General features: G+C 39.4%; 7 protein-coding genes, 1 long non-coding RNA gene and 2 pseudogenes across 12 annotated transcripts; 4 read left to right on the forward strand and 6 right to left on the reverse strand.

The window, feature by feature from the left end:
- Nucleotides 1-19,271: 19,271 nt before the first annotated feature.
- LOC146579105 (uncharacterized) lies at nucleotides 19,272-21,979 on the reverse strand (annotated as a pseudogene).
- A 4,908-nt stretch (nucleotides 21,980-26,887) lies between these two features.
- On the reverse strand, nucleotides 26,888-28,272 carry LOC146579106 (caspase-8-like). The gene has a single exon (XM_085261163.1). It carries the CDS (start codon nucleotides 28,204-28,206, stop codon nucleotides 27,067-27,069), a length of 1,140 nt encoding a protein of 379 aa, XP_085117289.1. The 5' UTR covers nucleotides 28,207-28,272; the 3' UTR covers nucleotides 26,888-27,066.
- Nucleotides 28,273-32,056: 3,784 nt separating this feature from the next.
- LOC146579107 (uncharacterized) lies at nucleotides 32,057-35,673 on the forward strand. Its single transcript, XM_085261150.1, has 11 exons — nucleotides 32,057-32,239; nucleotides 32,337-32,515; nucleotides 32,611-32,704; nucleotides 33,103-33,459; nucleotides 33,555-33,672; nucleotides 33,747-33,838; nucleotides 33,940-34,054; nucleotides 34,425-34,526; nucleotides 34,728-34,895; nucleotides 35,021-35,176; nucleotides 35,411-35,673. Exons 1-11 carry the CDS (start codon nucleotides 32,057-32,059, stop codon nucleotides 35,623-35,625), a joined length of 1,779 nt encoding a protein of 592 aa, XP_085117276.1. The 3' UTR covers nucleotides 35,626-35,673.
- Nucleotides 35,674-49,135: 13,462 nt separating this feature from the next.
- LOC146579108 (putative high affinity immunoglobulin gamma Fc receptor IB) lies at nucleotides 49,136-51,375 on the reverse strand. Its single transcript, XM_085267916.1, has 3 exons — nucleotides 50,691-51,375; nucleotides 50,023-50,289; nucleotides 49,136-49,272 (listed from the first exon to the last, which is right to left on the reverse strand). Exons 1-3 carry the CDS (start codon nucleotides 50,983-50,985, stop codon nucleotides 49,136-49,138), a joined length of 699 nt encoding a protein of 232 aa, XP_085124042.1. The 5' UTR covers nucleotides 50,986-51,375.
- A 3,259-nt stretch (nucleotides 51,376-54,634) lies between these two features.
- Nucleotides 54,635-59,843, forward strand: LOC146579109 (butyrophilin subfamily 1 member A1-like). Of its 2 annotated transcripts, XM_085269479.1 has the most exons (6): nucleotides 54,635-54,721; nucleotides 55,074-55,173; nucleotides 55,436-55,774; nucleotides 55,995-56,276; nucleotides 56,556-56,681; nucleotides 58,672-59,843. In XM_085269479.1, exons 1-6 carry the CDS (start codon nucleotides 54,713-54,715, stop codon nucleotides 58,713-58,715), a joined length of 900 nt encoding a protein of 299 aa, XP_085125605.1. In that variant the 5' UTR covers nucleotides 54,635-54,712; the 3' UTR covers nucleotides 58,716-59,843. The 2 variants fall into 2 exon arrangements, with proteins under 2 accessions (XP_085125605.1, XP_085125606.1); XM_085269480.1 differs by lacking the exon at nucleotides 56,556-56,681.
- A 1,570-nt stretch (nucleotides 59,844-61,413) lies between these two features.
- On the reverse strand, nucleotides 61,414-65,751 carry LOC146579110 (high affinity immunoglobulin epsilon receptor subunit alpha-like). Its single transcript, XM_085267917.1, has 4 exons — nucleotides 65,721-65,751; nucleotides 64,508-64,771; nucleotides 63,335-63,610; nucleotides 61,414-61,667 (listed from the first exon to the last, which is right to left on the reverse strand). The coding sequence occupies exons 1-4, from the start codon at nucleotides 65,749-65,751 to the stop codon at nucleotides 61,414-61,416; spliced, it is 825 nt and encodes a 274-aa protein (XP_085124043.1).
- Nucleotides 65,752-68,034: 2,283 nt separating this feature from the next.
- Nucleotides 68,035-69,885, forward strand: LOC146579111 (general transcription factor II-I repeat domain-containing protein 2). Its single transcript, XM_085267918.1, has one exon. It carries the CDS (start codon nucleotides 68,035-68,037, stop codon nucleotides 69,883-69,885), a length of 1,851 nt encoding a protein of 616 aa, XP_085124044.1.
- A 3,544-nt stretch (nucleotides 69,886-73,429) lies between these two features.
- Nucleotides 73,430-76,395, reverse strand: LOC146579112 (uncharacterized). The gene is made up of 4 exons (XR_014891661.1): nucleotides 76,325-76,395; nucleotides 76,058-76,141; nucleotides 74,882-74,983; nucleotides 73,430-73,534 (listed from the first exon to the last, which is right to left on the reverse strand). It is a non-coding gene; the product is annotated as an uncharacterized LOC146579112 (long non-coding RNA).
- A 5,120-nt stretch (nucleotides 76,396-81,515) lies between these two features.
- Nucleotides 81,516-95,194, forward strand: LOC146579113 (uncharacterized). Of its 4 annotated transcripts, XM_085261206.1 has the most exons (6): nucleotides 88,358-88,452; nucleotides 88,542-88,653; nucleotides 90,213-90,997; nucleotides 91,082-91,339; nucleotides 91,459-91,578; nucleotides 92,403-95,194. In XM_085261206.1, the coding sequence occupies exons 4-6, from the start codon at nucleotides 91,210-91,212 to the stop codon at nucleotides 94,061-94,063; spliced, it is 1,911 nt and encodes a 636-aa protein (XP_085117332.1). In that variant the 5' UTR covers nucleotides 88,358-88,452; nucleotides 88,542-88,653; nucleotides 90,213-90,997; nucleotides 91,082-91,209; the 3' UTR covers nucleotides 94,064-95,194. The 4 variants fall into 4 exon arrangements, with proteins under 4 accessions (XP_085117312.1, XP_085117332.1, XP_085117303.1 ...); XM_085261186.1 differs by lacking the exon at nucleotides 88,358-88,452 and adding an exon at nucleotides 81,516-81,553 and having other exon boundaries at nucleotides 90,213-91,339; XM_085261177.1 differs by having other exon boundaries at nucleotides 90,213-91,339.
- A 25,859-nt stretch (nucleotides 95,195-121,053) lies between these two features.
- Nucleotides 121,054-122,797, reverse strand: LOC146579114 (uncharacterized; annotated as a pseudogene).
- Between the last annotated feature and the right edge of the window lie 1,647 nt (nucleotides 122,798-124,444).

Below are 124,444 nucleotides of genomic sequence, written 5' to 3' on the forward strand. Positions count from 1 at the left end.
TATAAGATAACAGAACACAAAAGAACAATATATGCAAGTAACAAATGGTAAATTAATTCAGTCCTAGCCACTTTGTCACAAAGCCCAACCTTGGGTGAATTTAGCTTCAACATTTACCCTGATTTCAAAATAAAAGCCCACTTTGAGTGAATTAATAGACATATGTTAAGTACATAATAACAAATATAACTTAGTCCTGTTAAAAAACTAGTATTAGATCCGCATGACGTACCCTTCCACCCTAGTAGCACCCTGTCAACATCAAGGCCATCTTCTTTTACATTTCAAAGGAAAAGCCTTGTGAATTTTCATTTTCTAGACTTTCAATGTATTCAGAATGCTCTTGAAAGGAAATCTCATGTTTCCGCATACTAGTTGTACATTATACAACCACACAGTGATACCATGTCAATTTCAAGTCAGTCGGATTCATCCATTCATCCATCTATTCGCTTCCGCTTATCCTTTTCAGGGTCGCGGGGGGTGCTGGAGCCTATCCCAGCTGTCGTAGGGCGAGAGGCGGGGTACACCCTGGACAGGTCACCAGTCTGTCGCAGGGCTAACACACAGGGACAGACAACCAGTCACACTCACATTCACACCTAGTGACAATTTGTATTATCCAATTAACCTATCCCCACAAGCTGCATGTCTTTGGACGGTGGGAGGAAGCCGGAGTACCCGGAGGGAACCCACGCAAACACGGGGAGAACATGCAAAGTCCACACAGAAAGACCCAGGCCTGATGTTGGAATTGAACTCAGGACCTTCTTGCTGTGCAGCAACAGTGCTAACTACCGTGCCGCCAGTCAGTCGGATTTTGCTTTTTAAAATAAAAGCCCTTTCCAATTGCCCATATATCGTTGTGACTTTAGAATGCTCTATAAAGGAAACTTGCCATCTCCACAGGATAATTACAGTCTATATTGACTGTAGAAAACCTCACACTTGTCAAGGGGTTTAAAACTGACTCGCAGACCAGAAATCCTTTGCAAAGAAGACAGTGCATTTATTTACAGTGGAAAACACCAGGTGATAATATATACAGAATGTGGCAGGGGAAAAGGATCCGAGGGTCCAGGGAAAAGGGAATTAGTCCAACAGAAACTTCCTCAGCAGTTCGTTCACACACACTCATTTGGTTTACGCTGCATTGCAGTGATTCGATTTGTTACATAGAATTTTACCGCTGTCCAGCTTCTTTTTTTAAGTGCTTTCGGTGAAGCCTCAATACAGGCAACGCACTCTGACTTTCCTGGTATTTTACCAGACTCAATGAAGGGCATTGGTGTCTTTTCCACAGCATTGACCTCAGCTGATGTCCAAGTCATCTTCTTTGATGTTCCTAAAATAGAAAAGAAAGTAACTTAATACAGTTCTAATAATTAATTTAAGATAAATTAACACAAACTAAAAGGGTAGAAACTGCAGTTTTAGGGTAATTGTTGGGTTTGCAAATGTAAACTTCTGCAAACTAAACCACTCAACTATGACCTTTGATAGCAACTTTATGGATGAGAAAAAGAAAACTTAATGCAAGTCAGCCAGTTCAGATACAACAGAAGCAGGAGAGGAGTCAAAGAAATCCTGCAGGTTAGGTTTACAGGGTCTGTACCCCAGTATCTGACTCCATCCTCACTCTGAAATGGAAAACCCGGATTATACCTCATCACCAAGTTAAACTCAGAATTTTATCCAAACATGTTTTCTGGCACAGAGCCCTGATTCCTGGAATCCTCTTGTCCAGAATTAAGAAAGTGTACTTTATTGATCCCCGTGGGGAAATTCCTCTCTGCATTGAACTCATTCACTCAGTGAAGCAGTGGGCGAGCCATTGGGCGCCCAGGGAGCAGTGTGTAGGGATACCTCAGGGTAGCTGTTCAGGGGAATCGAACCCCCGACCTTCCGATCATGGGGCCACCACTCTACCTACTGAGCTATCCCTGCCCACAATATAATATGAGATGAAGACTTCTGTCTGTATTCACCCACCCAAGGAGTATGACTTTGGTTGCTTCAGGTTAAAGTATTCACATACAGGAACTCTCAAAAAAGAGCTGACAGATGAAGTGTTTTTCTGTTAAGTAACAAAAGTAAATTCTTTGACCAGTAACAGTCTTTTTGGACAAGAGCATAATAACCAGCTAATCAACGAGATAGTTAGCCTTAATTAAGAAATTTGGCACACATTTTATCCACTGTAACGCCTCTAAGTTTGCTTAGAGGTTAAATTAAGACAGGTATCTCAGATGTGCGGTAGGTGTGAGAAGTACCTGTTTTAGGGTCATCAATGTCAGATCCAGTCTCCATTCTTCTCTTAGGTGTTGAGGATGCTGTTTAAAAAAAAAAAAATCAAATAATGATATATATATATATATATATATATATATATATATATATATATATATATTACATTTCTGTGTTTATAAAAACCACAAAAGAATAAAAACAGGTACCATCTAGTTAGTCTGCTGGATACCTGTGGGTGTTTCATCAAACTCATTGGAAGTTGGCTGGCTTTTCGATCTTTGGGATCATTTGACAAAAAAGAAAAAGTCGGTAATGGTATATGGTTGAACTCAGTGCCCATTCAGCCTTCACACTATGCAATGTATTTTTTGTTAGACGTATTAACTGTATGTAAAGATGACTGGTATGTCTCCACATCTTTGCACTATTCAAACATTAAGCCATAACAACAAGCGCAGACATCTTTTGCTTGTCGTTTGGACCAAGAGTCTGCACAATAGTGATGGGGCAATGCAGCAAGGGATGTAGTTCTTGTCCATCCACCTGCCAGAAAAAAACTGAAATCAGCTGTCAATAATGACAACTCACAGCCTTTTTATAACATTGAAGTACACTTCAAACCAAACTGATAAGAAAATTTAACAACTGAACATACATTCACGTGATAAGAACTAAGTAAAAAGAGAGAAACTCTTTCGGAACAATTTATTTGGGATGCACTTTGAGGTTTTAGTTTATCCCCTTTGTTAACTAGTGATGGGATTTCCGGCTCTTTTTAGAGATCCGGCACTTTCGGTTCGGCTCACTAAAAAGAGCCGGCTCTTTCGGCTCCGAACCGGCTCTTCAGGTTGTTTTGTTGCTTTAATTAATTTATTATTAACAATAATATAAAATTATGCACAAAAGGAATTACTAACGTAAAAACAAGTGGTTTTATTTATATATGTTTATATATAAATATATGCGGTGGCCCCTAGAGACAAAACATGTACAAACTCCAAAATACATTTCTAGCATGAACTGAACTTCCAAAGCAGAGCTACTAGATCACTTAAATTACACAATTGAAAGCATGTGTGTATTGTTTGTGTATTTATACACAGGCACTCATATATATATTCAAATAATTAAAAAAAAAAAGTTCATTTACCTGTTATTACCACACACCAAATCCGGTCGTTGGTACTTGCTGGCTTGTGTAGCCACAAGATAACAAAGGCTCAACACTGCGCCTAGCATCCTGGAGCACTTCTGTTGTCTTTTGTACGTGTTTTGAGTTTTTATGTGCTTCTGAGTTTTTACGTGCTTCGGAGTTTGTACGTGTTTTGGAGTTTTTACGTGTTTTGGAGTTTGTACGTGTTTTTACGTGTTTTGGAGTTTGTACATGCTTCAGAGTTCGTACGTGATTTGAAGTTTGTATGTGCTTTGTCTCTAGGGGCCACCGTAAATATACTTTTATTTATTCACTCCACATAAAATGTAATAAATAAATCATATAATACAAAAATCAACTATTCACATTTCAAGTTTTAACTATTTAAATTTTCAGCTTTTTCCTTTTAAACCAATTTAAAGTGAAAAGAACACAAAACACTGCAAACCACAACACAATTAAATATAAATTATAATATGAAAACAAACAGAAGATGCACATTCTCTGTCATATGGACCTGCATGAATAAACTTTCTCAATCCTTTATCATCTGCAACCGAAAATAGTTGTGGATGATCACTATACCTTTCTAATGTTGTTGTCCCTGGCTCTTTCTCTCTCTCTGGCTCTGTTCCTGTGCTACTGAGTGTAACTACCGCCCCTTCCCCACTCTGCCCAGCGTAAAGCACAGAGTGAAGCGGAAAAAAAGTGCGAGAGAGAGGCTGAGAGAAAGAAAAAAAAAAACAAACAAACCACGTGACGGCTCGCGATAAGGAGCCGGCTCGCGTCGTTCACGTCTAAGAGCCGGCTCTAAGAGCCATTTCGTTCGCGAACGACCCATCACTATTGTTAACAGCCTGCCACCATAAGATTCCACATTTTAGCTACAAGTTTAAAAACTATCATGTCATCTATTTTTATACACAGTAAATGGCTGGATGCTAAAAACATTTAAACCTGACACCTACTCAGTGTTGAGGAACTGAAAGAAAGTCCTTTGATGCATTAGTCTCTGAAAGATCACTGTCCACATCTTCCTGCATTTTTTCTTTAAATTAATTTGGAAGTCTGATAGTCTGCCTTGTTCTAGAGCAATGAGCACTTTGGTGACTTTAGCCAACTCAAGTGTTCCTTCAGGCAGTCTATAGTACTCCCTATGAACTCTGATATCATGGCCTAGAAAATCTGCGAGGATGTCCATCTCATTGTCTCTCAGTTTTAGGACTGTGGACAGTGTGTGGACACATGCCTTCCCAACTTAGTTGAGGACAGCATTTCTGGTTGCTTCGCTCCACATTCCTTTGCAATCTGTCTGATGGTTTTCGATCCCCTGAAGTGAGTGTCTGCTTCAGGTCCAGAGAAGAAAAAGGGATTTTCATCAGACACACCACAGGCCCACCGATGTGAAACCAAGGCTTCCATTGAAGACATCGATGGCTTATTTCGATGCGCTGGAAATGCAGACAAAGTTTTGTTCACACTCTAAAAGTCCTACTGCCAAATCCGAACTCCTGAAGTGTCTCGCAGGGTGAATGCAGTTAGTGGCATTTTTGATACCTCACTTTATCTCCTGCGGTTAAACAGTATCACTTCATGAAGAGTCAAATTGGTCAGCATGGACCAGTTCTTCTTATTGAGATCACTGGCAAGTCTGGTTTGGTATTCTTTTCTGTTTTTGTCTTCATCAAAGCCAGCCACATCCTTGACTGCTTCAACCACAAAGTTGAAGTTGGAAGGTACATTGAAAAAAAAATTGAGGATTTCTGTCTCCCTGCAGAAGTAATCATGCTATGTCTCGCATTTTTTGTCCGATGTACTTATGTTTGGTCTTGTCATGTCCATGTTTTGAATACAAGTGTCCTCAGAGTCTCAAGATACTTTTCTCCTCTGATGATGTTTCTGACTTCATCCTAATACATAGCATTCACCAGTTCCCAAACCGTTCTGCTGACACAATCTAGGACAGACTGTGCAAAGTGACTGGATCCAACTTTTGTCTGGTTTTGCTGTGCTGCAATTCTGTGAAAGCTTGCATCTTGAACTATGTCTCGATAATGCCTGGCAATGTTGGGTCTACGCTTCCACAGGCCCCGCTGGTTTAGAAACGTATTCCCGTTAACGACAAGGAAGCAAGACAGTCAGCGATCGTTCGATTTTACTTGAGCAAGGGAAGCCCCGGTCGGAGTCTCAGAGGAGCACTCTGAATCCAACTGCAAAATGACTCCGACTTAGGCCTCCGCTTGCCACCTTTTATTGAAAACAATTACAGTACACACAAGCACCTCCCATTGTAAAATCCCAGTTACCAGTGATGGGAATAACGGCGTTACAAGTAACGGCGTTACTTTTTTCAGTAACGAATAATCTACCTAATTACTATTCCTGTCGTTACAACGCTGTTACAGTTACAAACAAGAAAATGCGGTCCGTTACTATTTTTCATCAAACAGACGGTTGAAGTTGTGTTCAGGTTACCGCATTTTATATTAGTTGCACGGAAGTAGCTGTAAGTAATCTGGGTGCTACAGCTTTAAGCAGCTGTGCGCGCTCCCGCGGATGGTAATCATGATTACTGTCTAGCACAACACCTGGAGCTAAGGGGGCAAAACAATCGCATGAGTGCTGCTGTTTGACTGAGGAAGAATAAAGTAGTCGTGGTAATCCAGTCACATGGCCACTTAAAGACAAAGCAACAAGGTGATATATACCAGTTTATAAATTGTGTTGATAGGCCACGTAAAACCAGAGTCATGATAAACAATATATACGCGTGTTTTTCCTCAATAGTTTCGTCACGTTTACTGTCTAAGGACAGCGCAGCAAGCACTCTCTGCTTATGGGCGCAAAATAAAAATAAAAAAAGGGAAGTTTTAGGAGTGACGGCGAGAGAGAGAGAGAGCAGAAAGAGAGAGAGAGCGAGTTTTGAGATGTGAGAGATTTGTTACATTTAGCGTGTTTGGAGTGTGTAGTTAATGTGTTGTCTTGTGTAGTGTTGTGGATAGTTTTGTGTTGTGTCAGAACAATGAGGCGACTGCTGTCTCCAGGTAGAAACAGGAGTGATACACCTGCTGCTGTCAGACCTGCAGGTATCAGGCTGTGATGTTCTCCTTTAAAGTGGACAGAAATTATTTTTTTGGAGTGGCACAAATAATTTGTGTGGCATCTTATTGAATGCAGAACAGCTGATTGTTCTGTAAATAGTTTGAAATGGTTATTTAAAAAATCAAGGTAAAAGGTAAATGGCTGCAAATAACTTTGTTGTTTGGAAAACTTGTGCATAGGATTTTAAAACTGACAATTTATATTTGCATTTAAACATGTTTGTGGTTGTTACAGTAAAAAATATAACTTTTTTGACTCTGATTTTATGTTTTGTCTGATTTTAGATCAATTGTGTTAATACAGTATGTCAAAACGAAAACATAACTGTAAATTCAGACACGTGAGGTTGTGCTGAAAAGGATGATACCAAACAAGGCAAAGTAAATAGTTTTTAAAGGTAAAATGTGGAGGGAAAATCAAGTAGTTAAAAATGGCCAATTATACCCTGGAACCCAGAGGGTTAAACTTTTTTTTTAAGTAACGCAATAGTTACTTTTCAAGTAATTAATTACTTTTAGAATATTGTAACCCAGTTACTTTTTTGAAGAAGTAACTAGTAACTGTAATTAATTACTTTTTCAAAGTAACTTACCCAACGCTGATGGTTACAAAAGACAAGGCACTATGTGTGTATGTGTGTGCACGTGTAAGTGCATCTATGCATGTGCGAGAGTGTGTGTATGTGTTTGTGTTTGGGGGTGCGTTTGTGTGACCTCCTGCTCACCAAAGGGTCATAAAGGCAGGAAGTTTACTAAGCAACAAAACAGAACCCTCACATAGATGTCCCTATAATAAAACACTACAGCCTCCCCCACCAACAGACTGGCTGGGGAAGGAGTCAGAAACAAAGGAATGTCTTTGATCATAAATTTGTAAGTCGTGGGTCAAACTGTAAGTAACACAATGACAACACTTAACAATTCGACTCCAACAGGCAGTTTATGCAATGTAATCATTTGCCTTCACCGGTTTCTGAGTTTGCTGACTTAAAATTAGTGTCCCACAGCCAGCTTTCAGAATCTCAATATTACGTGCACGGTTCCCCTTGTTTCTAATGAAGTCAAAAAGTAGTTTTCGCTCCTTTGATTTCAAAGGAAAACTCATTGCTTCTGCTACAGCTAGTTCACTGCTGTGCTTGTGTATTAAGCAAAAAAAAAAACCCCAAAAAATCCCCGCTTATTTATCCCAGTTTTATTATTTCATAAGTTGACCATTTATTCATTTAAAAGTAATAAGTATTATACACGTTAATTATTTGATATTGTCTCCTTAAATGATATCAGTTGTGTAACAAAAAAAAAAAAACAAAAAAAAAAATCAAAAGGAAAATAAATGAGCTCCTCTTTGCTTCATCCAGTTTGGTGAGCACGAATGCGTGATCCTGCGGCAATATATTCATGTTCCCCTTGTTTTGTATCACGGTCTTATGCAGCGTGGGTCTGCTAAGGTCCTCCAGTGGAAGGGTTTTTAGTATCTCAACAAATTCTGTCAAGCCGCCATTAACAAGGTCCACCGTGTGCCTTGTTAAGTAGCCAGGCATTTGAAAGGCTGTCTACCACCACAAGGGACTTGGGAATTACTATTACCTCTAACTTGAATCCCCTGTCCAGGTTGGCAAAATCAAAGCCTCTTACCTTGTGCAAGACCTTTAAGCCTCCACAGACAAGTTACTACGGTCAAAGTGTTTCTTGATCATATGCCAAGAGCTTTTCAGCTGGTGCATCTTGAAGGGTGCCATGTTCAACCTAGAAAAAGGTATTCTCAGGCCTTCCAAGGCTTTTAGTTCCACCACCTCTCTGTCGTAGTCAAACTCAACTGTCAGTAGTTTCCTGGTGTCCTCAACGGTCGTCACCTGCAGCGGAATGATAATGTCAGGGTCCAGGAGTAAATCTTCAATACTTTGCGATCTCGCGAAAGTGTCCGCCAATCCCTTCATGTTTTCCACACCAACGACCTCCGTGGCTGTTGTGTTCTGGAAAGAACAGAAAGTGAAATAAGGTAATTAAAAAAACCTGTCAAACGAGGAAACGCAAAAACAGTGTAATTAGGTAAGTAAAGAACAGGAAATTGCAATTTGCAACAGTTAGGGATATGCAAAAATATTACCTGTACTGTAAATACAGTCTTTAAATCCAGCAGAGAAAAAAGTTGTGCGTGTTATCCGAGATGCTGTTGTCAGAAATCCAGAGACGCTGCTCCTGTGAGTTTCAGGGCCCTAATGACTGAGCTGAGCACTCCTCCCCTTATATAGGGTCTGTTTGGTAAGTGTAAGAAATAACTTTTTAAAAAACGTGTTTTTAAAATTGTTTTAAACAGCAAGGCCTTTAGGTTTTCCAGGTAAGTATGAATGTTTTTTTTAAATGGTTTTTACACTTTGTAGGCAAGTATAAACTGCTTTTTAATTGTGTAAGTATGAATTTTATTTGGATGTTTTCTTACATTTAGTGTTAGGGGAAGGGGACTGAGCCTGCCATCTACATCAGAATCAGAATCAGAATCAGAATTGAAGCAGAAAAGGGTTAGGGTCATCCCTCCGGTAGGAAACCCAACTTGCTGGTTGTTTCGGTTACGGGAAGCCCTTCGTCTTTTCCCATAAAGGACCACGGTCAAGCCTTCTGAGGCCATCGGGTCCTCGGGTGTGTTGGTGTTGTTGTTTTTAGTGTTGTACTTGTTGTGTTTGGGTTCACCTTTGCTATATAAATAAATCACAATTAATTTTTTTAAAATAACTCTAATAGGAGTCTTTATCTGGCAAAAAAAAAAAGTATATAATATTAAAATTAACAAAAACAAAAACATGAAATAAAAAAACCTTTTATTTAATAAAAAGTTAAAAAATGGTGTGCCATATGCGCAACGTTCTGACCCTTCAAGGGTCTTCCTCAGGCCCTTGGCACGCACACGCACGCACGCTCACACACAGATCCAGAAAATGTGGCTCTATTGCACACTGTTGTGGCTTCTGTGAGAGATGTGTACTGGTCAAATGTTTTTTTACATTTAGGGTAAGGGGTTATGGGTTCGGTTGAGAAACGAAAGCCTGTCCCCATCATAGGGTAGGAACACGGAATGCACGAGCCGTCAACCCCCATGGCCTCGAGTCCCACATTCTTCTCCAAATTGAGGCCCCAGGTAAGTATGAATGTGTTTCCGTGACTGCAATCTCAGGCCATAGTTTCCAGGAAGATAGAAAAGTGTACACATACACACACGTCCAGTTAGTAAATGGTCTCACAAAACTCACAGATTCTGACTTGCAGATTTCAGAGGGACTGACGCTGATGGCACAACGATCCAGCGAAGAATAGCACAGGTCCACCATCTTAAATAGTGCTTCAATCTGCTGGAATCAGCCGCAGGTGTTATGGTGAGCGCAGGTGCGTGGGCTAGGGGTGGGAGCCCGTAATGAGCACCACCCCTGGCAGAGAGGAGAGAGAGCGACAGTGTTGGGAAGGTTACTTTTAAAATGCATTTCAATACAGATTACAGAATACATGCCCCAAAATGTATTTTGTAGCGTAACGGAATACTTTGGATTACTTAATATATTATCATGCTTTTTACAACTACATGAATGTACTATTGCTGTGTGATTTATTACTATTACTGAAGGTTACTCGCCATACCAATACCAACTTTATTTTTTAATCTTAATATAAAATGAGTAACAGTCGGTAGGGTAGGGTAAGGCTGCACTTTTTGCAGCGATCTCGTATAGAAAAATATTCCGGGGGTATATAAAACTGGCTGTGAACCGTAGTAAAGGGACCTCTGGCTAATACGTCGGGTTCGTGTCGGGCTCGTAGCCAAAACTAGCTTTACTTTGTTGTCTGGGTCAAGTTTGCTAGCGAGAGACAGAGAGAGGCGTTGAAAGTCTGCTCCAACTGAACTTATTGTTTCGGAGGAAAACACGAACACAGTGTACAGTCGAGTCTTAACCCTTTAAGACCTACCATAGAACCAAGTCCGCCAGAGCTTATATTATATTTTTACATGCTGTGGAGCCATGTTTGGGAGCATTTCAAGTTGCTATACATCAATGCAACCATTATAGCCCAGATTTTAATAATATGTATTCATTAAGTGCATAGTAATTTCATAAATTGCAAAAAAGTGCAATAAACTATAAAACAATTGAAAATCGTTTTTGATTTTTTAACATATATTTGTAGTTAGAGAAATTTAAGAGGCTTATCCCTCAAAACTGTAAATACAAAAAAGTTGCACAAAATAGTTTCCCACCACAGGAAATTTATTTTGAGTGTCTTCATAGTTTTATTTTTGAAATACAACAATTTTTATACACTGCAGGAAAAACGAAAATAAATATTATACTGCAAATTTGTAAAAAATGCAGCATATGCATCAAAATAAACTATTTCCAGCAGTGCAATATGAGTCCTAAGCATCCCAGAAACGACACAGAAAGTCATAAAGTCAAAGATAACTATTAAAAACACCAGTATAGGCCCTGAGGCCCTGATGGTAAAAAAGACTACATTTCCACGAAAATGACGTCACTTCTTGTTTCGGGCAGGTAATGGCGGAAATGCAAAAGTTCGCGTTGACGTCTATTCCAACGTAGGAAGTGTTATGAACAGCTGATCGGATCGGCAAAGCAAGTTTCTGGAATATTATGTTTTTGTTGCTGCAAGTGCTTTTTATGCAGTTTTTGCAAAGCTTTATGTGGAAGGAAACCGTGACCTAGGACAAGCTGATGGCATAAGATGGAAGGACAACTCCTCCGGTTTCATATGCAGAAAAAAATTTTGCGCTAGCTTACGTGGTTGCAGTGCTACCGGGATTTTAAAATAGTTACGCAAAACAGAGCATGTCCGCTCCGATCGGCTCTAAAGGGTTAATAGCTTACTTAGTATGTAAGTAGAGGTGACATAGGGCACAAGATTGAGACACAGGAATTTGTGTGTTTTATTTGGGTTTCCACCAGTGGGGAATTACCAAAAAACAAAGAGCATAGGCTTAACATATGAAACAGAAAAAGGCCGCCGTGTATTCCCTTTATTTCAGTCCACCTTTTTAAACTGTAACAATACAGTTACTCATATTTTGTATTTTAAATACGTAACGCCGGTACATGTATTCCGTTACTCCCCAACACTGTATGCAGATGACACCCAACTCTATGCAGTGGTTTGTATCATATCTATCTAATAGACTCCAATTTGTACATGTAAATGGAGAGTCCTCTTCACACACTAAGGTCAATTATGGAGTTCCACAGGGTTCAGTGCTAGGACCAATTCTGTTTACATTATACATGCTTCCCCTAGGCAGCATCATTAGAAGACATAGCATAAATTTTCACTGCTATGCAGATGACACCCAGCTCTATCTATCCATGAAGCCAGATAACGCACACCAATTAGTTAAATTGCAGGAATGTCTTAAAGACATAAAGACCTAACTTTCTGCTTCTTGATTCAGATAAAACTGAGGTTATTGTACTTGGCCCTGAAAATCTTAGAAATATGGTATCTAACCAGATTCTTACTCTGGATGGCATTACCTTGGCCTCCAGTAACGCTGTGAGGAACCTTGGAGTCATTTTTGACCAAGACATATTAAACAAATATGTAAGACTGCTTTCTTCCATTTGTGCAACATCTCTAAAATTAGAAATATCCTGTCTGGGCCTTTAGGGCTGGGCCATATTATACCGTTCACGGTAATACCGGTATAATGTTAGGCAATGACAGGAAAATGAAATATCGCGATAGAATGAGTAAAACGCGCATGCACAGTTCCTTTGTTTTCATACGCACATGGCCGATTGTTGAGTGAAACAAATGAACCAGAATTGGTTTGTAAAAATGGTGCAACTTCAGTGATGTGGAACTGGTTTGGTGTTTGTCCGTCAGATACACGACAAAGCACATTTTTTGCAGAACATGCAAGGGGCCGTCGTTATTGTCGTATTTGTCGGACTAAGATGCTCTTAAATCTGGGAGTAATCTGGGTCCTAAACTCCGTATTCTTCAGGTCAAACGAACACTGCAGCATCACTGAGAGTTAAAAACTGTCTAAATTCTTTCATCTTTAATAAAACGATCAGCATTGCTGCTTTACCAGGTGTAACTATGAAGTTTAACTTCTAGGCATCCATGAAAACAAAATTTATTACATTTAACGGAGTTAGAAGTTAGCAGGAAGCTAGCGGAAGTTAGCTAGCTAGTTTCGCTAGTTACCTAAGCATGATATTGCTATCATGATATCATTATATATGATATAGTATGTTCTGACTGAGAGATTTCTGAAAAAAATCAAACGTACAGCTCTGCTATCACTTCCAACATAAATGAAGACAGGAAACTAAACAGCAGTGACGTTTGTAGGGTTACTGAAGTTGGGCTAGCTGCTATATAATGATGTGCTACGTGATCGCTAGCAACACAGCTATGTTAGCATAACATAAACAGTGAAGCTGGAGGACGAACACTAACACTTTTCCACTTATAAAAGTTAACGTGAAGGTTCCTGATGGTTAGAGACAAATGTATTGTGGATGAATAATCTCAATTGTTCTCCAGACTGAAGTTTGCCCCGTGTATAGCATCCTGCTATGCGATTGCATTTGTCCCTGACCACCAGAATCCCTCACATTAACTTTTAGACCGTTTTCAACTCTGTGTTTGTTTGACTTTGGGACCTGAAACAGATGGAGTTTTGGACCCAGATTACTCTGTGAAGCTCCTCACTACGGCAGCCGTAATGCTCTGACAATCCATCACAAACATTTTTTAACAGATTTCTGCACGCCAAAATCTGTTTGAGGTCATTAAGCACAACCAGAATTCATACATAAGGCACACTCTCGATTTTTGAGAAAAAGGATTTTAAGTGTGCCTTATAATGTGGAAAATACGTTATTCAGAAGAAAAGAATATATCGCGATATATATCGTTACCGCATGTGCTTCAAATTATATCACGATATGGATTTTAGGCCATATCGCCCAGCCCTATATACATCTTTTCCATATGGGCCAGTTTGGATTCGGGAGACAGACACTATCTCTACTTTTAAGATTAGGCTTAAAACTTTCCTTTTTTCTAAAGCATATAATTAGGGCTGGACCAGGTGACCCTGAATCCTCCCTTAGTTATGCTGCAATAGACGTAGGCTGCCGGGGGATTCCCATGATGCATTGAGTTTTTCCTTTCCAGTCACCTTTCTCACTCACTATGTATTAACAGACCTCTCTGCATTAAATCATATCTGTTATTAACCTCTGTCTCTCTTCCCCAGCATGTCTTTATCCTGTTTTCCTTCTTTCACCCCAACCGGTCGCACCATCGGCCACCTCTCCCTGAGCCTGGTTCTGCCGGAGGTTTCTTCCTGTTAAAAGTGCTTGCTAATAGGGGGTCATATGCTTGTTGTTACTACTGTTATTGTGATTTGGCACTATAGAAATAAAATTGAATTGAATTGAATACAGCAAAAACAAAACATATCGCCTAACACTAGGGATGGGTATCGTTTATCCGATACCGGTGCCAAACCGGTACTTTTGAAATGGTGCCGGTGCTTAAAGAATGGAGACCACAAAATTGGTCCAAAAACCTCTCATGTTCAGCTGTTTTTTTTTGTAAAAAGATAACAATGTTAGCCTTTTCTGCAGCTATGGGGCATATATGGCATCACTCTTGGCTGGAAGCAGTGCTTAAACAATGGAAAAAACACAAACTTTGTCCAAAAACTTCTCATGTTTAACTGTTTTCCACTTTTTCTTTGGTCATTTTAGCCTTTTTGGCCAGGGTGAAGGGAGCATCTGCCATCAAACAAGAAGACAGCCGCATGTAGCTATGATGGTGTTTGCTAGTTCACCTTACATGCATTAATTTAATAACGTGGCTAGCCTACTCAACGTAAGTTACACACGAACAACATTAAGCTACTCACGCAGAGAAGAACGGCTGCTGCTGCCGTCATCATTTCTGCTACACTGGCAGGGCTAGGGGCCAAGACTCTCCTCTTCGGGTTCTCGGGGGATGTTGCAAACTCCGAATCCGATAACAGGCACCACACCCGCAGTAGATGTGCTCGGTGTGAGGTCTCGCAGCAAGCTATCAAATATGGCGCATTTCTCGGCTTTTAAAAAAAAACGCTATGCGTAGCCAGGTGTTTCATCGGATTTGAGGTGTTACCTCCTTTGACAGTATTACAGTATCAGCTTAAAGCACTTGTTGCAGGCTGCTGAGTTTGCATCTTTTGCTGTGAAGTACAGATAGACTTTGACCGCTTCGCCTTGGGCATTTTTAATCTGTAGCTATGCTCTAAAAGAACGTACATACCTGGACCCGCCTACTATCCTCAGAAACGTAAAATGATTGGCTAGAATCTAAAGTGTATCACAGCTCGGGAAAAAAAGCACCGAAATAAAGCACCGAAATGTTCGCTGCTTTTCGGTCTGGTTACTACCGTTTATGTCAGAACACCGGTACCCATCCCTACCTAACACAGAGTCAGCCAGCATGCACGGGGACCATGACAACACTGATATCATGTCAATTTCAAGTCAGTCTGATTTTGGTTATTAAAATTTACCGAAATAGTATTGTCTTAAAAGAATCAAGACACAATGTTTTCAAAATTTTTTCCTTGTATTTCTCCTGTTATGAAATATAATAATTTTAATTTTAACACCGGTAACTCCACTTAACTTGGAAAACCAAAAAAAGTAACAGCTCAATAGCAGGAGAGTACATTACTTTTAAAGTCCCAAAGGTGCAGTGACGATAACATTAAAGGTGCACATAGGGTAAATGAAAATGTCACGGAAATTTGCAGTAGTGTTAAAACGTTATACCATACTATGCTGTTCAAATTATTACGTTGCTGGAGACAACAGAGTACATCTTCAGAGATTATGATGCAAACATCCGTCTCTGGTTTAACAGCACAGGAGAATTCCACGCTTCATCCCTTGCTTTCTTAAAGTCATCGTTAGTTGTGTCAAGGCACTGTTCATTATACCACCTTTGACATGTGTCATATTGTATCTATTAAAAAACCCCACAAAAAATACAAACAAAGCAAAAACAACAGTTATATTCAAAGACTAATGCACATTTTTCAGAAATTCAAATACTGTCCAACTCACCCAGTTCATTATTAAATGTTGATCATTGAATGTCCTGATCCTCAGAACAGAATTTTGGAATAGTAGCTGGTGGCTTTGTCATTTAACACAGTTGCTACTTGTGTCAAAAACTAAACTACAGGATCAAAATAAATCAGGCAGATACTTGTTCGAGGGCCAATTCGTGCATATGTCAGACTGTATACAACTTTCTATAGATTAGACCACAGCATAAAGTGCAATTGTGCCTTATAAAACGCCCTCCAAAAAAAAAAAAAAAAAAAAATCACTAATAATAGTACTAACAAAATAATACATTTCAGGCTTCATACACACTACTGTGACAGCAACATGATGAACTTAGTCACCCCATACAGTTGAGTTATTCATTTCTAGACACATTGCAGAATCCCACAGTGCAAATGTCCATAAAAGGTGAACAGATAAGTGGCTGCTTGTAAAAAAAAAAAAAAAAAAAACCTGTTCCCCACCGTGGCTCAGCTCCGTGAAAAACACACTCCGCTCCGGATTCCTGGTGAAACACCAGGGCCCTATTTCAGGAAGCCGGTTTAGTGGAAAAACTGAGTAAGTATACCCTGAGTTAACGAAAACTCTGGGTTTTCGGTTTCACAAAGCGAGTTCAGCTGCAGCCTGAGTGAGTCACTATGACGACACACTCCGTGAAGCTAACCTGCCCCCTAGCAGGTTTACTACAACTAACCCTGACTGTCTCCGCCCCTTTGTCGGAAACCTGACAGTAGGAAGTGTCGGACATGGCGTGCCACTTCCTTGAAGAGCCAGTAGATCGTGAAGCCCAAATTCTCCGCAGAGCTCTCCGCCGGGAGAGAGTGATCAGAGCGCGTTTGGACATTTTATCATTTCCTGATGATTTTCTGTGCGAACGTTACCGTTTCTCAGCACAATCTATAATTTATTTGGATAACATCCTCAGGCCATATATTACGCATGTGACACATCGCGGACATTCTCTCAGTTCTGTACATATTATTTGTATTGCACTTCGGTTTCTTGCAAACGGGAGCTTTCTGTATAATATTGGTGACGCTGAGCACGTTTCCAAGGCTACCGTCTGTCGGGCAGTCAGGAATGTTACAGTTGCACTGAAACGTCTCCTGTACTCGTCTGTGGTGTTCCCCGGTCACAGACCCACAAGATTTATCAAAGAGGGATGCCACAAAATTGCAGGTATCAGGATGACCAAAACTTAATGTATGATGTGGTGATACTTGGACTACTACTTAAATTGCACATTTATTTTCAGGGTTCCCAGGCGTGATTGGCTGTACAGATGGTACTCACATTCCAATCATTGCTCCTTCAGTAAATGAAGGAGACTATGTGAACAGGAAGTCTTTCCACAGCATTAATGTACAGGTACATAGTTCCCTGTAGCATGTCAAACTAACAAATTATTTCATTATAGTAATGGATGCTAATTTGTGTTCTCTGCACTGTGAAGATCATATGTGGTGCTGCCAACATTATCACAAATGTGGAAGCCAAGTGGCCAGGCTCTGTCCATGACTCATAAATATTCCGTGAATGTACACTGAGCACAAAATTTGGACATGGTGAGTTGAGAATACTTTAAAATATATAAAGACCAATTGCTTCAGGGACATTTGAACTGAAGTGTACCCTTCTGTCTTAGGAGAGTTCACTGGCTACTTGCTTGGTGATAGGGGGTATCCATGTTTACCCTATTTGCTTACCCCTTACCCTGACCCTGAACCGGGCCCACAGCAGTGATATAATCTGGCTAATTGCAGGACAAGAGCCAGAATTGAAATGACTATCGGAATGCTTAAGGCCCGGTTCCAGTGCCTGCAAAGACTCAGGGTCACCCCAGAAAGGGCATGTGACATTATTGTGGCATGTGTGATTCTTCACAACATTGCCACAATTAGAGGAGAACACTGTCCTTCTGAACCAAACATCAGCAGTGATCCAAACCATGAACATCCTGACCCTCCCACGGACATACAAGATGGAAGAGCAGTCAGAGACACCATATGTCACAATCATTTCTTTTGACCCATCACCTCAACATGTTGAAAGAAGAATAAACAGATTTTTTGTTCAACTGGCTTTATTGGTCGCCTGTATTTCCTGTACACAAAGTATTAAAAGATGTAAACCTCATAAAGTGTCTCTGTTGCTTCCTCCTCTGTAACAGCTGTCAATGTTTCTTCATTATTTTCCTGTAGTAAAGAAATAGACAACATTGCTGTTCTACTGTAAACTCATATAATCTGTGGAGTATTACTCACAACTGCATGTTGGTCTGGCTCAACAGGAGGCTGCACCAGATGCAGTACACCATCACCATCAACTGATAGAATATGAGGTTTATACAGGTCACTTATAACTTACAAGGGACCAAATGGCAATTAACAAACATACCTATCACCTTACACTTCATTGTCATTATGCTCTCAAAGACAACCAAGGCTGAGGGAAGGCAAAATCAGTCGGAAAATAACTTCACTACAAAATAATTCATTATGGTAAAGAGTTTATCAAATGAATGTGTCGCACTGCAAAGGTGACTGTGAAGAATGGATGTATGCACATCATGTATTATTTTGAATTTACCCCTTATGTAGGCACTTGTGTCTTGCGGGGTTATTGACTCAGAGGATGTCCCCGCAGAGATGCCTTCGGCCACAGGGCGCCCACTGTTTTGGCTGAGGGCCAACTGCTCAGCCTCTGTGAGTGGTGGTGGTGGAGGACCCCCACCTGTTTTTCGGGCCTCCGCTTTTTTTCTGTTGGCTATAACGGGCCACATTTGAGCATACAGAGTAAGCAAATATGTACTTGTAATGTGCTCAGATAATTTCAATAAGTGCTTACAGAAAGAAAATTAATGTAGCCTCTAACTGCAATTGATTTACATGGGACAAACAGACCAAGCACTATGGCTCATAATACAATTACACCTTACCTGTTTGGACTATATTTTTATATTTCATTTTTACTTGCTGCCAGGCACGTTTGGGGCCTGTTGGGTTGCACCTGCGCTCACATCACATCACAAAATAAAATGTATAAAATAACAAATAAAATAACATATGATAAAATAAGGTGTTAAATGGGTGGAAATCCCTAGATCAATGTTTAAATTAACACTCACGCATTGACTCTGTCGGCTATGTTTTGCCATGCATGCTCACTTTCTTTTGCAGCTGTGGCTGTGTTACTTTTTTCCGCGGAATTTGCATGTTATCGGCATATGCTGCCATCAGAATTTCGGCCTCAAGCGCTGTGAAATACATTGACCGCGCCTTCTTTCCCTCCGTCTCCATGGTGACTCGCTTAATCTGTGCTCCGCTTATCAGGGCTTTATGTATCCTCGTCCGCGCGCTTCACTTGGGGTTAAAGCAACTCCGCGTTGACTGAACTAATTGTTATCAGCCTTTCTGAAACCGAATATTCCGAGTTGGACAGTTCGGGGTTACTCAACCGTGAGTGTCGTTTTTCACTCTGAGTTTTCCAAACCGGCTTCCTGAAACAGGGCCCTGAACACAAATGTCAAAGGCAATCCCAAGTCAGTGAAGTTACTTTCACAACACCAATGATAATCCACAGCTGTACTGATTAGTTTTGACTCAAGGATCTGGCGCTAACTGGAGCTCAGCCACACTCTTAACCCTTGGTGAGTGTAATCTGCTGCAGATAACTAGCAGCAGGTGTGGCTGCCTCCAGCGCAGGAACATTCCCGGAGTCGTGATCCCCTTAGGTGACCCAAAACATCTGAGAAGAACAACAACAAAATACTACCCACAGAAAATAAACATACAGTTGCTATAACTTTTTTTGGGTGTGTGTGTGTTAATGTGCTGCCGTGGCCTACGGGTGTCTGTGGTGTATAATGCAGTTTTATCATAAATAGAAACCAAAAGTCTAATCCGAAGACTGATTTTGAGAATCTAATTTTAATGTATTTTAATGTGTTTTAATGAGTGTGGCTGACTTTTATTTTATTTCACAATAAAACACTACACTACATACCCAGGTACACAAATTAGTGATAGGGCTTGTCATTTTTTTTTAAAATGTGTAATTATTCTTTATTTTGCTTGTAGACGTTTCACCTCTCATCCGAGAAGCTTCTTCAGTTCTAGGATCAAATGGTGGAGAGTCCCAGATTTAAGCTCTGTGGGAGTAACCCCCCAGGAGGCACAATGGACCCCCTAATGATCCTCTACCTAATCACACGAGCCAAGGTGTGAAAACAGATGTAGGTCACAATCAGCCAAGCCATCAGCAAATTTTAGAAAGATATCAGAAGAAAGTAGAGGAAAAGGCAAAAAAAAGGGACCCATGGGGAAAAAAAAGACAATAATGGGGGTGTTGGGAAAAAACGAAGTATATGTATCAATCAATCAATCAATCAATCAATCAATCAATCAGTCTTTATTAATAAAGCACTTTTCATACAAAAAATGTAGCACAAAGTGCTTTACATAGTTAAAAGCAGCCCACCCCACCCTCCAACTCACTCCCCACACTCTCATGAACAATCTGCAATGTATCTGCATCTGTAACAAAACACTCAAATTATATCCAGCACCAAAAGGACAAAACAGACGTTGGTACACAAAAACAAACCAAGTTTTGCTGTGTGTGTGTCTGTGAGAGAGAGAGTGTCATGGTTCTGGGTATTTGTGATCTAGCATTTTGAGCTCTTGTGTTTTGGTATTATTTTATATTATGGTTTATGTTCTGCGTACTTTGTGCTGTTTTGATTATTGTTTTTGTAATCATTATTATCCTAGGGTTCAGCTATGGCTGTTAAGGTTTTAGTTCTTAGGTTTTGTCAAATGTTCCATCTCGTGTCTACTCTGTGCCTTTCGGTCCCACGTTTCATGTCTCTATATTTTGTCTCCCCGGTCTCTGTTAAGTTTACATGTCTAGAGTTCAGTTGGTGTGTTTTCTGTTTTACTTTGAAGGTCCGTGTCAGGGTATGTAGTTTTGCTTTTCTTGTCTCATCTGGCCTAATTACTCCCAGCTGTGCTCTCCTTCTGTGTCTCATTCCCTCATTATCCCTCAGTTTATTTAAGCCCCATGTTTCTCTTTGTCAGTGCTGCACTCTCCCTCATACAAGTCTGTGTGTTCTACCTGCCTAGTTTATGTTTGTAGTCCAGTCCAGTCCAGTCCAGTTCTTTCTTGTGTCCAGCAATAAAACTGCCATTTTGAGTTCAAGTTTTACCGCTACATTGAGTCTGCATTTTGGGTCCTTTCCTGACTTCCATAACAGCTCTGACAGAGAGAGAATATGTGAGCGTCTGTGCCTGTGGGTTGTGTTTTTTTTTTTTTTGTTTTTTTTAAGTTAAACTAGCTTGAAAGATGAGTGTTAAACCATAGCATAAACCTGAGGTTGATGCAGCCCAAGCCACCCCAGACTACTACCCCCAAATGAGCAGGCTAGCAAACATGATTCTCTTGTTAACAAATAAAACAGACTACCATGAACATCAACAATGGATGTCCGCCTCCATAACTGCAGGTTGTGAAAATGTTTTTCAGCATTCTCACCAATATACGGACTTGCAAAAACAGCTACAGCACTTTGAACCATGTCAGTGAGGTCTTTTAAGGAAGTCGCAGTAGTGAAGAGTCCAACAGTGTGTATTGTGAGATGGTAGTTCAGTTTAAGAAGAAATTATCTTTAAGCTTTTCCAAAACTGTAATAATAATGTGAAAAGTTTCCCCAAATTGAAAAATGAGATGCCATGTCACATATCAAGAGCCAAAAAAACCCCACGCAAACACTAATAACAGGATTATACTTACTACTTTTTACAAATCTCCTTGGCATTCTTCATGACATGACTAAGACATCTATGAAGAATTGGAGCCTCAAAGTCTTGTTTCCTTTCCCAGAAGCGGTGTTGTAATAATGATTTATTGTGTCTGACAGATTTTTTTTTTTTTTTTTTTTTTTGGGGGGGGGGAATGCTAAACAGCTATTAGGGCCATTGATCCATCACAAATGAGCATTACAGGTGACTGCATGGCTTTGTGCCCAAAGGCCCTTGTAACATCGGTCATAAGTGCCTCCAGAAAATATGTGACAGAGGCAGTGATATGGTCGCTTGTCAAATATTTAGCCACTGGTAGGGGAGAGCATGTTTTCTGTGGATTCCTTACTATAAGTTCATGAACATAGAAAGGAGGCGAACCCTTCCTTTTTTGATGATACTGCCTGTAGCATCCAAATAAACTATGTCCTCCTGACATCGGCTCTGAAAAATTTCAATGCTCCTTTAAAACCATAAAAGAACACCTTTTGGGTGTAACATCACTTTTTGCAATACGTCATTTGGGTTGTTTTTCTTGTTTTCTACCATTACCTGGAGACAAATAATGTCATTGTGATGAAGCTGACTTTTCTTTCGTATTTCCAATGATATGATTCTCAAGACTTGAGCAAATTTGGATGATGATGTTGCACAATCGGGGTGCAGTAATGAAGTTCCAACTCACAGCCAATCTGATCTCTCTTATCAACTCTTACTGGTCTTCTTTTCAGTTCGTAGTGGTTGTACACACATTCCAGATCTTAGCAATTGACTGTCGCCTTCAGATCTTCCTCATCATCAACAGTGTCTGGACAATCCTCGAACCTGCATAACCCAGACACTAGAAGAGAGGGCCCTTTCTTTTTGAGTCTAAAGCCTTGACTCTATGCCTTTTTGAAAGCAAAATAACAATATGGAAACACTGTCCACAGTCCATCTGAAATAAGACTGGTCCACTAGTCCCATGCATCCTCTTTGTGATCTCTCTTTTTTATTTTTTTTTTATTTTTTTATTTTTTAGATTTGTCCATTCTTTCCTTTCTTAAAAAAAAAAGTAGGTTTAAGTGGGACATCATCAGACAAGTTGCTGTTAGACTAAAAAAGAGAAATTTGTGAAGAGACTTTTTTTCTTTCTTTTTGCATATATACTATAATATCTGTAAATATGCTTGAAATACTAAGGTATTTTAAGCAAGTGATTTTAGTTAGGAATATATTGCAATAATTTATGTTGAGAACTGTCATTAAATATCAGTTATGTCTGAGTTCCCAGGCCGCATCCTTCGGAGGGCCTGACCTTTGGTCTACGTGGTCCGGGTGCTTCTAGGGTTACGTTCACACTGCAGGCGAAAGCGCATCAAATCCGACTTTTTTGACCCTATGCGACCCATATTCGATCATGGTATGAAAGTGTGAACGGCTCAAATCCGATTTGGGACACTTTCGTATGTGGTACTGAATCCGATACATATCTGATGTTTTAGAAAGTGATTGCTGTTTGAATGGTCATGTCGCATTAAATCAGTCTTTTACGTCACTGACACAAGACAGACGCCACGTGCATGCGGGCCGCTTTGAGGGTTCACACTAGAGCGCGCTTGCTGTCACATTTTATTTTAAGTGTGAACAAGCAGACAAAAAATCGGATTTGATCAAAAAATCGTAATTGAGCATTAAGACCTGCAGTGTGAACGTAGCCTAAGACTGAGAAGGCCAAAAGTGCGAGGCTGTGAAATGGGACGGTCTAGCCTTCAGATTTGTGTCACCAGCTGTCACGGTGGAATTCAATTAGGGCTGTTCGATATGATGATAGATAGATAGATCTATCTATCTATCTCGTTTGTTTCATGCAAAATAAACTGTTTACGGCAATATTGTTTTTCATCGGTTTGATGGCCACTGTAGTGACTATATTATTTTCATAAAGTTCTCTTTCTCATATATTTAAAACAACCACACTACAGACAGGCAAGCAACTGCTTTTATATGTTGTCGTTGGCAACAACAATCATGTGGCCCTGCCAACCTTTCACAATAAAGCTAAAGGTCCAGTTGAGATTTTTCAAAATAAAATGAAACACGTGAAATCCGTCAGGATGCTTGGCGTAACACTCTCTGAGCCAATCCTTCATTAGGCTCTCCATCATCCAGCCTTGCTTATTGACTTATCACCACGATTTATTTTGGGTATTTTTCCTTTGATATTGTCAGCCACTTAAAAATCACAGCTGGTGGAAGCTTTAGTCTGGATGCTGTGCAGCTCAGAACACACGTAAAATGCGTTTCTCACGGCCATTTGTTTTCAATGTGATGGACAAGTTTTTATTAACAGTCAGAGTGAGAGGCAGGTCAAACGTCAAAGGTACTCATCCATATTTATAATATCATTTGGCTCAATGGAATTCAAATTCAAATTCAAATTTTATTTGTCACGTACACAGTCATACACAGTACGATATGTAGTGAAATGCTTGGACAACTGCTCGTGACCTAAAGAGAACAAGAAAGGAAAAGGCTATGAATAAGATAGGAAATAAATATGAAAAATTAAAAAGGGTAAATTTAACTAGGAAGGAATAAAATATAAATTAAGGTTAAAAATGAAATAACTGTACAACACAAATTAGAATGAAGGGTAAATTTAACTGGGAAGAATAAGATAAATATATAAATTAAAGTTGAAAATAAAATAACTGTACAACAAAATACACAATACACAATATAGAACTATATAAGAATGTATGAAGAAATCTAAATCTAAATAAATATATACACAATAACAGCAGCTGTACAAGTATTAACCGGAAATGAAGAATATAGTGACCAGTGTTGTGCAAACTATCTTTGTTTGAGTCAATGTGCAGAAGTTAGCAAGTTTTTCCTCGTAGTCGGGACACAAAGCTGTGCGTGCCCCGACGGACAGGCCTTTTCGTCTCATATCAAAACACCACGATGGCCCACCTCTAAAATCTTCAATTTTCACTTCGGTAGCAATTGCTTTAGCCTTCAGTCTGATCTGCACTGTAACATCGCAGCCAACTTCTCTCTGAGTGTTCACCCAGCCTTTGTGAAAGTTTTCATGGTTGGGCTATCTGCTATGATTACCTGTGAAAGCTTTTGTTGTCTTCTTGCATTGACTCAGTTCTTCACGCTGGCGTCTCCACTGGCTCCCCATCGATTAATTTATGCCAAGACAACGTGCAGCAACTAGATTTCCTTCTTGAACCACCAGATTGATTGCCTTTTAACTTAAAAGCTGCATGATGCTTTTCTTCGAGTGTTTTCCATGTTAAGGAGGACGAGTACAAATTACTGATTTACAAAAATTGTAAAAGTGCAATGGATTTATTGCACAATTTCCTTGGACCTCTGTGAACTACTTATCAGTTTTATTGGTCTGCAGTTACCAGACAATGTTTTTGGCGGCATGAAAAAAAACATACATTAGCCGCCCCATAGTATAGGCCACAGTCTTCAGTGTGGAGAAAAAGTAGTGGCTTATAGCCTGAAAAAGACAGTAAATGTAATGTCCAGTAGTGGGTGGTATAGGCTTGTGTACTTTCCCCCCCCTGACCCGTTTGGCACTGTAGCAATCAGACTTCTTGTCTGAAGACGAAGAAAATGCCCAATGGAAGTATTTATTTAATAACTCTATTTTAATATTTACATTTTCAGCTATTATCAATGGAACAGCCATGAATGCTTGATAGGAAGGTAAAGACGTAGGCAAGAGGCGTTCAACAAAAGGAGAAAAAACAGAGGGGATGACGGACAGTGAGAAAACACAATGAAATTCCCTGGATTACCTGCTGGAAGAAAAAACAGAAAACAAGCAAAAGAGAGCAATGCAGTAGGGAGACCACAGCCACAACCTAGATAAGTATAAGTAACGGTAAATAATAAATATTGGTATCAGCACAGCCCCTCCCGAGAAACCTCAGTCTACATGTATTTAAAATTGAGGGGTGGGAACCGGCAACAGAGGTGAGGTTGAATACACAGACCATCCCTTGGACGCGGTTCAGTCTGCCCAGCCCCAAGGCTCTACGTGTATATATTATGAGAGTGAGTAATGTTGATATCTAGGTTGGCACAGGTGGTCAGAAGGGGACATAGGAGGAATGCCTCCCCTGCACCCCAAGGCCCTGCATGTGTGGTGGTGGGAAGAGGGAGGCAGCTGGAGATGGGGAGGGATGTCAAGGCAAAGTACACTCTCCATGGGGCCAGCTCCCCGCTGACCCCAGTAGGCACCCCTGTTCCATAGAATCCACCAAGGGCAAGGGGCCCGGGCCCATCCAGACAGGAGCCCATATTAGCAGCACACCAAACCCCACCTCAGAGGAAAACACTCAATTATCTCCCTGACTACCTAAGACGATAGACTCCCAGGTTGGGTTTATTCTCCAAATCTGTACTAATTTTAAAGTTAATTATTTTTATTTTTTGGAATTCTGGGGAATACTTTAGCACAATAAAAATGAAAAACAAAAAACTTTAGAAATGAAAGGACCTTGAAGATGTGAGTCAAAATGATAAAATTGCACATCAAAACATATTAAGGTAACAGAAAGGGGGGGGGGGGGGGGGATGGATTTAAAAGACTGGGTCTTATGTCGGCAACTTCAACAGGCCATTACTTTGAAAGGCAAAATCAAAATGACTTGATGTTGACATGATATGAATGTGAGGTTGTATACTGTTGATCAAGAGTAAAGGTATGCTGTGGAAACTGCAATTTTCCTTTTTAGAGCATTCTGAAATCATTGAAAAACACACGATAGGTGGGCAATTTGAAAGGGCCATTACTTAGTGATACCATGTCAATATCAAGGCAGTCTGATTTTGCCTTTCTGTGGTTGTATACTGTATACTGCAATTATTCTATGGAAATGGCAATTTACATTTTAAGAGCATTGTGAAGTCATTGAAAGAGTTCTTCAAAAAAGAAAATTCAGAGGGATTTTACTTTGAAATCCCCAAATAAGATGGCCTTGATATTGACAGGGCACTATTAGATTACAAGGTTATGTCATTTGGAAGATTGAATGAATTTGCTATTATCTAATTAGCAGGCCTTAAAATTCATGTAAAGTTGGCTTTCATTTTGAAATCAGGTTTCTACGTCTCTTGCCATGAGACCAGTGTTCTCAGGTTGTTAAAGTACGAATGAAGTAGTCTCACAATGCTTTCCCGCCTGTCCAAATCAACCAAAACCCTTAAAGCCTCCTGAAAATTAGTGTGAAACTTCATATAATATAGTAAAGAATTAAAATATGAATAGTCACAATATTAAAGAGGCTAAAGAGTATTGTTGTCAGTGAAAGTAGAGTGTGAGGCAAGGGCTCATCGTTATCTGGAAAAGAAACAAACAATTTATTGAAGAGTGTTATTTTATTTTATTTATTTATTTATTTTGTGTTCCCAGTCTGAGATTTATTCATTGATATAAAACTGCTACAGTATAAAATGCAACACCTCAATGCGAGATTCAGATTTAGAAAAATAAAAGATTTAAAATGATGACAGAAAGATGGAAAATATAAAGGAAACATTTTAAGAAACATAATAAGTAACTCTGATAAGTAATCATGCATCCCTAGTTGCACAGTAAGATGTGCTGTATTTCCATGATGACTTCAGGTGCACTGAGGTGGCAGCACAAGTTTCTTTCTCAGGGTGAATCTCACTTCAGGCATCTGCTTGGCCAACGAGGAGGTCTCTCGATGTGCTACATCATCGTTCACGTAGTGGAGGATGGAGACGATGTCTTCGCCCCTGGGACAGCGCTCCTTCAGCTGCTCACAAAGAGACTGAACGAACCAGCTTCCATCGACTATATGTCTAAGTGAAGCATGATCTTCAACAGTGGCCATGGCAACCAGAACATCAGCTTCCTCGGGGATGGTCAATGGTGAAGTATCATCATCAATCTCTATATCATTCACCTGCACTCCACGCTGTATGTTACTTCCTTGGCAGGCCTGGATCAGGAACACTTTGGGCTTACCGATGAGGACGGACTGGTCACACCCCCTGAACTTTCGGGTAATTTCTTTAATGGGGAGGGGGTTCCGGTCAGTTCCCAAAACTACACCCTTTTTTCCGTGACTCAGAATAGAGCAGATGAAAGCATCACCGTGCTCAAGGACCTGCTGAGGATCAACAAAGCTGCTGCCATCCCACTCTTTAAAGTTGAACTTCTGCAGCTGAGACATGTCTGCCAGGGAAGCAACAAACATCAGTGCCTGATCCATCTGATCCTTGTTCAGGTCTTCACACATCAGCACTCTGAAGCCCAGACACCTGAACACCTCTGCCAAGCTTTGGGCGTCTTTATCTGTCCCTCTTCTCTGTGAACCATCCTTGAAGTTGTTATTGTTTATGATCACGCAGAGGCCGACGGGCCGGCTAATGATTTGATAAACATCCTGTGACATATTCCCATCGTGCTGACATGAAGACACTTGGACAGGCTCGGATAAAAGGGGGGTACAACTCAGCTGTAAACTCGCCAGCTGAGGGAAAGTTTCTTCAATGGCGCCATCGGTTTGCAGGAGGTTCAGGAAGTCTTTGCATTTATCTTCTCCTTTATTCATGATCTTATCCACGAGCTCAATGACGTGTGTCTCCGCATTTGCACTGTTGATGCTTTTAAGATTGTCCTGCTGAGAGATCAGCTTATTCTCATAAACTTTGTTGAGAATTAGCCTGTGGTCTCCGGACAGAATCTCATGAATGGCTGTCTTATTGCTCCTTATTGCATTTTGGGCCGACATGCTGAATGGTCAGTTGGAACTTCTGCTGTCCTTGAAAACGAAGCCTCGTTCCTTTTTTTTTTTTTTTTTTTTGCCTGTCCCGTTTGGCTCTTTTGCCATCAGAATTGTTGTCTAAAGGCAAACAAAGAAGCCCAACGGATTTACTTTACCAAATTGACCATCCCAGCCTTGCCGTAATGGTCCATTTGATTCACCTTTTATTGTTTATTTTATTTTCACTTACTGAATACGGGACAGACTTGGCTGGGGGAAAGAAGGGGAGAAAGAAAGAGGGAAAGAGAAACAGCTGAGAAGAGGGACGGGGGAGAAGGGCAAAAAACAAAAACCAACAGAACGGGCAGAAAAAAAAATGCATATATCGATCACCTGGATCACCTGCTGAGAAAGAAAAAAGAAAACAAGCAGAAGAGAACAAGAGTAATAGAATAAACAGCATCACAATGATATATGGGAATATGACAGTAAATACTAAATGTTAAACATTATTGTGCAGCACATAAGATCAACAGAACACAGTGTACTTTGAGGTAGGAGCCAAAAAGGGTGTAGTTTGTGGGTGTGATCACCCGTGTGTACACCTGTGAGCATGGACGCGCTTGTTTTTTTTTAAAAGGTTCCTTCATGTAATGATCTGCTAGAGGGTGTGGGGGGGCCACAGCCCCGTCCTCCAGGGCATGAAGCAGATATGGAGGTGATCAAAACTCACAGCCAGCTGTGCCTGAGTGACCGAACCCCAGGCCGAGAGGCCGGGGGCACCCCACCTCCGAAGTGGCCCGAGCGAGCCCCAGGCTCCAGGCCCCGATAAGCGGCCGCCAAGGAGTGAGCCGGTGTGTACCTGGACGCCCATCCCCGGACACAAAGAACCACCAACGCACCGATGTCTGAGGGAGTCCGCCACTGGCAGGGGAAGTGGTGGTAGGGGGAGATAGGCCTCCAAACCTTGGAGGGCCTGAGATGTCCCCAGAAAGGTGGCGCCTGACACCCAACCTGACATATAGACACAGACATACAGGCACACACAGACACAAACATCCATCCCCACCCTCATGCTCTCATATGCACTTACTCCACACTCAACCAACGTGGAGACAGACATAAAGAGACGATGTACACACGATCACACTCCCCAAGCGTACTCTACAAACCAGGTCTAGGTACCCTTGAGTGTTATTTTAAGAATTATCATCTAGCTGTCACCACACAACCCGTTCTCACTCCCGACGCGTAAAATAATGACGATTTGTCACGTCCCTTAACTTCTCATGCTGACGCCTAAGGTACCCTTCCACGTTTTTATGTGACGCTGTGGGTTGTCAATTCATTCCAATATGAACCCGCTCGCGGCGATCAGAGACGCTTCGAGCAGAGGCTCCAGCCATCCAGTTACTCCAATAATAACCCCGTCACGGCGAAACATGACGCCGTGAAGCACAATCTAACTGGAGAACCGGGGACCCTCTCCGCGAACGGGTTTTTCTCCCTAATTTAATGCTTTCTTTTAATGACATCGTTAACATTTCTCAACAAAAACACGAAAGTATCACTGATAATTCAACAATAAAATCGCTTCATGTTGTGGCCATCACACAGTGTTTTCCAAACTGATTCACGATCTGAAAGTGCGCAGATTTAACGTACATAATCCTTTGTTAGGTTTATTATTTTCATTTCACACGTAAAACACATTTATAGATTCATTCACCACTCCTGTTAGTTTTGGACGCGCTCGGCTCCAGCCAATCAGACGCAACCTGTGTAAGCAAAGGCTGATGGGAGAACGGAGAGACCCATTTATAAGAATAAGAAAATGAGGCGGAACTGATTGATTCTAATGCAGGTATGTAAAAAATACATATATTTAAAGTAATACCTTGATGTGTGTTTCAAAGTTTGTTTTTTCATAAACGCTTCAAACAAACAGAGGTGACTGATCTCGGAAACGGTGTAATGTATTTAAAAATGGCTACAGCTACCGTCAGCATGCTTGCTAGGTAACGACTACACGTGTCTACTGCAGCATTAGCCATTTAATCCAACGATGATGGATTAAATCTATTACAAACGTTAAAGGACTTGTGTGCTGCAAAATACCCTCACATGGTGCGTAAAGCAGTTTTTGCGCTAAGAGTTCTGCTAGCTCTTTACAAACTGATGATGCTAACGTTAATTGCTAACATTAACCGGAGCGCCAAGACTGAAAATCATTTGAATTGCGTTAGTTATGTGTTTATGTCACTGAGTTCTGCAAAAATCTCTTTCCTCTTTAGCTTGCAAATGAGTGATTCAGAGGATCCCGAGCTGGAGGAAGAGCTTCAGGCTGCTGACGAACTCCTTCAAGATATGCAGGTAACATTTTTAGTGGAAACAGTTGTTAAAGAGGGAACACGCTTGTCTAATATTTTGTACGGAGTAAACGTTATGTTATTTGAATTTTTTTTTTAAGTTTATGTCAAATTAAGTTGGTTAACTTAACATGTTTTATAATCTTTGCTTTAATCATAGACTGTATTTTAGGTGTTCCCTTTTTTCCTTGTTAATTGCGTAGAATGATGCACAGAGTGAACCTCAGCCAAGACCAGTGCGCTGGAAAAAACGTGACAGACAGGGAGCTTTTATTCCTCAAAGACCATCAACCAGTCGAAGTACTAGTTGCATGCCACGTGGTCAGTGTTCACACAACCATTGATTTTATCTCACAACTTGTTTCCACCAAAGAATTTCAGTAAGTAAATATTCTTCATTCCCCCCCCCCCCCCCCCGTGTCCAGAGAGCAGCATCAATGTCCACGTGAAGAACCTAGTTATGTTGCCAGTGTCAACCCAACAAAAGGTACTTTACCTTCTTGTATATATTGTGATTTCTGTTTACTTTTATATTTGTTGTTATAGTTGAGTTATGCAGGGCTTTTGTGGAGTCCTAAGAAACATACTGCCTAGAGTGTTTTTCAGAGTTTCTTCCTTTCTTTATTTTTTTTCTGTTAGTGTGTGGAACTGAGGTGCTTCGTCAGGAGCTCCTTCAGTTGTTGGAGGATGGAGAAGAGGACGCAGCCATGACTTGTGAGACGTCGTCTGAGTCAGCTGCTACTCACTGGGCGATCAGAAATATGGTGTCCTCGCAAAAGTGGAAAGAGGCCAGGCCTTGTCTTATAGACAATATGTTAGCTACTCTGGATCCACAGTCACACCGTGTGTGTCAGTGTGGCAAACAAGTAGTTGTGAGGTGTCTGGACTGCCTGCCTCTTCCATTCCTTTGTGCTGACTGTGATATTGCAGTTCACACACGCTTTGTCCTGCACAACAGAGAGGCAGTAACAGGAGGGTTTTTGCAGCCTTCATCAGAGTTTCACAAGCCAATAGGTACAGTTTTTAAGTCTTATGCATTTCTTGCTATGTATGAGTATGAGTGGGTGCTGTTATTGTATATTTATTGTGTATCAGTTAATTTCTAATTCTTTTTATATATATTGTGTGTTTTAATGTTAGTTCGGCTGTTGCCTGTGCAAAGGCCAGACTGTGTGTGACTGCCCAGCAGGTAACGTTGAGGTTTCACCCGGCGCAATTGTGGCTCTTGTAACCATAAATGGTAAGTTGCCCTTTTGTCAAACACTACATACACAATAGATGTGTTTGGAGGTTTTATTGCAAATTGTGCATTGCCATCTTGGTTTTAATTACCCTCGGCCCGCAGTATATGTGGGCACCTGTCAAAGGTCATTTGGATTTACCAGACCGATTTGAAAACAACATGAAAAAAATGAATGCTTTGAGCCATGACTGAATTTATCCTTATCCTTTCTAAAGGCCGTTATAACCTTGCACTGCCAGTGGTGAGCTGCACCAGCTGTAGCCTAATGTGGTCCCCCTCAGTTAAGGACATCCTGGGTAGTGGATATTGGCCTGGCACCTTAAATTTCTGCACCCTGTTTTCAATGGATGTCTTTCAGTCTTTCTATGACATTAAGAAGGCTGCACCAGGGATGTCACTTAAGGCATTTGTCAAAATGCTGGATGAACGAACAGCCCATTTTGGAAGGGTGAGTTTCTAAATTTGCTAAGTTTAAGGAAATTGTGCAAATCAATGTTTATGATGACTGTCCTTGAATATTCTGTTGTATGTCCTCTATGTAAAAGAATGGCCGAATATCAGCTGATGCCTTCAGTAAAAGTTTCTTGGAGTGGAGTGCTGTAAAGTTTGAGGTGGACAGGATGTGCAAGGAGCCATGCTTTAGCTGCCCTGCCTGCACTCCAGACATGCTTGCCGTCTCAGTTGATGGAAACCGCAAGCTTTATCGCTTTCAGTCTAATGCAAGGTACGTTATGCATTGTGTACATAAGTCAAATATGGATTTGTAGAAAAATGTATTTTAATGTTTCTTTTCAAACAACTGTCACTGTGTTCGTTCAGCACTTCAGAGCAGGGGAACTTTGAAGGTGTCTTCATTGAAAAAGATGAGGAAGTTGCTGAGTTTGTGAAATACATCCAGAGACACACAAATCATGTAAGATACACATATATATATTAGTGCTGTTAGCGTTACTCTTGTTAAAATGACGTTAATGCCGTAACCATATACACATACGTGTGTGTGTGTGTGTGTGTGTGTGTGTGTGTAGACATATATGGATGGGTCGATATTTTTTTTATTTTTCTCTTGGTGTTGTCGTAATACTATTTACTTTACTTTATCTTAATGTTTACTTAATTTTGTCACCATGTGTATTTAAAAAAAACAACATGATTTTTATTTTGTGTTATCAGTGCTGTCCTGGGGAGATCTGAGGTCTTGTGTGACTCGAGGCTAATTCAGCTAATTGTTATGCATTTGTTTTAAAAAGTTTGTCCCTGATAGGGCTTAATCATGTCATATCTTTTATGTTAAAATCTTTGAGTGTATAGGTCCCGGGGAAAGGGTTGTGCGGATCTTCATCTTGGACTGCAGCAAAGGAGTCGTCCAAAAAGTCCACTGGGAAGTTGGATGAGGAGGGCATGGAAATAGCTGTTTGTCGCCACGGAGTCCTCTTAGCTGCATTGAACATGTTTCGAGGGGAGATCTTTGCTTACCCCCTTTTTCTCCAGAGGAAGTTGGCAGCTAGCATCCCAGGACATATTACGTTCCTTTGCTCCGATGTGGCCTGTAAATATTTCCCCTATTTAACCAAGGTGGCTCAGCAGTGCCCTGAGCTGAGGAACCTCTTGTCAATGCGTCCTTTTCTCTCCGTCATGCATGCAAAGGCTCACACTTGGAAATGCGAGGTATACTGCAGCTTGTAGTTTTGGATTAGTTTGAGACATTTTGTTATAAGGTTGAATGAATTCAGCAGTCATGTATTGTGACCTCCTTTCTATAGATCAAATGGGGAGGTGCGTTTCAGGATGGGGCCGGTTCAACAGTTGGAGAAGAGGTGGAACAAGTAAACAGTTTCCTGTCTAGGGCGGCCATCACAACGAAGTACATGTCTAAAGCAGGTGTGTGTCCGTGTCTGAGATTCCACTCAGTCTCCTGCTCATTAATTCTAATTTGTATACTAACTGAAATGCAGGGCGAACAGACATGCTGACCCTCCTGGCTTTGGGGTGGAACAAAAGGAAAGTGGAACAACTGGGCCGCACTTTGAGCCAGCGATATCTAAAGGTCATTTTTTCAACACCCATTTTAATGTGTGTGGTAATGGGGGGAAAACACCAGTACTCTTTTAATGTCAATATGAATGACATTTATGAATGCATTCTTAGATCATAAGGATCCTTAGAGAACAAGTGGAGAGCCTGAATGCGACCAGAAATGAGCTGGGTGTGGATGACGACACACTGCAGCAATGGGTGGCCGATGTGCAGAAATGGGCTGAAGGTGAGTCTCAATATAATGCACTCATGTATAATAATAGGACCCACCATGGCCTCATTAAAGAACTTAGAGTTAAGATCTTTCTGACAGTGTCAACAAACAATGAAAAATAAGCCTTGTAAAAGCAAATTTATGGCAGAGTTGTTGCGTTTCATCAAATTGGATAGAACCTGGGTTGAAATGATGTCGTACTAGTTGGTTTTATAAACCTGAACACCAACATACTTGTTATCTCATGATTATCATGAGATAGCAGCACATGAAGGCTCCAGATGTCTTATAATGAATGTCATCAAGTCAGTGATTACAGAGTCCACTGTAGTTTGGTGACTGTTACTCATCCTGTATTCTGATTAATATTCCTCTCACTTAGAAAGTGATCTAACTGATGGCAGCCTTGGAGCGTTGCAGGCACGAATAGAGGAGCTTGTCGTCATCATCAGAGTGCGAACACAAAGTCTTTACAGACAAAATGGTACGTCCCAGTTTCTTTGAAACGGACCGTTTGATGCTCAGTTTGTACAGCTTGTGCAGCTACTTTGTAAACAGAATCAAATCAGATCCAGGTTTGTTTAAGCTGGATGTGATTTGTTCTAGCAAACAAATTGATGAGTGTAGATTAAAATGAAACTATATACATTATGTGAAGGTGTGAATTTTTTATGATTATTTACAGATAGCAACAAGAGGCGACACAGAATTCGCAAGGTCATCTTAGTTGAGAAGAAACGCTTGGCGGCTGCTGTTGACGACTACAACAAGCTCGCTGAACCAACAAAGCAAATCGTATCCAGTGATGCCCTCATGCAGACCGATATTTGGCCCTGGCAGAGCACAAGTGAACGTAAGCTCTTGATTTATAAATATCCTTTTTAAACAAGCTCCCAGTATCTGAGCAGTAGTTGAATGTTTTGTTCTTGAATCATAATATGCTGCTATGTTTTCCCATCTGATGTTGTTAAACTATAGCTGCTGCTGACCTCCGGACAAAGAGAAAGGTCTTTGAGAAGGTGATGGCTGTGAGGCGCCTGAGAGAGGAGGAGATGATCCTTTGCAGGGAGATGCGGCATCACTGGACAGTGTTGCGAATGCGTTCTGTGGTGTTGGGGACAATCTCCTCAGACTGTAAGCACTTTATTTATTTATTAATTTTTTGATGAATCGATTGAAAATAAGAGCAGATGCTAAAGTCTTACTGGATCTTTTACCTATATCTAGATTGCTAGCTAACACTGCCTTCTCCCTTTTAAAAAAATGTTTAATTATAGCATCCTAATTCCTTGTGTTTATGAGGTGATGTTTTTTTGTTGTTTGTTTTTTTTACTTTTCTCATATTTATTTGTTTTGTTCTTTTTACAGCCTCCTTTGTTGGCATGTCGGAGGATGCACAGAAGGGACTCTGTAGCCTGGTTTTAAAAAAACAAAGTGAACTGAAAGCTGAAATGCTCAAAGTAAAGGACGTGTACAAGAGAATCCTCAGCCACCAACCACTCCTGGAAATGGACTCGGAGGAGGAGGAGGACATTCCAGACGATGCCACTGAGAGTGATTTGAGCACTTCTGATGAAGACTGATTGTGTCATCATTGATGTTATGTTTGGTAAAATAAAAAGTTAATCACATCTCTGTTCAATGTGATTTTTCAACAGACATTTTACATTTTGAGAAGAAAAATGGAATTTCCTTGGTGCAGTTGTTTACCCTGAATCATTATTTCCCATCTAAGTTAATGACTCGTGCACATGTTCAGATACGATAACATAATTTAATTCATGGGATGCTTTCTGGGCTGCTCAAATAATCACAAAATTTAAAAGCACCAGGCAGCACACTCACAAGTAAATTTTTTGTTCAGTGTTTTGTCAAAGAAATCAACAAGTACAATTGAGATGTTTGCTGTAGTGGTGTGTTTGTTAAGAAGCATGCCAGCACACTGGTGAACTGACAGTCCCAGAATGCACCCGAGCCATTGACTCGCCCCAGAGCAAATGAAATTGCTTATCTAGAAAGACAACCGTCATCAAAGAAGTAAAAGAGTAGGAAACAAATGGTAAGGGAAGGTACTGTGGGGTAGGAAAGAAAGGCCAGAGCTGTGCAAAATGACCTCCAGCAGGCCACAAATGTGCACGTCTGCTCAAACGGTCAGAAATGGACTCCATGAGGGTGGTATGAGGGCCCGACGTCCACAGGTGGGGTTGTGCTTACAGCCCAACACAGTGCCGTATGTTTGGCATTTGCCAGACAACACAAAGATTGGAAACTTTGCCACTGGCGCCCTGTGCTCCTCACAGATGAAAGCAGGTTCACACTGAGCACTTGTGACAGTCTGGAGACGCCGTGGAGAACCTTCTGCTTCCTGCAACATCCTCCAGCATGAGTTTGGCAGTGGGTCAGTTTTGGTGTGGGGTGGCATTTCTTTGGGGAGCTGCACAGCCCTCCATGTGTTCGGCAGAGGTAGCCTGACTGCCATTAGGTACTGAGATGAGATCCTCAGACCCCTTGTGAGACCATATGCTGGTGCGGTTGGCCCCGGGTTCCTCCTCATGCAAGACAATCCTAGACCTCATGTGGCTGGAGTGTGTCAGCAGTTCCTGCAAGACGAAGGCATTGATGCTGTGGACTGGCCCGCCCATTCCCCAGAACTGAATCCAATTGAGGACATCTGGGACATTATGTCTCGCTCCATCCACCAACTGCACCACAAAATGTCCAGGAGTGGGCAGATGCTTTAGTCCTGGAGTCTGGGAGGAGATCCATCAGGAGAGCATCTGCCACTTCATCAGGAGCATGCCCAGGTGTTGTAGGGAGGTCATACAGGCATGTGGAGGCCACACAGACTAGTGAGCCTCATTTTGACATGTTTTGAGGACATTACATAAAACCAGATTAATGATTCTGTATTGCATTGATCAAGGAACCAACCCAATAGGAGCTAAAGGAATCCTCTTGACATTACTTCACTCAGTAAGTTTATACTATGTTTAATGTGCATTTTCTTCATCAGTTTAGAACATAACATGTTAGCGCTCCCTGGTCCTTTTTGGAGACAGATCCTGAGACAGCAGGCAGCTATGGAGAACTCGTGTCAGCTGTGGTAATTAAGGAATACTTTGATTTAATATTGATTTCATGACAACTATCCTCAGGCACATATTCCTGGATATATATAATGACATAAGTAAACTCCCATTTTAGAATCATTGCCTTCTTTGATCTGACTTATTGCCTCAGACTTTGGCCCTGTGTCCCCAAAAGTATAGAAAATCCATGACACTGAGTAAGAGGCCTTCATCATGTTATAAGTGAGAGAGTTTGGTGTAACAGTGGTTGAACATGCCAAATCAATCCACAACATACTGCCATTCCCCAGCTGTAACCTGCATATGCATCAAACCAAAATCCAGTATCATAGCCACAAAAAAGACATAAAGATTAGGTTAAAAGGGTTGTCTCATTTTGCCAGATAGCTTCATCCCAAAAAAGATAAACATTCTTCAAAAACAAAAGTTTGTGAATATTTGCTGTATTGCCAGGCCTAAACCAACCTGTTAAACTTATCAAATTATTGTCATAGATACAAACCTATTGATTGAAACAGAATAATCCATTGAAGCCTCCATCATCATCCACAATCACTGTTACTGTTCAGATTATTTTATCTCTGTTTTCCTCTAGAATGTTTTGAAAATCAGCATTTGATCAACAGACTTTTTAAAAGTTTATTTTGATCCTATTGTTTACGTGTGTAATTGCATTTTTATTGAAATTATGACAGGAAAACCCTCAATCAAATTGTATCTTTGATATCTAATAATAATATTAACAATAATGTTACATATGTAATATGTACACAATAATATTGTGCAAACAAACAAGAAAAATAGCAAAAAATGTCAATTTTTTTTAATACCCTGTATATAAAGACCACATATGACCACAACTCCAAATGTGCAATTGTCACTGCATCTAAACATGACACATTACAAAAAGGTAGAAACATATAATATACAATATGTTCTGAAGCTGGTACTGGTGCAGTTAACTTTGCTTTAGGCTCCCATACACAGTAGGTGTTACTCACTATACGTGCAGTGCAGTATTACTTTACCTTGTAATATGTTATAATAAGCAAGTCACTTCTATATTTATGAGGATGTAGACAATAATGTTGGCTGATATGTAAAACTATGAGATGTCGAGTGCAGGGAAGATATTATTGATCGATCAGATTCATGAATATGTTAGGTACTTAAGCCACAATTAGAGAGTGAAACAGAGACTGACACTGGTTGAAATGTATAGTAAATATTTTATTTTGAACTTTTATGCTGAACTACAAGCTGTGAACTGTGCGATCTCTGCGACCTGTGGTGCCTGGTTTACTGTGTGTAAAACTGCGCAGGTTCCCATGTGTCATCCCACACTTTGCCACTGTCAGGAGAAAAACATAACAAACAACAACGACAACCACACACAAAATAGGACAATTTAGGTTGTGACATATGACAATTTTTTAGGATGAAATATCTTCTATATTCATGTCATGCTTTATACACCTTCATTGTAATATAAATTAATCAAATCAAGTCAGAGAGTATTAATATATGTAGTAGATGTCAAGCAGGACCACAGCAGCAGCCACGATCCATTGGAACCTGCTGGATGAGAGAGCACAGAAACTCCAGGGAAGAAGTTTAGTTAGTAACATGCATGAACTGCATTACTGAGACATGTGTGTTTACAGATGGTGGTGAGGGAGAGGGGGAGAGTTTTCAGTAAAAGGAGACGTGACTGCATCTTCAACCAATACTGAGCCTGCATAACCCTGAAAGAGACAGAGAGAGAGGGGGGGGACACTAACCCCCAGCAGTCTGGTCCTATTACAGCATAACTAAGGGCTGAGCTGAACCAGCCCTAACTATAAGCTCTATAAAGAAGTAAAGTCTTATGCCTACTCTTAAAAGTGTTGACCATGTCCACCTCCAAAAACTCATAATGGACTTTGGAGGTGGACAGCTATCAAGCTCCTCACAGAAGAGGAGCTCGATAGCTAAAAGCTCCCAATTTACTTTAGTCCAAATACATGAATTCAAATTGAGTTGATAACTATTTATCAACAATATGAATGTCTGTTCCCGTCCAACAAAGTTGTTACTACATACCATGTTGAGCAGGGCTTCCACTTGACTTTAACTTCTTCTTTTTCCTGAAAAACATGATATAAACAAACAATTAATTAAGAAAGACATGCAAGTTGCATACAAAAAGGAGCTTATAAACATTTGTGTACTATTGAATGGCTCAATATATTATACAATTAGTTTACAAAAACATAAGAACCACTACAATGCTTGTACTGCCAGCATCGAGTGCATGTCAGCAAAGCAACACTGCTTACATTGTGGCTCACAAGCAAAACTAACTGAAGCAGATGTTACTGAATGGGAAGGAGCACCTCCACATCAATCACTCCTTCTGAGCATGATGTCAGGAGGACTTTAAAGAACGTAAACATCAGGAAGGCAGCATGACCAGGTCGTATCAGGTGGTCTGTTCTTATTTAATGTCCTCTTTGGAGTGAAATCCTGACTCAGTGGCTGAATTAGTGTAGATTCATCAAATACAAAAGCTTATGGATATTCAGTCAGGCACAGTTCAAATCCGGGAAGTCCAAAGACGCAAACAAATCTGCACAACAGCGGGCTAAATTACTTACATTTACAAATCTCCTGTCTACTATCTCTTCATATTTGAAAATCTTCTGTGTACGGTGTTTTCGGCATTCTGAAAAATAACAAATGAAATATTTACATGAGTTCTGTAAAACTGGAAAAAATGCAAAAATTAAGAAAAAGAAATCTTAACAAACTTAACGAACATGTCATGTGTTTCGTACATTTACAATACCATAATGTCTAACCTTTCCTTGTCCTTTTTTTGTTTGGGACATCCGAGGTGTACACTGTAGAAATTGAGGGAGATGCAGGATGTGGAGATGGAGAGGAGGATGCAGGAGAAAGCAGAGATGAAGAGGAGGATGCAGGAGGAAGCAGAGATGGAGAGGAGGATGCAGGAGGAAGCAGAGATGAGAGGAGGATGCAGGATGAAGCAGAGATGGAGAGGAGGATGCAGGAGAAAGCAGAGATGAAGAGGAGGATGCAGGAGGAAGCAGAGATGGAGAGGAGGATGCAGGAAGAAGCAGAGATGGAGAGGAGGATGCAGGAGGAAGCAGAGATGGAGAGGAGGATGCAGGAGGAAGCAGAGATGGAGAGGAGGATGCAGGAGGCTGACAGAGGGAAGATGTTGGTACAGGCTCTAAATGAAGAATAAATTCCTCGTTTAGAGCCTCTGGGTCTGGGACTGGTCCAGCATCGACACTGTCAGCAGAGGATGGTCCAGCTGCTGGTGTAGAACTTTTAGCAGGAGGTGAAGCTTGTAATTCTGAAAAATTTTAAATATTAAACATTCATTAAAATGGGTTGAAAAAATGTACAGTACACATAAACACATAATAAGTAGTGATTTGCATGTTTTCAGTTAAGTTTTTACTAAAGATACAACTGGTAAATATTGGCATCAAATAAGTCATCTCGCACACTCACTGACCCAAATAATTCAGTACAAGTGCCCTCTAGGGTAGTGTGACATCTGTAGTGCTTTTCTACATTATACATTAATAAATTAATGAGTGTGACTATAAATCCAGATAGATAATGACTTTTTCCTCTGATGACACTACTTTCCTGACTTTGTAGTGAATAACATTTGACACTTCAAGCTAGTACTGTGACTTAGGAGTTTTGTACAATGGTGATGCTAACTACCTCAGGGAGGTAATCAGGTAACCTCTTAAGAAGTATATAAGTTATTTAAGAATCTTGGTGTTCATATTGGTAACATTATATAACATTTGTTATACTAGAAAGTCTCGAAGAGAATTATCAGGTCTGGTTTTCGTGAAGATTTTTAAAATTACATTTGTATATACATGAGTGTGAAAGACCATACTATACACACACACACATACAAAATTGTTCAGGTGGGTAACACCAGAGGTTCAGTATGGCTAGCTTTGGTGATGTGACCGACACATGGGGAGGTAATAAGGCAGATATAACACTATTTTCATGTTAGCAACAGGACACGTAGGGCAGCTGTCACCTCACAGCAAGAAGGTTACTGGTCTGAACCTTGGCTGAATAATAGAATAGAACAGAATAGAGTAGAGTAGAACAGAATAGCTGGTGACTGTTAACTATCCTCATCCTCACCATCTTGTTTGTCTCTATGTACCCCGTGATGATCTGCCTTCTTATCTAGGGTGTACCATGAGTATCACCCAAAGACAGCTAGGATAGGCTACCTGATAAGGACACCTGGTTACAGATAATGGACAAAGCATATCTTACTTCTCAGAAGGTGTTCATAAAGCTTCCTCATCTTCATGAGGATGTCACGTGCAGCACCTTCCGCTGGTTCGATCTGAGTGATCACATCCCCTACTATACGGCCCTTACGGTCAAACTGTCCAAGAAACAGAATTGGTTGGTAGCCCAGGGCATGTAGCTTTGAAACCTGCAAGAACAACAAAGAAAAACATGCAGCCAGTCTTTCATGTAAGCAAATTGATGTATACCAAACCTTTAAGTTTCACATCTTTTTTTTTTATTGTTGTCGATAGTTAAAAAGTATTTATGGTGACCAAACCTGTAAATGTATGATAAAATCCATCTTGAAATGTTTTGTCTCTCAGTTAATAGCCGATTAAATTAAAAATCAGAAGTAGCTTGAATAAAAATAGTTTTTAACAAGTTTTTTCTAGTTTGATGTCTTTAGTGTGATGATGTTATTCTGATGTGAATAACTTTTTTATTTATGCTCTTTTATAAATTAATATTTTATGTGTATATACATGTCTTGTTAGTTTCTTACTTCATGATATACAAGAAAACATTGACAACTGTGATTAATAAAGAATTGTCTACCAGACCAACCACTTATTAGATCAGAACTTTTAAACTTACTGACAACTGGGCTGAATTAACCACCCTGCTCGCATTTCTGTTTTTTTTTAACAGAGGCAGCCCAGTTACTGTTTTTAAACTGTTCTTGTTTTTTTTTCAATCCCTCCTTTAGGTTCAGGCTGCCCAGGCATCCACTGCATGTCTTCCTGTTGCAGGTGTTTGGGGCCTGACAGGAAGGGCATGGTTTGGTTTTTGGCTTTGTCATTTCTGCAAATGAAAATGGAACATGTAGGGATTATTTCAGGTCTGTTTTGGTGAAACGATTACAAAAATAATTTATGACCAAAGAAATAACTTATATTACGAGGCAGTATTACACCATATTTAGAAGAAAAAAATCAATTACGAGATTAAAGTCATTAATATTGAGTTAATTACGTGAATAGGGTTAAAAAAAACCCTGAATTGATTACAGAAAAGATACATTGCTAAAATAGAGCAGTACTAACATTAGCTGGGTGGCCAAGCAAGTGTCTTACACATGAGAATACATCACAAAAAAATTTAAATAAACTTTTGCAGAAGTAGTTCTCTTGGTACACAGACTGCTCTGTGAAAACATTTCAAGTTTAATATCAGTTTAATATCACTGAAATTAATATTTCAGTGAACATGCAAATTACCCACAGTTTATCACAACTTACTTAGCTAGGATCTGCCTCGTGTCCAGTCGAAAACTTCGCTGCAGGACCGTGAGTTGAAAGATACATTTACTACGACTCCCAAGATGCATTGCAGTAAAAACCATCCAATCGCCTTGCTTAAGATCTGTTGACGTGTCGCTAAAGGCGCGCTGTAGATAAATATTGCAATTTGTAAAAAATAAAATACTACAATTTGCATTTTTTAATTACATAATTAAACACTGGGCCAGTTTAATTTCGTATTATCGCTGGTTATTATTTTAGAGTAAATAAAGGAATAACGGGTAGCACCAAGCTGTTGTTATCTTCATTTCCATAGCGACGGCGGTTGAGGATTATGGGTAGTGTGCAGTTACGGGATTAGTGCGTCTGCGTAAATTGGTCTGATTGGTTGGAGCCGAGCGCATCCAAAACTAGCAGGAGTGGTGAATGAATCTATAAATGTGTTTTACGTGTGAAATGAAAATAATAAACCTAACAAAGGATTATGTACGTTAAATCTGCGCACTTTCAGATCGTGAATCAATTTGGAAAACACTGTGTGATGGCCACAACATGAAGCGATTTTATTGTTGAATTATCAGTGATACTTTCGTGTTTTTGTTGAGAAATGTTAACGATGTCATTAAAAGAAAGCATTAAATTAGGGAGAAAAACCCGTTCGCGGAGAGGGTCCCCGGTTCTCCAGTTAGATTGTGCTTCACGGCGTCATGTTTCGCCGTGACGGGGTTATTATTGGAGTAAATGGATGGCTGGAGCCTCTGCTCGAAGCGTCTCTGATCGCCGCGAGCGGGTTCATATTGGAATGAATTGACAACCCACAGCGTCACATAAAAACGTGGAAGGGTACCTTAGGCGTCAGCATGAGAAGTTAAGGGACGTGACAAATCGTCATTATTTTACGTGTCGGGAGTGAGAACGGGTTGCACCACTGGTCAATTTTGGTCTAACGGCAGATTGCTCTTTAGGTATAAATACCACATGTAGCAGCCTCAGAGGACTGCAGACTAACATGTTCACAGAACTCATCTTACCTTTTTGTGTCTGTGGGTTTGTGACTTTGTTTGTCTCAGGGCTCAAATTATTAGCGGCAGGTTCAGTGTCTAAAAGAAAATGCCAGAGATGATGTGAATTTCAAACGGAACAGCGGTCAAGCATTTCTTGTAACAACTACAAAATATGTTTTTACAACTGCTCCTTATTTACAAATTATCCCACTCAATGCTAATACTGTGCATACTACAGTAATATTATGTGTGATATGTATGAAGGTGTGCAGTTTCATGTCGTAATGAGAAAATTAAAACTGAATCTCATACAACTAGATTCCATCAGCACAAACAGCACTGATGAACATAATTTCTACTATTGGTAACTTAAGGTAAGAGAAGCTGGAAAACTGATGTGTGGTAGGAAAGTGAGTCAGTACCTCTCTTTTTCTTGAGATTTTAGATAACACCACATTGTTCTTTTTTGAATTAGTCAGTATTTAGCTGTATTAACTAATAAGGATTTTCATTATTGTTACGGCCCTAGCTGGGTCTCCTGAAACTGCCCTTGTGTGGGCGTGGCGCTTTTCTCCGCCTCCTCCTCTCTTGCCACTCCTACCCCCTCTGTTTCTCTCACTCTCCTCTCTCCCCAGGAGACAGCTGCTCTTGGTTAGCCTCGTTTGCCACCTGAATCCAGTCAGCAATCGCCTCTGAGGCTATCTAAGCTGGGGATGAGCTGTGAGCAGGGGGTTTTTCTCTGGTGTTCCCACATTGGGTGTCGAAGTTGTTGGGAGAAATCTTATAGTGTGGAAGCAGTGTGCAGTGTAACTGCTTCACGTGAGTAGTGTGGGCTTGTGGGCCTCGGCAGCAGTAAAGCTAGCTGCTGCTAGTGACAGGGTGAGCTTGTGGGCCCCTGGAAGTGCCTCCTCATGGTGTGGAGTTTTTGTTTGGTTGTTGTGTTCTGTGTTGTTGCAACCTTTTTCCAAGTGTTATCGGTAAAACGGCAATGCCGGCTCTTTATGTTAGTCTTTATTATAGATAATCTTATTTTATTTACTAAGAACACCTGTCTGTTCTCCTTTCATTCTGTTCTGGACTCATTTGTTACTGGTCCCCTCACTCGTATGCCTAGAGCCTTTCGGGGGGGACGTAACAATTGTAAACATTTTATTTTTGTTTCAAACATGACATGTTATACCTAGTTTCATCTTCCAGTAAAGAAATTCCAACACCCAAAACTGCGGAGTCAACACAGCAGTGATAACAGCCCACAGCAGGGTGTGGTAACTATATAATTTCTTATTGAGATATTGGAACAATAGAAATACAGAAAGGTAGTTCTATATGTTTGTAAATTCAAATTATTACAGGTTTGTTGCAAAAATTGTATTTAATGAGTTAAGCCAAAGACAAAAAAAAGGAAAGCAATTGAAATTAAGGTTAGGAAAAGAAAACCGGTGAGAGGGCCTCACCTCATAACAATCACCATAAATAACAATCTGTTTTCCCTTTAAAAATCACCCTTTTTTGGGAATCCCCTAGATATGCCCTGCTCCGACCCTATCAGACTGGATCTTATTCCTCAGGTTCAAACTAACAAATTATCATGTTTTTTCAATAGGCTTGGGCCCACACTTCAGGAAGGGTACCTAGAATGCAAAAATCACATACTGGATAAGGCTTTAGGGTGGGACTCTCGCTATGAATAGAAACATAAAACAAGTAAAAAGTAAGACAAAGAAAGTCACTAAAGAAAAGAAATCAGAAGTAAGACAACAAAAACAAGTTGAAAGACAAAGGAAGAAAGTTTAAGAAAAAAAAAAAAAGAAAAGCAAGACATTTGCCTTATCACCCACATGGTTAAATTTCTGATGTAATCAAAAACCAAAAAACGTTATTGTTATGTTTTTTGTTTTTTAAGTTAATTGTCTCATGTTTTTATTTAACAAAAAAGCACAATACACCACTTTTTTTTCCCCCAGAAATGTTTTTTAGTTTTATTGAAATATTTTTTTAGCACAAATGAAAATCATTAAAAGCTTTCAAAGAACACGAAGTTTGATTAAAATTGCTAGCTTTACATATTAATACACATGTGATAAATCGTTTTACAAAACACGAGACCATGCTATCATTTTTGTTTTGATTAGAGCTATATAAAGCAAGTACATCATCATAAGTCTTTCCATGTGATTTCTGGGCTAGAAAAAATATACAATGCTGCCCACTGTAGACAGTGTGGCTTGTAGCTTTGATGGAAAAATACTCGTTTAGCATGCTTTTTCAAAAACATTACAATGCTTTTGGGGTAAAAAGGATAATCTGTTGGGAATCCAAACGAATCATAAAAAGTAGCACCTCCATCTTCATCTAAAGAAATAGCCAGCCAGTGAGTTCCAGGTTTGTTCCTTGGATCTGTATTTATGATCATATATGTAGGCCGTTTAAACAAGCGTTTGAGTAATGTTAATAATTCATCTTCTGCATATACTCCAAAAAAAAAAAACTATCGCCCACTAGCAGTCTCATAATACTGTCCAATTGGTGATTGTTCATAATTCAATTAAAAAAAAAAAAAAATGGTGAAACCTCAGTAATAATCAACCCAAACTTGTCTTTTGGAATTGATCTTGAGAATGGAATCATAACAAGCATAAACGATCAATGTGGTTGTGTGAGGTAGAGGGACTCTGAAGCGCATTTCAAGTCTCAAGTTGCCATTTATCACCGGTGACAAGGCCTGACTGTCATCTGAAGGATTCATATTGAACACAAACAATGTATACCATTGTTCAAACTCCTGTCTGTCAATGCACAAGGACAGATCTTTCAGGTTTCTCCCGGTAGCAGTGTACAGGCTGTAAAACTCTCTTACGGAGTGATTCTCAGCAAAATTGGGTTGAAACGCTTTGGCTGGTATTTGCTTAGTCTCATGACACAAAGCCAAAAACTCTAGATTGTTATGCTGGAAATTGAAAGGGCATAAATCATATCAACCTGTAAAACCCTTATGGTTAACCATGCCTATGACTAGGTAACGGGGAAGTGAGCCCAGAAACAGATTCTCATGATGTGATATCCGCAAATTCTCGGGTATTGAAAATGTTTTTTCATTAATCTGGGATATGGGATACAATGCATTCGCTTGCATGAGAGTGGACGCGTGGCCTACGCGTCCAGATTCAGACCGCAGTCTGCCTGTTAGTGACCTCTGGCATAGAAGAAAAGTGTCAATAGGGCCTTTTCCTGTGAGACAATACGTGTATTTTTATTTGGGTAAGGTTTCACAAGAAGTTGTTCATATACTTTTCTTCTTGTTTTTTTAATTTAGAAAACAAAGTCTGACAGCTTATTGATTTTTGTTTGTCTCAGTCTACATCCATGTTGGCATGCTGAAGGAGCATAGCTCAGATATTTTCCAAAGCAATTATTAAAATTTACAGATTCTTGTATTTAAAACAATACTTTTTCATACAGTTGCATCAAGTCCTACATTCATATCATTTTAGGAGGTATAAATGAGAAAAAGTGGCCTTAATCCTGTTATCCGGTATTTTTTTTTTTATTTTTTTTTTTTACTATCACATACTCAGTGTGTATTTGATAATAGGTTGTGTTTTTGTTAATTCTTTTGTTGTTGAGTTTTGGAGGAGCATAAAAAGACTCAAATAATAACACATCAATTTTAAAATTACTATTAAATTGAAAATTATTTTTTAAACAAAATAATATTTCAGTGGAGTCATTTCATTCCGCTGTAGTGCAAATAACATCACACATGGACATTTAATAAATATGTTTTAATAATGTTTTTACAGTTCAAACAAACTTACAGCTTCTTTTCACAGAGCATTAGAGACGTTGTGGTTATGCTGCAGATAGTTTTCAGATGAAGAAAAATGAAGAAGAAAAAAGACTTAACCAACAATATAAATATGAATGTAGAGAGATACTGGGGTTTAGAAACCCAACAGACATCTTCAGTTTACTTCTGAGAAATTTCATCACTGACACCATGGCATGTACAGTGCAGTGGTTAATGTACATTATTGAGCTGCTTGGTCTAAAAATATATAGCTACATCATATGTGCGTTTTTTCCACAGTAGCATGACAGGTGGTGAATAGGACACTTATCTAGAGATATATTTTTCCAGACAGTAGAATTTACTGGTGTTGCGGGATCAGATATTGAGGGTGAGCACAAAAACAATCATGGTCCAGACGAGCTTCGGTCAAAGAATGATTTTAATGAACCCACACATGTGCGGGGAGATGATCACTGGACACAGCAGCAATCACCTGCCTCCAGCTTTACAGAAACAATCATTTTATATCAGGGTATTGTTTATGACGCCCCTTCATTGCGTCAAAACACATACAAAGCACATACAATGATATTGACGACTTTCGACATGAATGGAAAGAGCCTTCTCTCCGTCTCGAGGCCAGATGCCGACTCTCACTTATCTCCTGGAGCATACTTTTGCAGCTACAGGCATTTGCAAACTGTTATTCGAACTCATAGCCTAAACATGAGCCCAACTATGTGTGTGTGTGTGTGTGTGTGTGTGTGTGTGTGTGTGTGTGTGTGTGTTGACCTCCAACGCACTCAGCCTCACCCCTCCCGTTGGCGCTTCTAAATAATCTTAACTAAAAGTATGTGTGATCTATTGAATAAATGTTTTACCAAAATGCCCCTACTCAAGGCTTAATAGAAGAATGTAAAATATGTGTTGTGTAAGTGTGTTCTTTCCATAGTTCAACATCCCTTACACCATGTATTGTCTGATCATAGTGCCAAACAAAGTTCACGACCTTCAACCACTTAACTGAGCTTCAACTCTTTAAATAAGCACAGAAAAGCAAAGTGTATATAAAATGATTACAACTACACCTGTAATGAAAAGGTTAGTACGCGATTATGATAACACCAGTAACACAAATTATAACATAATGGCAACAGCTTCAATCAATGTTTTTGATGAGAATAAGAATTAATGCAATGATTAATGATAATGACTACAAAATTAATTATGATGATTATGAATAGTAACAGTAAAATAATGTCTTTAATTCCACACTGGACATTGAAGGGAGTGCCAGTTTATGACTTTGATAACTAGAGGTACACTCCCCCCCCCCCCCCCCCCTCACTTATCTGTAGAAATAACTTTCAAAGGCTTTTATTGTAATATATCATATAGACGGGGGGGGGGGAAATCACATTACGGTGTTGACTGATTAAGACTTTCTCACCAAGCATCAATAGACTAATTAATATGTTCTTAGAAAAAAAAATTGTCTTGCTACAGAACCTTGGTGACAACAAAAAATGTTTTCCTTCCCTCTACTTTTTGAAAATTCTATACATTGATGCAACAGTTGTTATTTCCTTTGCAATTTGCACTTGTGGACATTTTCTTCCTCAGTTGTTCCAAGGCTGACCTTTTCTTAATACTAACAGCAGCAGAGCGACCCATAAAACTGTGCCAACAGTCCTTATGAGGAGGTAGAGGAGAACAGGAAGCTGATCATAACAAAGGAGCGTCACCATGTGATAATCTGTAAAAACAACAACACTCGTACTTAATATTTCCAAAATGTCCAATTTTGTGTTTGTTTGTTTTTGTTGTTGTTGTTTTGTTTTTCCAAAGATGGCCTTAACATTTGTGTAGCCAATAGGACATGACTATTGGCTCTTCAAAGGCTCTTCTGCATCTCTTTCCAGACCCAGAAGCTATGTTGTGCTGTCACTGCTGGTGTGTAGTAGCTCCACCACCCCACTAGGGGAAGGAGCTGGGCTTGTTAACCCAAGTGTGTGCAGTTAAAACAATAAGAATTAGAATGGCAGCAGTGGGCAGATTAAAAGTTCTAAAGTTATTTTCTCTTAAAGCATGGAGAATATATGCCTCTAGCATACTATGAGTTTATGTTAAATAAGGGACATAAAGTAGATTTTTGGACTGTCATGTTGTCAGGCTGCAAATGCTGATGACAGGAATAGGAATTTCCATAATGTGTTAGCATTTAGTGACTGGAAAAAAAGCCAACTTTTTTTTACTATTTTCTGACAGTTATGTTAACCTGACATTGAGATAAGGTTTTAAACTATGTTGTGTAATATAAAAGACCACAATTTATGCCATTTCTCGTGTTTTGCAGTTTTAGAGAGACAAAATCTCATTTTGAAGAACTGTTTATCTATCTTGATATTGACATTCAATGAGGGCAGTAAGTACTTATTTTATATACAGTTTAAGTCTCACATCTAAAATGCCTCTAAAAAATACATCCAAAAAAAAGTGCTCTCACCTGTGTTGTCTCTGCTTCTGACAGCCAGCCAGCTCTCAGGTGATTCTCCAACTCCTGAGATTTTGCACTTGTAGAGTCCTTCATGAGACTTGTTGATATTGTGGATGATCAAAGTGCTGGTGGAGATGTTTTTGATAAAGAGGCCATTTTTATAGAAGGATATGGAAGTAGACGCATTGGTAGAAGCTGTCTTGTTTTTACAGCGCAGACTCACAGTGTTTCCCTCCATCACAGGAAGTAAAGGACTTTCCAGGATCACAGGACCAGCTAGTATAATTATAACATATGGTATAATTACTACAGCACCCTGGGAAATCGTGTGTTTGAAAGACATACTCCTTTGTCATGTAATTTATAGGTTTTGAGCACTTTTGTGGGCAGAGGAAAAATACTATTACCAGCATTTAATTATGTCACTTACGAGCATTTAACAGATATCACATAATAATCAGAACATTTAGCAGATTTCTCAAGTGGTGTACTAATAAGAATATACTTTTTGCAATCCAATTCAGTAATTTATTCAGCAATATATTTTATTAATATTTTATTCCAACATAGTTGGTGTGAAGCACTCAGAATTTCGTTGTACATTTACAATGACAAAGGACTATTCTATTCTATCCTTTAAATATGCATGTTAGTGAACGCAGGTACAGTAAACTTACGTGTAATGGTGATGTTGACAGTGTTGCTTTTCTTTCCATCTCTGCTCTCACACCAGTACTGCCCACTGTCTCCCATAAAAACATGTTTGAAGATGCAAATGTACCCACTGAAAACTCCCCAACTAGTCCCACATGCTGTACTTTCGGTTGGCACCTTCCTCATTAGTCTCCATCCAGGAGACACGTCAAACTCCTTACAGTTAAAAGACAATGTGCTGTATTCATAGTGCTGAGAAGTGTTTGGAACAACATGAGGAAAAGCTGCATTGAACAACAACGAGGGAGACAGGACCATTAAATATGCACCAAGTGAAAATTGTCAAACCAAAACCCACAATCCCGGCTAATGTTATTCATGCAAAATAATTACATTTATTTTCACTTACAAACTCTTTGAGCATCACAAACATCCCAAACTTGTGTCACCAGCAGCAGCCACATATTTATCACTGAAGAAAAAACGAAAAAAAAATGCATTAAAAATAAGTGATAAGGAAAACTCAATTTGATCCCTTCAGTAAGATGATGTTGTGGCTTTGTTACACTTTGGAGGGCATTTTGAATATATTCTTTGCTAGGAATCAGAAAAAGGGAAAAAAAATCTTATGCTATGGCTTATGTTAAATAAGTAACAATAGATTATTTTTTTATACTGTTTTAACAGTAAGCACCTGCAGTACCTCCACAGCCCACCTGCAGGCACCGCCCACACTTTCGGAACCACTCGTATAAATTTAAAGTATAAATATATTTATTAAGCTGATCATATCAGTGCATCTAGATGAGGTAGATAGATGAGATGTTTCAGTCATACTGTAGCAATCATGTTCCATAGCTGGTTTTGGAACTAGAGGAAATGGTTTAGGAAAAGGAGGTGTTGCTTGCTTAGACTGATGTCCTTGACCCGGATACACATGGATGGATGGATTTGTTAAACTAATATTAATAAATGAAAATAATGAATAGATAATTAGTATTGCAGCACAGTGATGCAGTGGTTAGCACTGTTGCCTGAGTTCAGTTCCATCATCAGGCCAGGGCCTTTCTGTGTGGAGTTTGCTTGTTGTCTGTGTTTGTGTGGATTCTTTCCAGGTACTCCGGCTTCATTCCACAGTACAAACACATGTAGTTAGTGGGGCTAGGTTAACTGGTGATTTTAAATTGCATATAGGCATGAATGTGAATGGTTGTCTGTCTCTCTTTGTTAGCTCTGCGACAGACTGGCGACTTGTCCAGGGTGTACTTTGTTTTTTGTCCTAAGACAGCTGGGACAGGCTCCAGCACCCCTATGACCCTGAGTTGGATAAGTGGAGTAGGATGGATAACTACTAGTATTACCTTACTGAATCTTTATTCTTGTCTTTCTTTACACTTGTACTTTGATATATATTAAGACATATTTAAATTTTAGACTCTACAGGATTTAAAAAGTCATGACCCTGGTAGTCATTGAATAGTTGTTACTAAAGCAATTTCAGAGCCTCTTTTCACACAGCTCTGGCAGTATCGTGGTTATAGTGCAGATAGTTTCTCAGGCTGAAACACTAACATTAAAAAAGATTGAACGAGTATAGTAATATGAATATAGAGACAGTGTGTGGTGTGGAAACTTTGCAAAGGTCTTGACTAGCATTTCTGACAATGTGCTCACCACACAAATTTGCATCCCTTCATATCAGACTTTATGTGCTATCATACTCTGCTTTGCATTTAGTCTCAATGCTGCAATAGACAGGAGTCTTCACCAAAATCATCTAAATGCCTTTTTTTTTCTAGAAAAATTAGAGTTTAGCTCACATTTGGAGATTCTGATACTTGTAAAATTAATGCGAAGGAATACTGAAACTCTTCTGGTGAAACTTTACATTTAATACCACCAGAAATAATTACAGCTTCTAGATAACATGCATGAAAAAGCAGCTGCACCCCCTGAACTCCAAATAAAATGAATAAAAAACAAACAAAAATTATATCAAATGCTTTTTGTCAAGTTTGTAAAGTCAGGTAAAATCATACTACTCTACATTGCTGACTATTTTCTTGTGGATATTTTAATAGTTTTAGGAAAACTGAAGGTATTGGAGATAAAACCAGCTTTAGCACGCCTGTAAAATTTAGTAGGCATAAGTTGTTATATACTTTGGAACAACAGTTTGGCGAATCCGCCGAGTAATTTAAATTTTTGTATTTTAATTTAAATGTTTTCAATATCACTGATGCTTCCTTCTGTAAACATAACTCAGGTTTTCATGACACTGACTTTTCCCTCAGCTAAAGGAAAACTGGAACGTATAACAAACTCAATACTTACACAGTCGAACACAGAAAAGTGGAACCTCCATGTTGTCTTGCTGACAGAATTTCAGACCAATAAAGTGTTTAGCATAACTGAAGACCACTTCTTCCTGTTTGACTGCTGAAGTATAGAGGCGTTATCTTTCTACTTATGAGGCCTTATCCTGTGGTTGGATCTCGTACTTATACCTGTTCAGCCCAAAATCACCTCAGTAGGCCTTTAAAGGGCTGAAGTACTACAAACTAACTAAAGCATCATAATCCTTTAGTACTGAATTCAATGTGTAATTGCAAATCATATCATGTCACTTGGTTGTCATAGCTCATACATTATAGCTCACAGTGGATTCGTGCTGTTAATAACATACAAAATGATCCAGTGACCTCTACAGGGCATAGTGTTTAACAACAGTCTTTCTGGGGTTCCTACTAAAATGACAACTGTGAAACTGGTTGCTAAACATGATTTTAAATGGTGCACGACTTCTTTGCTTTGCTGCTTTTTTGAACTGTATGTATGCCTAAAGTACACATTTATTCATCAGTCACTTACCAATTAATGTCACTCATATCAGTTTGGACAGAACAATTCAAAAGCATTTTAACAACTTTATATTCTAACTTTGTAAATAAATAAAATTAAAAATTCAAAGCATTTGCCATTTGAACTATATGGATATGGTCTTACTGTAAGACGTATTCTGTTTGAGCTCATTTATTGACATGTACACTTAGATCTATAATATGTTTTTTTTTCATCCCTAAATTTGGATATTGTGTATTCTGCATTTGTAAATTTTGTATTTATAAGTCTGAGAGAATATAACAAAAGCTAAAGTTAGTATCCGGTTTGATGGTTACATTTTAACTTGAAGGTGATGCTTCTACATTATTTTACTGTGTCATGGTTACATGCAAATATGCGTGGTTATCTTAAACTAAACCAACTGCAAAAAGTGATGTAGTTGAAAGAAGGACTCTGGAAGGACTGCAGTGGGTAAGTAACTGTTCATTTCTAACTAAACATTATAATTTGTAGCAACCAAATTTTACCAACTTTTGCCCAACTCAAAATTTGTGTCTGATCTGTCAAACAATTGCAAGTAAGCACACATGGATGTATATAGGACACTGTATATGGAATGCAGTAAAAGTTACTTAATAGTTGTAAAATGCTATATTCAGATAGATTAAGATGGATGAAACACTTTAAGATAGTTTTTTCAAGCTTTAAGCTGCATAGTTGTATATAAACATGGCTAAACTATTTTCTTGTTTCTAACAACCCAATGGTGTGTCACGATCCTGGGTCTTTTGACCAGGCGTTTTGAGTTTAAGTTTATTTGGAGGTTTATGGTTTATGTTTAAGTTCACTGGGTTTTCTAAGTTCATTTGTTTTTTAACTTCCCCCTTGTGTTTTCAACCCCTGTGTTAAGTCCCCCTTTGTCCTTTATGTGTTTCATGTCTTTTGTTGTCAAGTTCATGTTGTCATGTCTGCGTTTCATCATGTTTCCTGTTTTATTTTGAAGAGGTCCTGTGTTCCTGTGTTGTGTTTAGTTTTACGGTTCCCCTGTGATGTTGTTCTGTGTCAGCTGTTTCTTTTCCCCATGTGTTCCCACTTCCCTCATTATCCTCCTGTATGTATTTAGTCCGTGTGTTTCCAGTCATTACTTGTCAGGTTGTTTGCTAGTCCACGTCGTGTTTCCAGGTATCCATGCAAGGTCTTCATGTTCAAGGTTTTTTCATGTTTTAATTTTAGTTCACCCAGTTAAGGTTATTCTTTAGTTTCACACATGCCGTTTGTTTGTATCTATTTTTGCCAGCCTTAATAAATGGCTCGTTTTTTGTTAATCCACGTTACGTTACGCACTTCAGTCCTTTTTTTTACTATACATGCAGTCTGCCTCAGCCATACTGTGACATGGTGTAAATTCTAATTACATAAAGGGTTAAATATCCTTATCAGAAATGCTTTGAGATATATATATATATATATATATATATATATATATATATATATATCCCTTTTCTGAAATAAATATTTGCCTATTTCTAAAATTTAAAAAAAGGAATTTATTTGTTTTTCAGAATCCAGAATGTGTTTTCTGTAGAATGAATTCTGCTTTAAACACCCATTTGGTGCTGTTATTGATGGTGTTTGCCCAACTACCTTCTTCCTTTACTAAAGGTAACTAAATGAATCCACAAAGTTATCTTGAAGCATTTTGTTTGTAAAGACAAATATGAATGTCAGTCGCAGTTTTTAGATTCGTTTCATTTGCAAAGCAGTGGCTACCAGGCCACTGTTATCACATTCCACTGTTCTCATATTTAATTTTAAATCTTCAAAGATAACTATTCATGATCGCACACTTTCTGTCACCCAACTCTAACTCTACAGTCTCTAAACCAAAAAAAAAAAATTATTATTTTTCTTTCTCCTGTCTCAGGTACCATTCAGGTAATTGGTTCATCTCACCCAATAGTTGCTTTAGTGGGTGATGACATCATACTGCCATGCTATTTGAACTCCTCAATAAGTGCCTCAGACAAGACGGTGGAGTGGACAAAATACAAGCTGGATCCCAGATTTGTTTATGTGTGGCGTGATGGTGGTGAACTGGAAAGCAAAAAGAATCCCTCCTACAAAGGAAGAACAACGGTATCCCTTCATAAATTAAAGCATGGAGACATTTCACTGAATCTGTCTAAAGTGAGACTTTCTGATAGGGGAAGATATAGATGCTTCCTTCCAGATATGGGTGAAACTTTACTGGAGCTCATTGTTGGTAAGAAATATCTGATATTTATCAATCAAAGAAGTGGTTTAAGCTTAAACTCAAATACAAAGTATCGCCATCAGACATTAGCATTATATAACCGAAAAGTAGTTTCTATTCATATTAAAAAAGTCTGTAAATGTGCAGCCAAATCGATCTCTTATTTGGAGTTCCTCTTAATGAAATCATGGTGCACTCTGCCAAAGGAATATTGTGTGCTTCATCTTAGGGGCTGTATCCCTACCTGTAATATTGCGTGTTCAAAAAGCCAAGACTGGAGTTGCATTACAATGTGAGTCTGCAGGCTGGTATCCAGAGCCTGAGCTGCTGTGGTTGGACGGTGAGGGAAACCACCTCTCTGCTGGACCTACAGAGACCCTCAGAGGTCCTGATGACCTCTTTACTGTCAGCAGCAGAGTGACTGTGGAGAAGAGACACAGCAACAACATCACCTGCAGAGTCCAACAGAGGAACACCAACCAGACCAGAGAGACCCACATCCACATTTCTGGTAAAAACATGATGAAACTCAGGTCACATAGTGAACATGCACATCCATACAGTGTGGTCATGTCCAAACACAATGTTTACTCAGAACATGCGACTAGAAAGGCAACACAATTTTTGGTCCTGCTTTTGGTGATATTTGAAGCAAATCCCTTTTATTGTCTTTATTCTTTAAAATATTGGCAAAAATATAGGTCATATAAAAAAGAAATCAAATACACATATACAACTGTTCATTGTGTTGTTGGGATGTGATTCATTATTTTCTGTTTTACTGTTTCAGATTATTTTTTCACGACCCCGCCAAATCCTGCAGTTTGTGTCAGTCTGCTTACTCTCTTTGTTATTTCACTTTTCTGCATTGTTCTGGTGATCTTTGTTTGCTGGATACAGAGAAGGAAAAAGATCAGTAAGTTGTATGCAAAATAATTTAAAAATTGTTTTTTTTCTCACAGCTCAGTGATTGATTTACAGTGAAGTGATGAATAAGAGTACTCAGACCTGTTCTTTAGTATCAAGAAAATCTCAGCATGATGCTGCAGTAGTACACAATAATAAAACAGTCCACTCAGAACTGGCCAATTAAAGAAGTTTTTCATGTCTTCTTAGGATCACATTTGAATGCAATATACTTTAAGATGTCTTTTGTGAGTCTTAACGTTGTGGATGACAAGATTGTGTATTATCAACCCAAACAGATTTTTTCTAAAACAACAAGCAGTAAAGTGAAAAAAAAAAAGAGGCTGACAAATTTATTACACCACCAAATGTCCTGTTTTCTTAAACAGGAAGAAAGAGGTTTCTGCCTTCCTCTTTACAATACTTTCTTTCCTCTTGTCATAAACCATTGCTCCTGTCAGCTCAAGCTGCTCTTGCAAAATGACTCATTTTATATACTTTGTTGTAGTAGCATTTATCACAAAGGCAGACCAAAGGTATTTTTCAAAGGCAAACCTGGAGAATGAGGAGCGGCTCAAATGCCACAGCATACAAGTAACTATTGTTTAAAGTAAAGACTAATCTAAAGTAAATATCCTTTTTTTTTTTTTTTTTTTTTTTTATAGAATAGAATTCAACTTTATTGTCGTGTCACAGGTACAAGGGAACGAAATGCAGTTTGCATCCATCCAGAAGTGCTTTAGCCATGATATAGATATATTACAATATATATTAGCAATAATATAGACAGAAATGGGTCTGTTGTAGGTATGAGGGTACAAAATATGGGCCTATTATGGGTATGTTATAATGTACACGGTATGAAGGTACCGTGCACATTATATGCTATAACTATAAGTATGTGCAGGCTGTAGTGGTGTACAAGCTAAATATGAAAAACTATACAGAAATGTGAACTATGCAAGTTATAAACAGTTGTAGAATTAAAATTATCGTATTGTACAGAATGATTATTTATACAGAATTATACAGTAGTGCAGGTAAGATAAGTGAAATATGTGGATAATTCCTGCAGAGGCTATATAAAGTGCTAGTGGTTGTGAGTGGTGGTTCAGTCCATGTTATTATTGTGTGTATGAGGGTACAGTTGTCCATTGTGGGTGTGTGTATGTTCAGTCCATGTGTTTAATGTGGGTCAGATGTCAGGAGGCAGAGTTCAGGAGTCTGACAGCTTTGGGGAAGAAGCTGTTCCGGTACCTGGTGGTCTTAGTCCGGAGGCTCCTGTAGCGCCTCCCAGAGGGCAGGAGGGTGAAGAGTCCATGTGATGGGTGACTGGGGTCTTTGATGATTTTCCCAGCCCTTTTCAGACACCGCTTCCTGTAGATGTCCTTTATGGCAGGAAGTGGTGCTTCGGCGATGCGCTGGGCAGTTTTCACAACTCTCTGCAACGCCTTCCGGTCCGAGGCAGAGCAGTTCCCGTACCAAACTGTTATACAGTTGGTCAGGATGCTCTCGATGGTGCAGCAATAGAAGTTCACCAGGATGTCTGAGGACAGGTGGTTCTTCCTCAGAGTCCTCAAGAGGAAGAGGCGCTGGTGAGCCTTCTTGACCCGCTTGGAGCAGTTGGTCGTCCAGGTGAGATCCTCGGAGATGTGGACTCCCAGGAACTTGAAGCTGCTCACACGCTCCACAGCCGTCCCTTTAATGTAGATGGGTGGATGTGGGTCAGCATTCCTCCTGTAGTCCACAATGAGCTCCTTGGTCTTCTCGGTGTTAAGCAGCAGGTTGTTTGTGTCGCACCACTCAGCCAGACGATCTATCTCCTCCCTGTAGGCGGCCTCATCGTTGTCACTGATGAGGCCAGTCACCTTGGTGTCATCTGCAAACTTATTTTTTTTATTTATTTTTTTATTATTTTTTTTTTTGGCCTGTCCCGTTTGGCTCTTTTGCCATCAGAATTCATCTGATGGCTAAAGTAAATATCCTTTCTCTGTGCACAGGAATTCAGACAAACCACGCTGTAGCTCAGATGGAACAAGACTGAGACAAGCAGAGCCAAAAGAAGAAATGGAGACTCATAAGATGTTGGAAAAGAGAAGACAAGAGAATTAATCAGTGACAGTATGCTTTCATATAGTGTGTTTATTTCAGAACCTTTCGTCTTTCAGCTGCACCATTTAGGGAGTGATCATCTGTGTCCATCTATTTCTGTCTCTATCCTACTCTGTCACACCAACCTTCTGCACATCCACCTTCGCTACATCCATAAATCTTCTCTGTCTAATTCACTGAGCTGTTTCGTCCGACCCATTACTTGACATACTTCTTGAGGCAAACTTTACACATCTGTAGCAATGGGATTGAAAACACATGAATTCAAAAAGTAAGAGCTGTGGCTCAATACTTTTCCATATAATTTACTATGAAAGTAAAAACCACCACTCAGTAGACTGCATGCTTAAACAGCAGTTTATTTGAGTTTTGATTTATTTTCTTGCTAATACATATAGAAAAATATTTAAGCAGTTAAATGTGCTTTGGTATTTGCTATACATAAGGACGAAAAGGCAGTACATCCTGTAAGATACAGACCATATCATAAACATTAAGTGGTAACCATGAAGAGATTTTTAATGTAAAAATTCAGAGAACGAATAATCGTTTTGAGAAGTTAATTGGTCTTTTGGTGTCTTTTTTAACTTTCTGTTTTTTTTAGTTGTACAGTTTTGTTTAATAGTCGTGATGTGCACAATGTTGAATAAATAACTTAATAAAATTCTTTCTTTTATTCATCCAAATATGTTTTTTAATCAAAACATTATGACTATGTATTATAGGCTAGGACAGATGTGCGACAGTTTCTACATCTATCACAGTGGAAAGTCCATCTGGTCATCGTTGTCATTATTTCCTTAATAAACATCCTTTACGTTATCAGTGTGTTTTTAATCTATGTTAACAGCTCAGCCATACCAAAGCAAATCACTGGGAAGTAATTAACAAGTTATTTCACGTTCAATGCAGTATTCTAAGAATACTGCATTTTATCGCATATATGGTCATTAGAGCACAGAGGCCACTCCATTAGGTTTGAATATCTATCTACAGTATTCTGGCTGATGTATGGATGATATTTCTATAGGCAGACTGATCATTTCATTTAAACCAGCATTAGCTTCCTCGAGTGACAGAGAGTGGATACATGTTTTTTGTTAACATGAATGTTCAAGATGTTCAATAAACATGTTAAGTGTGTATATTTTCTTTTTTCTCAAGTCTGTTTGCTTATGCAAAATGAAAAGCAATTAATGTAGAATAAAAATGAATGATATTTAATCATGATTAATCAAAATGAATCCACTGTAACCCTGTGATGAATCTGATTAAACATTTGAATTGTTTGACAGCACTAATATATATTATATATTAGTCTATTCTTGCTTAATATTAGTGTATATGTTTTTTTTTAAAGTTGTATTTCACACAGAGAACCTGTGTTAAAAGACTGAAGAAAACTATTCAAATTATCTTTGAATTTAAGCATTTAACATTATTTGTGTTTATTCTGCATTTACTTCATTATATTGCATAAATGTCAGTTACAAGCTTAAATTTAAAATGTAATGCAACCAGGCTATTGATCAAGTAATTGCGATTAATCGCGATTAATTACAGAATATTGTGTGATTAATTAGTTCATTTTTTTAATCTATTGACAGCACTAGTAATTATATATATCTAAAATATATGTATTCTTTTAGTTTTCTCAAACTATATTAATCAACCAAGACAGAGTTTTCTTTTTCTATAAACATTTTGTTAGGTCTAGGAGGGTCATTTGTGTGTCTGTTACTTCAGCGGTTTGCGTTTGATGAGCTGCAGCCACTAAATAAAACCTTGGGTAACACATGCTGCAAGAACTCAGTGCACACCTTTAAAAATATACATGTGACTATAGAATGGTTATATCTATTCTGCTTTGCAAACATCAACAGTCATAGTCATATTCACTCACATATTCAAGTTAGTCTTTTTTTTTTGTTTCTTTTTTAAGGTAGTTGCAGAAATAAAATAATTTTTGAGTCTCTCGCATTGTCAAAATGCAATGCAAATGTATTTCAAACAAAAATACATTAAATGTAATAAAATAAAAGAACAACAGTAAAACTGTAGTAACCAAACTTATAAAAGTGTTTATGTGCTTGATGGTGATTTCTTGTTGATTATGATTGATTCATCAATCTATGAGTTCTTTTTTGGTCCGAGTTTCCCACAGTGAAGGAGTCCCACAAGCAGTATCAGCAGAGCTACCATCACAATAGTTAGGATGACCCGCAAAAGGAGGAGGAGGTGAAAGAATTGGTCCGAACAAAAACATGCCTCTCTGGGAAGCCCTGCAACGACACCACGTCATCATATGTCACACAAAACTCATTTACATGTTTTTCTTTTTACTTCTTACCATTTTGTCTTCTTGGGACACATTAAGCTTCTCTTACTGTAATCCCAGGGGTAGGGTTAATTTTATGTATAGGGTCATTTAAGAAAATAAAGCTTAAACTGTATGCCATGACAGACAACAAATGTGTAGACAATTTATCCAAATTTCTCTGATGTTTTAAAGCAACAGTATTACAAAATACAACTCAAGAGTTCAATATAAGTGCTGTAAGTAGCTATTTATGGTTAAACAGACACAACAATCAAGCACAAAATCCTTATTTTGATATTTTGAATCATGTTTATGTGTCACCTCTAACAGACAGCCATTTTTCTGATGATTCTCCTACTCCAGATATTGTGCACTTGTAAAGTCCTTCATGACTCATGTAGACTTGGTGGATGGTCATGTTTCCCACAGAGCTGGTCCCAATGAAGAGGCCATCTTTATAGAAGACAGCTGGAAGGTTTGCAGACGTCTCGTTTAGGCAGCTCAGAACCACAGTTTCCCCCTCCATCACAGGATGAGCAGGGCTCTCCAGGGTCACCGTTATATCTGATTAAAGTAAAGTTTATGAATATTTCATAGTCACTGGGTCTTTTACTGAGTCTTATCAACACATTGTTTTTATTTTGAAGAGAGGGCTTGTGTCTATATTATATGTTTTATGTTTATTTTCTTGTGTATGATTTTCTTCTGTTCCTGTTAGTTCTGTACTATATTATTTGAGATCTTCAGTCTAGTCATCAATGACTTCTTCCTGTATGAGTTTTCTTCCTGTTCCCTCAGTCTTCTCTTTGTGTTTTTGGCTTCTGCTTCTGTTTCAAGTCCGTGTCTCCAATTTCCCCATTTGTTTGTGTGTGTGTGTGTGTGTGTGTGTGTGTGTATGCACTGGCCTATGGAAGACCTATGCAAAGGAGTTTTCACCGGGTGTGTGAGTTTCAGAGTCAGACACCTGGTAGTGATCAAACACCTGTCCTGATGTTCTCATTTGGCAACTTCATAATGAAGCAGCAGTGGCTCAGGCTTTTCTGGATCGTTGCCCTGAAAGCAGTTTCTAAAGCACTACTGCTGCAGTTTTTTGAAATTATTGTGAAGTTATATTCACCCGTCTGTCCCTTTGTGCAAGATTTGGAGTTTATGAGACATCAAGGGGTGAGACGGACTCTGGATTCTGTGAGAAAACTGACATTGTCTCAATTTAAGCCCTGTGGAAACTGGACCTTCCAACTGCTCTGACTTTTTTGAACTCTTTTGCTATTCACTGTGTATAAATGCATGAGAGTGAGAGTCTGGCCTCTATTTAGGTCACACTGACAAAATATTTATATCACATGACGGTTTAATTAAGAACTGTGACACGGTACTATGAGACACAGCACAAACCAAAACTAAACACACTGAAAATCTTTAAAGAGGCAAGAAAGAATATCAGTGTATCTATTATGTAATACAGCATTTTCCATAATTTTTTATTTGGATTAGGAATTTGATGCAGTCAGCATTTTTATAGATGGTAAAGGTTGTGCTTTCTTTTGTTAAATAGGTAAGATATGTATGTATGAAGTAGTGTAAAAAAGACAAAAAGAAGTGTAAAAATTGATTCAAATTCTCTCTAAATTCAGGGTAATCATCAGAACGTTGCAGAAATCTTCATTGGCAGTTTCATTTGCTGTAACTTTAAAATGTTTCTATTTGTGACTCACCTGGGATCTAATAGTTCCTTGCAAAAACAAAACAAACTCAAAACAAAACAATGAAGAGTTTGTTTTCGTTTTTAATTTTTCCAAAATTGTTTTGCAGTGAAATTACTGCATGTGAACCATGAAATGATAAGGCTTAACACGAGGGTTTAGAGCAGCGGTCCCCAACCTTTTTTGCGCCACGGACTGGTTTATGCCCGACAATATTTTCACGGACCGGCCTTTAAGGTGTCACGGATAAATACAACAAAATAAAACTAGTACCGGTACTGAAAAAAAGAAGATTTATTCATAACACACGTGAAAAGACCCAGGAAAACCGAGTTAACGATAAAAACGATATCAAAATAATGCTGAAAACCGATAAAAACCCTGAAAACCATACATTTCACACCTGAGCCTCAACTCTCGCGGCCCAGTGCCAAACGACTCACGGACCGGTACCGGTCCGAGGCCCGGGGGTTGGGGACCGCTGGTTTAGTGTATAAACGACAGAAGATGAACATTAATAAGTATTACCTTCTTGGTTTTGTTCTTCCAGAGTCTTATTTATCACAATCAACCAGCTTTCTGGTGATTCTCCAGCTTCCAGAACGGTACACTTGTAGAGCCCTTCATCAGATTTGGAAACATTGTGGATCGTCATTTTCCCAGAATAGCTGGTCCCAATTTTTAAGTCATTTTTATAGAAATCAGCTATTTGGTTTTGAGAAGCTCCCTTCTTTCTACAGTACAGGTTGATAGTTTTCCCCTCCATTACAGGTACAGCAGGACTCTCCAGGATCACAGAACCAACTGAAAAAAGAAAAAAAAAAGAGAAATTGAAGCAGAGATAGTTATCATGACTGACAAAAAGACTATCTAGAAGTTCTAAAATAGCTATAACAAAATACAAACTTATTAATTGTACAATGGAAAAAAAAAACAGTGTTTAATAAATTGTTGTAGATGTTATTCATAGGTTCACAGCATTTACAAGCAGAATATTTGTGTATTTTAAGAGTCTGTCTAATTTAATCTGCTTCACAAACCCCACAAGAAGCCTTCTTGCACTGGCATCACACTTACAATATTTATCACAGACAAGAAAGCAAATATGTATTGCTGGGGCATCGTCAATAACCAAGTGTGATTATTGATGCTGTTTACTTTACTAATAACTTTCAAACAATATATATATAAATATATATAAATGCAATAAATGAAGTTCACTAAACGTGCAATTTGACTTAACATTGGGATAATTTATTCAAAATAAGTACATTTTTAGCACTGCCTCAAATTGGAAGATTGAATATTTAAAGGAATTCTGCAACACTTAAACCTTATGAATGTAATACTATTGTAGGGGAATGAACTGATCAGACCAGCAATTTATGGTTCTGGTTAAATTTTGACAGAACTTTTCTGAATTTCTCTGCATTTAGTAATAAAGTTGTAAAACTTGGCAAATGGGGATCTGTATTCAATAATCAATAAAGCTATCCTACAAGATGTAACAATTGGAGATGTGTACTTGTTGTAGTAAGCATTGGAAATTTTTTAATATGCCCTTCACTTTATCACCACTTGCTGGCCACAATTGAGTTGGTTATTTGATGATTTACTTCTGATTTCATTTTCCTTCCATCACCATTCTTGAATATATTGTGGGTCTTTTTAAACTAAATTCTTTAAACGCTGTAAACTTACTAGTGACAGTGATGCTGAGAGCATTGCTCTTCCATCCTTCTTCATCTTCACACCAGTATTTTCCAGTGTCAGTTTCAAAGGCATTATATATGGTGCAGTTCACTGTTGGCGTCACTGTGTAATTTGTACATGTTGGAATGAAATCTTCAATATTTCTTACCCCTCTCCATTTAGCCTGGTGATTTAAACCATCACAGCTAAAAGAGATGGACTCATACTCAAAGAACTGCAGTCTGGTTGGGAAGACAGTAAGAATATCTGGGTCTGAAAAAAGAAAAAAAAGAGCATATGAAATTAAGGTTTTTATTTAATTATCCACAATTCTTATATAGTTATACATTTCTTTTTTTTTGTTTTATGTCATTATTTTTTTGATCACTCGATACACTTACTGATATCAAATGTCTAATTAGCAGTTTCACTTGAACAACAGTCATTCTTGGACTACCTGTTTCAGATGAAAGGCCTAAGTTTAAGAACTTAGTGACACTTTTTTATGGGTAAACAAAACATTGAACACCTCATAATGAATACATGTTACATATATACATACCCATACACATATATTTTGTGTTAAAACACTTTGAACAGTGGATCCCATTTTTTATTGAGAAACTTTAATGATTAAATGATTTGGAATTGTTTTTAAAATACATATCCATGAACTAAATTTATTTTATTTGAAAATTTTAATTAATTTTTAACTATGTGATAATGAAAGATATTCAGCTATGAATGGTTTTGACTGTGGCTTTAGAGCAGTAAGAAATAATTAGCCTTGCAAAGCAGTTCAGCAAAATTCAAATATGCATCTGGTTTTGTAAAACTTAACTTCTCACCAGTTTTTGAAGCGTAACTGTGAGAACAGTGTGCAGTCAAAAGCAAGAACATGTTCGGGACTGGAGGAAAAAGAGAGTAGTACATCAGTCATGCTGTTGATGCTTGGATCCAAAGATATGTGTTAACATAGTAATATCATTGTCATATCATGTATATTATGGCCCAAAGAAACACTTTTTAAGCCCATTTTATGAAATTTAAATAATTCCAGGCACAAAGAAAGTTATTGCTCATGTTGTAAACATTTAATCTCTAACAATTCTTCTTTGATACAATTTTTATGTATAATATATGACAACTATATATTAAGAATAAAAAAAATTATTAATTGAGGAATTATTGGTGAATAAATATAGGTACACTCAGTACTCACGCAGACAGGTGAAAAATGTTTTCATCTCCATGCTGTCTAGCCTGACTGACCGAGCATCACAGGTCTACAGAAAGACATAACTTATTTCATACTTCCTGTGCAGACTATTTTGGCACATATGTAGGTTTGAGTCAATAACAGTCTTGTTATTTTCGGCGCCCTCTTGTGTGGCAGCCTGTTACGGCAGCTCTGCTCATTTGTGAGCTTTTTCTTATTTCCTACTTTTATTCTCGTAACCTTTTAACTTAAGTTGAAGCATTTTCATTATGTTATCATGCACTATGGTTTTGTGCTAGTTCTGGTAATTTCTCTTTTTTTTCTAATTTTTTCCCCCGTGTGTGGCTCCTTTTTTTTTTTTTTTTAAGGTTCAACTACACACTCTTAGGGGTTAAAAAGTTAAAAACCCACCCTAGCAAATAAACAAGAATAAAAGATCCTTGGTGAATTGGATGTGCGCCTCCAGAGATTTATAATTGTGAAATTGGTTCGCCGTGTATGCCCTGACTCCACAGACAAGGTACGAGAATAGATCAATAGATCATAGAATAGAATAGATCATGGCAAGTCAATAGCGGTTGGTCTTCAGGATTTCTCCTCCACGGCCATATTTCATTTCCAATGCACACTATTTTTTTGCCTTTTTTGTCTCTTTACATCTGGATGCAATTTGTCTCTATACCGCCCTTTTTCTTTTGAGATCCTTTTATGTATGGTTCGTAGCAATCTTCCTTCCAACACAGTGTGTTTGTTTTGACTCGTGGCCTGCCAATATGGTGCAATGCTCGCACAATGCACGTTGAGGCGTTGGCGTTATGTCAAGTCCAAAGCCCTATATCCTTTGAACACAGCCACGGAGGGCTGTGACTGCAGTAACTGCTGCCCTTATCATGCCAGATATTGAAGAAAATAAATGTTCAGAGATATATCTCAGAACAACAAATATGGAGCTGAACACTTCTTCAAAGGAAGTTTCCACCTGATGTTTTGCATGGATAAACCACACCTCTACTAGCCCTTGCAACCTATCCAGTGTGTACAGTATATAAAAGCATTTGGACAATGACGCCATTTTTGTAGTTTTCGCCTCTGTACACCACCACAGTGGATTTAAATCAAACATTGGATGTGTTATTGAATTGCAGACTTTCAGCTGTAGTTGAATATTGTAGTAATACTTTTGAATACCAACAGTATCACATTACCTATTCAGAATTTACAGCCCTCTCTCACCCCCGTTCTCTGCGGCCTGCTGGAGCGGGGGGGCTAGGAGGAGTTGGCCGTCCGGCTGCGGTCTGGGGTGTGGGGCCTCCCTGCTGCTGCGGAGTCGGGGCGGTCTGCCTCTCCCCACCGCAGGGAAAAGGGTAACACCACCTGGGTCTGGGTGTGGTTCCCCCCTCCAGGGGCAAGGGTACCTAGACCCGGTTTGTAGAGTACGCTTGGGGAGTGTGATCGTGTATACAGCGTCTCTTTATGTCTGTCTCCACGTCGGTTGAGTGTGAAGTGCACATGAGAGCATGAGGGTGGGAATGGATGTTTGTGTCTGTGTGTGCCTGTATGTCTGTGTCTATATGTCAGGTTGGGTATCAGACGCCACCTCTCTGGGGACATCTCGGGCCTTCCAAGGTTTGGAGGCCTATCTCCACCCACCACCACTTCCCCTGCCGGTGGCGGACTCCCTCAGGTGTCGGTGCGTTGGTGGTTTTTTGTGTCTGGGGGTGGGTGTCCGTGTACACACCGGCTCACTCCTTGGCAGTCGCTTATTGGGGCTCGCTTGGGCCATTTCGGAGGTGGGGTGGCCCCGGCCTCTCGGCCTGGGGCTCGGTCACTCAGGCACAGCTGGCTGCCGGCGGAGCTCACGGGCGCGTCACTGCAACTCCCCCTGGCTTCTGCTCCGCGGCTGCTGAATGAGCCCTTATCTGGGACTCTCCTTAGCTCTTACTGGGACAGTGGCGCGGCTGCCCCTCTGTGGGTCTTCCTTGGTCTCTTGTGTTCTGGGGGCCTCTGGATGTCTGGAGTTTTGATCTCCTCCATACCCGCTTGATACCATAAAGGACAGGGCTGTGGCTCCCCACACTCCCTAACACAGGGATGGCCAACCCGCGGCTCTCGAGCCGCATGCGGCTCTTTGCCTGGTTTCATGCGGCTCTTACGTTCATATCAAAGTTTGCGTTTGTGTTTTTTTTTTTTTATGTTGTTGTTTTAAAATGTGCGCGTTCGCTTCGCTTGAGTTCAATATGGTATTTTCATCAAATGCGCATGTGTGTGAGATGAAAATACCACAAAGTTTCCCAGTAGGAGCAAGTTCGCCCTTAAAATGGCAGGAAAAAAATGCACAGCAAAAAGAAAATATGAAGATGAACACAGGACGTTTTTAACAGAGTGGGAGAGTTTATATTTTTTTGTTGAACGCAATGGTAAGCCATTCTGCCTTATATGTCAGACGTCATTAGCGCATTTCAAAGCTTCAAATCTTCAGCGCCACTTCAGCTCACTCCATGCTAACATCGACCAGGAATTTCCAAAAGGGACTGAACTTCGCAAGCACGAGTTGGCCACTTTGAAAAGTCAGGCAGAAAGGCAGATACAGTTTTTCCAAAAATTTACGAAGCGGTCAGAGACCATAACGCTCGCATCCTATCAGCTGGCTTGGAACATTGCATGGGCTAAAAAGCCATACAATGAAGGGGAGTTTGTTAAAAAATGCCTCAGTGACGTTGTTGAAATCTTGTCTCCTGAAAACGACAAATTAAAACGCATGGTATCAGACGTCCAACTGTCCCGCCACACTGTTGAACACAGAATATCGGACATTAACACGGCTATTGAATCACAGTTGCACTCTGACCTTCAAGCATGTGAGTATTTTAGTGTCGCATTGGATGAGAGTTGTGATATACAAGACAAGCCTCAGTTGGCAATATTTGCACGGTCTGTGTCAAACGATTGTGTGATCAAAGAAGAACTCCTGGATATTGTGCCATTAAAAGACAGAACCCGTGGCATAGATGTGAAAGAAACCATGATGGCTGCATTTGAAAAAGCAAATCTGCCCATAACGAAATTAACTGCAATAGCCACTGATGGAGCACCAGCCATGATGGGATCTGTGAACGGGCTTGTGGGGCTGTGCAAAGCTGACCAAACTATTCCTGACTTTTGGAATTTCCACTGCATCATCCACATGGAGCAACTCGTGTCTAAATCATTGAATTTAGATAACGTCATGAAGCCTGTGATGGAAATCGTCAACTATATCCGCACACATGCGCTTAACCACAGGCAATTCAAGAATCTCATCACTGAGCTGGACCAAGGGCTTCCAGGTGACCTGCCGCTGCACTGCACTGTGAGGTGGCTGTCAAAAGGCCAGGTACTCTCTCGCTTCTTTGAGCTTTTGGATGCCGTAAAACTGTTTATGGAAAAGAAGGACAAGGACTATCCCGAGCTCTCGGACCTCAAGTGGATTATGGATCTGGCCTTTTTGGTCGACATGCTGTGTCACTTGGACAGACTGAACCTGACCCTGCAGGGTAAGTTAAAAATGCTGCCTGAGCTGGTGCAAAGTGTGTTTGCATTTGTCAACAAACTGAAGCTGTTCAAGACACACATTCAAAAGGGAGATTTAACGCATTTTCCCACTCTGCTAAAAGCCAGTGGGCAAGTCGCCAGCGCTGCCCTGAGTAAGCAAAGAGCCAGATATGCCACGCTGATTGAAAACTTGCACGAAAGCTTCGTGACCCGGTTCCATGATCTACAATTGAAAAGGCCACAGATTACGTTCCTCGTCGACCCATTTAATGCAGAGACCGGCTGTATGAAAGTCCCGCTAGTCACAGATGAAGCTGCGGCTGAGTTGGAGATGATCGATCTTTGTGAGGAGGACCAATTGAAACCTGCTTTAAGGGAAGGGACCATTGAGTTCTGGAAAAGTGTGCCAATGGAAAAATACCCCAATGTCAAACGGGCTGCGCTTAAGATACTGTCAATGTTTGGGTCAACATACGTCTGCGAGTCTGTGTTTTCTACCCTAAAACATGTCAAATCAAAGCATCGATCTGTTCTGACTGACACACATGTGAAAGAATTGCTTCGAGTGGCAACAACGGAATACAAGCCAGATTTAAAGAGGATTGTTCAAGGCAAGGAATGCCAGAAGTCCCACTAAACAACATGCATTGTAAAAGTAAATGCTATTGTAGATTATTATATTTTTGTTTGTGGACTTGGTTGAACTGAGAGTTTGTGTGTGTGAGACAGTGCACACAATGTTCATTGTTGAAAATGACTGGCCTGTGGTTTTAGTACTGTAGGAGTCCATTTCTGTCATTATCATGTTGGTGTGTGACATTTACAATAAATCTGGCTGAGCAGAGATGTGTGTATTTTGTGCGTGTGTGTGAGAGAGAGAGAGAGAGAGAGGAAAGGATGGGTGATGTTCATGTGTGCCCATGCGTATGATGTGGCTCTTTGCGGTAACACAGTAAAAAAAAAGTGGCTCTTGGTCTCTGACTGGTTGGCCACCCCTGCCCTAACAGATCATTACATGGAGAAACCTTTGGAATGCAAGCATGCTGATCCACACAGGTATGCACACAGGTGTACACATGGGTATTCACAGACGCGGACTACAGCTTTCTTGGCTGCTGCCTCAAAGCACACTGTGCGCTGTCTATCCTGCGTGCTGCACAATATCGTTTATTATTTAGTAACTATTGATATCTATGACTAGCTAGTTTATTGTGATGGTGCTTTTTTTTCTATTATTATGTTGCTCTTTGTTGTTTGCTGTCTCCTCTGTTTTTTTTTTCTCCATACAGGTGACCCAGGAGTTTTTTTTTGTTGTTTTTTTTTTTTTTCTCTCTTCCCCCCCTTCTCACCGTCTCTTCCCCCCTTTGGTTTTCTTTCTTTCTCTCCCCCTCTTTCTTTCATTCTTTCCCCCTGTCCTATCCCACAGTTATGTCTGTCCCATTTGCAACTGAAAATAAAATAAATTCATAATTATAATAAAGGTCAATCAAATGGACCAATATGGCAAGGCCATGATGATCCACTTGGTAAAATAAATCCGCTTGGCATCTTTCTTGGCCTCAAGACAACAATTCTGATGGCTATAGATCCAAACGGGACAAAAAAAAAAAAAAAAAAAAAAAAAAAAAGAATTTACAGCCCTTTTTATACATTGTATCCCACTCTCAGAGGCACAAAAACGAACATAAATTTTAAGGGGAATGCCGTGGTTTACACTTAGCACTCCCTGATTTGTACTCATCAAGGTCCTTCTGCATGGCAGCGGTCATAAACCTCCAATCAGGGATATAAGATAAGATAAGATAAGATAACCTTTATTAGTCCCACACGTGGGAAATTTGTTTTGTCACAGCAGGAAGTGGACAGTGCAAAAGTTATGAAGCAAAAATTAGAATACGATAACAATAAATACAGTACACAGCTGTACAGAATAGAATAAAATAATATACTATATACAGTAGAATACAATAAGATAAAAATATTGTCCTGTGTGAGAAAACCACTCTCTTACAGTTGTAGGGATGGGTATCGAACACCGGTTCCTGTTGAGAACCGGTTCCCACTGTTTCAATTCCTTGGAATTGTTTGCCATTTTTGTAAACGATTCCCTTATCGATTCCTGTCGCCCCAAATGACATCACCACGTTGCGGAGCTTCATTTACCTGGCAGGAAGCACGGCGCCTAAGCTGCTCAAACTCTCAAAAGTTTGATTATACTTTACAAGAACAGATGACAACAGGGCAACTTGCAATACTTGCAAAGTAGATACTTCATTTAAGGGAGGAAACACTACGAATATGCAAAAGCATTTGCTCACAAAACACGCGATGACCTTAAATGAATGTCGTGTTTTTAATTCTGCTCCGGACTCATGAATCTCAACCCAGCAGCAGCGGTAACTAGGGATGGGTATTGATAAGATTTTAACGATTCCGATTCCATTTTCGATTCTGTTTAACGATTCGATTCTTTATCGATTCTCTTATCGATTCTTTTTTTTTTTTTTTTTAAAAGGAGAACACTAAGGTCGATTAGCTTAGAACTTTGTTTTATATCTTCTCTTTGAACAAGATAGAAATTTAGGAGTAACATGGCCTTACAAACCCAACAGTGAGATCTTAAGAGATCCAGCCTACGGCTCTTCAATGGGGTGTCACAGGGTCCCCAGGAAAAAAAATTGTAAATGTAAAATAATAAAATAAATGTTCTTCTGTAGCAATAACAAAGTATAACATAAATTATTCTGTAGCAATTACACAAGAATATCCAGTAATGTCCCTGCCTACAATTAAACACATTCACTTACCAAAAATCGGGGCATCTGCTGTGGCAAATGGGTGCAAGCCTTTTACCACAAACTTAGACACTGCTCGGTGACATTCGTCTATCCTGGCCTGAAAGGAGACGCTACCGGTAGACTGCACATTATGAAATAAACAAACCCTTTTTTTTTAAAACTTTTTTTGACTACTGAAATTCTTAAACCAGTTTGAATCCGGATGACCTTGACCTCAAGGCCAAGTTTAGAGGTCAAGTTTTCTAAGAATCTTGAGAACGAAGAGACAAATTCATATCATAGGTGCATGTATTAAAAATCTCACATGAGTTCCAGTCCTGGTGAAATGGAACTGGAAATACCATAGGTGCATACACTAGGATGCTGAGGGGCAGTACTGCTCCCACCAGTATTTCTTAAAGTTACAGCCGTTCATTTTTGTTTCTAATATTTTTTCTTGTATTTTTATATTTTATTACGAATTTATTATTTTTGGCTTGTTTACTTGAGAAACAGAAAATCTAACTTCAGTTAGTCCAAAAAATCTACTGTTTGATTTTTATTGTGGATGTAACTATGTTCAGTAGAGGAGATTAAGACCATTAACATGACCAAACAGACACACTTAGCCTACATGGTCCAAGTAGCTTCTTTTTTTCTAAAAGGAGCAATATAATTGCTTCACATAAATGGTGAAAAGAAGACAAAATTATCATTATGCCATAAATAATTGTTCTGTGTTTTCACAGATTTGTTTTTGTTTTTTTAATATGTCCTCATTATCATTTAATTACATCTCTTTTCACAAGAGAAAGAAGGGGTTTAATATGTAAACAGAATTTGTATCTGGAAATGAAATTTAGAAGTTAATTAATTTTAATTTTCTTTTGTAGAAATCATGAAACAAAGCAAAGACTGCAACATTAAATCATGACAAATGAGAAATCCTGACAAAAAATTTGTTAAGTGATTCCACATTTATTTATATTACATCAAACGAAGTCTTGTGGCTACATGATAATTAATTATTGCATGGTTTTTTTGAATTTCATTTGTTTGCATTATAACACAACTGTCAAGGCAGGCAGGACGGACTCAGGCGCACACTGAGAGATACAGTTAAACAGTGCTTTATTAATCCACACCATATATACATATATATACGTTGGGGGAGAAAGGGTTCCAGGGGTCCACAGGGTCAGGGAAATACAAAATGTCCACACACGCTCCACTCCCTCACTCCTCATAGGTTATCCCTCGCACACAAAACTCTATGCCTCCGCAGGGACCATGACAATAACACAACCAAGCTAAAAAATACGTTGTAAAGCTTTTTTAAAAAATTTTTTACTCACATTTAACTCAACTCGTCTTATTCCAAATATACACAGACTGAAAAGGCAACCCGAGTTGAATATTTAAGAAATGTGACCCAATCTTAGCAAACGAAACAGCACAGTAAACGGGTTGCACAGTCTCCGTGATTGAGCTGACACTCCTTTCACTGATCTGTAAAGAGGGAGAAAAGAGGATTAGTATTTTTAATAACCAGAGCTAAACCAGAACTAACTCCTGTTTTGTTGTACAAGATTCATGTGTTCAACAACTATGTTTCCTACCACTAGGTGGTGACAAAGACATGATTCATGTGACAAATTACTTCCAAATATGCTTTTGACCCATCTGTTCTTTGTTTTTTGTTTTATTTCACTTTGGAGTTTCAGCAGTTGACAGTATAATCCATCAACTATGCCATTCAGATATTTAAAAGTACATGTTGTCTTTGCATTTAGTAAATTCTTTTTAAATATTTATTTGTTCATAAAATCAGTTTATTATTTGAATATTAACAGCATAGTGTGTTACTAGCAGTGGCCAATTATGAAACATTGTGTTTTTTAGTCAGATTGTACATTGTGAAATGTAATTAAAATACTGAAGTGCTGACAGCATTCAACATTTATCTCCATCTATCTATCGATCTTCTTCCGCTTAAGCAGCCTAAGCAGAGAAGCCCAGACCTCCTTCTCTCAAGCCATCTCCTTTATCTTATCCGGGGGAACACCAAGGCATTCCCAGGCCAGCCGAGAGATATAATCTCTCCAGTGTGTCCTGAGTTTGCCCCGGGGCCTCCACCTGGTGGGATATGACCGGAACACCTCACCCATGAGGCATCCTTATCAGATGCCCGAACCACCTCAACTGGCTCCTTTCAATGTGAAGGAGCAGCGGCTCTACTCTGAGCCCTTGTCGGATGGCTGAACTACTCACCCTATCTCTGAGAGAGAGTCTAGCCACCCTTGAGAGGAAGCTCATTTCTGCCATTTGTGTCTGTGATCTCATTCTTTTGGTCAAAACCCACAGGTGAGGGTAGAGATGTAGATCGACTGGTAAACGGAGAGCTTCGCTTTAACACTCTGCTCTGTTTTCACCACAACAGACCGGTACAGCGTCTGCATCACTGCAGCCGCTGCACCAATCCCTCTGTTGATGTCCTGCTCCTGCCTCTCGTCATTTGTGAACAAGACCCCGAGATACTTAAAATCCTCCACTTGGGACAAGAACTCATCCCTAACCCGGAGTGGGCAATCCACCTTTTTCCAGCTGAGGACCATGTCCTCAGATTTGGAGGTGCTGATTCTCATTCTCACCGCTTCACACTCGGCTGCGAACCGTTCCATAGCAAGCTTTAGGCAAGCACACGATGAAGCCAACAGAACCACATAATTTTCATCAATTTAGAAAACAAATAAGGAAATTGTTTGCCTTAATCAGTTCTGCTGACTTCTTTGGGTTTACAATCATGAAATGGGCTAAAAAAGAAAAAACAACCAAAATATCAAAAGAATCACATACTTCACCACTTAATTGCAGAATATTGGCATTCCTGAGGAGTGAAAGCTGGATCTGACAGAGTAGCTTGCACCATGAAGCTGCATTCTCCTGAATCTACGGAATCTATGGAAATAACCAAGATTACAAACCTTTGTATATATAATATTTAAAAAACTGAAATTATGTTACAAAATGTAGGATAAAACTGATATTTGATTCCTATTATTTAGAACATGCATACATTTTTATATACACTTTTAACATTTGAACCATGTCTGTGAAGGTTCTCAGTCATCCAGGTCATCGTAGCCTAAGCTTGGAAAGAAAAGCAACTGGACTTCTTCAAGTTTGTTGAAGACGTTTCATCTCTCATCCGAGAAGCTCCTTCAGTTCTGAGAGCAATTAGTGGAGAGTCCCAGATGTTTAAGCCCTATTGGGAGTGTCCCTAAGATGGTCATGACCCCCTAGTGATGCTCTGCCTAATCACATGAGCCAAGGTGTGGAAACGGGTGTCAGAAATGTCTTCAAGTAACTTAAAGAAACACCTTTCTTCCCAAGCCCCTTAGACTTTTGAACCATGTTTTTTTCCCCTTCCCTGACGGGAACAGGCTTACTTCAGTCACTGGTAGTTGACAATGGAAACATTTTTATTTCTAATGGGAAAGGACTTGTGGTGCTTAAACCTCTAGAATATTTTCTTTGTGCTAAGCATTGATATGATGCTTAACGCTTGAGATGCCAAGTTTTTTATTATCTGTACACTAAAATCCAGGTTCTATTTTTAAAACACATATTCATATATAGAGCTTAATCAGGAAAACTGTTGTGGAGTTTATGCAGCATTAGCGTAGGATGTGTTTTAAATAGCTGCATAAAGTGGATACCAAGGTGCACATCGTCCTGCACTGAGGCAGAAGCACTAACTACAAGCCAAGGTCCTGCTCATATAGGGTTGAAAAGCAAAAATGTAAAAATCTGGACAAGTGAAACCAACACTGAACAAAAGTGAAAAACAGGCTTTTAAGCAGGTTGATGTTGCTTGCAGGTAAAAAGTTTGTCTGAAGCAACAGAGGAATTGTATTTGCCAATTTCTCATAACAGTCAGCTTTAATTTACGTTTCAAACTTGTGTGAGAAAATGTGTGTAAAATACTTCATACAATATAATATAGTAAAGAATTAAAATATGAATAGTCACCATATATAGGCTGCAGAGTATTGTTGTCAATGAAAGTAGAGTGTAATGTGTGAAACGAGGGTTCATCTTTATCTGGAAAAGAAACTAACAGAACATATATTGTAGCATATACACATTATATAGAGTAGCATTTTAAGAGTTAACTTATCATCTAGCTGTTACCACAGGTCAATTTTGGTTTTACAGCAGATTGCTATTTAGGTATAAATATTGCACGCAGCAGCCTCAGGGGACTGCAGACTAACACGTTCACAGAACTCATCTTACCTTTTTGTGTCTGTGGGTTTGTGACTTTATTTGTCTCGAGGCTCAAATTATCAGCGGCAGTTTCAGTGTCTAAAAGAAAATGCCAGAGATGATGTGAACTTCAAGCAGAACGGCTATAAAGCATTTCTTGTAACAACTACAAAACAACAATGTATTTTTACAACTATTTCTCATTTACAAATGATCTCACTCAATGCTATTACTGAGCATATTACAGTGATGTTATGTCATGTGTGATATGATATGAAGGTGTGCATAGGTGTTCGATTCCACGGCATGAAGAGAAAATAGATATATGTGTATGTATGTATATATATATATATATATATATATATATATACACACACATGTATGTACATATATACATGTATGTGTGTATATGTGTATCTGTATAGATGTATCCCCCAATAATGAAAATAGTAAGAGGAAAAAAGAAAAAAAGTGGCTGAGATCCTACCTCTCTTCAGATTCTTGGCAACAGCACACTGCCCTTTGTTTTGATGATTCATTTTGATCTGTAATAACACTAAAACATTAAAGAGAATTTTCATTATCAACATGTTGTGTATTTTACATATATATATATTTTTAAAAACATAACATGTTATACCTAGCTTCATCTTCCAGTAAAGTAGTCCCAACACCAGAAACTGCAGCGCCAACACAGCAGTGAGAACAACCCACAGAAGGGTGTAGTAAACATGTGATGAAGGAATTTCTTCATGAGATAGTGGAAATAAAGTTAATACTGGAAAGGCAGAAACAAAGAAGTTCTTTACAGATGGTGTTTAAGTTATTATAGATCTGCTAGAAAACTGGACAAGAACAGGAATGCAAACTATTTGACTAATGTGTACAATACTGTTACAATAAACTATACATATATTACAAAGGAAAAAGAAAACAATTGAGAAGACTATGCAATCCTGTGAAAAACTAAGTACACAGTCACTGCTTTCATAGGACTTATAAGGTAAGTAGCAGACAGGTGATAATTCCCTTGATTAGTTGATCTCTGTAGCCAACTCTGTAAAAGGAGTTTTGATTGTGTGTTGGTAGCATTGTAGCATGGTAGCATGGTAGCAATGTTGAGCATTCAGATGTATATTAATACAATGCCATTATCTTCCTGTGAGTGAACATCTGAGCAAATTCACCCCAAGGTCAGACCTTGTAATGGTCAGAGAAATTCTAAAAATTCCAATAACTGCATCTCAAAGACTACAGGCCTGAGTTAGCATGTTAAATCTTAAAGATCATGAGAATGCAATTAGAAAAAATACAGCTTGTTTGAAAGGTTTGCCAGAAGAAAGCCTGTTCTGTCTAAAATGTATATGGCAGTATAGATTCGCTGTGTAAAACTGCACCGGAAAGATCCAGAAAACATATGTAAAGACCAAAGTGAAAGTGTCTTGCAATAATGCACAACAGAGGAGTTGGCAAAAACAAACACATTTAACAGCTGTCATGCATTGGAATAGAGGGGTGCAATTATGGGCTTGTATTGCAATCACAGGATCTGAGCACTTTGCAGTGACTGATCCAATTGTGGAGGTGAAAAAAAGTTCTGTCCATCAACATTAGTCCTTACCAGTTTCTCTGTGGCAAGCTGAATTGCCTTTTATTGTTATTTATATGTTTTTCTTTGTCTGCTTAGTGTATGGTTTTATTATTGGAAAGCACTTTGGTCAACTTTGTTTTTTTTAAAGTGCTATATAAATAAAATTGGAACTTTGATGATAAATATGAAAAAAACATTATAGATGTAAATGTGAGGTCCTTCTGTGTTTTCATGCATTGCAACATGCATGCATTTACCAACTTGCCTATAAAGAATATATCAGATATGAAGTTAATAAAGATAGTAAAGAGTAAAAGCCTTACCTTCAGTCGCTGAATCAGCAGAATTCTTCTGGGTCACAGCGCCACCTGCAGCTGACAAAAAATAATTTGAACCCACATAACTGTATTATAATATATGAATATGTGTACCGGTATGTTCTGTGTCTGACTGAACAACACCGTAGGTCATATGTTATATTATATGTCATAACCACAAAACCCTATGAAATCCTAAACTGTAAGTTACCGCAAAACTCGACATGTAGTTCTTCAGAAATGTGGCAACATATTGTGTCAACACATCCACAATGACTGTGATTGTTCAGTGCACATTTCCTCATCAATACCTGCAGTACATTTCTGGCTACTTCTTCTGCCATCATATTTTTCTAAAAGAGATATGACCCTTTCAAACAGAGAAACTCCAAGTGTTTTTAAGGCTATACATCAGGGGTTTCAAACTCATTTTACTTTGCGCTCCACATATACCCCACTATTTACTTAACTGGGCCACACCAGTTTCTGTCGGGGTAAAGAAATTACATAACTGTTTTTTCTACACAATAAGGAAATATGTAATATATAAATGGCTTCAACTGCACATTTGGGCCTGTGAGACTCATTTAGACACTCAGGTACTGAGCCATGGCTCTGTTCTACATGCAGACATCCCTGCATTGCTGCCATTCAAAGATACTTTTTATATAGTTTATTTTAGATAATATTCCATATCAAACTGTAAATTTAGGCTTTTCCAAGGAAGCAATTTTTTTAAGTGTTTTCATAAATGCCTCATTTTTGAACATTTACTACTACTAGGGAGAACACACGAGGTTTAAGGCCTGGAAAAGTTTGAAACTTTTCGTCCTCCACAATGGAAAATGACTGAAAAAAACAGGTATTACTTTATTCAGCTCAGTGCACTCAGCTTTCCAGCCAGATGCTCCTCATTTTACATTTTTGTTAGTTTCTTCACTTTTCCTGACATGCTTGCATTTAAATCAGTCCCCCCCCAACTCTCTATGTACCTGGCCTGCACCACTATACTTGCTGTCTTTATATGGAATTTCCGCCCCACTTCCTTTCAAGACTTGTCTTTGCCTGTGATTGGCAGCATGGTGTCCTGATCAGAATAAAGTCCCACTCTGCCTGCATGGATTCTCATGCAGGCAAGGGTGTGCATTAATAATTAATAAATGACATATGCAATTAGTTTCAATTCCAAAGTTCAGGAATCAACTATCTGGCTATTTTTTCTTAAAATTTAAGTCTATGCTAGTCAGTATTGCTGGGATTTACTGACTCAGGATTACGATAACAAAAACAACAAAAATGTTACATACCATCCTCTGCATTGGATTTCCTTCTGATAGCCACCCAGCTCTCTGGTGATTCCCCAACTCCCTGTATTTTGCATTTATATAATCCTTCATGAGAGTTTGAAACATTTTGGATTTCTAACTTTCCATCATAGCTGGTACCCATGGGCAAGCTATCTTTATAGAAATCAGCTTTGAAGTTTGAGTCTTGTTTCTCTGTCTTGTTTCTACAGTGCAGAATAACAGCATCTCCCTCCATCACAGGATGGACAGGACTCTCCAGTATCACACCACCAGCTGAAAATGCAAAGAAATTTATAAATGTTACAAATGTGCAATGGTTTAGTCATTATAACCTTCACATTTCAGATTTTAATTCTGATAATAACATACCTGTAACAGTGATACTGACAGTGTTGCTTCTCTCTGCTCCACTCTCACACCAGTATTTTCCACTATCTGTAGCAAAAGCATATTTGATCCCACAAGTCCTCGTCACAGTGTTATTGGAACATTTCGAAAGGATTTGCTGAGTGTTCCTCACTTTCCATCCTGCTGAAATGTTAAATCCTTCACAGGTAAAAGAGACTGACTCATATTCAAAGAGCTGCAGTCTGGATGGAATGATGGAAAAAGATGAATCTGAGAAAGAAGGATGCAATAAAACAATGACTGAGTTCCCAGAGATTCAAGAAATAAGGCCCATGCTAATTCAGTGTGAGTGGTGGAAAACAAGGATTTAGGCAGAAGGATTGGAAAACATGACATGAATATAAAGGACAAATACTACTTACAAGAGATCTTAGAATAACTTTTCTGCACATGTGCCATCAGCAACAACAACCCTGCAGAAACAGTCCCAACGGACAGTTTTGTTTTCACACCAACATTTACAATTTAAATTTGAATTTATCTGCAGTCAGCATGAAAGTATGTTTTCTCATCTTTTTGTGACTTATTGGATATGCAAGAGATCGACATTTACATCTCCATTATAATCTAACTGATATCATCATATGACAGTTCATTACTTGCACAAATATATTTCACATTACAAGTGCTAAAAAGTAACACATAATTTGCAAATGAGGTGTTAGTAAATGTTACATTTTCATTATTTGCACAACTAATATTTTCTTTAAAATGAAACATGTTGGGGTAGAACAGGAACAGACTACTGCATAAAATATAAAAAAGATTCTATATTCAAGCAAATTAAATGAGGCAAGAGACGAATGCTGTACTCACAGAGTTTACTACAGAGTGCGATGACTTCCATTCTGGCTTTCTCACTGAGAGTATCAAGCAACATTAAATCTACATATGTAGCTCATGTCTTCCTCTTCCTGTGCAGGTCACTTTACTTCTAGTGTTGAGCAGACTTTATTGAGTAAGTTTTATGAAGACTGCTGCAAGTGTGTTACAATAATAAATACAGATATGTTAGACTGAGGGCAAAAAAGGCAGCAGAGGCCATCATTGACAACAAAGCATAGACAAAAAGGGGAAAAAGAGCTAGGAGTGAAACTTTACATAAGATTAAGTATTATATAATAGTGTGAGCATGAATAACAGGTGCCATAGTGCCCCCTTCTGACCAGTAAACACTGTCATGTTTTTCAGTTATAAGAGGGCAGAGTCCAATAAAGCAGCTCATATCATTGCCTCACGGGAGCATGGCTGTAGTATTTTATAATCACCTGCTTCGGCAGGTAGAGATGGCCCCTAATGGCCCATTGAATGGACTGATATCATTGGAAGTGGGTGAAAGAAACTGCAGAAATCATTTTCAGCTCCTCTTTGGTTTACACATGATCTGTACTAATCTAATGCAGTATGCAATCAAGGTCAACCGTCCCTGTGTTCATCATGCTCAGTGTTTATCTGACAAACACCAAAGAATGTGCAGCAATGAACGTTAGAAACTGATCCGACCGGAGTGTCCAGTTTGCTGTGAGTCAGTAATACTTGTCTCAGTTTTTGTTTCCTGGTTAGCCTCCAGCAACTCATTTCAGTTTGAAAGCGACAGTTTGGATCACTGTGTTGGAACCTGGGGTCTTTATCTGTGGTAAGATACTTTTTTATTTGTTTGTTTTGTTTTTTGTTTTGTTTTTGAGTCAGAGAACAAACAAACAAGAACCTTATACCAAAACACCAAAACTGTGGTAAAAAACAAAGGGATTTTTTCTACATGTTACTGAATAAACTCTGAATAATGTCAGACTGTTGTTTTGCTGTCAAACCGTGAGCACATACAAGATGACAAATGTCTGTCAGTCATTAAAAGCTCCCACAAAGCTCCAAATGTAGCAGCAAAGTGTGAGAAAAGCTGTGTTTATGTTTATAAAGAACACTGATACTGTAGGTTAATTTTAAAATAAAAGCTCATAGTCTAAGCGGATTTCTGTTCTTGGTGATTGTCACCTCCAGCCTTGGCTGAGCCTTTATGATTTTCTTTAATGAATTTGCCAAATAGAGATAAAACACAGAGCTGACTGCAGCAGCAGGTTTCTCAGATTTTCTTTCTGTGAAGAAAGCCACATACCCACAAACTGCTGCTGAGTGGGTGGAGTCAACTCACATGAATTGTTTCAGTTTCTCCTCTGAAAATGACTGCTTGATATAAACTCAGAAGCTCAGCTGTCTGAAACAACTGAAGATGAAGCAATTTGTTGAATTTACTGAGATTAAACTGAGTTTGCACCTGTCTGTGTTGAACTGTAAAAATCATCAGTTAACACGACTTTTCAGCTGTTTGGGGGCAGAGACAGTTTCCTCAGAAAAAATCCTGAATGTTTGGAGGTGTTTGGTTAAATTCATCATCAAGTCATCAGGTTTGTTCTACATTATGTCAGTCAAAGCTAGAGAACTTTTCTACTTTCAAAGGAAAAAATAGCGGCTCAAGGAGAGGGAGCACTAGCCCAAAGACACACCATTCATGCTGGAAAAAACAAAAACAAAACCGGTTATCCTGATGATAACCCTTGATCAGTTGTGGCAGTGTCATAGTCAGGCATTAGTACAATGTCAGAAATGTTACTCTTGTCAGTGAACCACAGGGGAGTGACTACTGTTTACTACACTGTTAAAACCCTCATGCCCTCCTTATGTTGGCTGTGTTATAGCTTGTGAGATGAATTTTTGCAGGAAATCTTCTTTTTAGTTAAAATTTTGAACTTTTTTACTCTTACATATCATCCATATTCTGCTTAATGAATTTTGCACCATTTCAACATCTTTGTGTACAAAATCTGCCATAAAATCCTCAACCAAACAATATTTTCTCTGCTTTTTTTCATAAATCGCTTAATCAAATTGAACACTTTTGAACATTTTCAGGATTTTAAGCCTTTAAATGCCAGTTTAAACATTTGAATTAGTTTTTTCTGAATTTTTTAATACAAAAATAATATTTTTCCATCTAATAAATAGAACAAGGATGGGACAATGGGGGTGATTAGATTCTTGGACATATCAAAAAACAGAGACAAATTTGGTTTGATTGCATTATTATTTTATAATCATATAGTTCCTACAAAATTCACTTCCATTGAAACCACATTTTTTTTAATCTCTCTGCCGTTGTCATATTAAGCCATGCATCCTGCAATGTCAGCATTACACTTTATAGAAAAGTTGTGTTTTTTGGCATTTTTACAGTTTTGAATTAGTTTCAACCATTTTGCCATTGTAGGCCAATGCATGAAATTCTTGTCTTTTTGCCACTTATATTATGGAGCTATCCAATAACCAGTGTTGGGCAAGTTACTTTGAAAAAGTAATTAATTATAGTTACTAGTTACTTCCTCAAAAAAGTAACTGAGTTACAATATTCTAAAAGCAATTAATTACTTGATAAGTAACTATTGCATTACTTAAAAAAAAAAAAAAAAACCTTTAACCCTCTGAGGTCCAGGGTATAATTGGCCATTTTTAACTACTTCTGATGTTTCCTCTACATTTCACCTTTAAAAACTATTTACTTTGCCTTGTCTGGTATCATTCTTTTCAGCACAACCTCACGTGTCTGAATTTACAGTCATGTATTCATTTTGACATACTGTAATAACACAGTTGATCTAAAATCAGACAAAAAACATAAAATCTGAGTAGAAAAAGTAACATTAATCACTGTAACAACCACAAACATGTTTATTGAATCATATTTTTGTTAGGTGACGGCTGTGTGCGGACAGGGATAGGACCCAAGATGCAGACTCCAGAGAGAAACTTAAACCAAAACCGCTTTAATGCTGAACTCAAACATAACATAACTGGAAAAAGGTCAAAAAATAAACTAACACCGGCGGACTGACAAAACACACAGCAAAATAAACGGTAGATCACGACACAGACACTAAGAAACACAGGGCTTAAATACACAGAGGGAGCAATCAGGGAATGGGTAACAGGAGGGAAACACAGCTGGGGCAAATCAGACCTAACGAGACAAGGGGAAGCAAAACCAGACACATTAACATCAGACATGGACTTTCAAAGTAAAACAGGAAACACATAACACAGACTGAACAAAGACACAGACTCGCACGCACTGCAACAGAGGGAACAGAGACGTGGGACCAGGGCAGACACAGACACCGACTGGACACGGGGATATAGGAACTAAGGATACACAGAGACGCGAACTAGACAAGGGGATACAGCTGACAGGGGAGGCAGAGCAACTAGAGAAGACAGAGACATAAACCATAAGACAGAACTCAAAGAAACCAAAGACTAGAAAGTATAAATAATCTAATAAACTCAAAACCCCTGGGTCAACGACCCAGGCATCCTAACAATTTTATAACTTAAAATGCAAATATAAATTGTCAATTTTGAAATCATATGCACAAGTTTTGAAAACAACAAAGTTATTTGCTGCCATTTACCTTTTACCTTGATTTTTTAAATAACCATTTCAAACTATTTACAGAACAATCAGCTGTTCTGCATTCAATAAGATGCCTCACAAATTATCTGTGCCACTCCAAATATTTCTGTCCATTACAAAGGAGAACATCACAGCCTGATCCCTGCAGGTATGACAGCTGCAGGTGTATCACTCCTGTTTCTACCTGGAGACAGCAGTCGCCTCATTGTTCTGACACACAACACAAAACTATCCACAACACTACACACAACACATTAACTACACACTGCAAACACGCTAAACGTCACAAATCTCTCACATCTCAAAACTCGCTCTCTCTCTTTTTCTGCTGTCTTTCTTTCTCTCTTTCTCTCTCTCCGTCACTCCTAAAACGTCCCCTCTTCCTAAACAACCAAATGTCATGTTGCAATATAATTTTTGATTGGTTGACATGGTGCATTTTTCCACCAACACGAAAGGGCTGTTTTTTTGTTTTTTTTTTGTTATTTTAATTTCTTGTTCATAAGAAGAGAATGCTTGCTAGCGCTGTCCTTAGACAGTAAACGTGATGAAACTATTGAGGAAAAAAACGCCGCGTATATATTGTTTATCATGACTCCGGTTTTATGTGGCCTATCAACACAATTTAAAAACTGGTATCTATCACCTTGTTGCTTTGTCATCTTAAAGTGGTCATGTGACTGGCTTACCACGGCTTCTTTATTCTTCCTCAGTCAAACAGCAGCACTCCTGCGACTGTTTTGCCCCCTTAGCTCCAGGTGTTGTGCCAAAAAGTGATTGCCGCCCGGGGGAGCGCGCACAGCTGCTTAAAGCTGTAGCGCCCAGATTACTTACATAGACAGCTACTTTCGTGCAACTGATATAAGATGCAGTAAGTTGAACACAGCTTCAAGCATCTGTTTGTTGAAAAATAGTAACACGACCGCACTGCATTTTGTTGTTAGTAACTGTAATGGCGTTGTAACGATAGAAATAGTAATTAGTTAGATTACTCGTTAGTGAAAAAAGTAACGCCGTTAGTAACGCCGTTACTTGTAACGCCATTATTCCCATCACTGGTGACCACCAGGGAGTCCCAAGAGTGATTTATATTGATGTGTGTAAAACAATTTTCAGATCAATATCTAATTTATCAATGAGCACATTTATTATACAAACTATACCAACACTGATTCAGGAAAAGGATTAAATGTTACAATCCCTTCCCTAAAAGATAATAATAGAATAATAAATAATAATAAAAGATCTTGTGATACTTTAACTTGAATTGATGCTGCTTAAATACAATATTTTTACATTACCTTTTTACAATACAAATATATGCATAGTAATAAAACAAAAAGGCTAACTGACAAATACATTCTGTATGATACAAGAGAAAGTGGATGAGAAATATCACATAATTTTAAAAAAACAACAACTATGTACTAATTTCACAAATATGATGAACTTACGAGTTATGGTAATATTGACACTGTTGATTCTATGACCCACTTTATCCTCACACCAGTACTCTGCACTGTCTGCTAGATATTGCACTGTTGAGAAATTGTGCATGAAGAGAAAGTTCTTTTAATGTTACATACTGGACTAAAATGCTTCTCCTCAGTGGTTCTGACTCCTCTCTGTTGAGTAGAACCATCAGGGCTCTCACAAACAATAATATTATAATCTAACACTACCTGTTTACTTATGACATCATTTCCTATTATGGACTATACTGATTTTAAGGTGACACCAGTGAGTTATAACTAGATATTTAAGATCTAAGAAATCTAAGATAACATTCTAGTTTAAACTAGCTTTTGATATCAGAACAGTATTACCTTAATTTTTCCAGCAATTACATGAAAAATGTTCATTCTCCTTTAAGTCTTTTATTCAATAGTTAAAGCTTTTAACTACAAGCTAAATAATTCCTTTAAAAAAAACAAGGTTTCACAATAAAACTACCTGGAATAATACTGAACATTGCCACACAGACATTATGTGCTTAACATCATAAGGGTATTTACCAAGTGTAAGTAGAGGGAATTATCTTTTGATATTAAAGGAATGAAGCAGAAATATTTCTCCCTTTACCATTATTAGATTAACACACTACTTTACCATAATGTCACCATAGTCTCTGTTTTAGTTAAAATATTGCCACTGATAAAATTACATTATATAGTCAAGCTTTTCCTGGGTGGAAACACACTTCACTAACAAAAACAATTGGTTTGTTCATAAATAAAAGAAACATATTGCTTTAAAAATTAAACCCCAGCATGATAAACAAGGCTAACTGTAAAAGTGTTTTTACCTCATCATTGTGTTTTATGTCATATAACCAGATTTATTGATTGTGGCTTTAATCAGTGTGGGCTCATGCTGTAATTCAAATTATACTTTAATGTAATGTGTTACATTATGTATTATCTGGAGTGAGCAATCCATTACACTATGGGTTATATTAGTTTTGTTTTTCTACATAACAGAACCTGAAATACACCCTCACATAATTACCATTTAACAATATAAACCTCAAGAGTACAATCCACTGACACAAATCTTCATCCTAATAATGAGACCAGAGTTGACAAAAGTAGCCTATAGACATTCTGTAGAAATACAGACACTAGTGTTAAAAAATACTCAGTTGGACTAAAAGTTGGACTACTGATTCAACTTTTTTCAATTACTGATTCAATTTCTTTACACAAAAAGTGAAACAAAAGTGAAAAAATACAGACTCTGAAATTTACTCAAAGTAACCAGCTATTTTTGTGCAAAGCTAACAAATAATAAATAAATATCAGTAAATGTTGCCTCCATTGTAGAGGGTTAGACTTTTCCTTTAAACAGAAGATGAGCATCGAAGAGGTTATAGCGGGATTTCTCAACAATAAGTATAGAACAGACTGGGGGTCAAAAAGACAACAAAAAAAAAGTGTAACATTTTTCTTAGGCTAATTCCCATCAATTGATTTCATTCAGCTGTGATGGACTATCAGAGTATAATCATCATATGGCACAATTAAGTTCCATAAGCAATTGCTTCTGATTGGACTAAAGTTTGCAACTTTGGAGGAAGTGAGAACCCGCACAGAGACAGTGAGACTTCACAGAGAAGAAACAAACAGCTGGCTGATGAATTCAAACACAGCATCCTCTTTCTGGACCTTCATTCCTAACTTGTACTTTATATTTTTATACTTTTGTGCTTACATACAGTATATAGCAAACATTCCCTGCTACATGTTGCCCCAATACACAATTATTTTACAGATTTCAATCATTTACCTATTGCCTGATTAAACAACACAGCTATTTTGAGACCATATGAGAGCGCCTCGATTCCAGTGTTTTAGGAATTTTGACACATTTTTACAGTTGCTGTTCCTTAGCACAACAGCAGTATTTCCAAAATAGGAAAGATTGGTGCTGTAGTTATTTACAGGAATCTAAAAATGTCACAAGAGACACATGCGGATTCAGTGTTTTATTCACAGATAATAAATCAGAGACAAAAAGGGAAAAAGAGCTAGGAGTGCCCCCATCTGACCAGTAAACACGGTCATGTTTTTCAGTTATATGAGGGCAGAGTCCAATAAAGCAGCTCATATCACTGCCTCACAGGTGCTTTATAATCGCGGTAATCAGCTACCTGGCAACCAGGTCAAAGTACAGCCTTTTATTTATATGTAACCCATTATAGAAGGAGCTAAAAATAAGAAATAAAGAAAAAACACACACATATATTTATGATTTTAGTTAAACTGTTAACTTGGTTTAAAACACAACATTAAGATTTCTCTTTAGTGTAAACTTGATCATTAATGAGTAATGTATTCTTATCTCATATGTGACACTCAACGTATCTAGTTCAGAACACAGTGGACATGCCTGAAGTCTGTCCCTGAACATTTTATATCAGACTATAGGTGTGGTGTGTTTTTACAGCTCTGCTGCACAGAGTAGATTTTAATAGACTTAGAGAGACTTAGATAAGACAGATTGAGCAGGTGCAGGTCAAGTTATTTGATTTAAGGACTTGACTTTCAATGTGCTGATTGAAAAGTGAGCCAACAGTAAGATATCCTCAACTTTTCTCACTATAATTTGATTTCCAGTGTGAAAGAAAATGTCTTACAACTGTGTGTATTTGAATTTTCTGCAGCTCACAATGCCTCGACAGAAGGACAGACGATCCTCTAAATCTCGACTCAGTGTATGGACTACAGTGTTTTTCCACTCAGTTATCATTCTTCAAATGACACAGATCAATGCAGGTAATGTATCCTCACAATTAGTGACAACAGACAATATACTTTTGATATGTACACTCAGGATACGCACAATGTCATAGTGTGGACAAACTACAGTTTTATTAACACCTCTGTGTAAATAAAGTTTCAACAAGAACTTATCAGTAGGGTTAAGGTATTTTCTTGGGTTGCATTAAAAAGTAAAAAAAAAAGAAATAATATGAAATTAGTAGTTATATATTAATACTATAAACTATGAAATACATATGTTTTAAATGTAGGGTTTTGTACTATTTACTGAAGCAACAGGGGTGTTTCTAAATTGCATTGTTTGCATTATACTTTATGGCAAAATGTCATTACACAAATACCACTTTACAATAATGTATTTAAAGGTGTGCTCTAAATAGAGAACAAGTGAGGAATCAATTTGGGGAGAACACTTAACAATGCATCATCAGCTTCCTGCATTGTTCCTCATCTATTTTAAAATTGTGAAATTTTAATAACTTGGAATAACTTCTTCATTAAGTGATCACTTTTTTCTGTGATAAATAAGTAAACAATAGAAAAAAAAAAGCTTTGCTTAAATATTTATGTTTAAATTATGTGTTTGGATTCTCTTTGAATGACAACACTGTATTTGAAATTGCAACCAGATGTGCTAAGAACATTTGGTTTCCATCACAAAATGTATTTTAGCTCAAGGTCTTTCAAATGTTGAAATAATATCAACGGTTACAGTTTAACAATAGTTGGTGGTGCCATTGTTCAAATGAACAGGTCAGTGCACTACTAAGAATGAAAGTGAAAGCATCCCTTTAGATTAGTCATATTTTATAGCACGTTAAGGTTAAGAAGGTCCCGTATAACAGGGAAGTTTCCAAGTTTATTACTAACGTTTTATTTTTTTCATGTGTTTAACCTACTAAAATAACAGCCATATATTACTTTTCCAAATCCTCCTAACAGTTTTCCGTCTTTACATTTTCCTATATCCCCAAATGTGAGACAAGTAATCTATGTTTATTTTGTTCTCTCTTATCCTGCTGTGATTATTATTATATAATTCTTCATTACTAATTATACCACACATGTATTATTTTATTCACTTTAAATTAAGTGAATTTTAACAGTCTTAAATAGTGAACAGGTTCATGTTATGAAGTATGGATGGTAGCAGAAGTGTGAGTTATTTTGTCACTCACATGAATGACAGTTCAAAATTATGAGACACACATGAGTTTCATATTTTCTTCTGTACTACATTCATACTTAAGTTGAATTTGTGGGGATTTTAGTTTTGTTTTTATTCACTGTTTAGCTATGACTTTATTATGTCATGGTTTTTGTTTTGTTGTTTTAGTTTATCTGACATTGCATTTAATTTGACAACATCCTATAGACCACATTATTTTCATTATCCTGACGAAAAAAAGAAAGAAAGACAATTGTAACCAAAAACACATACAACTCGATATATAGATTATGCAAATCTGTGACTAAAGCATTTTTTTTATAAAGTTTATATTTACTGTTTTCTAATTCTAAATAAAGATCAAAAACACATTTTTCTTTCCCAGGTGAATCTCTGACAAACAGTCAGCCTCGTATAATGGCAGTAATTGGTCAGACTCAAGACATCACGTTGCTATGCAGTGTGGATCCTCCCATGAATGCTGTGGATGAGATGGTTGAGTGGTCAAGATCTGACCTGAATCCCAGATTTGTCCATGTGTGGCGGTCAGGTGAAGATCATCTGATTGGACAAAATCCATCCTACAAGAACAGAACATCAGTGTCTATTGAGAAACTGAAAACAGGAGATGCATCACTGAAACTCACCAAAGTGAGGCTGTCAGATGAAGGAACATACAGATGCTTCATTCCTGGACTAAGTGCAGATTTGAGTGTTGAACTTGTTGTCCAACCCGTTCTCACTCCCAAAGCGTAACATTTTACGCTAGGTGACAAATCGTCACCATATTACGTTTTCGGCTACCCACCACGTTCCTAAATGACGACCTCGGAAAAAGAGGAAATATGAGAACCGTCTGGACTGAATCTACACATGTTCGCTCTTTTTATTCAAATCGCTTAGAAACACGCTATTTAACATCATTAAAGTCCTAGTTAAGGTCAGGAATAAGGTTATGGTCAGGGCTAGGGATAAGGTTAGGTTTAGGGCTGGAATACAGGGCTGGAACGTCTACTCCCGCGGGAGCGTCATTGCACTGGATTCCAGCCATAACCCGCCGCGTACCATAAGAACGCCGAAGGTCTCCTTTCGCGTTCCTCAGGAACGCCGCGGGACGTGACAAAACGTCGACATGTTACGCCTCGGGAGTGAGAACGCTCTGTGTTGTCGGTAAGTGAACAAAATGTATATGCTGCTGAACGTAGAAATTGGATTACTGTTTATCTTTTATGTCGCAATTTTATGTGTTTACAGAAGCTGATATTCAGATAACCAAAGTCAGCCCTGGAGTGTTAGAATGTAAATCCAAAGGCTGGTATCCAGAGCCGGATGTGTTTTGGCTGGAGAGTGAGGGCAAGATCATCCCTGCTGGGTCTAAAGAGATGTTCAGAGGTCCTGATGATCTCTATGCCCTCAGCAGCAGACTGACTCTGGAAAAAGGACACAGCAAGAACATCACCTGTAGAATCCAACAAAACAAACAGCATAGAGAGGCCAAGATACATGTCCCAGGTTAAGTTTTTTTTTTAATTAATGATGTGATCCAAATTTTAACTACAAACTGGCAAACTTGACAAAACATATGTTAACTTATCAATAATTATTTTATCTCATGTGCTTTATTATTTCAGATGATTTCTCTGTGGATTCGGCTAGATCTACCATTGCGGCAATGATTGTTGGCATTATATTTATTACTTTTGTTGTTTTTCTTGTTTTTCTCGTTTGGAAATGGAGAAAAAACAACATGGGTGAGACTCTAATGCATGCCCAAATATTGCGTAATCTCCTACTTTGTCAGACAAATCTGATTAAATTTGCACCAATTAATTATTGACAAAAATGTGTGGTTAGACCAGCAAGACTTACATTCAAGTCTAGATGCTGCTGTTAATGCCTCATATGTTGCTGATATGTTGTTTAAGGCCAACTGCAAACAAACACAAACACTCTAACAATAACATGTTATTATGCACACAGTCATGTCTATAGAGGCTTTTTTCCATTCAGTTTTAAAATTTGTGTTTTTCATATTTTGCTTATTTTCTTATAAAGTCAATAATATTAGAAGCTATTGCCCCTCCAATAGAAGAAGCTCCATGCCTGCTTCATGTCCTGGGGGGCAGGATTATGGTTTCCCACACCTATTATTAAATACTTACATGGAGAAACCAAATGAACACAGCTAACCCAGACAGTGTGTGTGTGCAGGCTCACAAACACAGGTGCACACACGCACACTGTCTGGGTTGGCTGCTGCCTCTAAACATTAAGGTTAAGCTTATGTTTGTTTTTGTTGTGGGTTCTCTACTGTGTTGTTTTCATTTTGCATTTTTTTGTTTGTCCTTCAGACAATTGTGATTCTTATACTGCCAGATAGGACATGTAAAAAGTTTGTTTCAATTGAGTCAGAAACACATATTATTATTATTATTATTATTATTCAATAATACCACTACTGCTACTTTTAACGATAATAATAATAATAATATTTTCATGACAGTAATTATTCACTTTTAAACCTTTGGTGTGGGAAAGTAATGCATTTAAAATTACTAATTGTATCTCCTCACAGAGACTGGAAGCAAAGACAAAATGCAAGCTTTTGATCCAGAAGAGGAATCTCTGATCAGGGAAGAAAAGGTCAATGACAGTTCACATGTCAGTTTGTGTCAAACAGAGGTGGAAAATGACCACGTTTCCAACAAAAATATCATGCAGACAACAAAAACTGGCACACAACAAAATAGCAACCACCCAGGTAGAGAGACAACAAATAATGTATGGAAATCACATGATGGAAGACAAGCACAACCTGAACAATTTGATAATAACAGCGAAAGAAGAAATTGTGAAATTCCAAATCTGACTGATAATAGTGGACAAGGACATGGGCCTAAACAACACGAAGAAAACACTGAAGAAAACAAAAACAAAACACAAACTACAAATGAAACAGCCGATCAGAGTCTAATTAAAGCAGAAGAGAAAAAAACTACTCATTCTGAGGGAGAAGACACAATGAAACAGAAACAGGACAATATCAAGGAAAATGTCAGTCCCACAGGATCAGAAAGAAATATGGCAAACCAAAATCAGGTTGCTGGTGAGGTGGATGGCGAAAAAAGAGCAAAGGAAGTTTCTTCTGCAAACAGAGCAGAAATACCCCCAATGCAGCATGACAGTAAGGAAAACCAGTCAGAAAAACCTATAACCACACAGATTGTAATGAGTGGAGGCCAAAAACAAGAGATCAAGGAAGCTGGAGGAGAAATAAGCCAACCACAAGCTGAGAACGTGGATGGGAACGGAAATAATGAAACAGCAGCTCTATCTGGCAAAACCATAGGTCAACATAATAGCGCAGAGGAGGGTCACACATATGAAGGGGGGCAACCATTGAAAGGTATGCAAGGGGAAGACCCACGAGTGAAAAGATTGCAGGGGGAAGACCAACAAACGAAGGGATTGCAGGGGCAGGACACACAAACAAAGGGATTGGAGGGGCAGGACACACAAACAAAGGGATTGCAGGGGCAGGACACACAAACAAAGGGATTGCAGGGGGAAGACCCACAAACAAAGGGATTGGAGGGGCAGGACACACAAACAAAGGGATTGCAGGGGCAGGACACACAAACAAAGGGATTGCAAGGGGAAGACCCACAAACAAAGGGATCGGAGGGGCAGGACACACAAACAAAGGGATTGGAGGGGCAGGACACACAAAAAAAGGGATTGCAGGAGGAAGACCCACAAACGAAGGGATTGGAGGGGCAGGACACACAAATGAAGAGATTGGAGAGGGAAGACCCACAAACGAAGGGATTGCAGGAGGAAGACCCACAAACGAAGGGATTGGAGGGGCAGGACACACAAAAAAAGGGATTGCAGGAGGAAGACCCACAAACGAAGGGATTGGAGGGGCAGGACACACAAATGAAGAGATTGGAGAGGGAAGACACACAAACAAAGGGATTGCAGGAGGAAGACCCACAAACAAAGGGATTGGAGGGGCAGGACACACAAAAAAAGGGATTGCAGGAGGAAGACCCACAAACGAAGGGATTGGAGGGGCAGGACACACAAAAAAAGGGATTGCAGGAGGAAGACCCACAAACGAAGGGATTGGAGGGGCAGGACACACAAAAAAAGGGATTGCAGGAGGAAGACCCACAAACGAAGGGATTGGAGGGGCAGGACACACAAAAAAAGGGATTGCAGGGGGAAGTCTAACACATGCTTAAATGATTTTATAATGTTTTATAATGTTCTATATGTATATGCACAAAGAGATTGCAAAGTTTCATGGCGATGAAGACTCATAAAGAAAACCTCACTCTCAGTTGGGGTAGGCAGAAACTAAAATGAGTCTGCTTTAAATGTTTACAAAAAAACAAGTTCAGACCAGGAAAGTCAACCTACACACAATTTAACAGCAGTTAACAGCTAATGGGTGATAGATAGTCAAAAATATTGCCCAGGTAGAAAATGTCGAGCAACAATAAATAAATAAATAAATAAATAAGGGAAACAGCAGATCAGAGTCCACCTACCAAATAGAAGTAAAAAAAAAAATAGCAGAAAAGAGACAAGACCAAATCTCTGGTGGTTAAAGAAAGACAATAAGGAACCAATAAAATTGAGGAAATTAAGAGGTGATGACAAAAATATATATTTTTAGCTATCCAGTATACTGTTGCATTTAGTGGATCTAAAGTGTAGTGTTTTACAAATTTGAATAACAAGCCAAAAACCTCCAGTTGGATGTCAGAAGGAGAACAGGAATCTAGTGGAAGAAATCAGACAAATAAACGTTATCTACCTGCTGTTGGACCCTCATGAATAATACTTGATTTATGGTTGTGATATTGTAATTTTTTGTGTTGATATTTGACTTTCAAACTACATAAATGTGCTTCTTTAGAGTACTCCAAAAACCCAGCAGTGTGTAGGTCAAGTGCTGCGTTCACTGGGAGTGGGATAACTGTGAAAAAACAGAAAATTGAAAAAAAAATACAGCAGACTGCAGTAGACCCTTGTTGTCACTTCAGCTCTTTGTATATTATGAATTTTTTCTTCTCCCTGGCTGATGTGGACCGACAACAACAAAAGCCCACAGTTATACCAGATCCTTATGGTCTGCCATTCACTGCCAGAGGATTTTTCTTTGTGTGTGTGTGTGTGTGTGTGTGTGTGTGTCTTTGAAAACTATGTAATAGTGTTATCCTTTCTTTTTTCTTTGTAATTATTTGCCAAATCATTATATAAACTGTAGGTTCATACTTGCTTACGAAATAAATCTAAAGATTCATGTAAATTCGTTAGTCTTGTCTTATTGTTTAAACTCTCTAGGTGCATTTCAGACTATGAACAAATACATTTTCTTTTAATGTAAACTTTTGCTTTTATTAGATAGTCATGGTCCAATCAAACTACCATTTAAGCTGCAAGGCTTCTGAACTCTGCTGTGAAACAGCTAACAGATCATCTGCAGAGGAATGGTTTATTTGAAGAGTTTCATTCAGGTTTCAGAGCTCATCACAGCACAGAAACAGCTTTAGTGAAAGTCACAAATTATCTTCTTATGGCCTCTGACAGTGGACTCATCTCTGTGCTAATTCTGCTAGACCTCAGTGCAACACTCAATACTGTAGACCATAATCCTCTATTAGTGCACTGCTGTATTGATTGCTGGGCTTTTTGTTTATTACTTTTGTTGCTTTTCTTGTTTAAAAATAGAGAAAAACAACATGGGTCAGACTTTTTAAATCTGTTTTAAGACCCCTTGACTGATGCTGTTGTCCTAGTCTTAGTGTACAGATGGATACTGATAATGAGTTTTCTTTGAATTTCACCATGTTATATCATTAATTTAAGTTTAAGTGACTCTAAAAATCACATGATTGATGGCTCTGGCAATATTTTGCACACCATGGCTAGTCAGCAGTTCAACAGCACCGATTACACATGGAATATAATTGTTACAATGCGTTGTGTGTATGTTTGCACTATATATACACATCTGATTTATGGCTATAGAGGCTTTTTGTATTCACTGTTTTAAAATTAACATTTCAAATATTTTGCTTACTTTCTTTGATGTTGTTAGTGTCACGGTCTGCGGAGGCAGACCGTGCGGGAATGTATATGGTGGACCCAGGTGCGAACACAAGCGAGGATGCAGGAGTGGATTTAAACAAAAGCGAGCCTTTTATTATGGCTGATGAAAGGAACAAAACAGAGTGAAGGCAGCATATGAGTAGTAGCTCAACAGAAACCTAAACTGGAGAAACTAAGGAAAGGCTATGGCTGGAAATACGGGAAACAAAACAAACAACAGAAAACACAGGAGCACATGACCATAGTCCAAATAAGGTTCAGGGGGCCGACCCAGAGCCCACAGGCACAAGAGTTCACGGGTCACACGGTCGGGGGGCCGACCAGGCGGGTGGCACAGGTGGCAGAGCTGGTCCGGAGGCCGGCCGTGCGGAAGGCAATGGCGGCGGCGACGAAGGAGACGACGGAGCAGTTCAGGGGGCCGACCGCGCGGAAGGCAGCGGCGGCGGCGAAGGAGACGACGGAGCAGTTCAGGGGACCGACCGCGCGGAAGGCAGCGGCGGCGGCTCTCCAGTGTTAGGCGTGCTGGCCATGGCCTGGTGGGCACAGGACCAGTCGAGGTAGGACCAGACGGTGGCGATGCGGGGGCCGGACCAGGCGTCGCTGCAGAAGCTGAGGCTGGACCAGGCGAGGACGAAGACTCGGCGGAAGCTGGACCAGACGAGGACGAAGACTCGGCGGAAGCTGGGCCAGACGAGGACGAAGACTCGGCGGAAGCTGGGCCAGACGAGGACGAAGACTCTGAGGCTGGGCCAGACGAGGACGAAGACTCTGAGGCTGGGCCAGACGAAGCACAGGCTGGAGCTGCAGCAGACGAAGCACGGGCTGGAGCCGCAGCAGACGAAGCACGGGCTGGAGCCGCAGCAGACGAAGCACGGGCTGGAGCCGCAGCAGACGAAGCACGGGCTGGGGCTGGACCAGGAGGAGCAGAAGCAGAAGGTGGCTGGATGGGCGGCTCGGGCCCCCCAGCAGACGTGGCATGGTGCTGGACGGGCGGCTCGGGCCCCCCAGCAGACGTGGCTTGAGGCCGGATGGGCGGCTCGGGCCCCCCAGCAGACGTGGCTTGAGGCCGGATGGGCTCCTCGGGCCCTCCAGCTGACGTGGCGTGAGGCTGAACGGGCCCCTCGGACCCTCCAGCTGAGACAGGAGGCTGAACGGGCCCCTCGGACCCTCCAGCGGACGAGACATGAGGCTGGACGCGTTCACCTGACATCTTACAGTTAACAGTCCAGAAGCAAACAGATGTCAGATGTCCTGAGGCAAAGACCAGCTCATTCACTTCAAGACTTATGTAGGCTGACATAACAGGCTCTAAAACAGAAAGTCCTGTTTCCATATTCCTCCCTTCAGTCTCGAGCAATGACAGAGCTTGACGGCCCAGATAAGCCGGGTCAGCCACAGGGAAAACAAGGACTACAACATTCCCCAGAAAAACACGACTTAAGCCTTCGCGGATAAACTCCTGGGCAAACATGAAATGTTCAGGAATGAATCTGGGCGATGAGAACTGACTAGCATGATGGCAGTAAGTGTTATAGCGACTAGGAACCATGCGCGAGGTGGACTGTAACTTAAGGGTGTTATGTAGTGTGTATGGTGAAATGGGTACGGCTAATGCTGTGCTAGCATTCCTAGCTGAGACGGGTGATGTTACACAGCTCATGTTACCCTGATTTGACTCTATGTCGTCATCTTTAAGTTCCAACGTGAGTTCATGATCAGCGTTCTCAGTTTTCAGTTCATTGGGAATAGGAGCAGCATGCAAAACAGGATTACACATCATCTCACACTCAATACTCTTACACTTTACGTCATGACCCTCCTTTAAACAATCCTTATGTGCTAAGGAAGCACAGGGGCCTGCTTTAAGTAGCTCGTTGGTGAGCGGAGCGGGCTCGGGAAGGGAGGCATTAGCAACAGGTAACTCAGTCTTAGATGGAACCCCAGGCACATTAAATGACACAGAAGAAAACACTTCCACCCCACCCCCACACAAGCAACATCATGGCCTGTGGAACTCTCTTTCAATCCAAGTGTAGTGTCAGGGGCCCCTACAAGATCACTAGGCCTGTCCAAGATCCTCTCTGAAACAAATTCACTTGGCTGTGACTTGGTTAGCAGAGCATTACTCAGCCTGAAGTTAGCACTGGCTAATTCCAAAACAGTGATTTTATTTTCACAAACAGAAACACACGAAACAGGGGATTCCCCGGTCAGCTTAGAGGCTGGACAGTTAAACACCTGTTCGGGTGGCGGTGACAAGAACACCGGCTGTGACTCCCCAGTGTTGGAACTCACAGTCTGAGTGGGTCTTACTCCCTGTTCGTGGAAGCCAGACGAACAGACCACACCATTCACAGTACCAGAGTCAGCCATTTCCACACTATGTGTCTCTGTTAAATTTGACCCGTGGCTCTGTAATTCTGAGTCTAATTCATCTTCTATGGCTTCAATGGAGGCTGGTGATGACAGGTTGCACTCACTCACCTCCGGTCGTCGCGCGATGCGGTGACGACGCGAGCGCCGTTTCCTCTTGGCCGTGAGCCCCGTTAACGTGGAAAGTGGAGCCTCTTGCGGCGTCGCAGAGGCTGAGGAGGCAAGGGTTGGCGGAGCATCAGGCGGGGGCTCCTGGCAACTCCGGGGGCCCCCAAAGGCCAGGCGTGTCCCGCGGAAAATCTCACCGTAGTGAGGAGCGAGCCCTGGCTTTCCCCGTAGCTCCTCCTCCAGTTGCGCGCATGCGGCGCGCTGCCGCTCCTCGAGGTCGAAAGTCATCACCTCCACAGCCTCCTCGTGTCGCTCAGTGGAGGGCGAGACATGCCGTAGCGATGAGCGACGGCGACGAGAACGCCGCTTTCGTCTTGAAGTGGACGCGGACGTAACTTGGATTTCTGTGGCGACCGGCTCCTCGTCTTCCGACCACATCCGCGCCAGATAAGAAGCGGGAGAAGAGTAGTCCGATCGAGGCGGCGAGGATGGGCGGCCGGTCCGAGGCGGGGCGGCTGGCGGAAGCTCCTCCTCGGAAATGAGCCAGGGCTTCCAGCGTAGCTCGTCCTCCCGATACGCCCGCAACACCTGCTGTTGCTCCTCCTTACCGAAGTCGACAGCCTCGGGCATCTCCGTGCAGGCAGGCGGTGGCGAAGATGCGGAAGCTGATGAAGTGTGAGCCAATGGTGTGTCGGTGGTGAGCCTCGCTGTTCCGACTCTGACCGCTACCGGCTCATGAGGCCGCGGGGTAACATCGCAACAGCATGGCTCTGGCGAAGGCGCACGCACACCGGGCCGCTGCGGCTGCGGACGGAGTTGGAGAGTGGTGACGAGAAAGTCAACGATCAGTGGGTGTAGTGCCTCCCATAACCAGGGAAATACAGACACGCATACTCCCACTTGACGGGCCAACTCCTCCCGTTCCTCCACTCCGGAACACTGCAGCCATTTAGTACAAAGCGCCTCCACCGTCTGGATGATCTTCCTCTCGTGTGTCGCTGGGTCCGGCATGGTCGCGTCGTACTGTCACGGTCTGCGGAGGCAGACCGTGCGGGAATGTGTATGGTGGACCCAGGTGCGAACACAAGCGAGGATGCAGGAGTGGATTTAAACAAAAGCGAGCCTTTTATTATGGCTGATGAAAGGAACAAAACAGAGTGAAGGCAGCATATGAGTAGTAGCTCAACAGAAACCTAAACTGGAGAAACTAAGGAAAGGCTATGGCTGGAAATACGGAACACAGGGGGTGGGAACACAGACGACGCGACACAGACTGTATGAAACACAGAGACTAAATACACATGAGGGATGATCAGGGGAAGTGGATGCACACGGGGAACACAGGTGACACTGATAATCATAACAAGACACGGCAGGAGTGAACGTAACACTGATGGGAGATGGGCAAAGTAAAACAGGAAGTACACAGAGGTTCAAACAGGAGGAGAGAGAGCACGGGGAGAACGCAGACATAACGGGCTGGGGAAAACATAGAATAAAACACAAAGAGAGACGAGGGCTCATAAATACACAGAGGGGCACACAGGGGGTAAGAGTCACGAAGGGAAAACACATAAGGAACAACGTAACAGATCAACCCAGGAAGCATGGCCTAAATAAAGAACAAAATACAAAAATACATGAAAACTAAGAATACTGGGCCCACATGGCCCAGGACCATGACAGTTAGTCTTAGAAGCTGTTATTGAGTTTGCTTCAGCTGGGCCAGAAACTTATTATTATTATTATTATTATTATTATTATTATTATTATTATTATTATTATTATGTATTCACTTAATCTGAAAAACTTCTTGACACTCAATCTTTACCTAGATACCTTTGGTGTAGCAAAATAATTTATAATTGCAACTACTACCATCTGTTTATAAACACAGAGATCGAAAAGTTCCCTAGTGATGAAGAACCACAGAATAGAAGCCTGGATAAAATATTCTCTTTTCCTGAAGAGCCAGAAAATGAAGCTCTGATGAAGCAAGAAAATGTACAGGGTGGGCCATTTATATGGATACACCGCAATAACATGGGAATGGTTGGTGATATTAAAGTGCTGTTTGTGGCACATTAGTATATGTGAGGGGGCAAACTCCTCAAGATGGATGGTGACCATGGTGGCCATTTAGAAGTCGGCCATCTTGGATACAACTTTAGTTTTTTCAATAGGAAGAGGGCCATGTGACACATCAAACTTATTGGTAATGTCACAAGAAAAACAATGGTGTGCTTGGTTTCAACGTAACTTTCTCAGAGAGACAGCAAATGATTTGTGCAGAAATGAAGACACCCAATCTGGTAATGGGACAAAAGCACAACCTTTACAATTTAATAATAACACTGAGAGAAGAAAGGATGAAAACCCAAATCAGAGTCAGGTGGACAAGAAAATCAGCCTAAACAAAGACACAAGTCAAAGACTGATACCTGCATTAAAGAAAACAGAAAACAAAACACAAAGAGTTCACCTACTGAAAAGAAGAAAGTAAAAAAAGGTAGAAGGACAAAAGGCTAAATTACAGATATTTAAAGAGAGAAAAAATGATTGGTTTTTTTTTTTAATATTTATATTTTATATTCAGTGTACGGTTGCAGTTACTAGGTCCATAGTGTGGTGTCTTGCAGATTTGCTTAACAAGCAAAAATCCCAGTGGGAGATACAAACCCCTTAGGTCTTGTGTCAAGACGGACATCCAGTGGAACAATCTGATCAGTTGAAACATGAGTTACCTGCTGTTGAACCTCCTCAATAATACCTGTTTTGTAATCTTTTGTGTAGGCATTTACATAAACTACATAAATGTGATCCTGTGCTTCCAAAGTGCAGCAAGGTGTATATCGAGTGCTGAGTTCACCGGGAATAAAAGAAGAATGAAAAACACAAAAAAAATTTAAAAACACAGCAGACAGTGGCTGCAGTGGACACTTTTCATTGTTTTTAACCCTTAGTGCAACTTCAGGTCTTTGTATGTTAGAAATGTGTTGTGCTCCATAGGTCTCATGGACCAACAACAACACCCACCCACCATCTCTATGGTGTGCCAAAAGGTTTTGTGTGTGTGTGTGAGAGAGTGTTCATCTTTTTTTTTTTAATTCTTTTCAGAATCATTATTTTAATTGTATCATGTTTATGAAATAAATCTAAATATTCCTCTGAATCCCTTAGTATTGTTTTCATATTCAAACACTCATACTAATGTCTTTTCACATACTACTACTACTAATAAAAATATATGAAATATTTCGATGCTAGCTGCTGGTATTCTGAAGTTTAGGCAGATTTTAGACAATGGAGCATCAGATTTCTTTGAATTTCATTTGAAGTTTGTGCCTTTATTAGATCGTGACAATTAGTGAAAGGCGGAGAAAGTGAGGGGTGGGGGGTGACATTCAGGGCTAATGGAGAATCCACACGTCTGTATTGAGCACAAAAATAATGCATACATTTAAAAAAAAAATCTAAATACCAGGTAAGCAATAAAACCTGAGAAACATTAGTGTGATCCTGGCACACACAGATTCCTGGGTTTCACTTTTAGAGCTGATCACTCAGTTTGGCTCCATATGTTACTCCAGCTCTTTTCCAGGTCAGCTCTCTGCCCACACTGCTGCACTCCTCCCCCGCAGCTGAGCCACAAACCACACTTCCCATGAACAGAACAAGTTTATTCTTGTTTTTGTTTCTTTTTCTTTAAAAAAAAAATGAAAATGAATGATGCATTATTTAACTTCAAGTGGCAGCAAAGGATTTACATGTGTGACAAATTTTGTGTTCGCTAGACTTCACTTCCCATTTTGGTTATTTCTTACATGTTTCTGTGATGAGCATTTCACAAGTTTCAAAACCTTTTTTAGAAAATAAATCAAATATTAGTTATTTTTCAACAATTTTTATTTTCGTTTTTTAATTTCAATAACAAACCAAACAAAAAACATATTCTTTATTTGCACACCAAACCCCACTCCAAACACTTTCCCATTACCCCTTGTAATCTCATGTGATCTTGTGAATTTTGTGAGTCCAGGCAACTTACCACTCATGGAGCAGAACCATGCAAAGATAAGCAACATGTAATTACACGTTTATAACATGTGAGAGCTTTGATTTTAATAAAATGGACATTGGATGGCAATGTGCATAGACACTCTACTAAAAAAACATAACAATTGTTAAAATGTTCCAATTTTAACAAAGCAATTTTTTAAAATCTCCTTTACATATCAAGTATGGCTTTAAGTGGGTTTCGTCAGGATACACTGTGTGGCAGGGAGATTTTAAACCCAATCTGTAGGACTGCAGAGACAAAGGGCAAACACGAGAAGAATGCCTTATAACTGGAACTCACAGAAGAATGCAAAACAAAGCTGGGCTTCAGCCAGAAGTGCAAAAACCAAAACCATGGAACACAAAAATATAGCTTTTTATTAAAAGTGTAATAGAACACAACAGGGAACTGAGGAAAACTGAGTGATTAAATATACGCACAAGATAAGAGCGACACAGCTGGGGAAGCAGAAACATTGGCAAAATAATAACATGAGAAGACCTAATTTAGTTGTACACAGGAAACATGGAAGAGCCTGTGAAAAAATAACAAAAGACAAAACCAAAACACCAAAAGCAGAAAACTAAAAGAAAATGTTTAATTCAATTTAATTCACTGTTCAATTCAACATTACAACAACAGTCACCACAAGGCACAAATAAACATGAACTGAAACTCGACTAGATCATTACCATAAACTTAGAACTATAATTTAAAAAACACTGGGAAAAAAAAAGAAAGAAAACTCTTAAATCGGAACAAAGAAGAGTAAACTCGAAGCACCCAGTCAACGACCCAGGAACCATGACAGGTTTGCCTCCTTTCTGCAGTTTACTGTTCAGGTGTTTGAAGTTTGCTCATTGTGGCCTGTAAGAAAGGGGACAAAAATACTATTATATAATACTTAGCTTTTAGAGGAAGTTGATGTTCAGGCTCTTTTTTTTAACTTAATGTAGCCAGATGGGCTACTGTCCATTGCTCTCTCATGCTCTCACTTTCTGTAGCGCTGCTAGTCAGGTAAGTCAAGTTGCACTTTAATTGGAGGGTGGGGTCTGCAAAGGGCCATTACTTTAAAAGGCAACATCAGAGTAGCTTGAAATTGACATAGAATCCCTGTGAGTTTGTATACTGTCAATATAAACTGCAGTTAGTCTGTGGAAAGATGAATTTTCATTTTAAGAGCATTCTGAAGTCATTGAAGAGTATTAACCAGTTTTATTTTTTACAATTATTATAGATGTTTTAAGGCTGTAAAACCCCTCACTACATACTTTATACACTTTTCTCAGACAGGCATGAACATTTTCACACTTTTTTCTCTTGTTTAAACACTATCAAAGTTTAAAGCTTCACAGAAAAATAAGTCCAGTATTGTAGAATGAAACCAAAGATTGAACCCTGTTTTCAGGACCAGAACATGGGAATAGACCAGCTGTGAGAGAATTTAACATTAATGAATCAATGGTACGGAAGTACAGGAAGCAAGAAGAATGAGTTGAGTAAAGTCTGACTTATCTCCCTGCTTTAAATAATGCGTTTTATTATGCGCCTTATGGTCCAAAAAATACTAACTTCTACCTTCCTTTAGAAGTCTGACTTTTTTGTGTGATGGTCAGCATCCTGCTCTGAGCGCTACCACAGGTGCCTTTGACGGTGCAAAATGTTGTTGGTTTTTGGGGGGAGAAAACTTACAAACATACAGTACAGCACTGCAGAGTCACACTGCTAGTGATCGAAGATTTATGTAAACATGTAGTAGTCTAGGGCCAGGCAACAACATGAGTGAGGCACTCGCTCCCCCCCAAGACCCAAGCAGCCACAGGAAACAAATCCGTTCTTAGTAATGTGATTTATTTATAAAGTGGAAAAAAGAGGAACAACACAACGGGAGTGTCAACACTTCAGGGTGAGCCAAGGCCAAAATAATAAACAAAAACAAATGTACACAAATCCCGGACCCCTGACCTTACCAAAACAAAGTCAAAAATAAAGACAGAGTCTGACCTCCTTAACTAATTCAAAACAGGAGAAAACTGGTGATCAAAAGAAACGGCAGCTCACCCCTACCCACTCCACTTCCACAATATTCAAACAGCACTGCAGCCAGCAGCTGCCAAAGGTACACTGTTGGGTCGTGAGGGGAAACGCGAGGACCTCTCCCACCGTGGCACTCCAGCCTCCTTTTAATGGGCGGGTCCTCCAGCTGGATCCAGTCATGTCAGGGTGGTGTATCCAAGCACCAGTTGGAGCAGGGTCCTGGCACAGCTGAATTAGCATAAACAGATGCATTACCTGCACAGAACAAACACATGAAAATGTAAGTTCGTAACACCCCCTTCCATAAGAATTCAACAACCCTCCTATTGTTTAATTAGTCTGTGGAAACATGATTTTCATATTAAATACTGTTTTGTAAAATGTAGCTCACCTTAGGCCAAAATAGTCTTACTGTCTGGATGGGTGAATAAATGATCTCCTATGGTGAACTCGACTCTTCACCTGCTGGGGGACTCAGGGGCAGTGTGGAGCGTGATAATCCTGAATCTGCCATTGTAATTGAGAATATATGTTTTCTTTTAGGAAGCAAGCATTAATTTTTTTAAATATAAGATCACTGTAAATATTTGTGGAATGTGACTTAACTGTTCTGGCATAATTTTATAAAAGGAAGCAAATAAAGAAAAAAATAAAAATCCAATAAAATGTCCAAATGCTAATAACATAAGAACCCAGTTCTTGAGTTTGTTCTGTCTTGTTTATGATCACAGTGGTGTAAACGGGTTGTTCTGAGATATCGTCTGAAGGGGAAGAATCATCTGTAGGCAAGAGAGGTTATTATGCATGTATGTATTAGAATATATATATTTATACAATAAAACTGTTCTTTGGTAGCCCTCACGCTTTTCTTTTTCTGGCTTTGTGCTGTGGTTTGACCTAAGACAGTTTTAAATCATCAAAGCATCAGCAGTGTCGAAAACAAAAAACCCACATACGACATACCGAGCAGACACAAAAATAATCCCTCGGTGGAGCATATGCCATGTAAAAATACCACACTTCACTTTAAGCTTTTATTTTTTTAATTTAAGATTTTAATTTTGTTATATATAAACTTACTAGAAATTGTATCATTCAGTCTCTCAAACATGCGATACACTTTTAATCGATTTAAATTGATTAAGACAAAAGTCATCCAGTCCCACTGTGACCTTGACTTGGACTGGTTAACAAATTGGATTAAAATTGGTAACAAGCATGAAACTGAGTAATACAGTAGTTATAATTATTTCTCTCTCACCTCCTGGATGGTCTTCATCTCAGTTTGATGTTGCTGTTGATGTCTTTGAGGAAACTAATGAATAGAAGAAAAACAACAGCATTAGAAAAAAATTAAAAGGGAATAAAAGACTATTCTAATAAATCATGTGAACTGAAAAACTGATTACCTCTGTGTTTGCAAGTATTAAGAAATCTGACTATCAGCAGTATCATCATTAAAATAAACAACAAAATCCAACGCAGGAAGAAGACACGAGTAGAAATAGGGTCATCAGACTGGGTCTCTCCTGAAGAATATGCTGCAATGACACAACTTTATAAATATCTTTGTATGTGTAATTGTGTAATTTGTCTGACTTTAAACATTAAAAATTGCAATATCATTTTTATAACCTAAACATTTTCATCAAGACCAAAAAGCAGAAATCTAGTTGTTAGAGTCACATTTCTCTCTCTATGAAGCCCAGCCATAGAAATAAGTAAATATAGTTTTAGTCTTACATCTGACATGAAGCCAGCTTTCTGGTGACGTTCCAACACCAGAAATGCTGCACTTGTATCGTCCTTCATCAGACCTGGAAACACTGTTAATTTCCATGTTGTCAGAAGGGCTCCGGTCTATGAGGCCATCGTCTTTGTAGAAATTTGCTCTTTGGTTGGTGTGAGTTGTCTTGCTTATGCAGCGCAGAGTCACATTGTTTCCCTCAAAAACAGGGAAAACTGGACTCTGTAGGATCACAGAACCATCTGAACAAAAAGCATAGCATTGTATAGTCTTCACAAGAGAATAGAATATAATAAAACTTCAGAGGCATGGTCTACATACATATCTATATACAAACATAGATAGATAGATTGACAAAAAAAGTCTGAATGACAAATACATTCTGTACAATACAAGACAAAGTGGATAATAAATCTCACCTAATTTTAAAATAAAACTCTTTACTAATTTCACAAATATGATGAACTTACCAGTTATGGTAATGTTGACACTGTTGCTTCTCTGACCCCCTTTAACCTCACACCAGTACTCTGCACTGTCTGTTACATACGTTTGAGTAATTGTGCATGAAGAGGAAGTTGTTTTACTGTTACACGCTGGGCTAAAATGTTCTAACAGTTCCTCAGTGGTTCTGACTCCTCTCAGTTCAGCAGAACCATCAGGGCTCTCACAAACAAAAGATAAAGACTTGAATTGAAAGTGTTGGAGTCTGTTAGGAGTCACACGAAGAGTAGCTGCACCTAAAAATTAGAAACATCACAAGATTAATAGTTAACAGAATAATCAAAATTCTTATAAAATGTGTTAGTAAAAGATGATTAAACTTAAAAGGATTTTAATAAACATCATCAACAGACTTGTAAAATGTTTAAGTCAACCCCAACTTACTCACCCCCCAAAAAGTAAAAAGATTATTTATTTTATTAACGTCTCTAACGTACTCACCCATTTTTTGGGTCAAGCTATTTTTAACATGTGTCCCCAGCAGAATAACTTCAAGCATTACTAGATCAGCACAGGAAAACTTTAAATTATTTCATGTACAGACATATATACAGTAAATCTGAAAATATAAAAATAAACCTAACAACAATTACTCACATAGTCTGAAGCAGGTAGTTGTAATCACCATGTTGCTGACTGCTGACTGACTGAGTAACAGACTAAAATACAACTGAAGAATGTCATTGGGGGAGGGCAGGTTTCCTGTTCCTGTGCAGTTTGTTTAGTCATAATGTCTTCAAAATATATGAGTCTGCAGAATTAAGGTGTAAAAGAGGTCCCCATTACTGGACCTGTTCCTCTGGTTCACTTGAAAAAATGAATTGTGTGCTTATTACATTTCCAAGAGTCCAACTAGTTGCCTGGACATGTGATATCCCAAGATCTCAAACCACAGGAAAATGACTGGGGTTATAATAAGGCTGAAAATGAATACACACTCCACATGTATGCTATTGCTACTTCTTGTTGTTTAACCTATCAAGGATTTAAAGTAAAGATAATTCTGTAACAAGCCTTGTAATCATACCTTTCCTACTTTTGGGGGGGGTTTGGAGGGACACCTCAATTGCAGAGATAAATAACAGAATAAAATACTTTCTAACAATTTACCATTTCTCTTGTAAGCAGTTGTTACCTGCTATATAGTGCTATTTTTGGAGTAGTTAGGGAAACACTAAACAAAATTAATTAACAACTCCTTGCTTTGTTTCTCAGTCAGTCTGCAGCATGCTCATTTTTGTGTGAAATGTTAATGTCATCACCGCTGAGTGCAGACATTACATTATAAGTCATGAATGCATCCCCACACACAGCCCCAACAGGTTATTAATTCCTAGCCAATTTCTCATTGACATTGCTCCCAACTCTGCATCTGAGCCACTGACTGCACTAGATCATCATGCTGAGCCTGGGAATCAACACCACTGTAGCAGGACATGACCAGATGCTTGGCAATGTGGTAACAATGTCTTTTATTTGCAGCGTTCTTTCTCCTCTGAGTGTCTATGTTGGCAGCTTTTCAGCGCTCCTTCTGCAGCCCAGCGTTCCTCAGCTGCGGCTCCCTCCACTACTCCTTTCTTCTCCAAATCCTAGCAGCTACTGAAATTGTCACGGTCCTGGGTCAGTGACCCAGTGTTTTGTGTATTGTTATTTGTGGTTTGAGATTTCTAATGTTTAGTATTGGTTTTGTTCTGTGCCAGTTTGTTTCCTGCTTTACTTTGACAGTCTGTGCCCTACGTTAATCTTTCTCCCTGGTCCCATCTGTTAATTGGTGTACGCTGTGTCCTCCAGGTGTTTTCCCTTTGCCCTGTTTTCCTCTTGTATTTAGTGTCTGTGTCTGCTCCTGCTCATTGCCGTGTTGTACCCTCATTCTGCCCTGTGTGTTTTTGTTTCCAGTTCAGTTTCCTGCCCTCTTAGTTTTGTTCTGTTTCTTGACTTATGCCTGCAATAAAGCAGTGGACTTTGAGTTTAAATTCTGCCTCCACGAGTCTGCATTTTGGGCCCTTTTTTGTGCATGCCCGCCCACAACCATGACAGAAATAGGGAAAGCGTGGTTAGAGTAATGGCTATGAATTTCTACTTTCAGCAGCATATACAGTTTTTCCACCTACCGATAACAACTTCATCACTAAAATCTGCAATCAATTCAGGAATGAAGCACCTGTATGTTCCTTCATCAGCCTTACTTTGGTGAGTTTCAGTGATACATCTCCTGTTTTCAGTTTCTCAGTGGACACTGACGATCTGTTCTTGTAGGTTGAGTTTTGTATCAAAAAACATTTTTTCTCCTTCATTTATGTCAAACAAAGCTGTATGAAACGTTTCTCGCAGTTAGTATCATGGTTGCTAGGCAACCTGAGCAGCTCGACGAAGGCTAGACGGTCCCATTTCTCAAGCCTCTCACTTCCGCACTTCTCGTACATGCAGCTTTGTGTGACATAAATGAATAATAGCTATAATAAAAATAATAAAAATAATAAAAGCCCTGGAGTTTTAGAATGTAAATCCAATATATATATATATATATATATATATATATATATATATATATATATATATATATATATATATATATATATATATATATATATAGAGAGAGAGAGAGAGAGAGAGAGATACACAATACATTGGCATTATAGATCTTGACAAATTAGACATTTTTAATTGAGCTATTTTATTATTTTTCTGAGAATTTCACCAAAATAGCAATTTTTCCATTTACATGGAGAGAATGAAGCATATGAAGGATGAGTCTGGAAAAAAGAGAAAGAACAGCTCATTGCAGAAAGTAAGAATAACACAGAAAGTGCAAAGACCAAAGGGATACATGGATCTGGAAAACCTAATAGTAAAAAGCAGAAACAAATTCTCAGGGAAAAGACACACAAATGCAAACCTTCAAATGGCCACTGAAGAACCTTTGCATTATTCTTAGCAGGTGTTACGAAATTAGTTTCACATCCAGAGACGGCACCGGACTCAGTAGTCATTTCACAAAACCTTTATTCATCTTATTAAGCATGCATCTTCTAGAAGGGGAGACGTGCAAGGCCGGTGTCCCTCTGCAGATCTTCCACTCTTTTGTTTGTTACAGTCAGCTTTATAAAAGCGATCCCATCATAAAACCCCCATGGTGTGCTGTGAACTCTGTGTCTGTGTGTGTATGCACGAGCACGTGAGTGCCTGTGTGTGCGCATACCCATGTGTCTATAAGAGTGCACATGAGTGAGTGTGCATGTAGGTGTGGGTGTATTACAGTTAAAGCACTATGTATGTGTCTCTGTATCTGTGGCTTCCTGTCAGTCACAAAAGTAATCTCCTCACCCAAGCTACACCAAATTCCTTTAGACAAAATACAAAACACAGTTAACATATTGCAAACACTGAGACCCCCACTCTGCATCCACTGGGCCATTGGCCTGTTATTGTCTTACATTTACAGATAAGGTGGAGAGTCTCCTGCAAACCTGCTTCCAAGTTATGGCAATTATGAACTTTTATTAAAGGTACAAGCATCAGCAACCCCCAACTGTAACTTCCTGTTTCCAGTGTCCATAAATTCCTCTCCCTCTAAACAATTACATACACTCTCAAGCCTACAGCTAAGCCAAACTAAAACACACAGCCAAATCCTCCCTTATTTCTATGATCTACAGCTGGACCCTCTCATCTAAGCAAATTTAACACATTGTATCCTAATAATTATTTTCTTGTACTCACACAGGTAAATGTCAAAATGACAGGAAGGAAAACCGAAGTAGAGGAAGAGAGAGAAAAATCAGTTTGCACCTGGCTGTGATACACAAAAAAAGAAAGACACGATCCAGAGAAACCTCATTTAGAGCAAATCCTGGAAACATTGAACATTTAAATACAACATATACAACAAACTTTAAAGGAAAACTAAAATAGTTCAACATCATGTCAAGAAGTTTGCTAATGTCTTAACATCAGGTTTATTAATATACTCTGCATACTTTTAAAAACTTGATTTTAACAGTAATCTAAAAAGACAAATCTTCTGTTAATAATTTTATTAAAGGATGAAACACATCAATGGCATTCACTTACAGTAGTGTTCTGTAAATACTTCCTGTTAATGATTCCCTAAAGAAGGACACTGTACTACATTAAAGTCACAGCTCGGCAGTAGTATTTGGGCCTGGATTTTAAAGTCATTGGCCTTCTGTGGGTGGTTGGAGCGCTATTTGAATGGTCATCTAGCCTAGCAGACATTGCACTCCTGTGGGTGGTTGGCCTACAGGAGGGTGGGCCCATGTCCCCTGTCTCTTATCTGGCTCTAAGGTGATACAGTATCACCTTTACGATTTATTTTAATACTCTGGTTCAAAAGTTTTGCACTGTGAATTGGACACTCCATATCAAAAAGCGGCTACATGTCATGCAAATAAGTGCCTGAACATGGAGTTTTTCCACCTATAACTATATAAGTAATTATATAGTTATAGGTGGAAAAACTCCATGTTCTGACAGGTAACAGGTCTTATGGTGCCCCCTTCTGACTAGTAAATACTGTCAAATTTTCAGGTTATATGAGGCCAGAGTTTAATAAAGCAGCTTACTGGTGCATGGCTGCAGAATTTTATAATTGTGGTGGTTACAAGATCAATGTACAGCCTCTTAGTCATATGTAATCCATTTTAGAAGGAGCTATGAACAAAAACTAAAGAGAAAAAATAACTCAAACACACACAAATAGATAACATAGTTGTGAATGTTGTTAAACTGTTAAGTGGATTGATAACTATAGTGAGATTTTTCTGTCTTATTAACTTAAGCATTAATGACTAATGTTTTCTTATCACGGCATTAAAGCAATGTTTGTGATACTCAACTTTTCTGGTTCAATAAACCGTGCATACTGCAGAAGTGTGTCCCTGAAAACATTTTAGACCAATATACAGGTGTGGAGTACTGCTTTTTACAGCTCAGTACACAACATTGAACAGAGTAGATTTTAACAGTCTGACAGGTAGATAAGATCTGAGCAGGCGCAGTTCAGGTTATTTGAAGTAAGGACTTGGCGAGCGTGTTCAACTGGTAACGTACTGACTGCAAAGTGAGCCAACATTTTCTCTGGAACATGCCTCAGCACAAGGGCAGACGATTGTGTAAATCTCAACTCAGTGTATGGAGCACGGTGTTTTTCTACACGGTTATCATTCTTCAACTGACACACATCATTGGAGGTAATGGATCCTCATAATTGATGAAAACAGCCAGTATACTTTTGATATGTGCACTTATAATGCACACAATGTCACAGTGTGTGCAAAGTATTATTAACACCTCTGTTTAACATATGTTAATTAGCACCATCATGTGTGTGACACTGTCAACAAAAAATGATCAGCAGAGGTGGCAATAGTGCATATACTACTATTAAAAAATACTTCCGTAAAAGTTATGTAATGATTCATCTTCTTTACTGAAGTAAAAGTGAAAAAGTACAAGCTCTGAGTATGAACGTAAAAAGTATCTCTTTGGAGGATGTTTCTACCAGCTATTTTTGGACAAGGATAGCCGAACCTTGTGCTATATTAATGTAATAACAAAATTAATTAATAAATGGGAATTCAAAATTTACTCTAATTTTATTTCAATTGCATTCAGCTTGAATCAGTTACGCAGAACATGAACAGAGAAAAAGAGAGAAAATAATATCTTTATTTTCCATGTCCACATTGTTGAGGTCTACTTTGCTTATAAATTGGAAAATGAGTAAGGATCAAGTAAAGCAGGATTCAGCAGTTGGAGGAACTCTAAAATTGATTGTCAGTGAATCATAACTCAAAATAGTTTCCACTGAGAGCTCCAGTAGATTTTATAGGTGTGCAGGCTGTGATCAGCTGACCTGGGCTACTACCAGTGGCGGTCCTGGCCTGTTTGGCGCCCCGAGCGAACAGTCCCCCCCCCCCCCACACACACACACACATAAAACATATTAAGGATTGTACATTAACATAAAGCTGTTGTACACACACACACACACATATGAAGAGAAAGAGAGTATGCATTACATGCAAACAGCTACCAATCGGCCATCATAATTCGTCATACAATGAGAACAATTGACAATGACTAATTAATATTCAAATCTGTAACATAATATATTGTTTGGAGTTTAAACAACCTACTGTTGTTATTTTTACCATTTCTTCTTGGAGCAACTGTAATCCACATTATTTCCTTAGTGATTAATAAAGTATTCTGATTCTGGTTGTTTCAGGATGACCTGCCATTATCCAACGACACATCTGCTTACCTGTATCTTTTGCTCGTTTCTCTTCCTCTTCTTTTCTCTTTTTTTTAAACTGAGGACCTGATGACTTTGAACTTTTCTTGTCCATCTTACATTGGTTTTCATTTTGCACTCCAGTATGAACATAAATCCCTCAACCCGAGGATCACCACAACATAACCTAACACACTTACACCTTAGTTCACAGATTCACTTTGTCTAAGGTTTATTTCTGGGATTTCGCACAACCCAGGATTCAACTCATGAATACATAGTGGGTTGTGTGAATCCCAGTTGTATGAAATCCCAGCAGTGAGCAGGCGCACCGAGGGCTCTCGCGCTCACTCGTATAGGATTTCGAAAAAACATCGGTGCAAATTATAAGTCTGTATCATAATGTCTGGTGTTTTCGTGTTTGTTATTTTGTTTTTATTTTGTTTTATTTTGCGAGTTGGTTATTAGATGCCGCTCCAGCCACCAGTGAATCCCTCACCGCCCCGCTCTCTCCTCTCTGCGCCGCAAGCAGCAGGCGCACCTCGCAAATGGAGGGCGCCCTTACTCCCAGCAAATGGGCGATAGAAAACCGATCGGTGCCTATGCCATTCCCAATATGCGCTGGCTGATGTCGGGGCAGCATGAGTACGAGCAATTTTTTTGTTTGTTTGTTTTTTTTGCCGATGCCCGTGATGCCACACGACAATGGCGTGTCCAGCGGGGTGGCCTGGGGGGGCACAGGCCACCCCCCAAACCAGACTGGCCACCCCAGGTGCCACCCCAAAGGCAAAACAATAAAATTCAATCAAATATCAAATGTCCGATTATGTTTTCACGGTGACGCTCAGATATCCGAGTGTAAGTGAATGCAGCATCGCTTCTGCGCTATGCGCATCACGTTAGCAAAGGTAGGAGAGCCAAGCGCGAAAGACGGCACTGCAGGAAACAATTTTTCGGTGAAAGAAAATGAGGACAGAATAAATGTCCCGGTAAGTAATATCAAGTTTGTTGAGTTTAGTAAACTTCGGTGAAATTAGAATACCAAGGAAAAAATTACACTTAAAGAATTATTGCAGCCGTGGAATATTTCAGACAGTATGCTACTGAGGGCAGCTAACATAAGAGTTATGAGTTATAAGATATAATCTAAGTCATAACATTGCTGTATGGAGCTGCAAATTTGGTTGCAGGTTAACATAGCTGGACTGGCCATCGGGCATATCCCCAGTGACTTATTTTTTATTTTTTTTGTAATGGCATGAACAATGAGAGGTGGTGGATTGGCCAGATGCAGGTCGATGTGTAGAAATAACTCCGTTGTTTGGTGGTGGCTATGGCGGGGCTTCCACAGAGGCAACAGGTGGATGAGGGAAGGGGAGGCAGGAGGAGAGACCCGAAGCAGCCACCAGTCCGAGTGTCAGGTGAACTGAACTTCAGGTAAGAAGTTATGACCTGCAGTCTATCTGGGTCAGATATAAACCAAGTTTAGGTGGAGTTTATTTTCATGTTGCTGACTTTTTACTGTCAGTTGCAATAACTCATACTGCGTGCTAGCTAGCATGATGGAGTTTCTATACAGCTGGGTGGGTGCTATGATGTTACTGATAGTGAACTTTATTTTATTCATAAGGTTAGTTAGTAGAGTTGCCAACGGCTCCTTAAAAAAAAAAATGGAATGGTCCCTCATTCAGAGAAAATATTACACGTTTCGTATTGAGCTGAGAAGAGACGCAGTTTGTCCCGGACTTTCGCTATAATGAAAAAAAGACAAAGCTGGATTTATTCTGTCTTTATGCTGCACAGCTGCCTCTTCTTCTTTCATCCTCTCACCCTCCCTCTCCTGTTGCTACTTCAATCATGAAACTGATCAATGATCAGCTGATCAGCTTTTCTCTCGCGTTTGTTTATCGCCCACTTTGCGCCAGAAAGAGGAAACCAGCGGATGTCGCGCTAAACAACAGCAGCACGTTTAAGCTTGATCAGCTGTTGTTAGAATGTATTTAATATTAATTTCTAGTATCAGCTGATGTTTGCTGGAGCCACAGCTGTAAAGCTGCTGGTCATGATGTCGGTTTGGATATGTGGTGAGAGGGAAACATGAAGATGAAACCAGGAGATGTCCTTACTGAATCATCAGAGCTGAACAGGTGATGGAGAAACAGGTTTACCTTTTATTGTGACATGAATGAGTTGAAGTTATGAACTGTTTCTGAGAGACAAATAACACCAGGATCCTTTTTTATGTAGCTGACAGCTGGTAACTGTGCAGGGGCGGGTCTAGCAAAGTTTTGCCAGGGGGCCAGGTAGGGCATTAACAGGGAAAGGGGGGCACAAAGAAATACTTTTCTTTCTTATTCTCATTTAAAATACCTAGTTTTTATTAAATAATTATCTAAATCTTACAACCAAAGTTTTTATCTGACGTAAAATGTATAGAAATCATACATATACCAACAAGACTGTACATCACTGTCACAACAGGGTTTGTTTTCATTCAAAGGCTTTATAGCTTTAATACCTGGTGGGCCGGTCTGTAGTGAAAATGCCCGATTTTTTTGTCCCAGTCCAGCCCTGCAGGTTAATACTGGCAGTGTCACCATGCCAGCTGACTGTATTTTATCATCAGCCAGTGTTGTTCTTTATCAATATTACCAAAGTTTACCATAAGGCAGCATAGAAAGTATTTACTTGCTTTCAGGTTTTATTCAAATGTTAGTCTTTTCAGTTGTTTCCCCACTTTTTTCCTGTTTCAAAATCAAACACCAGTTTGTGAGAAGATTGTCTTCTTTTTTTTAAATAGGCAGATAAGGTTTTGCATTGGCTAATTTGTCAATTGTTTGTTACAAATGTTCGTATTTTAATTTTCAAAAATGTTTTTGCCCAAAACATATGTGCACTATATGTCAGTAAAAATACTATGCAAATATTGCTGTCCTTGAATGCTGAGTAAACACTGACAAAGCACTGATTGTATCTCTTGTACTTTATCAACGCAGTATCTAAAAACTTTGCACCGTAGTGGTTAAAATCTCATTCTAATAAGAGTTAAAAGGGCATTTGGTTATTAGGTTTATAGGATTATTGAATTATGGTTAAGGGTTGGTAGAATTTTTTTTTTTTTTTTTTTTTAAACATTATCTGCCAATTAAATCTGCCACCCTTCTCCAAATCTGTGCCCCTACCTGGCCCCCCCAACAAAAATTTTCTAGACACGCCACTGCCACACGATGCCGCCCCTGGCAACTGCCCATGTCGCCCGTATCAAAAACCGCTACTGGCTACTACTGCTGCTCTGAGGTTCACTGCTCTTTGTGGATGTACACAACTGAATTCAACAAAATGTCAGCAAAAGTTTCATAAGTTGCCCTGGCTGATTTAATCCAAAATGACAGTACACTGTTCATGCTCTCTTTTTTTCTAGATGGTATGAAGGTTGAATTCAGTGAATTAATCTGAGCACCATCAGGTAATAATCATATTAGTTTCTGCTGCCCTTTATGTAACCTAACATGAGCACAGCCACTGTGCAGCAATCACACGCTGTTCTTTACTTTAAATCCATCATAGTGCAGCAAACTAACCTGTTTATACTGCACTAACATGCAACTTTTAAATAACACAGTTATTCTACCTCAGTTTGTTTTTCAGCACATTTTACAATATGAAAAAAACATAATGTCACATGTGCAGATCGAATATCTGATTTTAAAATATGTGGAGCTACATGTAAAATATCTGTGAAGGTTCTCAGTCATCCAGGTCATTGTAGTCAAAGGAGCTTGTGAAGAAAAGCGTCTGGACTTCTTTAAGTTGCTTGAAGACGTTTCACCTCTCATCTGAGAAGCTTCTTCAGTTCTAAGGTCCGAAAGAAAACTCCAAAACACAGACTTAACAATGTGGTGTATGCTGTACAGTGCAGCGAGGAATGCCCAGACCTCTACATTGGAGAGACCAAACAGCCACTTCACAAGCGCATGGCACAACACAGAAGAGCCACCTCCACAGGACAAGACTCAGCAGTCCATCTGCATCTTAAGGATAAAGGACACTCTTTCGAGGATGCCAATGTTCACATTTTGGACAGAGAGGACAGATGGTTTGAAAGAGGAGTGAAAGAAGCCATCTATGTCCACTGTGAGCGACCATCTTTGAACAGAGGCGGGGGTTTACGACACCAACTCTCTGCCATCTATAATCCAGTTTTGAGTTCCCTTCCCAGACGGCTTAACGCCCACTCACATCCTGGGCCATCTGACCTCAGGAATTCGGATAAGGTGGGGCCAGGTTTCACAATGAGCCCACCCGAAACCCTGACTGATTGGGACCCACACCCAGTTTCACACCTTGGCTCAGGCGATTAGAGGATCATCAGGGGTCCTTTTGTCCCTCTGTGGGGGGACACTCCCACTAAGTTACATGTAAACTTTACATTTCCAGTTCATCAGACACCATGAAGTAGTCCTTACCTTTAAATCTAACCCCTTTTCTTTCTCTTCTGTCTTGTCTTCATTATCTTTCTCCATCTCTGAGTGAAGTTAGCTCTCTTTCTTACTAATACAGCAGCTAGACCTTTAGCTGACATTTGTTGAGCTGATAAAAACGAAATAGAAGTTACCTGCCACAAACTGCCCTTTATGCTTGCTTGTCTTTTGGACACATTTGGAGTCATTCCAATGATGTGCAAAAAAAATAGAAAAAGAAAAAAATACAGAAATAAAAAACAAAAAAACAAAAAACAAAAACAGCCCACTTTAACCCCTGACTTTGTGTCACAATTTTACCTCTTTCAATCTTTTTATACGTCATCCCCTGGTGATTAAAACATGAACAGGACACCTTTCATTTGTTTCTGTTTAGGTTCAAATATGTTTGATATATGAAAGCTCACGGTGATGAAATAATAAGTCCCGTCAAATGCTTTAAAGCAAAAGTAACAAGTCTGTTTTGAAAATTTAAGTAGTAGAAGCAGTACCAGTATCAGCAATTCTTGCCCACTACTTGCACCCAATGTATATTTACAACAATATGTGTATATATTCACCATAAATTTTCATAACTTCATCAAATGCTGACCATAGAGTGTTGTCACAAGACTGCTCTTCAGGGAAATCACTCCCAATGCTGACATGAAACAGGACCAAACAACAAGATTTGCCAACACTTCCATCTGCTGGACCATCTCGACCTAGTCCAGCAGTTTCTCTAGCTTCTCACGATGCTCAGCTGCCTGCTCCTGGAGCATTGCTACCAACTCTGCTACCATTTGAGCCAGTGCCTCCACAACTACACCAGGCAGATCATCATGCTGAGCCTGGATGTCAACACCACTGTAGCAGGACATGACCAGATACTTGGCAGTCCTTTACAACAGTATTTTATTTTATTTTTATTTCATGTATTTTATTTGCAGCGAGCTTTCTTCTCGGAGTGTTTACGTGGACAGCTGTTCAGCTCCCCCTCTGCAGCCAAACGTTCCTCGCCTGCAGCTACATCCACTACTCCCCTCTTCTCCAAACCCCAGCAGCTACTGAAATAGGGAGAGCATGGTTAGAGTAAGGGCTATGAACTCTTAGATAGGGACGTTTTGAACTCAACAACCTATATTGACTAAACACAGATATTTTCACTTTCATTCTTAGAAGTGTCCTGACCTGCATATTTGAACAAATCCATCCATATGACCAAATGTGACACCGTTTTGGTAGTTTTATCTTCTTTTGCTCTGTGTTCAGTCTAATTCAAAATAGTATAAAAAATTCTGCCTTGTTTGGAAGCATTTCCAGAAGAAATTTGTCATTGTGTAGAGTCTGTGAACTCCATGTTTATATTTTGTGTTTATTAATATCCAGTGTTTTAGTGTTATCTGTGCCTCCCTTATATTCCTTGTGTTGTGTCTATTGTTTTTGGTTCTATGTTCTTGTTTTCTGTTTTGCTTCCTCCCAGTCTCGTCTGATTAGAGTCAGCTGTGTTCCCTGCCTGTCTGCCATTTCCTCGTTCCAGTGGCTACTGAAATACAGAATGCATGGCTAGAGTAATGGCTATCAACTGTGTCAGCCAGCCTTCCCTCGCCCTGTCCCCTGAACCCACTCCTCCACCCCTCTCCTGCAGCTGAACCTCGAACCACACACTGCCAAATATGCATTTCGATATTCTTTGGGTGATAACTGCATTTAAAATTGATATCAGCTGTGCTGTTTTGGTTTCCACTACAAATTTTATCTTAGCACAAGACCTTTTGAATGTAGAAGTAATATCACCAGTTATAGTTTAACAATAGTTTGTAGAAAATGTAAAGACAGTAAACTGTTAGGTAGATCTGAAAAAGTAATAAAAGATAGCTATTTTAGTAGGTTAAAGAAAAACAAAAAGTTAATAAGGAACTGGGAAATTTTCCTTTTAGATAGGGACCTAATGGACTCAACTAGCTATACAATTTGACGAAACACGGATATTTTAACTGTGTTAAATGTTCAGATTAATGACAAAACAATTCAAAATTGGATTAAAAAAATTGTGGCTTGTTTGAAAGGATTGCCAGGAGATAACATTGACAGTATTACTTTAAATTTGCAAAACTGTGTTTGGTGAAATGCATCGCTGGGTTACCACTAGTTCTGAAACGGTTGGATGCTGGTTTTGCCCAGACCAGTTTATCTCCAAGTCTAGCTGTTGAATGTTTACATGTGCTGTCATATGTTGCTGATTTATTCAAGGTTAAATCTAAACATACACAAACATCATACCTGTCACGGTCCTGGGTCTCCTGACCCAGCGTTTTTAGTTCTTTGTGATGTTTGTATTATTTTACTTGTGTGAGTTATTCTATGGTTTCTAGTTTCGATCCATTGCCCTTCATGTTGTTCAGTGTCCCCTCTGTTCTGTGTAAGTCTGTGTCTGCATGTTTGAGTTCCCCTCTGTGTCTCTCGGTTCTTAGAGTCCTCTGCCTTATGGTTTATGTCTCTGTGTTTCTTAGTTGCTGTCTCCACTGTGTCAAGTTCGCGTCTCTGTGTGATCCTTCCTGTTTTACTTTGAAGGTCCGTGCCTTAGGTGAATGTGTCCTGCTTTGCTTGTCTCGTCAGTCCTGATTTCTCCCAGCTGTGCCCTCCTTCTGTGTCTCATTCCCCTCGTTACTCCCCAGTGTATTTAAACCCTGTGTTTCTCTGAGTCAGTGTCGCGTTGTCCCTCATGCTGTGTGGATCTCCCTGTGAGTTTTAGTCCATTGTTTCCCAGTTTAGCTTAGTTTACTTTGTATGCTCGTTTTTCTGTTACCAGCCAATAAAGCTGTGATTTTGAGTTCATCCCTTGAATCTGAGTCCTGCATTTTGGGTCCAACTCCTGCCTGCCGCACAGCGATTCATGACAATACCAATAAAATGTCGTTATAGGGCGTTGGAGTTGACGTCACGCATTGTGGGATCGCGGTGCCATGTCAGTAGGCCAGAAAGCAAAACAAGCGCATAGTGTTGGAGTGTTGGAATCAGGACTGCCAGAACCATGCTCAAAATCAGCGCGAAAGACAAAGGGTTGTATCGCCACCGATTGCGCCAAGATGCCAAGAGACGGTACTTTGAAAAAATTGCGTGCATCGGTAATGTGGACTCGTATGAAAAAAGGAAATGGAGTGGAAACCCAGATGACCACTGTGACCTCGTTGTGTGGACACAGAGAGACCTTGCTGTGATACGCATCTTCCCTGATGTGGATTTCTTGGAACCGCGTTTAAAGCAACCACAAGACTTAAAGTGTGCCTTCCTGAACTTGTTGGCAAATACTTCTCCAAACAAAGTGCTGCTCTAAATAACCATTAGTGTTTCATTTTGTGGTTCACGATTGATGCCAGCTGTGTGTTGCCATGTAAATAGTTTGCATTTCATGTTTATGTACTTGCTAAGTACATGTGAACAGATCTTGAATAAAAGAAAAACCAAAACATACTTTTCTGTTTTATTGAAACCACTTTACAGAAAGTACAATTATTTACAATGAACTACACATGCAACACAGCACAGCATGAATATTCAACAAGAGCAAGTTTCATTTGGCCCTGGTTTGACAACCACACTGGGGCACATATTCACCAAAACACAGCAAACCTTAACAATCTTATCAAGCAGTGTTGTGTCTTCACCCTCACATGATATGAGTAATCGGATTGGCATTGTAGTGTGTAGCATTTTGAACTTGCTGCGCAAACTACCTATTACTTGCTCAACATGAATTCTGAGGTGGGCAATTGCTCTCGTTTGTTCAATGTCCCTTGCATCAAGTTGACAGTTGCCTTTTGTGAAAGCTGGAATCTTGACCTCCGCACACATCATTCCTAAAGCATCTCTGATGTCAAAGCCTCTGTCAGCCAATACTACGTCCCCTGGTAACAGCTTTTGAAGAATGCCACATTTCTCTGTGATGTGTTTATCTGATGCACGCCCCCCCATCCCCTGGAAATGAAAGAAATAGCTCCATGGGGTGTAATCCCAATGAGGTATTTTATGGTGTGTGTACCCTTATAATGAGAGTATGTTTGTGCACGTGCCTTTAAATTAGATGGTCTTTCTGGTCGAATCTCAAAACAGTCAACAATGGTGGCTACTCGTTTTCCAAAAGTTTCAGTGAACTGTGGAGGCATTGTGGCCTGCACACAGTTTCTTCGATATTGGCAGGAAATCTTTGACAGTGTTGAAGAGGGACATTAAGACAGCATAACAAGGTAGTCCAGTGTAATATCTTACTTTTTCGGTATCATCCTTTAAGAAATGATCATTCAGCTCTGTCTTTTGCAACTGTGATCGAAGCAGTCTGTTCTCCTCCAACAGCCGGTTTATTTCTGCTCTGCCCTGTTCATTGCACACACAATCCTTTGTCTGCCTTTTAGCTTCCATGACGCTGTCTGTCCGATCACCACTGTCCACATTTGCATCTGGTACCTCAACCTCCACTTGTCCAACACAACTGCTGTCCACTGTCTCCATGACATTGTGATTTTGTTGTTGGTCTTCTGTCAGATCTTCATCGATCACTTCTGCACGGGGCACATCTTCAGACTCTGCAGCTGCATAACGAAAGCCTGTAAGATAAAATTAATGCATACACATAAGGTAAATGTACACCAATATTCCAATGACAGGTGTGTGATTCATCTGGAAGTTATGTGCGGATTAGTGTACAGTGATAGCAATTTAGTATGTTTTTAGAGGGAGGGGTGGGTTCTTTACCTCCGATGGGTGCTCTTTTTTGCTTCCGTTGCATACGCCTTGCGTGCCGGTCCGAGTCTGACACAGGTATGTTGTCGTGCCCCATGTGCAGTGTTGGAGTGTGGATTTGTTACACCCATTTCATATGCTGGTTTGCCTGCAATAATGCCAAATCATAAGCTACTCAGTCAACATGACGTGGTTCTGCAGCATCACACATTAGTTTTATCTCATTATCTATGACCGCAGCGCATTGAAAATAACACTAAAAGCCTTTTAAGAGTGATATGAATTAATTTAGAACTCATCGGAAAGAACATGCTGCGAGCAAACCAACAAAAAGCTGGGGATTGCAGATAACTCTCACCGCTGCAATCCAAGCCTGACGTCTTTGTTTAGTAATATCGGATACATGGGATCCCTCACGTTGCCTCCAGGATGGAAAACGATTAAAAGAGAGCCCATTATCCAGCTTCTTGCCTTCACGATCATGTGATCTAACGTTGCAACCGACAACACAACACATATGAACCATAGCTGAAGCTGTATCCTGTGTCTGGCCTACTGTCATGGCGGAAGGGGGCGTGGCCCACCTCCCGTGACATCACGCTCCAAAGCCCTATTCACATGTTACGTTATAGACTATGTGCATGTTAGCATATGCTACTTCTGGTGCGGAAACTCCTGTGGGGAGCTTTGTTTCCGGTGTCCTATTCGCGCCTTGTTTACGGTCCAAAACAAGTTTTTTTGTTTTTTTGTTTTTTTGTTTTTTTTTAAGTCCAAAACAAGTTAAGCAAATGAATGAATCAAGGGGCGATTTACATTTCTATAGATGTCTTGGGCATTTACCCAATATATCTGTAAATGATGTTCATCGACTTGTCGATATTTTTCCCCCGCACCTCAGAGCAAAACAGAAAAGGGATTCAAATGTTATATTTCTCAGCTGTCCCTCGTTTATCGCGGGTGTTATGTTCTAAAAATAACCAGCGATAGGTGAAATCAAGTAGCCAATTTTATTTTTTGGCAGTGCAAAACGTTTCGTCGACATCCAGTACTGCAATTCAGAGTCACACTCGATGCAGCGATTCTGTACTGTACAGGAGAGACGTCACGGAGGAGATTGTCTGCAGCGATCAGGACACAGGACACAATGTGACGTAAAAAATGTGCAAACTTGCACTAAAAAATCTGTGAAACAGCGAGGTGAAAGGTGAACCATCTTATAGCAAGGGGCCACTGTAATTTTGAAAGTCACAACATACCCTTCTTAAATACTAATGTATAGAAACCGTTACCAGCAATTATTCATTTTTTGTGTGGCTTTTTTTCACGGTTTGTTAACATGCTGTGTCGGTGTGTACTTGACTAGTTGATATCGACATAACGGGGAAACATCTGGTTTGACTATTCTTCACCTGTAGTTTGAATGCTGAACATTTGCCTGTTTTCAAGTTCTGGACATGATTTTGGAGTAGATCTTCGCAGTAGCGATTGACCGCAAAGTAAAGCTACCGGAAATGTACAACCCTACATCCGGTCTCAAACCAGGAAGTTAGCATTTTCTCGTGCACAGGGTCTATAGTTAGAATGCACTGTTTGTATGTTTGCATAATATATACATCTGATTTATGCCTATAGAGCCATTTTTGATTCACTGTTTTAAAATGAACATTTCAAATATTTTGCTTTCTTTCTTTTATGTTGGTAATCTTAGAAGCTGTTATTGAGTTTGGTTCCGCTGGGCCAGAAACTTATTGTTATTATTGTCATTATTATATATTCATTTATTAGGAACATTTTCTTGTCAGTACATTTTCACTTAGATACCTTTTGGTGTAGCAAAATATGCAAAATAATTTAAAATTGTATATGCTGCCCTCACGACACGTGACCCTGTGAGGTTAGACAGCTAGCGAACAAATAGAAGAGGTCTTCCACACAAGGCTTGACTTTCTTGTTTTTATGTAACTAGAATATGAGAAAAAATGAAAATGAATCGCTGGTTAACACACATCTTAATAACAACTTGCCGATTAGCCTAGCTTAACATGTACATTACATCAGCATACAGTTCGCTCCATGTAAACACATATAACGACTGTCTCTACACATGTCAATACTCACAAAGACGAACGTTTTCCGAGGTGCGAACGTGTAGAGCACTCTTAGCGTGAACATGAACTAGTCCCTATTTAATAACTGCCGGAGCACTTTT

The sequence above is a fragment of the Mchenga conophoros genome, linkage group LG3 (assembly GCF_057382185.1).
Source record: "Mchenga conophoros isolate Kocher_MC1m ecotype Shallow Benthic linkage group LG3, M_conophoros_male_GT1.1, whole genome shotgun sequence".
Lineage (NCBI taxonomy): Eukaryota > Metazoa > Chordata > Actinopteri > Cichliformes > Cichlidae > Mchenga > Mchenga conophoros.

What these genes read in the sequence shown, in the direction of transcription:
- LOC146579111 (XM_085267918.1), top strand. Translation starts at nt 68,035, where the DNA reads ATGGCAGGAAAAAAATGCACAGCAAAAAGAAAATATGAAGATGAACAC.
- LOC146579110 (XM_085267917.1), bottom strand. Translation starts at nt 65,751, where the DNA reads ATGGAGATGAAAACATTTTTCACCTGTCTGC. An exon ending in TCTCAGCATCACTGTCACTA is followed by an intron (nt 63,611 to 64,507) that starts GTAAGTTTACAG and finishes TTCTTTTTTCAG; the next exon opens with TTGGTTCTGTGATCCTGGAG. An exon ending in GGAAGAACAAAACCAAGAAG is followed by an intron (nt 61,668 to 63,334) that starts GTAATACTTATT and finishes TACTTTAATCAG; the next exon opens with ATATAACGGTGACCCTGGAG.
- LOC146579109 (XM_085269479.1), top strand. An exon ending in TTTACTGGAGCTCATTGTTG is followed by an intron (nt 55,775 to 55,994) that starts GTAAGAAATATC and finishes GCTTCATCTTAG; the next exon opens with GGGCTGTATCCCTACCTGTA. An exon ending in ACAGAGAAGGAAAAAGATCA is followed by an intron (nt 56,682 to 58,671) that starts GTAAGTTGTATG and finishes CTCTGTGCACAG; the next exon opens with GAATTCAGACAAACCACGCT.
- LOC146579106 (XM_085261163.1), bottom strand. Translation starts at nt 28,206, where the DNA reads ATGTCGGCCCAAAATGCAATAAGGAGCAATAAGACAGCCATTCATGAG.
- LOC146579107 (XM_085261150.1), top strand. Translation starts at nt 32,057, where the DNA reads ATGTGGTCCCCCTCAGTTAAGGACATCCTGGGTAGTGGATATTGGCCT. An exon ending in TGTGCAGAAATGGGCTGAAG is followed by an intron (nt 34,055 to 34,424) that starts GTGAGTCTCAAT and finishes CCTCTCACTTAG; the next exon opens with AAAGTGATCTAACTGATGGC. An exon ending in GGGGACAATCTCCTCAGACT is followed by an intron (nt 35,177 to 35,410) that starts GTAAGCACTTTA and finishes TTCTTTTTACAG; the next exon opens with CCTCCTTTGTTGGCATGTCG.
- LOC146579108 (XM_085267916.1), bottom strand. Translation starts at nt 50,985, where the DNA reads ATGGTCCTGTCTCCCTCGTTGTTGTTCAATGCAGCTTTTCCTCATGTT. An exon ending in TGTCAACATCACCATTACAC is followed by an intron (nt 50,290 to 50,690) that starts GTAAGTTTACTG and finishes TAATTATACTAG; the next exon opens with CTGGTCCTGTGATCCTGGAA. An exon ending in CAGAAGCAGAGACAACACAG is followed by an intron (nt 49,273 to 50,022) that starts GTGAGAGCACTT and finishes TTGTTTTTACAG; the next exon opens with ATTATCACATGGTGACGCTC.
- LOC146579113 (XM_085261186.1), top strand. Translation starts at nt 91,057, where the DNA reads ATGTCGCAATTTTATGTGTTTACAGAAGCTGATATTCAGATAACCAAA. An exon ending in GGCCAAGATACATGTCCCAG is followed by an intron (nt 91,340 to 91,458) that starts GTTAAGTTTTTT and finishes TTATTATTTCAG; the next exon opens with ATGATTTCTCTGTGGATTCG. An exon ending in ATGGAGAAAAAACAACATGG is followed by an intron (nt 91,579 to 92,402) that starts GTGAGACTCTAA and finishes ATCTCCTCACAG; the next exon opens with AGACTGGAAGCAAAGACAAA.